Here is a 116,520-nt window from a genome sequence, read left to right as displayed (position 1 = left end):
TGCCTAATATAGTGCCTGGTGGCCAATACATATTTGTTGAATGGCTGAACAGACGCAGACTGAATGCCAAATAATGTAACTTAGCAAAGAAAGCATAGACATCAAAATATTAAAGAAAACAATGGCTAACTTAAACATAGCAGTCACCTAAGTAGCTGTATCCATATACACCTACACACCTCACAAAGCTGCCTTTGCTGAAAACCTATTGGGAACTCTTCTGCAAGAATTGTTTTCAGAGCCAGTTTGTGAATTACACGATTGGTCTTTTTACTTCATAAGTCATATTGTGTTTCACCAAAAACTTTACAGTGTAAAAAAGGCAAACTGAGCACAGAAAATACATGAGAATATATTTCAGGCTCTCAAGACAAGGCCTCAGAAGTTTAGATGACTAGTGACATCAATTGACTAAGTGTATCACCTCTCAAGAACATGGACTGAAAAGGGTTAATGCTCACAACATGAAGGTGCTGGAGTATGAAATGAAAAATACACAATTTGGGCATATGTAAAATTATCTGAGGACAAAGAGGTAACTTCTTATATTTCTCTTCTACTGCTAACTCCAAAAAGGCCGCTGCAGGTGGGTTGCTGCTAGACTGTGTTCAAGACCGTTTGGCTGAGGACTCACCCGTTCTTCCAGTCACTCGGTATCTTCAACCTGCCCACTCCAGCCCACGTGGCGTTTGCACTTATCTTCTCCCACTGATCCAGCCATACACCATCTCCTTCATGAGTGTGGACACTCTAAAGACTTTCTGTCTTAAAAAGTATTATTTCAAACAGCTAACGAAGAAAGGAAAATCCTTAGGGCAAAAGAAGTCAAAGAACAGGGAAAATGACAGCAATATCCTGAGTTTCAGGATGGTAGCTTATTCAAAAATATATTTAAATGTCATAGGGCGAACAGAACACTGAGTTCGTGTCTCAGAAATTCTTCCTCCCAGTAGGGAACAGAGAAGCCCACCCAAAACTATAATCACTCTTTCCCCTGTGTATTCCAATAGTATTGGCCAGACAAAGAAAAAGGGAATGGGTCCTCTTAGGCAATTCCACTCATCTCCTTTTTGGTAGCAATAAGGGCAAATGAGGATTAAAGATAATAAGAAGGACTGGAAAGACAGACACACCAAAGGTACTGTGTCAAGATTTTTTTGAGATGTGTTCATAAATGAATGAGTTATTTCAGAGCCACACAAACAAATCGATCTCTTTACTGGAGAGGCACACCTCTCACCTGTATATTATTCAAATATACTAACACATGAAAGATCACATCACCTTGTTTATGGATACATTTAATATCCCTTACCCTTCCCGCCTTTCAAAACATAATAGTATACAAAATATAAAATATCTTAAATATTTATAAAAATCGCAAGAAAAAAATAGAATGTATGAAAATATTTTTATCTGAATTCTCCCCCATTGCTGAGAGGCAGCTTAGTTTGCCTTGAGTTCATAACTGTTGAGTGGATAGGAGTATGCCCTGCCTAATACTATTCTGTCCCGGAGGAGCTTAAATAAAACATAGTAGTTGCAGAAGAGGATGAGAGCCATGGAAAGTGTGTGGTTCCACTTCTCCGACCGCAGTAAGGAATAGAGCTGGTAGAAGACGACGCTGCCCTCAATAAGGATAAGCAGATTTAACAGCCTTAATGGACGATGAAATAGGAACTGTAAGGAAGTTAAAAAGCAACACATTATTTCATAAAAAAGTAAACGCTGTATTTATTCTTACAAATTTTCTCCTAAAAATTTCCTATTTATAGGTTACTATAGGCAATAACAAATAGATCTGCTTACTGAATATCAATCAGGCTATTTCTTGCTATAGAGACTCAAACCTTTTCCTTTTTGCTCAAGGAATAATGAAATTTTATTTCACGGCCCCTGAGACATGAAAAGGGATTATATTCAAAAGAACTCTGTCTCTGAAGACTGTTGGGTTTGTTTGGGGTTTTTTCCCCAGATATTGAGAAGTAGGGTGCACAGAGACAGGACAACGAGGAAGGAAGGAAAAATTAATCAGAATTAGAGTGTGGCTAAAAGCAAGGCTCACTGTTTTCACTTCCATCAAATTCTTTAAGAGGCTAAATCCTGGTTTACTAACAAAAACATAGTAGGAATAGAAAGGTTGAGGTCTTAGGTTGCAAATTGTGGTAACAGCAGTATATCGGATCTAAAAGAACTAATTTACACTTCAAGGCTCAAATCTGAGAATAAAGCCAAATTATCACGACAGCTCTGAAAGGCAGCCAGGTTCTCAGGGTCCTTCAAGAGGAAGAAAACGCTTAACCTGGGTTTTATTACATACTACCGTGTATAAAATTGGCTCTAAATTAATATTCTAAAAGGACTCAGGCAATTTCAGATTCTGTGGCAATTATAACAATTATAATTAAAGGTGCTAGTAAGCAATAAACTGAACGACTAGAAAGGTGAGGACAGGCTTTAAATTCTAACAGCTACAGGTAACAGGCACATTTTAAATGAGTGTTCTCGAACTTTGAGTGCCTAAGAATCATTTCCAAATACGCAAATCCCTGGGATCCTTCAGAGATTCTGATTCAGCAGTCTGGGCCAGGGCCCCAATCTCTGTTTCTGAAGAGTGAGCCTGGTGGTTTATATGCAAGGAGACCAAGGACCACTTTGAGAAGTGCTGATTTTACTGTTTGCCAAATCAGTAATAAGTTAATTTCCCTAATCCTTCTTCTTTGGATTCTACCTGATTCTTCAGCTGTCCAACACTAGGCAAGGAAAATACTTATTTTTCAAGCAGAAAATTCTGACAAAGCATCTGCTTATTGTAGGTTTCCAGGGGATAGCAAGGGCCAACAGAAGACATTAAAGGCCTATGGAATTCAGCTGGGTGAATTAAATATTCCATGTAGAAACCAAATACTTATGAAGTTGTGACTTAAATCCACTCCTCCATCTTAAGGCAATCCCACAGGAGCCTAGGAGATAGTTGTAGTTTCCTCATTCAAGGGCCTTTCACCCTCCCCATGCTCCTCCCAACCCCCACCCTGCCACACCCTCCCCGACCATGGTATTTAAAAGCATCCTGTCCTGATGCAAGTTCTCAGTGTTTCATTGGTAGCAAATACCTGCAGAACCAGAAAGTCTATGTACCCTCACAAGGAAATGGGAGGGATGGATGGGAGGGAGAGAAAAAAGGATTCAAGTATTTCAAAAAAAGGTCTCCAATCCTTTTTTTTAGACTATGATGTCTGTTCAAAGGCAATGCACTGTACTACTACAGTTATTTTCACTAAGAACGGTCCCCTACGTGCACCTTCTTTCCCCCACTCCCATTGATCTGCTGGCCTTTTACAAGTAAATACTTCTGCCTCCTGGAGCCAGAATTTCTGGAAAACTGAAAGATCAAATAGAACATAACCCAAGGCATAGTAGATTCAAATGAAACAGAAGCTGAGTTTAGCAGGCGTCTATTGCTTTCTCCTTTTAAGACTTTTTTCCTTCTAATTCAGGAGAAGGTAAAAGTTAGGCCACAGATCATGGCATTTATCTTTCAAAGGGGAAGTCAAGGTATTTTAAGGAGATGATACATATGACAAATACCCAAAAAATCCCATTACATTATTACTATATTAAATACTGCTTAAGGATACACAGATACAATATAGTAAGGATACCACTAAACCAAACTATTACAATAAAAATTATAAGATAAAAATAGAAAGGCTTAAGTAATGGCCTACTTGTTTCAAGTAATACTAGACTCAAATTCCAACGTAACTAGAGAAACCAGCCAAGCTGTTGAAGTTGGGGTAACAGTATCTGACCTTCAAACTGCCTTTCAGAAGATATTTCCAAAAGACAGGGGCCAGTATTACAGCAGTAGTCATTACCAGGTATTAATTTCCTAGTATGTGCTACATACTGTGCTAGATGCTTACACAGAGTGGCCTCCTACCACCCCTAAGCTTATGTTTGAAAAGAAATAAGTGATACTTGCATAAAAGCGGGCATGGGATACATCTGAAGGCACTGCCACGTTGTAAGGCCCCATGGCTCTATATAAGCATCTGCTGTGTCGCACCAGCACCCCTTGAGGCCATATTGTATTTTCTGACCAACTAAGGGAGAAAGAAATGCAATGTTAGCAAATTGGCAATTACAGATAAGATAGCATCTGGCAAGGCCAGCTTTATTTCTATGGAAGGCATTAAATATTCAAGGCTTCATCTGCCTGAATTCTGAAAACACAGTAATTCCGTGGTCAGACTGGAAGAAGTTAGAAAGGATTTGTTATTTTAACTTCACTGCCGTATAGTAAAAACATGGCAAAGTGATACAGTTAACTTAGTGTGAAAGGACTTAAGAGGCTTAGGAGAACAAGCAGAAACAAATGTGGAAGTAAGGCATCTAAGCATTTTTGAGCCAGGAAATCGAGTGCAAGCAGGTGGACTGTCATCTCAATCTCAAGTGAGCAGAGTCTACTTGTGGAAATGCAGGAGGGAACGAACAAGAAGAGAAAGTGGATGGCAATAAGAGCAGTGGAGAAATTAACACGTCAAACTAGCATGACATTTGCTGCAGAGTTACATCCCGAAAAGCTATATAGACAATCAGCTTATTTATCACATACTTCAAATGCCTCATATATGCAAGAAACTATACTGAAGAACACAGAGACACACAAGGTACTGACACAAAGACTTTTCTTTTTACCACTTTCTTGGTTTATTTTTATAGAAGTTTCTCTAGGAAAAAGAAGTTATGGAAGAAGCTTCATTCTTTCCAGCACCAATGTAATGGAGTTGGGGTAGGGATGGGGATCTTCAGGTTAAGCTTTTAAAAAAAATCTAAGTTAATTCATCTCTTCCTGATTTTGGAAAGGTTAGTTTCCTAGGGTAAGAACTGGGACAGCATTTTAGATACGTTAAAAAAAAAAAATTCTAGCACCCTGAAGCTTTCCCAGTTCAGAAAATGTTCCGTCAGCCTTGCTCACACTTACCAGCATTAAAGTGATGATAACCTCATGGCCATGTGCCATCAGGAGCCTGAAGATGTACAGTACTAGTACTGTGGATTGTATTTTCAATTTTTATTGAAATTTGTCCTTTGCCCACAGTCGGGTTTCTTTTCAGCCTGGCCCAATCTCTTTCAGTTCCTGGGCTTGAAGGCCTGTGCTAATCTGTATCAGACATCAAGGCAGATAATTGAAGGGAGGACTCTGAGGGGGAGAGGGGAAGGGAAGGTCACCTCAATCTGTCCCACTGAATTAGGAACGAATTTCTAGGGGATGAAATTTGTGAAATGTTCAAATTATAAAAAGGAGGAAGATGAAGATGGTCCAGGTCTGAGAGCAAGGTATGATGAAGGACTCAGAAGTGAGAAAACAAAAGGATTCTAAAGTTAGCCATTTTGGATCATAGGGACCATGCAAAGAAATGACTGACAAGGGGACACAATGAGAGGAATACTGAGAGAGAATTCAGTTAGGGACAGTTTTCATTTAAATGTGGGAATAGCAGGGAAATATTCATTAGTGAGTTTAGGAAGAAAAGAAAAAAATTATAATTCAGGACAGGAAAATTACTAGAACAAATTTGCATTTTTTAGAAAGAAAAGATGAGAGAAGCAAATTCCAGCTGCCTAAGTGTGAGATGATTAGCTAGCAACTATTTAGCTGTGGTAATGAAGATGAGAAGATGAATCCTACAGTCCTCTAAAGAAAATTAAAAACATATCATGATTCTTTGAATTTGGGCAAAAGGTTAAGACTGAAAGAAAACTCCAAGATTATAGCTTGGGAAACAAATTACAAACTCTAGAGTGACTGGGCAGTTGAAAGGTAGGAGGCATTTAAGGAGGAACTGGGGATGGTGGTGGAAATGAGTTAATGTCCCCTGTGTTCAGTTTAGAGTGATGGCAAGCATCCATGTAGACAAAAACTAAAAATTAAATGTTCAAAGCCAAGATCAAGAATGACATACAAGCAAATAAATATGATCAGCAGCATGTAGAAAGGTGTTACATGGTTTTACCCTCTAGCCTACTCACATGTGCTGTGGAGCATTGCTGTAGGACCCATGTTCGAGCTTCTGCCACTTGCCCAGGTGAGCAGCTGATTTATGTAGCAAATCACAGTACTTGGATGGCAGCAGTTGTGTGGTGAGCATGACAAAAGCATTGATCCACACCATAATGAGGTGCTCGCACGACCAGCGCATGTCATAGTACTGGGTACTCTGGAAGAGATCAGAAGACAGAGAAATGTTCCATGCACTGGTGAGCAAGAAGGCAGGGATGGGTGCGTGTACATACGCCCTGCAGACAAATGCCACACTGAGTCACACATGCACTGGTTGTCCTGCTGTCCGTGCAGAAAGTTCAAGAGCAGAGTCCTCCAAAATCCTTCAACCTGACTTTCTGGCTGTATGAGTTAGGGCTGGGAGGGAGAGGCAATTTTATTTTAAGTGCTTCCTTTCTGGAAGAAGTGAGTGCTCTCAGTGATTGACCACTCCGGTTGCAGATGTGCTTCTCAATGGGTGAAGGAAGGGAACTACAATGTTCCAAAAGATTTTGGGCTCAAGTGACATCCAGACCATTTTTCTTTTCTACTGAAGTAAACTGAAGTTTAGGTAAAGGTTAGATTAAATTCAAGAAAACTCCTGATAATCATGTCAAGATCAACCACAGTAGGCTGAATTTTATTGATTCCTCGGTCCTCTTAAGCTACTATATACCGATTCTATTATAAGTACAAGTTTTATTCTCCCGGGAAACTGAAAAAAAAAAACTTAAAAAAAAAGGAAAAGGAAAAAAGGGGACCACCACGGGTGCATCACATATATGGAAATACCTATCCGCCAACCAGGAGCGGTATTAGTGCACTCCAGATGCAGCCGAACTCCACCATCCAGGCTGCCAAAGGGGAGACAGAGAAAAGGGGGATTAAATAAGACCAACCCAGTTTATGTCATTCACACACAAATCCAGCAAGCACATAAAAGCAAGTGACCACTCACCTTCACAAAACACAGGGGAAGAAATGCAACATAGTAGGCACTGAAGAGGGAGTTGAAGAGAACTTCCTTGATTCTGTGGTTGAAATCTGCTTTCAGACATTCTACTTCATTTCGAATGAGGTCTGGAGACAGGGGGCAGCTGTGGGTGGGGATGGGCGTGGCATTATTGAACTGTTCTTTTAACGACTCCAGCAATAAGGAGAGGAAGTCTTTGGATTTGGCCAAGCCACCCACAGTGGAGGCAGTTTCCTCCACTGCCTGGTGCTGGACCACATAGTTATAGTCTGTGAGAAGAAGATGAGCTCTACTATCTTGGTGGAAACAGCAGAGAGGAACATAAACACCAAACCTGTAGGAAAAGGTGATATAAAATGAGACCACAGATGCCACCAACATTAGATCTTATAACTACGTTAGTAAAACAGTGATGATTCACCACAGCAAATATAATATGACAGGGGCTTTGTTAATGGTAAATTCATTATTTGGGAAACTCTTTAACTAATTTCTTCCCACAAAGGCAATACATATTCATTGTAGAATAATAGAAAACTACAGGAAATCACAATGACAAAATACAAATCACCTAGAAATAAGCATTTTTACATTTTTCATAATTAGGTGCACAGACTTTATACTTTTTTCTTTTGTATGTTTAGCCTCATACAGTATAAACTGTTTTGGTCTGTTGTTTTAACTTTGGGTGTGTGTTTATGTATGTACACATGTACTGAGCATTTTCCCAAATCATTTAACATTTTTCTGTAACAATTTTTTTTTTTAAAGATTGGCCCTGAGCTAACACCTGTTGCCAATCTTTTTTCTTCCCCTTCTTCTCCCCAAAGCCCCCAGTGCATAGTTGTATATTCTAGTTGTAGTTCCTTCTAGTTCTGCTACGTGGACCACCACCTCAGCATCGTTTGATGAGCAGTGATCTGAACCAGTGAAACCCTGGGCCGCCAAAGTGCAGCACGTGAATTTAACCACTCAGCCACGGGGCCAGCCCCTCTGTAGCAATTTTTAAAGATACTACAGTATTCCCATATAGATGTACCAAAATTTACCCATTTTTCTCTTGTGGGAAACGAGCCATTTCTTATTCTCCACTATGATAAATATCAATGGGATAAGCACTTTCCTACACAGATCTTGAGTGCATGTGCTAATTTTCAAATGGCTTGCTTTTCACTTCAAATTTCCCCTTCTTAGTGGGGCTCCCCTGCCTCTGCGCTACATCACCACCCCTACTACCACAGGCATTCCTAATTCCCCTTGCCTGGTTATTTCTCTCCATAGATCTTACCGCTCCATATATTTTACATGTTTATTAGGTTTTTTTCTGGGTCTATCTTCCCCTCACTACAATGTAAGCTTCACAAACCTGAGATTTTAGTTTGCTTAATTCACTGCTGTACCCTTCGTGCCTAGAATAGCGGCTGAAAATTAATAGGCACTCAATAAATATTTGATGGATTAATGAAAAAAATTCTAGAAGTACAATAAATAAACTTCTATTAGTAGAATTACTTGGTTAAAGTATTAAATATTTTTGAGACTTTTCGTAACTTCTTATAGTTACTCCAACTTTTGGTTCCTTAAAAAATTTTTAAATACTTCCCCAAGTCCTCATTAAGTAACTTCCACAGTGTGACCTAGGTATTGCAAATAAGTCATTTCACTGACATAAATTCAGATATTAAAAACAGCAAATAAAAAAGGTCTTATTTAGTTATAAAAAAACAGACAAATGTCAGCTATCATAGTTTTCTATAGAGGGAGAAATGATGAGCTTATTAGTAAGTAACAGGATGGTTAACAGCAGCTCCAGGATCCAATGTGAATGGGTCCTGGAGCAGCAGGGTGGGAGGGATAAATGTGGAAGCATCAGGCAGAAGAACTTGCCCATGTGCAAAACCGCGAAGGCCAGAGAAGGCTATAGGTTCATTATTGCTGAACATGGGAGGGCGGGGCAGTCAGAGGCTGGGTATGCGGTAGACTGCAATGATGGCCCCATTTCTCTACCCTTCCTTATAGTCTCACCCACTGCCATGTAACCACACAGCCTTCATTCTGTGGGTGAGGTGCCCCTGCCCTATCCCCATACTGGGCTCAACAAGGTGACTTGTATTTGGCCAAGGGGATGTCAGCAGACATGCTTGTGATCAGAAGCTTGAAATGAGCTTGCACAGTGAGGCTTGCTCTCTTGCCACTCTGTTAATTTTATGTGATCATATCCAGGCCCGCCTGCCAGAGCATGAGAGATGTGGAACAGAGCTGAGCTGTCCTAGTTGTCTAAACTGATAGCCAGTCAATCCCACCACATGTGACTGAACTCTCAGCTAAGATCAGGATATGTGCAATAAACACCTACTGTGGTGTGCTACCATGGTTTTGTGGTTGGTTGTTACAGCATTATGTAGCAACAGACAACTGATATAGGGTAGAATGAGAGAAACTGGAAAGGTACCATCAAAGGCTTAGACTATGGAGGACTTTGTAAGGTAAAGGAAATGATTCATTAAAGAATTTTAAAGAGGGTTAGTAACATGATTCAACTTCCATTTTGAAAGTCATTCTAGCGACAATGAAAAACGGAATGGAGGAAGGCAAGAATGGATTACCAGAAGACCTGATGGAGGTTTAGAATGCAATAGCAGAGATTATGGAGAGCACTGGAGAGATTCAAGATAAATGTAAGAGCTACCGCTGCTCATCTTTGGATTTATTTACCCTCACCTGCAAAGCTGAGAATCAAATAAAAAAAAAAGAGGCAGAAAAAAGTCCCTTTCTTATCTTATGAATAAATAAGAAAATAAAGATGTGGTCATTGCCATTGTCTAGCATTTTAAATTTCTCATACTTAATTTTTAAATTGAAGTCAGATAAAAGTTAGATTATACAACTTTTAAAAAGTAAAGGAGGTAAATATATTTAAAAGTAAAATTTGTTTAAAGTACATGCTTATTTCATTGTTTCATGGGGTGTGGAGAGCCTCCACAAATAAGCAAGCTTCTTTATATACATAAATTGAAATGAAAAAGCTTGCTAGCTATTTTGATGATGGCAATCCTCTTAAATTTGGCCAAAATACTCCTTGATAAATCCATAACTAGCCTTTCATATCAGATATAACTAACCTTCTTATTGATTCAACTAGCTGTTGATAAACAGAATAAAGTATACACCTTAATCTGAATCATGAAAAATGGTATTTATAACATACAAAATTCATTTTGTAGGAAAAAGGGTAACATTAATGAATTGAGTTGATGAGTGCCTTAAATAATTGTTTAAACACTATAATTAGACATACCCTAGTACTACCAATAGAAAGATTCCTCCTGCCATCCTTACCCACACAATCTCTGATTATACCTTGATTTTATACTGTGACTACACATATAAATTCATGCTTACACTTCAGCACCATAAATGGTATAAAGCAATGATTCTCAAACTTGAGCAAGCATCAGAATCATCTGGAGAGCTTGTTAAAAGGCAAATTACTGGGCCCTACTTTCTAGAGTTTCTGTTGCGGTAGATTTGGGGTAGATTCTGACAATTTCTATTTCTAACAAATTTCCAGCTGATGCTGGTGCTTCTGGTCTGGGAACCACAGTATGAAAACTACTGATATAGAATAATGGTTAAGACAAGGGTTCTAGAATCAAAAAGACCTGAGTCTTTATCACAAACTGTTTGACCATGGCAACGTTTTTAAATCTCTTAACCTGTCTTTACCTGTGGCTAATAGCCACTAATTCTCCTGTTCTGCTAGCCACTGTTCTCCTGTTCTTCCATATCAACAGAAATTTTAGTTGAGATACAGCTGCCCTACTAAAGACTTAATTTTCCAGCCTCCCTGACAATCTATCCTGCTAGGGGAGGGTGGAGCAAAAAAGATAGCAGGAGCCTGGGTCCTGACACCATGGAGCTGCCATAGCCACCCAAGACGACTTCCATACACACTGTACAGGAAAGAAGAATAAACTTATAACTTTTTAAAGCCACTAATATTTTGGATCTGTTATAGCAGACTAAATACACTACTCCCCCGGGGTATTGTGATGATTTCATGAGGTGATGTTTATAAGCACCTAGTCCAGCACTTAGCACATAATAAGAGCTCAATAAATTGTAGCTGCCTATTAACATGCAATGAAGAAAGTATTAGTCAAGTGTATACAAGTTAAACTAAGCAAGGTAGTTAGTTTAATAAGCCAATATGTACAATAAGATACCACTATACACCCATCAGAATGGCTGTAATCTAAAAAAACAGAAAACATTAAATGCTGGCAAAAATACAGAGCAACCAGAATTCTTACAGAATTGGTAGAAAGATAAAATGATACAACTTCTTTGGGAAAAGGTCTGATAGATTCTTATAAAACTAAACATACTTCTACCTTATGGTCTAGCAATGCCCCTCCTAGATATTTCTCCTAACAGAATGAACATATATCTTTGTGAAAAAGACTTGTATAAGAATGTACACTAACAGTCTTATTTTTAACAATAGCCAAAAACTGGAAACAACCCAGGTGTCCAACAATAGGAGAATAAACAAACTGTGGTATATTCATACGATGAAATACTACTGACACACACAACCACATGGGTGAATCTCAAAAACAATATGCCGAATGAGAGAAGCCTCACACAAAAGTGTACTTACTGTCTGATTCCATTTATGAAATTCTAGAACAGGCAAATCTCTGGTGGAAAAAAATTACAACAATGGTTGCCTCTGGGAGGCGGGGGGTGTGATTGATTGGAAAGGGGCATGAAAGAAGCTCTGGAATTGTTAACGTTCTATATGGGAACAGGTTTGAGTTACACAGTATATGCATTTATCAAAACAGCAAATGTACACAAGATTTGTGAATTTTATTGCATATGAATTTTACCTCAAAAGAAAAAACTGTAAAAAATATCAAACTCTAGTTATTGATATGCACATGCTGACATATTTTGGGGGAAGTAAACTGAGGCCTGTGATTTAATTTTAAAATGCACCAAAAATAAGAATTGATGGATGGATAAAGGAATGGATGAACAGATATTGTCATGCAATTACAGTAAAATATTAATGGGTAGAATCTAGGTGGAGGTTACGTAGGTATTTGCTTAAAAATTTCTTCAATCTTGTGTGTTTAAGTTTCCATAATAAAATGTTGGTCAAAAAAAGTATGTGGGGGCTGACCCCAAGGCTGAGTGGTTAAGTTTGTGGGCTCCGCTTTGGCAGCCCAGGGTTTCACTAGTTAGGATCCCAGGTGCAGACACGGCACCGCTCGCCAGGCCACGCTGAGGCAGCGTCCCACACAGCACAACCAGAGGCACTCACAACTAGAATATACAACTATATACTAGGGGGCTTTGGGGAGAAGGGGAAAAAAAGAAAAGAAGACCGGCAACAGTTGTTAGCTCAGGCGCCAATCTTTAAAAAAAAAAAGTATCTAAGTCTATAGGGCTTGAATATGGCATTCTTCTGTTATAAGGAGCCAAAGATCAAAGTAATTTGACCAAAAGGGTAAGACTGGTTGAGCCAGTTCATTCAACTAACATTAACCACCCTTTGTTCCAATATGGGCAGTACTAGGCGCCTTTATTTGGTGAACAGAGCTAATTAAAATATTCTCCATTAGTAGGAAGGCCGTACCTCTCAGGTTTCTTGGAACAGTCCTGGTTTATGCCTGTTGTCCTAACTGTATCCTAATTTAGAAAATAAATTATACGGTCATCCTACCCTCTGATTTTTTTCAATTTTCTGAACTCTTGGTTTATATTCAAAGAATTTCATTTTCCTTTTTTTACACTATTTTCCATTTTCATTTTTTATACTTTGTTTCATTTTCATTTTTTATACTATCATTTGCATAACCCAAATAATTTCTTAAAAGACTTACTAATAAAATGGTAAAACTGAAGTACTCACGGGTAGCCAAGGAAGAGGAGATTGAGGACTGAATGGCTTCTGAAGAGATTGACGAGGGTCCAACAAAGTACCCATCCACACAAAGTGAGCAGCACCAGGCGAGCAGATATCAGAACCATGTAGTGAATCATGGACGCTGCACCCGCCTTAGTAGCCTGAAAGTTTGGAAGCACCAAAAGGAACATTTTATAAATGACCTTATTCAAAAACAATGTGACTCAAGTAAGGACTTAGTAGATTTAGTGGAAGGTAAACTGTGTGTGTGAAAGGAAGGAAGGGAGAAGAGACGAAAAACTGCCCCATCCCACCTTATCTTCCTGGTCTGAGTTTCCAGAGCCACGTCCACCAGTGACCCTGGACGGTAGCAAAACAAATAAAACCCTGAACCCAAACCCCGCTACCACCGTAGGTCTGTAATTACTCTTGAATCAGTAAGTGATGACATCAAGAAATGTGCTATTAAAACAGTGTACTGAGAACCTTCTTCAAGTGGAGAGCTATTAAAAATCTGAGAAGTGACGTCAGCATCACGGCAGAGTGAGATTTCCTGGCAATCTCTCCCCTCCACCACCTTATCTTCCTCATTCTTGAAGATTAAGACTTCTCCAGGCACAGTTAGTTGTTTCCTCCTTGTATTCCCATAGTACCTCATATAGACCTCCTTTAAGTTCCCACAATATTGTATAATTTGTTTACACTGGGGCTTCTCAAAGTATGGTCCATGAACCACATTCATCAGAATCACTTGTGCTGCTTATTGAACACGAAATTCCTACTGACTTTCCTCACCAGATATAGGGAACAAAATCAGGAGTCAAGGAACCTGTATTTTAACAACCCACCAGGTAATTTTTATATACATAAAGATAGCAAGCCACTAATTTATCTGACTCTTGACTAGACTGTAATGGCCTCAACAGCAGCAACAGTTTCTAGTTTTCTTTGAATCCTCCCCACAATCTGTTTGCTGAATTAATCTTTAATAAATTACTGAAGCTTCAAAAAATAATCAGATCTTCAGGACAAATCCCTACATAAATAAAAGTTTCTTTTTTGACTTTTGCACACATGGAAATAATGCATGATCCCTTCCAATTCTTTATATCACAGCTGTTCAAATATTCTTCTTTAATCTCAAATCTTTAAAACTAATTAAATATAGTAAGAAAACATACTTGTCGAAACATGAAGCCCTGCAATGTGATTTTCTTCCAAGTAACTAGGAAGGAGAGAATGAGCAAAACGCAGGGGATAATGGTGTATTTCTATAACCTCCAAAAGAGCAGTGCCAGATCTCAGAAAGGGAAAAAAATTATCTGGGTTCAATAGCACATGGAAGGCATAAGAGCCTTTTAGGTCCCCCCTTTCTACCATTTCTTAGTTTACCCATACTACATGGCACATATAACATACATTCAATATGTACTATTTACATAGTTACTTATAAATGCAAAGAAGCAGGTGAATTAATTAATATCATAATGAACTGCTTAAACGTCAAACTGTGGAGAAGGTTCAAGCATTCTCAGCCATAGCAGAGCAAATAGTTGCATATCACTCCCCGATACACACCTCATGCTGATGTACCTCATGTATGAAAGCCTAGGGAAGGCATTGAAGCCATTGGAATTACTCACTGCCTCTATTCTGAAAAGTTTAGGGTTAGAAATAAAAAAGGCTGCCTCTGCCCAATGTCACCAGCACAGCAGAGCCTGGATGTATTCATCATTTTTGCCTTCTTCCAGAGCCCAAGCTCTTAACCACTGTGCTCTGTGTGACAGATACTATACCAGGTCCTGGTGATAATCAAGACAAACAAGACGTCTGTCTTTATGAGGCTGCCCAACCAAGAACAACAAACATAAAACTTAAAATTAAGCAAATAATTATTTTTACAATTGTGATGAGTGCTACAAGAAAAGAGTACGCTGCTAGGGAGAGCAAATAACAGGAGACCCTAAGCTAGGAAAAGTTCCTGAGGAAGTGATATTTTAGCTGAGATCTAGAGGATAAGCAAGAATTAGCCAAGTAAGGAGTAGAAAAATATTTCTAACACTATTATTCCTAAGTGAGAGGTACAGGATATAAAACTGTATACAGATAATGTCCCAAATATCCAGACAATACAAAGATAATGTCCCAAAGAGAGATATATTCTCTATATGTTTATAAAGATTAGAAAAAAAATATGAATGTAGTTCAATAATGGGGTTGTGAGTAATTTAAAACATTTTTCTGCTTTATATTTTAGTATTTTCCAATAAAATATTCCACTTTTCTATTTAGAAAAACAATTTTTTAACAACAGTGTTGCCTCAGGTTGGTGAAAGAATAGTTGAATAACTTTCGGTCTTGTGGAGCAAGTAGAGAAGTGGAATTGGCCTGGAGGGGAATAAACAGAGTCCATCTAGCTGGAGCGGTATTCCTCCTAGAACAGCATTTAGTTCTCTGAATTAACTGCCTCTCCTTAAAAATGATGGGTCTTTCTCAGAGTAGGGATCCTTTCTGTGATATAATCAAAAAAAGGGCAACAAACATATTTTGATGAAAGGAAGGAAAGCTGACTTATAATGGGTCTTACCAATCTAATTTAGATAATTTAGGAAGAGAACCACTATACAGCTCTTATGTTTAATTTTTGAATAAGTAATACACTCACGCTGCTCAAAATACAAAATGTGTAACAGTGTTTGCAGCGAGGTTTCCCTGTCTCCCTGCCACCAACTAGGCAGCCCATTATTAGTTTCTATGTCCTAGAAAAAAATGTATTCGAATAGCAAATATATGTTGTTCCTTCCACCTGCCTTATTTTAAACACAGTGCTGTACTTTCCTTTTTTCACTTAATATCTTACATGAAGACATTTTCATTATTTTAATGGCTGCATACTATTCCATTATGTAGCTATACAATAATTATTTAAACATTCCCTTTCTGATGGACATTAAAATACAGATTTAAGTCTTTGACTAGAAATCTATTTAAATTTATCTTAAGTATTTTGTTCTCAGTAAGAATTACAGGTTTCTTTAGAAAACAGCTAATATAGTCTCCAACGAAGGTTATGCAAAAGCTGTTCCTCTGTTGTTAAGCTATCAGTAAAAGAAACAGAGTACTTCGAGTTATAGCCCTTGTGGCTCCCAGGTAGAAACCCCAGTTATGAAGGGTTTACACACTAACTGGATATACTAATTTGACATACCCAAGTACCATTTCTAAGTACTGAAGAGATGAAACTAAATCATTCCTTGCCTGTCTTGACAGATGTAAACATAAAACTCCACTGAGTTCCTCTTAAGAAAGAATGTAGCTTCTCATTACAGCCAAAAGTAAGCATCTATTTTCATAACTTAAATAAAGAACCTGGGAGAAAAGGTTACAGACAGCCTTTCCCACTGTGCAGAACAGACAATCCTACTACTAATGTTTTTCAGTTAACTTCAAATGGCTTTCAGATTATGACTTAATATCTGCAATTACTCTGTGCTCAGAAATAAGGTTCCTGAAAACTAGAGCTTAAAGATACAAAGACTTTCCACATATTTTTTTTTTTTTAAGATTTTATTTTTTCCTTTTTCTCCCCAAAGCCCCCCAGTACATAGTAGTTCTTCGTTGTGGGTCCTTCTAGTTGTGGCATGTGGGATGCTGCCTCAGCGTGGTTTGATGAGCAGTGCCATGTCCACGCCCAGGATGTGAACCAACGAAACACTGGGCCGCCTGCAGCGGAGCGCGCGAACTTAACCACTCGGCCATGGGGCCAGCCCCTCCACATATGTTTTAAAGGAAAAAAGCTGCTTCTCAGTTATTTGTGATTATAGTAACTACTCACTTAATATATCTCACTGAATTATAAACTCTAAGATTAAAATTATTAACCACTTTAGCTAAGTTAACATTTTTTCGTTTTTGTTTTTGTAATCATTTGTACGGCACAGATAACAAAGTCTTAAAACATTTAACTTCCCTCACTGGGGTTTACAAATATATAAAAAATGATACCAATGGCCAATTCTATCAACAACTTTTAATTTTAAAAGGATCCTATTAATGTCCCAATTCTTTCTTCCTCTGCCCACTAAACTTAGATTCTGATCTTCAAGATTAGTCCTATGCAAATTTGGATTTTTAAAATTCCAAGTCATTTTAAAATTCCAAGTTTTAATAAACTCAAACAAATCCATTGCTAGCAACTCCACAAATGGTATATAAATAATTTCAAGTGAATGTTACTTGAAACAATGTTTTAGATGCAATTGTTTATTTATATATAACTCTTCCTATCAATGGTTACCTAAAATTCATCGTATTTTTACTGTAACTATTAAAATTAGAAAGATTGTACTGAAGAACCTGGAAGCTAGAAATAAGTTCCTACTGGACAAATGAGATTTCTAACAGTTCTCTTGAGTTATATCACACTTAAATTTTAAATATATTGTAGGAAAATCTTTATTAAAAAAAAAAGTAGCACAGGGGCCAGTCTGGTGGTGTGGTGGTTAAGTTCACGTGCTCCACTTCAGGAATCCAGGGTTCACCAGTTCAGATCCCAGGTGCGGACCTACACACAGCTGCTTATCAAGCCATGCTGTGGCAGGCTTCCCACATATAAAATAGAGGAAGATGGGCACAGATGTGAGCTCAGGGCCAATCTTCCTTAGCAAAAAGAGGAGGACTCGTGGCAGATGTTAGCTCAGGGCTAATGTTCCTCAAAAACCAACAAACCAAAACCTAGCACAATTCATATGGGAGTAAAGAAATTAATTTATAATTGTATCCAAATTATATTTGGACAATTCACATTTCAAACTGAACCCATTCTAATAACTAACTTTTGCTATATGTGATAGAATACAGTGAATGAGCTGTTACCTCTGAGATGAGGGCCCATACAAGCCTCCTTGCAAGCATCACTGTGATGAATGCTGCCAGGTGGTAATCAATGAGATGAAAATTCTATAAGAGAAACAAATAACTGCATCAGAAAGAAACATGTGTATCAAACTGGAACTACTACATGAAGAGGTTTGCTCCCTCACAAGATCTTCCTTACGTCACTTCACACAGACCATGGGAATTTGAGAGATCTTGAAGAGAATATCCACCTTCTACTTCTCCTTTCATGGCAATTGCTTTAACTTTTCAAACACTATTTTAAACTATCTGGAATGCATTCCTCTCCTTTTTCTGAAAGTTAATTGTATTAAAAGGAAACGATTACAGCTTTGGGTTAACAAGTGATAACCTGCAGAATCATGGCAAGAATAATTTCTCTAAAATGCCATATTTATCATGAGTGTCACATTTCATGGATCAGTTGGAATTCCCAGTCTTCAGGAGTTACTGTCGTTGGTCTGTCTTTCTGTAAGCTTATGTTAATCTAATTGGCTATCTACTAACATAAACGCTCTACTCGCTGATACATCAGTTACATTCATTTGGTCTTTCTCCTTAGCATGATTTACAAATATGTCTTATATTTGATCTCTTCTTCCTACACAATGATAGCATTACCTAGATGCTGTGTATAGTTTCTTCTAAGTCTGTATATAAAACTGTGGTAATAAACAAAATGAAAAGTCATTAGCAACAAACAAAATTAGGACGTATCTTCATTTTGATGGTTAAAAGGTCTGTAGGTTTCCACAGTCCTCCTTCCAGAATGAAAAGTTGAATTTCTCAATTAATTTATTCAATAAATATGTACTGGGCATCCACTGGGCCAAGTACTCTTCCTGATACAGTGCTGAAGAAGGACAGACAAGGTTCTTGCTCTCCTGGATCTTACTTTTTACTGCGGTGTGAGAGGGAAAGGGGATGGCAGAGATTACTAGTTGTCTCCTCTGCCATCGTAGTAGAATTTAACTGGGCACTGACTCCTAGCTAACTAAAGGTTCATTTCCCAGCCTCCCTTGCAGAAACTACTTGTAGCCAAGGATGTGAGGGGAAGTGATATGAACCACTTCCAAGCCATGCCTTTAAAGGAAGGAGCTGTCTCATTCTCCTTTCTTCCTCTCTGCTGGCCAGATTTGATGACAGGAGTTGGAGCAGCTACCTTGGACCATGGTTTAGAAGCAGCATGTTGGGGGTGGCAGAGCAAGAGGTATGAAGAGTTGTCACACTGGCCTTATATCATCTACTTAATTTTTATTTAATAGTGAAATAAGCTTCTATTCTATTTTAGATAACCTGTTACAGGAGCTAAACCTATATCTTTAATAAGTTTGTTTAAGGGAGAAAGACAATGACAATAAACAAGCTAACAAGCAAAAGCATTTCAAATAGTTATAAGCACTGGTAAGGAATAAAACAGTGATAAATAACAACTGGGAAGGGAGGTGCAGAGCCAATTGAAATTGGTGGTTAGGGAGGATATCTCTGAAAAGGTGGCATTAGGGCTGACAGCTGAGTGGTAAAAAACACCAGCCATGACAAGATCTGTGAGCAGAGAGCCCCAGGCAGGGGAAAAGTAATCACAAAGGTCCTAAGACAGGAAAATATATGCCTGGTGTGTCTCAAAATCAGCAAGAAGGCTAGAATGAGGTAATAAGTGACAAAAGATTGAATTTATACATTTTTTCCCCTAATGGGAAGTCACAGGAGTGTTTTAGGCAAAGGATGCCATGATTCTATTTGTATTTTAAAGTGACACACAGAATGCTATGTGAATATATTGTAGTGGGGCAAGATCAGTTAAGAAACTATTGCTTTTAATTCCAGTGAGAAATGATGATGGATTGAACAGGGCCAGTAGCAATGGAGACAGAGTGGCCAGACTCAGGATACATTTTTAAGGTAGAGCAGCCAGAATGTCAAGAGAATGATTTACCGCTCTCCAGATCATTTTCTTTTCTCTCTCCCTCGCTAAGTGTCTGGATTCTAACAATATTTACTCCCTCTTAGTTTTGAGACTCCTCCTTGCTCACCTTGCTCCTCCAAAATAATGCAAGCAAATTCACTAGAGCCCCTAGCTAATGTCTAGGGATCTTATTTATGCATCGCCAGTCCAGCTAAGACATTTTGTATATCAAAAAATTTAAGTGCCCAATATGTCTTATCAGTGAGCAAATTTCATTACATCTAAATCACTGAAAACTGGTAATCTGCTTATGATTAACTCTCTATAAACCAGAATATTTGATTCATCAGAGCTCTCCACTCCCAACTATTCTGAAAAATTTACTATATTACTTCTAGTTTTTATGTTTCTTAGGGTTAAGACTTATTCAGCTAATTGCTTGATAGCTAGAACGCTATCTTATATATTTAGGTGTCCACATTTTCTTCTTGATAATTAAGATCTTGAAATGGAAAAAGAAAAACCTAATATATAAATCTGACAAATTTCTGAGTCAGGCATGCATAATAGAAGAAAACTTAAAAGAGACAGACCACTAGTGGAGATGTAAGTTCCTTCTAGATCTAGAGCATCCAAGTCAAACTGGGAAGGAACTAGGTCTCTGGCAGCCCATTCATCTTTGAACAGCTTACTGATTCAGGCCCCTTTCAGAGTCATGGGTTAAAATCTCATTTGCTATTCCACATGTTACTCTTAGCTCCACAATTACACTTTAAGCTTTGTGTAAGCAAGGATCACACGTGGCAGAAGTGAACCAATCCACATGAATATCCTCATTTAAGTGTGCCTTCCTCTACTGCAGAAACTAGAAAGCTAAAAACTACATTTCCAGACTTTCTTGCAACTGAAGTTCTGGATTTGATTTAATTTCTGCCAACTACAGCCACCACATAAAATCTGAAGTCAGAACTGAGTGAAGTGGAAAGAGGGGCAGTGTAAAAGGCACCCATTTTTGGTGGTATGAGTCAGAGCAAAGGAAGCCTAATTCTGGAGTCACCAGCTGTAGCAGTAGCTTCCTGATTACAACAGGAGCACTGGGTCCCTTTGTTTCAAGGCATTTGTAGGGGATTTGTAATAGAACTCCTCATCTGAAATAGTTGAATGAGAGAACTCTGTGATTAGCCTGAAAATTCAACAAGTAAGAGGTTTCCATGGAATGCCAAAGTGGAAACTGTATAATGAACTACCCAACAAGTACTTACAGAGAAAATATAGAATATATACAGGAAGTAAAGCATAGCAGATAGGTCTAGATTTGCGTGCTCACTTTGTCACCATGTGATTTTAAGCTAGTTTCATAATTTCTAGGTCTCATATTTCTCATTTATAAAATGAGAGTCATAAACTAGTGCTTACGTGTTTAAAAAGAGTAAATGAGATAATATTTGCAAAGAACATAGTAAATATTTTAAGGTGTTTGCCAATGTCACTGTGAAGATAGTGAAGTATTTACTTATAGAGCTACAAAGATGGAAGAAGCCTTAAAGATCATCTAGTGCAACCTCTTCATTTTACAACACTACAGGCAAAGGATGGATGAAGTATAGTTCTTACATTCAGTAAACTCATAATCCAGGTAGGAAAAAAAAGTCTATTAAAAAAAAAAAAAAAGGATACAATTTGGCAATAAGTCACTACAATTCCTAAATAAAGAAACTGAAATTCTCTTCACCTGATATTAAGTAGGTAGACGATCAATATGGAAAGAAAATTCTTAATAGTTAATTTCAGAACAACCAAGTGATACAAATATTTAAAACAAAAATGTTTATTCCCAGGGCCGGCCCAGTGGTGCAGCGGTTAAGTTCACACATTCCACTTCAGCGGCCCAGGGTTCACTGGTTCAGATCTCGGGTGCAGACCAACGCACTACTTGTCAAGCAGTGTTGTGGCAGGCATCCCACATATAAAGTAGAGGAAGATGGGCACGGATATGCCCATACTATCTTGAAGATTTTGGTCCACATTTCCTTTCTGTGTTCACCAGGCCAGGGAGGTTTTCTAATCATTTATAAGTCCCAGACACACACATAAACTACCTAGGACAACAGTCTTCTTTTTGCCAGTGCATATCTCCATTACCCACCCAAATCTGTCACTGCCAACCACTTAGCTGTCAAGTCACCTGACTAGCCTCACTTGTTATTTTATACACCCATTTATGGAGAACGCTATCTGCATCAACTGTATCACAGCTTTCCTAAATAACTGGGAAGAGAGTAGAAGAAACCTACAATACATTTTGATGTACTTCAGCAGGGACAGTTAGTTCTTGTCTCTATTTTATTTTTGTAACAGAATCCAATTTTACTCAGGCTAACAATGAACCCAGTGAGAGGACTATATTTTGCAGCCTCTGTTGCAGTTAGGAGTTGACATGTGTGAAAATGATGTGAGCCTGGGCCATAAGAAACTCTCCTTTATACTTCTCTATGCTCTTTCCCCTTTCTGATTGACAGGGATGGACCACAGCTACCTTGCAGGCCACATGTTAGAAGATGCCAGAGTCTCTATCAGCCTAGGTTTCCTGATTGACCATGTGGAAGGGTGCTACTCCTGCCAACCAGGATAACTGCCTCACACTGTTAAGTGTTTGAAGCATTATATAATTTCAGGTTTATTTGTTATAGAAGCTACCATTATCCTAAGATAGCCATTAAAAGGGTAGAATTCCTAGAATTTAATCATATTGGCACCTTAAACTTCCAACAAATTTAACATGGTGCAGAGAAAGCTAAATATCAAAACCTTTCCATGATATTATTATAATAAATTATTTAAATGTTTTCTGCCTTTTCATTTATATTTTTACTTCCTCTGATCGTGGACCAAAGGCAGATATTTATATTTTAACAATCTTATGCTATCATATTTCTGAAAGTAATCTGTGATTTAACAGAAAAACATTTTATTAGAAGAAAAATTATTAAGAAAAATAATTTCCATATAGGCTTTCCAATGAGCTTCTTGGCTAAGTAACATGAAGAACTTAAAGGCCTGTTAAGACTTACCAGTGAAGTACAAGAAGCAGGATGATTGTAAGGATACCACCACACTGTTTTATAGATGTTGATGTACTGAATGAACAGAGCAACCAGCAGATAGATGAAAAAGAGAAATTCAAAGAGCAGGCTCCCATCCACAGGCAAATCAGGAATTTGGCAATGACGAACAGGACCTGGGGTGATCAAGGCTGTGATAGGTGGGACCGGAAGGCCAATAGCACTACCATTCCTGAAAGAGAAAACCATGGTTAACTCAAATGGTGCTACCCTTCAGTGTCACAGCACCTAAAGGGCTCCTGCTTCCTTCTCCACCTGCCCCTTAACTGTTGGCCTTTCTCAAGACTCTATCCTAGGATCTTCTGCTCTTCTCCCTCCATACATTCTTTCTCAATGATCTAATACGTGGCATGGCTTCCATTATCTCCTACATGCTGAAAACTAAAATTTCTCTCCGTAGAGCTCATTACTAAGTTTTAGACCCATGTTATCAAGCTGTCTACTGGACATCTCTGTGTTCCTCATAACCTCCTATGATCCTAACCCAAGTTCATGGCCCAACCAGTTAGCGCCCAAATCAGAAACCTGGGAGTCATATTAGAACTTACCTTCTGCCTCCCCATAGCCAATCACCCTCTAAATCTTATATACTCCACTTTATAAAACTTTTTCCACCACAACTAGAAGGACCTACAACTAAAACTATATACAACTATGTGCTGGGGGGATTTGGGGAGGCAAAAAAAGCAGAAAAAAAAAAAACCTTTTTCTAAACTGCACCCTCCTCTCTAAACCCACTGCCTTAGTTGAAGCAGTTACCATTTTTCACCTAAACTATTGCAGTAACCCTCCTAAATTCAACTCCACTTTCAACAAATCCTCCAACTTGCCTTCAGAGATCTTTCTAAAGTGAAGCTCTGATAGTGTTACTCTCTTGCCCAAAACCCTTTAATGGCTCTCCAATGCCAACAGGATAAAATCCAAAAATTTTCAGTTTGTCCTATGAGGTCCTCTACTTAACAGACTAGCCTCATCTCTTATCCTTCCTCTACAGGCACCATAGACAATACTCATGCTATTTTCTATCTGTGAACACACATGCTATTCTTTTGTACACCCTATTCCTTTCACTGGCAATACCCTCTAAACCCACCTTTCTTAACCCCTCCCACAACACATTTACTGACAAAATCCTTCAAGGTTTTAAAATGATCAAATATCTCCTCTATGAAGCTTACTCTGACTCAATCAGAAGAGATTCATCTCTCCTCTGTGCCACCATTATACCTAAATTATGCCTTTATTATTGCACTTTCCATACTGTTATATAACTTGTTGTATATATCTACATCTTGTCTATCAGACCATAATCTTGAGGAGAGAGACTGTACTTTTCCTAGTTCACTACAAATAAATACCTTTAGGTTGAGGATACAATAGACCAATATAGTCATGAAAAAGAAAGGTCTCTTAAAATACAAATTAAAATACAGAGATTTTAATCCTTATCTTCCTGTTGTTCTTGCTTCCAAGCTCTTTTAAGCTATCTGGGCTATCTAAAATAATAAGATAGGAGTAGGAAAAAAAAATCCCATTGTTTATATGTCTGGGAAAACAGAGATCTAAAGGTTTACTATCGTTTACAGAACAAGGAAGAGGCTTGGTTTGGACATTTCCAAAGAAGATCCTAAAGAAGGAATGATAGTAACATTACCATTCCACTCTAAAATTTCCTAATATAGAATTCTGGCAGTAGTATGTGACATTTACAGTACTTTAAGTGACTCATGGGAATATGAACTCTGCTCATTCTGCACAGCAAGAATACCATGGCAGAAACTCAGAAGAGCTAGAAGGGAAGAATGGGGGTGGGGGGAGGTTTGGAAAAATTATAAAAGTTTCTTCATCTCATTCCCCGAGTATACTCCAAGCTATGTATATAGCAGCCAAACTATTCCCTAACTCCAGTTAATCAGAAGATACGGAAATAAAAAATTCTGATAAGAAGTTACAAGCTAGGAACTCCCTAATCTAAACCAAACTAAAAAAAATTATTATTATTTTTTTTTTGGTGAGGAAGATTGGTCCCAAGCTAACACCTGTTGCCAATCCTCCTCTTTTTGCTTGAGGAAGACTGTCACTAAGCTGACATCTGTGGAAATCTTCCTCTATTTTCTATGTGGGATGCCGCCATAGCATGGCTTGATGAGCAATGCATAGGTCCACACCCAGGATGCAAATCTGCAAATCCCAGGACGCCAAAGTGGAGCCTGCGAACTTAACCACTACACCACTGGGCTGGCACCTAAACATTCTTATTCCTCTTCAGTCAAAAATGCATGAGGAGGCAAAGCATGCTAAACTATTTGTTATGATTTAAAGATTAAAAAAGGTTGTTATAAAATTCTTCCCAAGTAAAGTAGACTAATGTGCTTCTGCTGTTAACAAAGTCAATAATTTGCTGGGCTTCAAGGAAGATATCAAAACAAAGTACAAAAGATCTACACCTATGATATTCTATACAGCCTTGGCTATTAGACTTCAAGCCAGAAGACAAAAAGACAAAGGTCAAATAAAATGATCCAGAGCATTAGTGGAAAGGAGGAAAGTATTCCTATAAGTTAAAAGCTTGAGAGGCGAGGGGCTGGCCCTGTGGCCGAGTGGTTAAGTTCGCACGCTCCGCTGCAGGCGGCCCAGTGTTTCGTTGGTTCGAATCCTGGGCGCGGACATGGCACTGCTCATCAAACCACGCTGAGGCAGCGTCCCATATGCCACAACTAGAAGGACCCACGAGGAAGAATATACAACTATGTACTGGGGGGCTTTGGGGAGAAAAATGAAAAAAATAAAATCTTAAAAAAAAAAAACCAAAAGCTTGAGAGGCGATATGATGAAAGTTCCTAAAACCAAAAAAAAAAAAAAAAACAGAGCGAAAATAGACATGGTCAATACAGCTCAGAAAATCAGTTACAGAGGTATTATTCAGGAAAAATAAAAGTATTATTCCTCTAACCAGATATAAAAGTAAATTCAAGAAAAGCAAAGTGACACAAATGTTTGAGACACCATGTGAGATAGTTCTAGTCCCAGATTTTCCACTAACCAGCTGTGGTGTTTGAGAAAGTAACTAAATCCCTGAGCCTCTTTTCTTCATGTACAACACAAGGGTTGGAATAGATTCTCTTTAAAGAACTCTTGATAATGTTAATACTGAATATTCTCTTTCAAATTGTGCTGCAGGTCCCCAAGACCACACCCAAGCTTGATGAATGGCTATTAGGACTCACAGGGCTCAGCATATAGTCGTGTTCACGGCTAAGATTTATTACAGCAAAAGGATACAAAGGAAATCAGCAGAGAGAAAAAGCATATGGGGCAAAGTCCAGAGGAAACCAGGTGCAAACTTCTAAGAGTCCTTTAACTCCTTCACCAACTACTTGTGACAACACGTGTGAAGTGTCGTCTACCAGGAAGGCTCATTAGAGACTCAGGGTCCAAGGTTTTTACTGGGAGCTAGCCATGCAGGCACTCTGTCTACCAGTATCAAAATTCCAGACTCCCCAAAGGAAAAGAGGTGTTCCGAATAGCTATCCTCAGCAAGGCTTGCTTGCAAGGCTGGCATCTGGGAACTTGATGGTAAACAGTTCCCACACTGATATAAAAGTTTCCCTAAATAATAAAAGCGGCTTACTGTGGCTAGACTGTTCGTGCAAACACTGTGGTTTATGCTGAACATCTGCTTTGTCCTTGCATTTAAAGTCGGTGTGCAGGAAAGAGTTAACACAGCAGGCCTGAGACTGGCTTTTGTGGAGGCAGCAAGCAGCAGAATTTAGCTAAGCAAGTGGACAAAGCAAAAAAGATTCAAAGGAATAAAGAAGAATCAGAAGGGATAGAGAAAGCAGCGATCACTTGGACGTACTCAGGTGATACTACAACAAAGTATATTCAAGAACAAAGCAAGGAAAACATCACTCTTAGTCCTCTCAAATAAGATTCTCCCTGAATTAAAAGCTCTCCAGGAAACTCAGAAATTCACAGTATACTGTCCTTCTTTAGAAGGCAATCATCTAAGCACACTGTCCCAAGAACAAATTCCTGCTCCAACAGGTGGAAAGCAGGACAGGGAACTACGGATTTCAATCTCAACTGTGTTACCAAATTAGCTCTTTGACATTCTCAAGTTTAACTTCACCAATCAGGACACAAACACCCACAAAGCAGGGGCAAATATTCTCCTCTCCAGCTGACCTATGTCTTGCAGAATCAAATATATCATTCAAAAATATATCACACTTAAGCAATTATCTATTTCACTCGTTGCTATTCTACAGACACTGAAGAAGTGAGTAGTCCTCATCTGGACACTGTCTTTGTACATAAGCTTCCTAAAACTATATTTTAGGCCATCTACTACTGGTTTTATCCACATTTTTTATACCCCTTCCCCAGGTCTTGTATAACAACCTGTTCTAGGTTGCTTCTTTCTCATCAAGAAACAAATAAAGAACTGTCTTCTTCCAAAATAACCTCTCTAGGTAAAAATGTCACAAAATAATCAGGCAATAATAATTTTAGTGACTTTCAAACCATAAACAATTATAATCTTTCAGTTTATTCTAATCTGTTGAAAAATACATTCTTTTCCCCACCACCCCAATTAACTGCTAAAGAAATATATGTTAAAGGACGAGAGTGGGTGGAGAATGGTAGATCACGGCAAGCAAGATTGGAACCTTGAGAAGCAGGACAGAAGAGCTACTAGGAAGGCAAAGAAAAGAACACATGATCATAGCTAAGAGCAGAGGTATTTTCCAAATGTTCCTGGTTCTTCTCAGTATTTTACTTGCAGATTTCAAGTGCAAGCAGAACCATCCAGGAAAGTGGTTTTCAGATCTTTTTGATCATCAGCACACTTTATTTTCCCTCTCCCAGAAGATATTTTACATGGTATCCCAGTATTTAAAACACATAAGAGAAGGAGTTAGTCTGATTAAGAAAAGACTGGGAAACCTGAGGCCTGAACTAGTAGGCCTGCCTGACTCTTTCTTCCTTCTAAGCGCTCCTACAGCAGCCCGAGACAGTGAGGAGGGATTCCACGGGACATTCTGATATGTCCACGGGACATATCTAGGGGAATCCTCAAAGTCGAAGTAGAAGAAAACGACATTTTTCCTCTCCTGGCCACAGTCACCGAACCCCTACTTCACGTGTGTTGTCACGAGTAGTTGCTGAAGGAGTTACGTGCATCCATGTTGTAATTTGTTGATAGTCAGTATATATATTAGTAAAATTAAGGCATGTACTTAAAATAGGAAACATCCTTCACTTCAATATCTATGTAGTACTTTTCTTCGAAAGCATTTTCACATATTTTCATTTTTTTAATTTTTCTTTATTTTTAAAAATATAAAATGATACGTTATTTGTAGTAATTTTGGAAAATTAAGAGTAAAGTTTTAAAATCTTACTGCAATTTACTATTTATTTTCAGCATCCTGCTTTGAAGCAGACAGTATCACTGTTTTTGTTTTTTGGGGTTTTTTTTTTCGAGGAAGATTAGCCCTAGCTAACATCCGCTGCCAATCCTCCTCTTTGCTGAGGAGGATTGGCCCTGTGCTAACATCTTTGCCCATCTTCCTCTATTTTATATGTGGGCCTCCTGCTACAGTGTGGCTTGATAATCGGTGTGTAGGTCCATGCCTGGGATCCAAACTGGCGAACCCCAGGCCACTGAAGCAGAGTGTACAAACTTAACCGCTACCCACTGGGCCAGCCCTAGTATCACTGCTTTTTGGTTTTTGGGTTTTTTTAAGGAAGATTGGCCCTGAGCTAACATCTGTTGCCACTATTCCCCCCTTTTTTTTCTCCCAAAGCCCCCCAGTACATAGTTGTAAATCCTAGTTGTAGATCATTCTAGTTCTTCTATGTGGGTGCCTCCAAAGCATGGCTTGATGAGCAGGGCATAGGTCTGCAACCAGGGTCCAAACTGGCAAATCCTGGGCCGCCGAAGCAGAGCGTGCGAACCTAACCACTCAGCCATGGGCCAGTCCCAGGATCACTGGTTTTAAAGTGAAGAAATCCAAAGAACAGTAGAGTAAAAAATAATACTCCAGAATAAGCTACAAGTACTCTATATACTACATAAACATAAAATTTGGAATAAAAATTTGTATGAGAATCAGAGACTGGAAAAAACCCTTCAAACAAATTTGAGGGAGAGCTCCACTGAAATGACAAAATCAGAACTGATTTTGAAGACCGAGAACCTAGGTTGGAAAGTCAGAAAGAAAGCAGGCAGGCCAGGAAGAGAGAAGTGCATAAATAACATCTGGAGGGCCTGACAACACAGGAGTAGTACTGACTGACTGCTAGCTTTGTAAATTAGAACCAAAGCAAGAGAAAACTCTATTCAGGGAGGAAGCAGAAATTAGCTGACAAAATTATCTTGACCAAACACTTGATCAGGTAAAACCCATCTCTTTCTATTGCTACATGATCAAATCTCCTGATAAAGTGAGTGATCCTAAACAAGATTAGAGATAATTCATCCTAACTTTTAAAAATTAGAGATAAATTTCTATTAAAAAGATCAAATTCTTTATTTTCATACAACATGACACAAATCTTAAGATATTTAGGCTACAGTTGACAGTTTATAATTTCAAACAATTTTTTTTTCTTTTTTTTTTTCCTTTTTCTCCCCAAAGCCCCCCAGTACATAGTTGTATATTCTTCATTGTGGGTCCTTCTAGTTGTGGCATGTGGGACGCTGCCTCAGCATGATTTGATGAGCAGTGCCATGTCCGCGCCCAGGATTCGAACCAACGAAACACTGGGCCGCTTGCAGCAGAGTGCGTGAACTTAACCACTCGGCCACGGGGCCAGCCCCTCAAACAATTTTTTGAACAAAGTAATTTTTAAGACTCTTGATGGAATGCCCTATAATTTTAGAATCTCACATTAACTGTCAGTCTTAATTTGTCCTCTCAAAAAAAAAAGAACGCTAGTAAGTACTTAAGCCATCACATTTGCCTTGTACTTTAATTCACTTCTCCCTTCTTTTAAATAGTTAAAAAGGTGAAGACTAGAGGGGGCCGGCCCCGTGGCTGAGTGGTTAAGTTCTCGTGCTCCAGCTTCAGCGGCCCAGGGTTTTGCTCGTTCAGATCCTGGGCGTGGACATGGCACCTCTCATCAGGCCATGCTGAGGTGGCATCCCACATGCCACAACTAGAAGGACCAACCACTAAAAATATACAACTATGTACCAGGGGGCTTTGGGGAGAAAGAGGAAAAATAAAATCTTTAAAAACAAATTTTTTTTAATTAAAAAAAAAAAAAGGTGACGACTAGAATTTGCATTATCAGCCATCAGTAAGAATTAGACTGCGCTTACTTTGTGGGCCCCATCACAATTTTCTACCTCCAAAGCATTCTGAAATACTGAGCTTTCACTCTTCAAAAGGCAGGATTTCCACTTCAGTGTTAAGAAATAACCTTTGTAAGCAAATATCTGAATAGTATGATGACTTTTAGTCTTATCGATGATAGGATATTACAAATTATGCATAGTTTTATTTCCTCTTTACCTGTTTCTCAGGCCTGTGCCATTGCCACAGCCCCCACCAACCAAAGTCTGTAAAGAAGGTAAAGCTGAACGGCTTAGCTGTTGCCGACTAGGGCCCCTCCTTCCACCGGGCATGTCCGGGAACCAGTCTGCTTCCAGTGCCACCTGTAGTTGCAACCCAGGTTAATGGTTGTCAACCTGTTTCAACTCTGAACAAAAAGAGAAAACATTTAAACATCAGTTAACTATTTTTAAAGTAGGCAATGTAATAAAACAACCAGAAAAACTGAGTGAGCAGGTCTGGTAAAACCAGATTTTCAAACAAATGCTCCCAGTGTCTATTATCTACTTTAAAGAAAGCACTTCTCAAACTCTAATGGGTCAGAAGCCTAAGTTCTGATCTAAGCTCTCTTCGGCATTAGGGAAGTCACAATTCATGTCTTTTGCCAGTTGACTTGTATCATATGAAATATATTACAACTAGATAGAAGTTTACAAGAGACATCTAACATATATATTTTCCAATTCAAATGTAATAGTTCACCATAAGCCATTAAAATACAGGAGAATCAGCACTGTTCAAAACGTTAGGTTTTGTTATCAATGGAGCTGGGTTCTGACATCAGCTGTGTCACATATTATCTGATTTTAACTGAGGCATTTAATGTCTGAGTTTGTTTCTGTATCAGAAAAAAAAAAAGTTTTCCCTGTCCTACAGAGGCTGTTATCAGGACTAACAAAGAGAGATGAAAGTACACCAGTACGCCTTTTAGTTCTTTAAAACTGTTCAAGTGGTACCTCCATACGTTAGAGTAAAAATACTGGAAGGAGCTCAAGCGGATGCCCAGTCCAGAAAAACTGATATAAAATCATTTAGAAAATACTGAAACCGCAGGATTAAAAGATAAATAACAAATAAAGACCCTCACTGAAAAGAAACTGTGTTTTCATCAATCGATGGCAAAATCACGGCTCCGCTAATATGGATACCAAAATCTGTTTCCCAAACAGTACAACTTAAAAGCTGAAGAATGACACCCTGGAAAAACCCCAGTTTTCAAAACATTACTGCAGACTGATCCGACGTTCCCTATTCTTCACAGCTTTTGGCTGTAGACTAACAAACTCCAGGTGAGACAGGCATTCAAACCGTTGGATGGAGGGGAAGAGAAGAAAATTAAGCAAAGGGAAAGAAAAGTGTGGAGCAAAAAACTGGGATGGAAGAGGTGAGAAGACGGGGTTGGGGAAGGTGGATGGCAAGAAACCACAAACTTCAATAGACTGGCCCCTAATAGGGGACGACTAAGCGGTCCCAGCCGCGGAACCCGGAGGGACGAAGCAGACCTGGGACAGTTGGACAGCGCAGCAGCTCGGTAATACTCACGCATGGAGGAGGCCCGGCCGGTGGGGCGGGATCCCTAGGAGGTGGTGGCGGCTTTACAGGCTGGACCGCAAGCAAGAGAACTCCCTCCCCGCGCTGAGGAGCTCCAAACCAGCTGCTTGTCCGCAGGCCGTCCCCACCTGAAGAGTTGAGAAAAGGTATCCAGACTTCGGGCTGCCAGACTCAGACCCAGACCCCGACGGAGACCCAGACTCCGAGTCAGTGCCAGAGTCAGAGCCCGACCCCGTCAGCACTCATTCTCAGCCTCCATTACCGTGGAGCTGAGGAGACGTGGCAGCGCACGGCGATGACGTCAGCTCCGCGACGGCCGGACGTCCCAGCCGCGAGCCGGCCCCCGGAACCACAAATGCAGCCCGGGGAGAGAACGCCCCACCCACTCCTACTTGCACCTGCGCAGTGGGACCCGCTTTCTCCGCGGGGCTCCTGGTCCCGCCTAGCTGGGCTGCGCTGGCCAACCTCTGTTTTTCCTCTCCCGGCTTCAGTCACCGAGCCTCTACGATGTGCGGGCACGACGCTAGGGGACTTTCTTGTTATCTCATGGACTCCAAGTAACAATCATGTATAAGTGGTAGCCCTCACTTTACAGATGGGGAGGTTAGAAGACATCACTTAAGGTCACGTCACAGCTTTGTAAAGGAGCCCAAGTCACGAAATCGTGCTTGAGCATCCAACGGTGCGCTTATTGTATGCTAAGTAAAGGACTAGATAAATGGTGGAGTTACAGGAGTGAATACTACAAAGAGCTCATAGTCTAGTGGAAGAAACAAGACACTAGGAAAACACAGTAATTACAATTTATTACAATAAATGCAACATTAAAAATACGCCCCAGGTCCAGAGATAGCACGTAAGACAGTGTAATAAATCCTGTGGAATGGTGGTGGTGTCAACACAAAGAAAAGCCTCACAGACAGCTTGAGGTTTAAAGCTCCTAGAGACTCCTAGAATGAATAGCTGTTCTGGAGGAACGGCTTTCTAGTAAAGGGAGTGGGAGAGAAAAGGGGAAGGAGGTTGGCAATATCATGATGAATTCAGACACTGCCGATAGTTTGATATTAGAAAAAAAGGTAAAAATGTCAAAAGGAGAGCTTGTGTGAGATCTCCACTCCAGAGAGTTTAAGCACCTTGAAAGAAAGTCCTTCTATTGAGTGTATGATTGGTTAACCTTTGAGAGTATTTTGTGTGTGTGCCAGTCTCTAGACTAGCAGCTTTTACATATTTCATTTAAATCTCATAACCCTTTGATACTACCATTGTTCCTATTTGACAGAGGAAACTGAAGAGAAGTTAAATAATGTGTTGAAAATAAGCCAGCTAATAAGTGGCAGAGCCAGAATTCAGAGCCAGACTGACCAATATCAAAATCACTAAAGTTAGTAATATTCCCAAATATTCTTATTGTTCTAATGTATCACAAAACTTTCATTCATGAATCCATAAACTCCAACATGGATCATTACATATCTTCATTGTATTCACCTCTAGGTGTAAGGAATTTTGTACATTTATTGTCCCATTTGCTCTGTTAACTGTTTCCTCAGTTGCTACATTAAAACTCATTTGTCAGTTTTCTGTTGGCTCACCAGCATCCCTCCTTCATTCAGCAATTATTTATTTAGTGCCTACTGTGTACCAGGCACTGTGTTAGTGAACAAGACAGATATGTCCCTGCCCTCCTGGAGCTTATATTTCAATGAGGGAAATATTTATTTAGTAAATAAAATAATTACAGATTTTAATTATTATGAAGGAGACAAATGAGCTAAGGTAGAAAATAAGTGGGTGCTATTTTGAGGGGATATGTGTGTGAGAGAATGACATTTTAGCAGAAACCTGAATGTTGGGAAGGAATCAGAGATGCAGAGATGGGAGAGAAAAGCAGTCCAGATAGAAAACAAACTTTATGCAGAGATTCTAAGGTGGGTTAGAGCTTGACGTGTTTGAGAAACTTAAGCATGGTGAGCAAAGCGGAGTGTGGCACGAAATGAATTGGAAGAGAGGAGCAGCAGCTTGAACGTATATAGAGGGTCTTGTAAACATAGCATTTGCATTTTAAATTAGTGGCTGGCATAGGACCTAGAAATCTGTGGTTTTCATAAACTCTAGGAGGATTCTGGCACTTACTCACATATACGAACCGCTGGAATAAAACACCTCACCTATTAAGGAAAAGAAACAATTATTATTTGGATTCATTTGTCACATATTCCTGCCAGGTATAGGGTCTGCTTATATCCCAGCCTGTCCCTACTCTTCCACACAGATAAACATTACAAAATTGCAGAAAATACTGATTTATTTTCATTTCAAAGAAATGTGTTGACAATGCAATTTCCATTTTCTTCTGATTGCAGAAAACTGAAATTATGGAAATTTAACAACTTTTTTATTAGAGTTTTTATAGTTATTCTCCACTATATTCATTTTAGACTAACTTTGAAAGCAAAGCTTATTGTGGTGTCATCGATGTAGTACACTGCCTTAGCTATGTGCTTTTGAGAACCATTCATTTTGAGATACTGCCCACTTTCCCAGAAGCAGAAGAAACTTTAACTCAAGTTTTCATTTGGATTCCTCAAGAAGTCTTGTATGATATAGGATTGGGGATCCATTTTCTCCTCTTGCCTATTCACCCAAAGTGAGCGATATGGCCCATTCCTAACTTATCAACATTATTTTATCTTCCACCATTCCTCAACACGCATCCTAAACCCTCCACTCCCACCAACCTAGATTCCACCTCCACCTTCTGCAAATTACGGCTTTCCCTTTTTTAGGGTCTCCAGCAAAATATTCCTTAAATACAACATTTCCTTTTGTTCAGCTTGGAATACGCCCTTCCTGCCCCTTTCTCGCGATTTCCAGTCCATATGGACCTTTCCCTCCACTGAAATCAGTAGTGTTTACATATTGTCGTAATTTGTAAATTATCTCTGGGGAAGCATAACTGTCTTCCCACTAGTTCTAAACTCTTCGAAGGAACAGATCTCATCTTCTCCTTCCATGTATTTCCACAGAGCCTAGGACGTTACCATGCACATTTTAGACAACAGGTAAATACTTATAGTATGATGGCTATATATGCCTATACTTTCCTGTATATGCCTATATATGGCTATATACCTGCACTGTCCAGTATAATGTTGCCCACTGGATTTTTTTCATGTCTGTCACTCCAAATGTTACAAATTCCTATTACAAAGACACTTGTGTTACACTATTTGCAACCCCTTGGGGTCTAACAGTGCTGTGTACGTTTGGGTGGTCAACAAATCTATATCATTTAATAAGAAGCAGTTTGACATAGAGGAAAGAACTATCCAACTTAGGTTGTGCCCCTAACTGTAAAGCTGTGGGCAGGAATCGTATCCTCTCCGACGTTCAGTTTTCTGACTGCAGAGAATAAGTAAGATGTTTTCAGTATGTTACACAATGTAAGAAATTACCTTTAGTATCCCAGGGGATGCCACTTATTCATTCTCTCCTGGGCTCCGATTTTATGAGAGAGAGAGAGAGAGACATGCATCTTGAACCCTTCACTCCACTTCGACACGAAGCGGCTAACTATATAGCTTGGCTCTAAACCAACGAGCACGACTGTGTGCGCCCTGCCCGCGCAGCACCGACGCGCGTGCACTGCGTGGGGCGGGGCCTCCGCTTCCCGGCACCGCCTTCCCAGGGCCGCAGGGCCGGGGGCCGGGCTTGGGGGCGGGGCAGAGCGGTGCGCAGCCCTCTTTGTGCGGGGCGGCCTCCGCCCACGAGGTGCGGCCCCGAGGCCATCTTTGTGCGGGGCTGCGCTTCTGCCGGCGCCGCCGTGGGGACTCCGCAGTGGGTGGACTGGCCATGGAGCGGTGGGCTCTCTTGCAGCTTCGGCTGGGGCTGCTGTTGCTGCTTCTGCCCCCCGTGCCGGGCCGCCAGAAGGAGTCAGGTGAGCTCCGGGCAGGGCTGAGCCTGCGGCTGGGGCTCGAGCTCGGGCTCGGTCCGGAGACCCTCTCCCGCCCCGCTCGCTGCCCGGGGAGGCCGGCGTCTGGCTGATGCTTGGCGGCTGTAGCGCAGACCGGGGCCGAGGGCACCGGGGCGCTTTGGAGCGAAGATGAGAGTATCTAGGTGGCTGGCGCTGCTTCTCCTGCGCAGGACCCTGGAGAGTAACCCATCCTCTGGAGTTCTGAGTGATAATGAGGAGGAGAGGGAATTCCCCAGCGGGGATCGCCTGCGCCTGGCTACTCTGCATCTCCCTGAAACACCCTGGGGGATAATTCGTGTATGTGTGTGCATGCGTGTGTGTGTCCATTGCCATAAGAGATGAAAGGAGAGTTAATGTCTGTGGCTTTTAATTGATCCTCTTTATGGGGCTCAGTTTGACTAGTAAAAGGTGAGAATCCGTGTCACTCTCCAGTTTATCCCTAGCCTTCTGAGTACCAGGCATTAAGCCTGGAAATTTTCCAGTTTCTTGGACACCTGATGGCCGAGTAGAGGCGCAGAATTGACGTGAGTGCTGCAGAGTTACAGAACCAATCCTTCCTGGCTTTTCGTTTCCACTTGAGAGGAGGGAAGGGGGTGTCTGAAAGTTTTGGCCTTTTGTTGGTTCTGTTATTTGCTGTTAGCAAATAAGCTCAGGGCTGTTTTGTTAACCTTCATTTACTTCACTTTTTGAAGGTTCAAAATGGAAAGTATTTATTGACCAAATTAACAGGTCTTTGGAGAATTATGAACCATGTTCAAGTCAAAACTGCAGCTGCTACCATGGGTGAGTTCTTTTCTTTGATGTGTCTTTGAGGATTTAGTTCTTGCCACAAGGAAGTCCCCTAAGATCCCAGAGGACCTTGGTTGCAGTGGTCAGAGAGCCAAGCATGTTTTGAGATCAGTCGGAGTTTCTGAGGTGGTTTTCCTATTTCTAGGGAATAAAAATGCCCTGGGATAGGGGAGGTCAGTGGGCCTCAGCATTGTCAAGTTAGCTCATGTCCTTGTCTGTTTTCCCCACTGGACCAACAGCTTCTTGAGGTCAAGGCCTATGTTGTATCCCCAGTGCTGGCCTTCAGTAGGAACTCAGTAAATGAAGGAATTGAACAGATTTATAAATGAATCTAACCTTAAGATTCCTCTTGGTTATTTTTAAAGTATGCAAATTAGGGCTGGAGTGTAGTATGGTAGACAGATTCCTTTGGAATCAGCCCTGGGTTCTAGCCCCAGATGGCCCACGGATTGTCCCTGTGGCAATACACTTAACTTCTCTGGGTTTCAGATTTCTCTTCTGGTAAATAACAAGGTCCTTTTAGCTCCTCCTTATGTTATTCTATGACTCCTCAAAATAGTCACCTGATACTTGTGTTACTTATTGAAAACTTACTATGCACTGAACTTTAAAAGGGATACAAGATAGCGTAATTTCTGGTTATTGCTGTCAGGTGTCTGTGGGGTGGCTGTGGGCCAGATGGACCAGAACAAGAGAGTCAGACAGTGTCAGACTGTAAGGCATAAGCCCTACCTTCTGTGGGATTCAGAGAAGGGGAAGTCAGTGGGACTGGTGACTGGGAGAACGTGGGTGTGGCATGAGTAGGGAAGGTGGAATATGCATCAGGCAAGGGAGCGGCAGACCCGATGGAGAGAGGAAGAAGAGAGATGGACTTGCTTTTGATCTTTTGAGGTTGTGGCTGTTTTAGAGGACCTGTCGTGCTTCTAGGGGAAAAGTTGCTCAGTCCTGCCCTCTATTCTTTCCCTCAGCTTACTGTCTTCTCTAATACTAAACCTAAACCCACAGAGAGGCCATAGGTGGAATGGTACCCCTCTCTTGGCCTGCTTTCCTTGATGATTCCATTCTTTCCTAGTGTCATAGAAGAGGATCTGACTCCTTTCCGAGCAGGTATCTCCAGGAAGATGATGGCGGAGGTAGTCAAACGGAAACTAGGGACCCACTATCAGATCATTAAGAACAGATTATACCGAGAAAATGACTGCATGTTCCCTTCAAGGTAAGAGTTATGAGGTAAATATATCTTCTGACCTTATTATATATGGGCTTACTTGATACTGTACTTAAAGAGAAGCCACTTAAAGGGACCGACAGGCGAATCCCTCCTCACGTTTCAGAGGGATTATAAAATAGTGACAAGCCCTGCATGCCTCGGAATTGTTCTTGCCAACTCCTGTCCTCCTTTCTCCCATATCAAAGCCTGTCTATTCTCTCTTTGTGAGGCTTGGGAAGATCACTGGTTGTATTGGCTATGACTCTGCCCCTTGTGATCCTTCCCTGGATATAGTAGCTGCAGGACACAGGCAGATGAGACCTAGCACGAGTGAGCTGAGCGGAAGGAGGAGAAGTACTGACTGAGTGTCTGTCATGGGCCAAGTATTGTTCTAGATACCAAGAATTCCAAGAAAGGTGACAGAAAGGCAAGAGGAGTTACTGGGGGTCTGTAACTGGGGGTGCTGAAACTGGGGGTGCTGATGACACAGTGTACTCTAGCCAAGACTTCAAGTATGAGAGCTGACTTAACATATCAGTAGGCTGAGGGCTGGGGGGCATCAGGGAGGGTCACAGACTGACCTGGAAGTTGGGTTTAGGCAGCATTATATACGACAAATGATAAACCTCTCTGTTGGGAGTCTTTTTTTTTTTCTTTTTTAACTCAAATCATTATAAAATTACAAAGTACAAAATGCAGAGGGCATGGTATTCCCTTACTAAGATCTTCTTTTTAAACAATCTGTTCTGTCATTAAAAGTAAAATAAATGAGCAGTATTGCAAAAAACATGCATCCATTTAGATATAAGGATTTATATTATTTGTTCTTAATAACAACTTTATTACAAAGGAATACATTTTCATTGTCAAAAATACATAAAAACAAGAACAAAAAAGAAAATAAAGATGACTTAATATCTCACTACCCTCACAGTTGTATTTTGGTTATCAAGTGTCAGGGGCAAATAAGGTGATGGTGGGGAAAATCCTGGAGGCATTTTAAAGAGACATTTGTTTTATTACTTGGGACGATAATAGAGATTTTAAGCACAAATTATGAGTATAAAGGAATTCCTAATTCCCACAAGTGAGAAAGAAAATATGAATATAGGCATTGTTGGACTTTGAAGGCTTACCCAATGTTTAATAGTTAGCTGAACAATTTCTAGATGAAATAAAATACTTTCAAAGTTTCTCAAAGGCACGAAACTCTTATTCTGGACCTCAGAGCGTTTTGGTCAGAATCATGAGCTCTTTGAAATGTTCTTAAGGGAGTACAGAACCTTTCATTGACAATAAAATAGTCTGTATTTCTAAAGACATTAAAAGTTCCCTATCTCAACTACATGCACAACTAAGGAAAACAGAATTGGACAAAGGAGAAATAGAATGAAATAGTCAGAACCAATGTCCTTAATGAAATGGACACAGTTGTGTAATATTTCAGATTCCCATCTGGCTACAAATAGTATTTTTCTAGATCTAGATACTTTTAATTCACCCAGTTTCAGAAAACTGTATGACACTTAAAAAATGCAGTTCTGAACAAAATAAAATATAAACTCAGCATTTCAAGGATAAGCCGAGAGATTTTGCCAAGGAACCAGAGGACCGTCTCACTAACTCTGGAGACATGTCGTTTCAAAGATGGGGAATAATGGTATTTTTTTAATGATAGCTTCAGTGAGGTATGGTTGACATAAACTGCACCTACTTAAAATGTACAATTTGATACATTTTAATGTTTGTATATACCAAGATAATGAACGTATCTGTCACTCCCGAAAGTTTGCTTGTGCCTCTTTGCAATCTGTCTCTCCCACCCCTCCCTGCCATGCCATACCCCATCCTTAGGCATCGACTGATCTGCTTTCTCTCATTATAGATTATTTCCTAGAGTTCTGTGTAAATGGAATCACACAGTATGTGAAAGTGCTATTTTAAAAGCTGAATGTGAAAAAAAAAATGTTTTAGCTGTCACTTATAAATGTACTGCAATAATATATTTTTTTAACTTTTTTTTTTTTTTTAAGATTTTATTTTTTCCTTTTTCTCCCCAAAGCCCCCCGGTACATAGTTGTATATTCTTCGTTGTGGGTCCTTCTAGTTGTGGCATGTGGGACGCTGCCTCAGCGTGGTTTGATGAGCAGTGTCATGTCTGCGCCCAGGATTCGAACCAACGAAACACTGGGCCACCTGCAGCGGAGCGCGCGAACTTAACCAGTCGGCCACGGGGCCAGCCCCTATTTTTTTAACTTTTTAACTAGTTTTTTTTTTTTTTTTTAGCATTAAAAGAGTTTTATATGCACATGGTAAAATAGTTAAATAACTGGAAAAGATGTACAATGAAAAGAAAGTTTCTCTACCATCTTAGACCCCCTGACCTCTAGTCCCTGAGTCTTCCTCTCAAGAGACAACCACAGCTACCAGTTTTTTGTTTATCCTGCCAGAAATAGTCTATGCACATACAGTTATCTAGACTCATCAACACATTAGAACATGCTGTATCTTCTATTCTGCAACTTACTTTTCTTTTCCATATAACATTAGATTTTGAAATTGTTCCATAAGAGTATATAGAGAACACCTCAGTCTTTCCTGGCTGCATAATAATCCATTGGATGGATTTCTTTATTCAGTCCTCTTTGAATGGACATTTAACATCTTCTCTACCACTCCCTTTTGACTTTTGGCTAATGCAAACAATGCTGCAGGGAACATCCTTGTACGTACACCTTTCAGCACTCCTGTAAATATGTCTGCAGGCTAAAGTCCAAGAAGTAAACTAGGCCAATTAATGTGTTTTTTAAAATTGTGATCAGTAGAAGCAAATTGTTCTCCAAAGAGGTTGTGCCTACTTATACTTCCACCCCCACCCTCCATATATCCCATGCTCGGAGTAGACCTCACACCCTCACCAGTACTTGGTAGCAGCAGACTCTGTGATCTTTGCCAATCCAATTGGTGAAAACTAGTATCTCGTTTCACTGGCATTTCTTTTTTGTTGTGGTGACTATTTACTTATTTTTTTTTAATTGAAATATTTTACATATAACATTGTGTAAATTTAAGGTGTACAACGTAGTAATTTGATAATTTACATATTGCAATATGATTGCCATTGTAGCAATAATTAGCACCTCTATCATGTTACATAATTATCCTTTCTTTTGAGTAGTTGGAATGATTAAGTTCTAGTCTCTTTAGCAAGTTGGACGATCGTTACATTGTCTGTATTCACTGTACTGTGCATCAGATCTCTAGGGCTTATTTACAACTCATTGTCAGTTTGTGTCCTTAGACAACATCTGTCTTGTCCCTCCCACCCTCATCCCCTGGTAACCACCATGTCATTCCCTATTTTTAGAAGTTTGACTTTTTTGGGGATTTCTTTATTTATTAATACAGTTGAGCATCTTTTCTCATGTTTAGGAGCCATTGATATTTCTTGCAGTTGTCTCCCTATATATGAATCAATATTTTAAATCAGTCATTCCCACAATGCCAGAAAATTCTGGTCAAGCCTTGGAATGCTGCCCTCAGTATAGTGCTGGTCAGGACCTCAAAGGATGGGGCAGAAGAGCTAAGCTGTGAGTTTATCCTCTCTTTCCAGAAATCCTCTGAGGAGTCCCAGGGAGTCTAATCAGAAAGCTGTGTTATAGTCTTCATGATTGTGTACATAACACTCTTTTTCTGGCTTCCAAAACTGATTTTGATAGTGTTCTATATTCAGGTTGAAGATAGTGAAAATTTCCTATCTTTCCTTGTAAACTGTGAGTCTTAATTATAGTGGAAATAAAAATAATGTCTCTGTGAGAAGCAGAGCCCAAGGGACACAAGTAGAAAATCAGTTTTTCCAGTTCCTATCAGAATTTGTATCTTGCTTACTAATTAAACTACTCCATATAGGGGAAATAAAGAAAAAACTGGGAATGAATAGAGGAGAAGAAGTGCTAGGAGTAGCAATAATACACTCTTCAAACTTATGATGATCTAGTTGGAGAATCTGATTAAAGCATCGTAAGCTGGAGCAGCTTAGCTAGGAAAGATAACTCGCACAGTCTGAAAGAGTGGAAGAGTCCTTTTAGAAGCACTGCTTTCAGGAGACTTTGCAGTAGGGTGATGATCTAAACACTGGCCTCTCTGACTTTCAAAGTGTGAATGGAACCCTGCCTTGTCCTAGAGCAGGCACCGCCCTGGTGAATTTGTGGTATTTCTGGTTGACAGGTGTAGTGGTGTTGAACACTTTATTTTGGAAGTTATCGGGCACCTCCCGGACATGGAGATGGTGATCAATGTACGAGATTATCCTCAGGTTCCTAAATGGATGGAGCCTGCCATTCCAGTCTTCTCCTTCAGTAAAGTAAGTACAGGAGGAGCCATATGAGGGGATGGAGGGTGGTCCTCTGGGGTCTGAGCAGGAAAATATCGTCCTGGGACAGAGTCTGATGGGTAAGGATGAGGATGAGGCCTGAGGTCCAGGAATGGGTCTGTGTCCCTGTTAGCTTCACAGTAGTTGAGTAATAAGACTGAGGAGATGGGGTAGAGGACCTGTAAGTTATGAAAGTAAGATTGCTTAAGTGTCTATAGGGGTAGGGATAGAGGGTAGGGAATGAGAGAGGCCTAAGAAACCTATAGGACATTGGAGGTGGGTTTCAGAGATCCCACAGAGTGTGGGAGAGAGTGGCCCAAGAAAGTGTGTGGGCTTGGAGTTTGGGAGCACCTTCATACAAAAGTATTTGTTGAGCTCCTACAATGTATATATCAGCCATAGTATTGGATACCTTCTGTCCTGTCTGTCACTGTATCCCAAGCCCAGCATGGCTAACAGTCAAACCAAAGGTGTTAGTTTGTGCCCAGGCAGTGCACTGAGGTAACAAGCTTGGGATATCTGAGAGGGATATGTGAGGGGTGATCTTTGGGTCTAGTTATGGAGGCATAGGAGCACTGGAACACACCTGTGGGCTTGGAGAACTCAGGACAGTTGATAGCTTGTCAGTGCTCGGTTCCTGCAAATGGTGTATTGGCAGGGATGGGTCTTGGTTCCCTAGAGACTAGGTCTGAACGCATTTGGGTGCAGTGGTAGGGCAGCTAGAAGAGAGTGGATGGAAGATTCTCTGGGGGAAGAGTGGGTTTAGGAAAACCCTATGGACTTTGAGAAAAGGAACACCATCTCTGATTTGGTTTCTCCAAAGCAGAGGGACCTTTTATCCCCACTTTTCCTTTATCAAAGTTTACTTTCTCTCTAGACTTGTTTATTTCCTGTGTTGCCAGTGGGCTGAGACCACATTTGTGTTGCATTTCCCATGGTTGAGCCTCATTTCTCAAAAGTACTTGGTCCCGTTGTTTGTCATGAAACCCTTCTAGAAGAACAGATAGAGGTTCCCATGTAAGTCAGTAAGGACTTTATGTTTGTTATTTATCTGTTGTTTCTGTCAATGATAAAGTATGACCATCAGTGTACTAACTTTCTTTTCATCTTCACTTCCCTCCTTTTTTTAATCGGTGACTCCTAGTTTCTAAGGGAGAGATTTTAGTCTGTCAACTTCATAGTTAATATTGCAGCTTCTGTTGAGCAGTTGTTATGTCTGAGGTGCTTGGTGCATCACATAGCACACCACAATTGAGAGAAGGCAAATTGCACGTGTAATTCCAATGGAAGAAACAGTAGAGTGGGGGGGTTATCAGTGGCCAGAGTCTTAACAGGAGTAACCATTAAAAGAGAACAAATGGTTTCAAACTTTTTTCAAAAGATGTAGGATAATACCCCTTCACTCCATTCTGCCCATTGGTACTCCTGACCCTGATCAACGAGTAACCAAGAATTTATTGCCCAACCAGTGTGAACTCAACAGTGCCACAGTGTTAGGTAATACTAACACTTATTCACTACTTAGTATGTGCCACACACTCTTACATATACCAACTCATTTAATATTCAAAACAAGCCTATTAGATAGATAATATTCTTGATATTATTCTCTCTCCCATTACAAAGGTAAGAAAACTGAGGCATAGAAAGATTAAGTAACTTGCCTATAGTTGGAAAGAGGTAGAGTCAGCATTCAAACTCAGATGATCTGTCTCAAGAGCCCACTGTAATTCTTGCTCTCAAAGGCTCCATCTGGGAAATAACCAAGAACTGATAAGACAGTATACACTCCAAGTATGATAGCAGTTAAAAGATGAGAGAGCTATGTGATCATTCAGAATTGGGTATATGATTTCCTTAAACTAAAAACCATAACAATGTGTGTCCTCTAGAAAAATGGAACTTCGGGGAGTTAGAAAAGTTGACCTTTAATGTGATTTCAAACTCTGGGATTCAGTGAGTCCATAAATTTTAACCGTTATTTTTGCCTTTTAATATCTAGAGTCTAGACTTTGCAGACTAGGGAAAATATATCTTTGACAACGTAACCCCAGAGTAAGGCCTTTGTCCAGACCCTATGGCATGAATGCACTTTGCTGCTTCTTGCTCTGTTCTGAGACTGATTGAGAACAGCCTTTCTGTTTGTGTTGAAGACATCCGAGTACCATGATATCATGTATCCTGCTTGGACATTTTGGGAAGGGGGACCCGCTGTTTGGCCAATTTATCCTACGGGTCTTGGACGGTGGGACCTCTTCAGAGAAGATCTGGCAAGGTAGGTCCATTGGAAGATTTTTATTTGTTCCTCTTTGTGGGTCTTCTTGAAATAAACAGTAGTGTATAAACAATTACTTACTTTAAAATGACTAACTTTTTAAGTTAGAAATAAAAGACAAAAAACTGTTTATAGCATAAGCAATTTTGTATGTATATAAAAATATTTAGATAGCCATAAAAAAGATCAGAAGAACCTACCCGAAATATCAGCAATGCCTCTGTGGGGGAAATGATAAGAGCCTTTTCTTTAAATTTTTATGTACTTTAAGATTCTCTAAATATGAGTAAATTACTTTCATAATTAGAAAAAAATGAATAACCATGTTGTGGGGAGGATAGAAAATTACTTGGAGGAACATAAATGTACTTTATAATTTAGAGCTAAGTCCTTTAGTTGGGTATGGGGTGGGCATAAATGTCCCACAGGTATCTCAAGGACAGGCTTATTCCAGATCCTCTCTGATTCATGATTGCGACATGCCTTGGCCTGCCGACTCCATCCTGCCATCATGTCAGAATTTAGATTGTCCAGGTCGTCAAAGTTGTAGGTATCTCTTACCTAGCTACATTTTATATCACTGATTCAAACAATATTGGTACTTAATTAGCAAACTTCTAGAAACACAGTCTATATAGATCTTCTCTCAGATATAGAGAGAAAACAATAATTTAATTCAACTTTATTTCCACAAATGTCTATCACCTGTTCTAAGTGTGGCAGGAGATTCAAAGGGGATGAAGCGAATGTCCCTTCCCTGGAGAAACACGCGGGGCCACAGTCCTCGGTGGCCGTTAGAGTGCTGTGGGTAAAGAAAGAGTCTATTATCCAGTAGGTATAATTTGTAAATTATTTTTTTAAGATAATTTGGCTTCATATTGCATAGAACTGGAACTGGAAATTGTCTTTGTCCAACTCCTTCTTTCAGGAGTGAGAGAATGAAGGCCCAGAGAGGTTAAGTGACTTGCTCAAGGTCAGGCCAGTCTAGGCCTGAAGTGCTGGTTTCCAAGTGTGTTGTCCTCTCCACTTTACCAGTTCATGTCACCCGTATTCTCAGACACCGAGACCATCATTTCTTATGTAGCCTTTGATTTTTGAACATAATTTTGAGAGGGGGGAGAAAAGTCTTTAACCTTTTTTTCTCCAAGTTATTCTTGGCTTTACTTTTCTAAGCCTTATTTTTTCAAATACTGACAAATACCCTTTTCACATTCTTCCTTCTTTTTGTAGCTCTTTTTCCACCTGCTGTACATCTATTTTATTTTTAAAATCTTTAAAAACTTTTTTCTGATTATGAAACCTATACATGCTCATAACAATTTATAAATATGTCTCGCCTAAGCAATTTTTTCCTCACTTAGCAGTATGTCTTAGAAATCTTCCCATGTCAGTACATATGAAATGACCTCATTATTTTTGACAGTTGTATGGTATTCCATTGGATGGATAATAATTTACTTTATTATTTCCTTTGATGGACATTTAAGCTGGATATGTAATTATGCATAATTTCTTGTTTTCTGGACTATTTGAGTATGTTGCATACTTGATGACCCCGTCCCCCTCCCCACTTCAGTGTGTATTTCCTAAGAGCAAGGATGTTCTCTTTTATAACCACACTGCAATTATCAAATTCAGGAAACAATGTTGATACAACATGTAATTGTCCCAGTGATGTCCTGTATAGCACTTTCCCCCAGTCCAGGATCATGTGTTGAATGCAGTTGTTATGACTCTTTAGTCTCCTTTAATCTGGAACAGCTCTTCAGTCTGTCTTTCATGACATCGACATTTTGAAGAAAATAGGCCACTTTTTTTTACAGAATTTCCTTCAGTTTGTTTTTCTCTATTTCCTCATGATTAGATTCAGTTTATGCATTGCTGGCTTGAATACCTACTTAAGTGATTTTGAGTCCATTCGTGCCTCATTAGACATGCTAATTTTAATCAGTTGGTCAAGGTGTTATCCAGCTTCTCCATGGTGTAGTTACTATTTTCTCCCTTGTAAACTAATAAGTAATTTTTAGGGAAGACAAAATATGTTTTAAAATCTAATCTTATATGAACATGTTTTTATTTTGATACCTTCCCCTTTTATTCTTCAGTTGAATTTATTCATGATTATAGAATTGCAATTTTATTTTTTAGAGCCCTCCATTTGAATCTCTAGCCATATGATTTTATTTCTTACTTTGAAACTTTAATAATATGCTTGTTTATCCATCTGCAGTGATATCTGCCCCCCATTTTACTATTTTTATAATCTTTTTGGAGTTTGTCCCCATTGACTTATTATTCATTCTGTAGAAGAAGTCAGCATCCTTAGAGATTTAAAGATTTCACTCTGTCGGGAAGATGATTATAAAAGAGGTCAGGGGCAGCTGTGGTGGCCCCTGTTAGTGTTTGCCAGGAGGGAAAAGGTCCTAACACAGGTCTTTTGAGGGGTGGGGAGGAGGGTAGGAAGGATGAGAGAGAAGGAAAACAGAGATGATGCATAGTTCAAGTCTGTGTATGTTAAATGCATCTTTCCCAGGGACCAAGGAAATTTATACTAAAAATTTGAGTATAAATTGATACATTTTTTGTTGGGCAGTTTGGCAATATATATCAAAACTTAAAATGTATACATCCTTTGACTCAGCCCTTTCACTTCTAGAATTTATCCCAAGGAGTTAACTAGACAAGTGTGCAAAGATGTGTGTACAAAGATACTCACTACAGTGTTGTTTCTTAAAGCAAAAAGTCGGAAAAAGTCAGAAAGCCCATTAATAAGGAACGAAGTGAATTATGACATGGCTATAAAATGGAATACTGGCATGAATGGAAAGTAAAAGGAGTATAGGGCTTAAAAACAAGGACTCTCCGTTCAAACCCTGGCTCTTACCAGCTGTGACTCTGGGCAAATTGCTTAACCTTTCAAGGGTCCCCACTGTAAAGCAGGAATAATAAAACTCACCTCATAAGCTTGTGAGAGTGAATTAATATATGTATAAAGCACTGAGAACAGTGCCTGGAACATAGCAACAGCTATGTAGGTGGTGGCTCTTATTATTATCTTTAATATTTGTCCTAATATGAATGTTACCTAACAGCATGCATGATATGACCTCTGTTATGTACAGCAAGGTCTCTCAATCTTGGTACTGTTGACATTTTGGGCTGGATCATTCTTTGTTGTAGGGGACTGTCCTGTGCATTGTAGGATGTTTAGCAGCATCCCTGGCCTTTACCCACTAACTGCCAGTGGCAGTCTCCATATTGACAATCAAAAAAATAGACACAGCCAAATGTCCCCTGGGGGAGACGGGCAAAATCACCCCCCACTGAGAACCACTGACGTGCAGAGATGATTGGAAGGAAATTCTTCACTGAAACATTAAATTGTTAAAGATAGTTATCTGTAGGGGCTGACCCGGTGGTGCAATGGTTAAGTTCACATGTTCCGCTTTGGCGGCCTGGAGTTTGCCGGTTCAGATCCCGGGTGCAGACATGGCACCACTTGGCAAAGCCATGCTGTGGTAGGCGTCCCACATATAAAGTAGAGGAAGGTGGGCACGGATATTAGCTCAGGGCCAGTCTTCCTCAGCAAAAAAGAAGAAGATTGGCAGTGGATGTTAGCTCAGGGCTAATCTTCCTCAAAAAAAAAAAGTAGTTATCTGTAGGTGGGCAGATTCCAGATGATTTTTTTTACTTTTATTTTATGCTTTTCCGTTATAATTTTATATAATGGGCCTATCGTTTTTCCACTAAAAAAACACAAACATAAAACAAAAAACTCAGTGCTCTAGTGTTTATATTTTGGTCGGAGGGAGTATGGGGCAGAGTGAGAGATAATTCTGGCCTTGGGCTGGAGAATCAGGTAAAGATGATCCAGCAAGAAAAGTCTAGAAGATAAGGCAGGAAGATACGGTGCAGTGCTCTCAGCTGAGAGAAAATGAGTAACGTGACACTGAATGTATCTGAGAAGCATCTCCACCTGGAAAGTTCATCTCTTGAGTCTCTCCATTTCAGTGAAGAGCCCACTCATCCCTCGTGAACTCCAGGTCAGCCCTCCTCCTCCTTTTCAGAGGAAGATGCTACACAAACTTCTGTGCAGGGTTCCTGTGAAGAAAGTGAAGGATGGTGCACCTGTGAGCTAGCAGTTTCAGCAAGAAAGGCTGGTCATGGTAATGTGCACTGGGACCTGAGTTTCAGGGACTTTGTCGTTACGGAGCACTTAGTCCAGCTGCAAGAATACCAGTGCTTTGCAAAGTCAGACTATCTCTGATGCTACCTCCTACACATCCAAAACGTGAAGTCAGGGTGATTTCTTTGCTTGCCCTTCATGCAAGTTCTGATATTTTCTGCAGTTCTTTTTGTCTATTATTTATCAGTAGCACTCTACTTAAAGTAAAGAAGAAATCCTCATTGTACTGAATTAAATAGCCCTAAACATGTCATTTAGGGTTTGGGTACTTTTCTTCAATGTTGTTAACTTAATGGAGCAATAGATTTGTAGATATTACTGGCTAGCACCTCCAGGGGAAGGAACAAATAACAAAAGGGAACATGATGTCATTTAGGGCTTTTTCTTTGGAGTAGCCTGGATCAGACTTATTTAAAAATGTAAAGCTCTGAACTAATCAACAGAAATGGCTGAGACACATCCTTATATAGTTAAGAAAAAAATACAGAAACTAATCAAAAATCTGTTTTTAGGTCAGCAGCACAGTGGCCATGGAAAAAGAAAAATTCCACAGCATATTTCCGAGGTTCAAGGTGATTATATTTTCTGACATTTTACAAAGATATTCTTCCAATTAATGTTTAAAATATAAGTAATTTTGAGGGTGTGAAGAACTCTAGCTCAAAGAGAAAGCTAACTAAGAAATGAACATAGAATCACAGAATTTTAGACTAGAGAAGAACTCAAATTATTGGCTCGAATCACTCTTAATTGAGCTGAAATTCAAAGAGGTAAAGTTTATCCATCTATCCAGCAGCTATTTACATGTGCCACGAGTGTGACGGGCGTTGAGTATATACTGTCATGCATCAGCAGGCAATTTTGTCATTGTGGGAACATATCAAAGTGTACTTACACAAACCTAGATGGTGTAGCCTACTACACACCTAGGCTGTATGGTACTAATCTTATGGGACCGCTGTTGTATATGCGGTCTGTCGTTCACTGAAATGTCATTATGTGGTGCATAACTGTAATGTTAAACAGAACAGATGCGTTGTCCTCTTGCCTGAGAGCATATAGTTTCCTAGGAGAAGCTTATGATTTTGCCCACAGTGACTCTGCCAGTTAATGGCGGAGCAGGCACCATCACCAGTTCTCCTGATTGCCTTTTTCATCAGACCATGTGGCTGCCAAACGGTGGTGGAGGGCACAGACTGAGACAGGTGGAAATGCAGCGGGGAACAGGGAAGAGGGGAAGGAAAAAGGCTGGGGAAGGACCTTATCCATGTTCAGCTCTGTGTCCCCAGTGCCCAGAACAGTGTCTGCCACGTAGATGCACAATAAATATTTGTCAAACAGGTGAATACAACAGAGACAGTGAGGGAAGAAGAGTTTTGTAGTTTTCTCGGTGGGTCCTTGTGAGAGATCATGCCCTCTGTTCAGACGGGCCCAACAGCCACTGCTTACTGATAAGTTCCTTATCAATTTCTCTGATTCTCAAATCTTGAGATCATAGATTCTTAACTTGGGATCCAGGTGTGGACTTCAAAGGTTTTAGGACTTCCTTGAAATTATATGGGGATGTGTGCATTTTTCTAGAGAGGGTATCCACGGTTCTCATCAGATTCTCAGCAGGCCCATGACCCCTCAGATGTCAAGACCGTCTGCTACTTGGACCATAACTAGGACTTCTACATACAGTCTTGAGGTTTTTAAGCCCCCCCTTTTTTTAATTTGAATATCCTACTGGATTTTACAGAACACACACAACAAAGGCCCTGTGGCTGTTTTGGTGAGTGATGATTACCTAGTCACACAGCTATGAGAATAGTGATTATAGAGGCTATGTGAACCCTCCTAACAGGGAGCTCATTCCCTGGGGTATGGCTGTAGTGACCAGAACAACATAATCTTAAAGACTAGATGTGAGCAGAGAAGGGCAAATACTCCCCACCCCTGAAGGGTAAAGTGGGGAGCAGCCCGGGCCCACCTCAATGCTGCAATGTCTCGTGCCCCTCCTCTACTGTTAACGTGACCAATGAGTTGTCCATCTGTGCATACAGTCATTGCACTGGGTCCAGTTACTGCTTACCTTTCAGAGATTGGGAACAGGATTCTGGTGCAGGACACATAGTTTTATGTCATGTTTTTTCTTTTATAGGACAAGTCCAGAACGAGATCCTCTCATTCTTCTATCTCGAAAAAATCCAAAACTGGTTGATGCAGAATACACCAAAAACCAGGCCTGGAAATCTATGAAAGTAATCACCGGTCATCTGAGTAGAACTACAGACGTGAACATTCTCACTCAAAGAACGTTGCCACCTGGGGAGAGTTTCAGATTAGGTTTCCTCTCAGTGGCGGGATGAATGTAGGGGAAGTTCCATGAACTAGTATTAACATACATGTAAATTATTCTTTTTCAAACTGACAGTGCTTCTCTGGCCCACGTTATGACTAGTATTTTATACTGCTTTGAAGGTTGAGACCAGAGACCACAGACTTTTTATGTAAAGGGCCAGATGGTAAATATTTTAGGCTCTGCGGATCGTATGGTCTCTGTTGTAGTTATTCAGCTCTGCCGTGGCAGCACGAAAGCAGCCATAGAAGATACATAAATGAATGAGCGTGGCTATATTCTAATAACACTTTATTTATGGCGCTGAAATTTGAATTTCCTGTAACTTTCACATGTCATAAAATATTTCTCTTTGGATTTTTTTCAGCCATTTGAAAGGTAAAATATTCTTAGCTTATGGGCCATTTACAAAAACAAGCAATAGGCTGGATTTGGCCTGTGGGTTGTAGTTTGCCAACCCCTGGTTTAAACCAGTGGTTCTCAACCAGAAAGCTTAAAAATGCATCAAATGAGGCAGAATCTCTGGGGATGTGGTGCAGGCATCTTCATTTGTTTAAAACTCCCCAAGTGCTTCTGAGGTGAAGCCAGCAATGACTGGCTTCTCCAGTGTGGAGTCCATCTCTGTCTTCTTAACTCTGTGACTTCTTGCCTTATTCAAAGAATTTTAAGCCCTAAATGTCTTCATCTGAAATTTCCATATACCATGTGAGGATGACGTGAGGAAAATGTTTAAACTTCTTGTGGGAAAAACTAAGTATATCTGAGATGCATGTATTTATCATTTGATAGTTTTAATCAAACAGGAGCACATGAAGTTTAAGAAACTTTGTTAAAAAAGAAAAATATGGGGGCTGGCCTGTTGGCATAGTGCTGGGGTTCACGTGCTCCAGTTTGGCAGCCTGGGGTTTGTGGATTCAGATCCCAGGTGCAGGCCTACACACCGCTCATCAAGTCACGTTGTGGCAGTGTCCCACATACAAAACAGAGGAAGGTTGGCACACATATTAGCTCAGGGACAATCTTCCTCAAGCAAAAAGAGGAAGATTGGCAACAGATGTTAGCTCAGGGCCAATCTTCCTCACAAAAAAAGGAAAAAGAAAATGTATCTATTCAGCACAGCATCTACTAGGGAGGCTGCAAAAGCAAGCAAGACTTGTTCCCCTCATCAAGGAGTTTATCATCTGCTAAGGTAGCTGGAATATAGATGGGGTCTCAAACTCAAATGCCCCAAAGGGCCACAATAGTGAACAGGAGAGAGTGCTAAAGGTCCAGCCATTGCTGCCAGAGGGAATAGGAGCCCAGTTTGCCAAATCCCTTTTTTTCCTAAGAAAAGTTGGAAGTCTGGATTTTTGTAAGAAATATCCTACCACCCAGAAATGTTGGCAGTGGTTTGATTTTTTTTTTTCCTTCGGTGAGGAAGATTGGCCCTGAGCTAACATCTGTTGCCAATCTTCCTCTTTTTGCTGAGAAAAATTGTCGCTGAGGTAACATCTGTGCCCATCTTCCTCTATTTTGTATGTGGGATGCCTGCCACAGCATGGCTTGATGAGTGGTGCATAGGTCTGTGCCTGGGATCCAAACCTGCGAACCCTGGGCTGCTGAAGTGGAACGCATGAACTGAACCACTACACCACTGGGCCAGCCCCTTGAATATTTAAATACTTTGCATGCTCAACAAAATTTGTGTGTGGGTTACACCTCTAAGCCCCCCAGCCTCCACTTGTAATCTCCTGTGTCATATAACGTCCACAGAGTGAACTGTGCTGCAGCATGACCTCCGAGTTCAGAGGAGTATCTGCTTGGCATCAGGGGAGCTTAAACTCTAAAATCAGACAGACCCAGGTTAAGACTCTAGCTATTCTCCTTAGCCCCACGTGACCCTGAGCCAGTCTCCTAACTTCTCGAAGCCTCGGCTTCTTCATCTATAAAATGGGATAATAATGCCACTGAAGTGTGTTTCTTGTGAGACTTAACCGAGGTCATGTTGGTGGACTGTTTAACAACACTTGCTGCATGGTGGTCTTCAGTAAATGCTACTGTAACACTCACAACTTGCTTTTCATGTCAAGGACACCTTGGGAAAGCCAGCTGCTCAGGATGTGCATCTTGTGGATCACTGCAAATACAAGTAAGACCCCGGGACTCCTGACGCTCTCGGTTTCCCATTGCTTTTGGAGTAGCTTCACTTTGGGTGAGAACTTTAGTACTAGGGCCCAGCTGGGGTTTAGGAAAGTGGCGTTCATTCATTTAGCTGTTGTTTACAGAGGGCCTGCTGTGCCTAAGGCTCTGGCTTGAGTTCTGTGGGAACGGCAAAGACAATGAAATATGGGCCCTGCTTCCATAGAGCTGATGTTCTAGTAACCAAAGTGGTGGGATTCCCTCTCTCCGTAGCCCACCCAGCCAGCAGCCGAAGTTAGATGTAGTATTTATCAGGTTAATAAAACAGTTTAAGGTTCAACATGAATAAAGCGTATGTAACTAAAATATTAAAATTAAATGCCAGGACTAAGAAATAGATGAACAGGTAAAACCAGGTCAGGAGGAGGGCAGTGGGGTGCTGATTGCACTGCACAGTGGGAACTATAGGGGGAAGGCGACTCTGGTTGGAGACGGGTCCATGTATGAGAAATGCTGGAAAGAAATGTTCTTTTCTAAGACAGCTTTTTTTCAGGGAGCGTTTCTTTAAAGATTGATTAGGTATACCTGGTCCTCCTCTCCCGACTTCAGAAGAAGAGGGAATAGGGGATGCCTCTGACAAGATGGGGTACTCTATGGGCAAAACAAGGTTGAGGGGGCCACGATGAGTTAGAGACATTAGGCCTAGCAAAGCTTGTGGGAAAGGGTGAGGCATTGTCTCCATCTGAGCCTTGTATCCTCTCTCCCCAGCACCCAGCTCCTGGCCCAATCTTGCTCTGCCTGGAGAAAGTATCCCCCTTTTCCCTTCACCCCGACATTCCCAGGAGCAACCTGTAGCCCCTGGAAAAGCAAGGAGCTTATGGAAACCCCAGAGGGACATGCTGATGCGTCCTTGAAAACTGAAAATGGAAAAAGAAGGGAGGGGTGATAAAAGGAGAGAAGAGGAGGAGGGAATAAGAAAAAAGGTCCTATTTGTGGCAGCAGGCATACAGTATCAAGTATATTTTGTTCTTTCTTTCCCAGGTATCTCTTTAATTTCCGGGGTGTAGCTGCAAGTTTCCGGTTCAAACACCTCTTCCTGTGTGGTTCACTTGTTTTCCATGTTGGTGATGAGTGGCTGGAATTCTTCTATCCCCAACTGAAGCCGTGGGTTCACTATATCCCAGTCAAAACAGACCTCTCCAACGTCCAGTAAGCAGCTCTCTCCCCCGCAAGCTGAACTTCTGATGATTCCCACGATCTGCCTCTAAGTCCCCAGCATTTATTCCTGATGACTTTTTTCCAGTGAAAGCTTTTTTTCTTATTTAGTTCTCTTATATAGGCTATGAGTGGGATAACACTTAATTGAAAAAGTGTTCTAATGTTGGTTTGAAGTGTAACATTCAGACAGCATGCAAGGGAAAAGCTCTAATCTCTCACAGAATGAAGATGGGGATATTCCATCTTGTTATATTGTCAAAGGGACTTTCAGATACAGCGTGAGAATTGACACCAGTGAAGCCGAGGCAAATTTTCTCTCATGATGGGAGGAGCTAGGGAGAGGTGTGGAAAGGGACCAGAAAAGAGAGCCCAGTGCCCTCTTCTCGGGGCCAGAGCAGAAAACAAGAGGGAAGTTTTTTTTTCACTGTTGATTTTTGATGTATATTACTGAACATTTCTCTATTTTCTCAACTATGTCCCAAATCTACAATAGGTTGCCTTTATCCTGTGTGTGGGCTGTTTGTTGTTGTTATTTTGTTCCTGCAAGGACCCTGATACCTTTGCTTTAGAGAAAAAAATAATCCACTAGAGATTATCCATAGACCTCACTCTATGATCTTTCTGACTTAGTATTCATGAACTTGGTCTATATTGCAGAGTCTAATAATTCTTTCCATTTTAGGGAGCTATTGCAGTTTGTAAAAGCAAATGATGACATAGCTCGAGAAATTGCTGAAAGGTAACTTCTGTTCATTTTTCCTTTTCCATTTTACCCTATCATCCCCCTTTTGCCCTAGCTAAAGTTATACGAGTCTTGTTACCATGGTGATTTCCAGATTTCATCCTCATTATACAGACGTGATCAGAATTAAAGCTGTCCTGGGGGGAAAAACACACCTTTACATATGTCTCAAGCTCGTCCTTTATAAGAAGTAGACTAAAATCTTTGAGGAAATTAAACAAGTACTTGTTCTGAGCATTAGCTGTATGTATGTTTGTTCTTAAGAAAATAATATTAAATTCTGTTGCTAAACACGTGTGTGGATATGAAAGCTATAGGGTTGGTTCTGCGGATCAAGTGAATTAATTCATATAAAGCACTCTGAACAGTGCTTGACACAAGGTAAGCCCTCAAATGTAAGCTAGTATTATTAAATGCTGTGCTTTTAATGTTCTTGTTAATCTTGTCTCTAGGGGAAGCCAGTTTATTATGAACCACTTGCAGATGGATGACGTCACCTGTTACTGGGAGAACCTTTTGACTGAATACTCTAAATTCCTCTCCTATAATGTAACAAGAAGGAAAGACTATGATCAGATTATTCCCAAAGTTTTGAAAACTGAACTCTAGTAGTCATCATCGGACCTTAGTCCTCTTGATGGCAGCAAAGCTCAGATATCCTGCAGTGAGCAGCTTATCATGAGTGTGGCACCTATACTTTGAATACTGTTATCAAGCCAAATATCTGGTTTTCCTTATCATGCTGCACCCAGAGCAACTCTCAAGAAAGATCCAAACTGTCTATAATACAGATATGAAGCAGCTCAACGCTTTGGCTGAATAAGGGCCAGAAATCATGAGATACGGGTTTTGAACCTGATTCTACTTTTCATTTCTTAGGACCAATCACAGCTTGTGCCTCAGATCATCATCCACATGTATATGTCCATCACTGTGAAACTGACTGTGTCCACAGGGTGATGCCCTTTGTCCCATTACGTGGAGCAGAAAATCAATCATTTGGACGAGTACAGCTCATCACCGCAACTCTGCAGTTATTCTAGGCTTGATCTCTGTCACTGTGTTTTAATGTAGGAAGCCCTCTAGGGTTTCTGAAAAATGCCCGGGATCATTTCCTAAAAGGTGTAAGGAAGCAGTTGTTGTGCTATGCAGTGATGAAGGGATTCTCTTTTGTAAAAGCATAAACTCTTTAGTACTCAGGAGGTTTCTATAATGCCACATAGAAAGGGGCCAATTGCATGAGTAATTATTGCAATTGGATTTCAAATTCCCTTTTTGTGCCTTCACACCCTTCTTTTATTGTCTCTCTCTCTCAAAAAAAAGAGACAAAAACCTCTTAATAAATTTAGGAAGTAGTCCTACTCTTTAAAGGAACTGTGCACAAAACAGCAATTCTTCCTTACCCTTTGCACACCCTTAATATTTTCCCTCCTTACGCTGGCAGCATCCACGCTCTCAGTGTTCTGCAGGAATCTCAAGGAGTCTTCATATATGAAATGCTGTTAAGTTGGGAGTTTAGAGCATTCGACTTTAGCACTTACTTACATAGGAAATAATTATTTTAGTGTGAATCTGTATTGGAATGTCTCTTTTTCCCTTTTTTACCTTTTGAAAAAGACACTTGGATAGTAGTTTAGCCCCTCAGGATGCTCTCCTTAACATAGTCAAAAATGAAGAAAAATTTGTAGATTAAAATCCATGTAGTCTGAGGACTCAGAACCATCCTTGTCCCTTAGGCCCAACCTTTCCACAGAGAAATCAATTCTTTCCTTTGCCTCTTAAGAACTGTTGTATTAACTGGTTTCAAAACTAGTAAATGTGAGATGCAGTCACATCAAATCAGGGATTTTATTCCATTTGTGAGAAACATACTTGTCCTTTTAAACTCCCTTCCACAAAATTTCAAGCCTAAGGACCTTCTTAGAGGAGCTGGATATTCCTGGTAAGATCATTTCATGGAATAAGGCAGATGTTTAAAGTTGGATTTTTTGTTTTTGAGTATTAAAATTCAGGGGGACCGTGTCCTCAGGTGCTATGAGTCTGGCGATAAGCAGTCCAGGTTTCTGTGTTGTACTGTGGTTTGGCTTGTCAATATGAGGCCCTAGTAGATGTTATCATTCTCTCTGTATGTTAATTTTCCTCTCACTAAACTAGGAGTAAAATTTGCTGTCCTTTGGATTAGGAGCTGAAGCTGCATTTCCCTGGAAATGTTTCCTATTTTGCTTCAAGTTTTGGCTCAAGCATCATCTTCTCTCTGAATCCTTTTTTTTCATTCCTCGAGGCAGTTAGGGGCTATCATAATATTTGGCTCATGCTTGTATTATATGATGTCGCATTGCACTGCAGTTACTTGACTGTTTCTCCTCCTGTTCTGTGAGCTTCTTGATGGGTGGGAATCATGATTTAGTCATCTCGATGACTCCATTATCTAGCACAGTGCCTCACACAGAGTAGATACTAAAGAATTGTTGGAAGGATGGATGGATGGATGGATGGATGGATGGATAGAGACAGACAATTGGTTTAACTAGATCCTGTTAACAGATTGCCCAGCCGTTGGCTCCAAGGAAGACTGGACAAGACCGTAAGAATTGGATCAATGCAAATTCTCACCTGCCCTTTGAAGAGTCAATAAGGGCACTTTTGTATTTAAATACAGCAAATATTATTAAGATTTTATACGTATTTGTTTAATTCAGTGTAGCTGGTATGAGGATGGTGTGTAACTACATGTAAAATGTATGTTTTTGAAAATAATTTTTACCCCCATAACTTTTGGAGGTTGTTGTTACATGTTGTTGTTAACACTAGCTGGGTCCCAAACTTACCCTTTCTTCCTCAGAGAACTAAAGGCTACACTTTTCTTCAAGGAAAGAGAATAATTTTTCTTATCTGAATGGAGTGGGATACATGGATAACATGAGGAATGCTTTTCCTTTCTTTATTTGGGGAGTATCGTGTGTGTGATGTGGTGAGTATTCCACCTTATTCTACAGTATTAGGTCAGGTTGTCCTAGTTGCCAAGACCAGACCCCACCTCTAGCTAGTTTAAGCAAAAGAACTTATTAGAACGATATGAGGGCATCTCGAAGAAACTAAACAAGTTTTGTAGCAGTTGGAAGGGTAAAACGCAGGTCAACTCCAGGAATCTCAGCAAGAGTTTTGGACTATCTCTAGAGTGCTGCTTGTGCAGTTCCAAAGACCTCCAGGCTGTCTCTTAGCCAAGATTCCCAAAAGAAGAAAACTGAATGGGCTCCTTTGGGTCTGCTCCAATGAGGATAGTTCCCTACCCTCAACCCTACACTGACTACAAACAAGAGCACACACAGATACATAAAAACCTGTCTTCCCATGCATCTGAAGATGCCTTCATTCAAGATAGTCCTGCTGCATCCAGAGGGAAGGTATTGTGGGTGAGGCAGAGCGGTACGATTACAATTACTCCCTTAATATTTATCAAATACTTCTTGAGCATCTACTGTGCACAGAGGGAGATAAGAAAATGTTGCTGCTGGCCTCAAGGAGCTCTGTAGTTGAGATGATAAAGTAAACAACATGATGAGAAGCATCATAGGTAGAAGATAATTAAGGCGACACGAGGCCTTAATCATAAAGCCAATTATTCATCAAAACAGTGTGGATTTTGAGTTTAGTGGAAGAAGAAATTTCCATCCGGCAGATGGGAAACTTCACAGAGGTAAAAATTGAGTTATGCTTTGAGAGATGGGTTAAATGAAGTGGTCCTTGGAGTTCAAAATTCATTCTCCCTGTGGAAACAGTTTATGTTGTATACAATATAATACAATGTAATATATGTAGCAAGAGCAGTACCTGGTGAACCTGGCAGGGAAAGGGAACCTTCTGACCCCGGGGAGAAAATTCATGATGGAGGAAGAAGCTATTGGGTTCTATGAGCAGAACTCAGCAACAAGGGCTGAGGATAGGAGAATGGTGGTCCCAGGCACAGTGTGGTGACTGCCCTGAAATCCTTCCCTGATGCCTTTACGGTGGCAAATGCACGTCCTGGGGAGGAGAGAGCTGTATGTGAAACAGTCCAAGCAAACCTCATAACATCTTTTGGCTTAGTGTTGCTCTGAGACCCTTCAGAAAGAGCAGACCACGGAGGAGGGCGAGTAATTCCCTAGTAGTAAAAGAAGCCCGGGGGTCTTGGAGTGTGGGAGAGTGACAGAAGCAGGTAGTCTGAGGAGCTGAGATAGAATAGTAGCAACAGTGTGAGCAGGGGCCAAGGGTCTGGGTACTTTTCGAGGTACTAGATAGTAAAGGAAACCTTACAAATGAGGCTCCGGTTACCCAAAGAAGGAAGCTATGGAGTTAGCGAAATTTGCCTGTTAATATAATCTCATTTTTTCCATATAGGGTAGTGAATCCTGGGGACATCTGAGTTGAATATAAATGACTTCATTAGTATCTGCCTGACACCCCCGCCCACGGATTCCAAGTCCTCCCTCATCCCAGAATGATTTTGGGGTCATCTTAAGCATCAGGCTTTTTCTACGTGTAGACTAAACAGACTGCACAGCCATTTTCTTGGGCTTGGGACTTTCTCCTGGTGCCCACCTATGACTATATGGGATAAACAGCAACCTGGAGCCAGAGCCAGGAGTCAGGGGATCTGAATTTTTCATTCAACAACCTACATGCCAGACACCGTGCTGGGTCCTGGAAATACAGGGATGAATATACGTGGTCTCTGACCTTAAAGTTAGTCTACTGGGTCACATCGGCAAATAGGAAATTGTGATACAATGTAGTAAAGGCTATGATGGGAGCTGAATCTAATCCTGTCTCCCAGACACGGGAGAAATCTTCCTGGCGCTGTCCCTAATTCAGCTAGTCATTCTAGCCAATCACTTCTCTGGGCCTTATCTACAGAATTCCAGCTCTCAAATTCCAGAATTCTATTTACTGTATTCTACTAAAGAATGTAGCAATTTTGAATTACATCTAGAAAGGAACAAAGGCGGGGGTGGAGATTGGCAAAGAGACTAAGAAACTATGGTTGCTAGCAAAGATTAAATGAAAGTGCACAAATCAGCTTGAGAATATTTTAAATGCTTGTATTTTATTAATAACTATACTTCGAAACATATGTTAGCAGAGGTTGTAGCGACGGGAAATTATGGCTGGACTATCAAACACACACTTGATAGAAATTCCAGAAATCGTCCTGCTTTTTGAGAAACAGCAGGCATATGAACTGAGGGGAGTAAAATCCATCTTGAAGAATCCAAAGCTGATTCTTCAAAAGTGTTCTGGAAATCTCGGTGTAACTGGCACTAAAACCGATTTTCAACGCCTCGGTCCTTTCCAGCAACCGGAACGTAACGAGTACGGGACGGACCCCAGCCAGCCCGGAAGGCTTCTCGTACCGTGACAGGGAGGCCTGGGCTGGTATTTGCGCAAATTGCCTTCCCCTCTCTCTGTACTCCACTTGTACTAAATACTGCACTTTCTCCTTCACCTATGTGGGGTTTCTGGCGTTTTAAATATACTAAACTACTTGAACCCCTGACAACGTCCGGCCGACGGGAACGCGCGCGACACCCGGTTTGCGTGGCCCAGAAGGCGCAGGCACACGGGGCCGGAGGCGGGGATAGACGGCACTGAGCGATGCTACTGGCCGCCAACTAACTACCGGGGGCGGGTCAGGCACCTCTAAGGTGAGTCCTGCCTCCAACCGGAAGTGTTTTCGGCTCGGGCTCCGCCTTCGCGCCTGCCCCTGGTCTTTGCCCTGGTGGGGGCGGGACTTCCTGTCTCATGTAGCCCAGGGCTTCCAAAGTGAGGCCGCGGCCCGAGGGCGAGGTTTTGGCTCTGTGGCAGCGGGTCTGGCCGCAGATTAGCTGGGGCCTGGCGTACGGGTACTTACCCAGTTAGTCTTGCAGTTATCTTCACTGTCCTCCCACGAGCCCCTGGGAGGCCCTGGGGTCCTGAGCGCCCAAGTGTGTGCATGCCTGCAGGTTCGGAGAGGGCCATGGAGGTGCGGCCGCCGGCGCCACGGTGCCTCTTTTGTAGGGCGTTGGGTCCTTTCCCTCGGGTCTTTGCTGCGGGAGCTGTGGCCGCCGATTCGGAGGCCCTTGCGGAGGACCGGAAACTGCCTTCCTACGTCCCAGAACCCCATTACCCGGAATCCGGATGGGACCGCCTCCGGGAGCTGTTTGTCAAAGAGTAAACGTGCCCAGGGTCTGTGGGGAGGGCCTGCGAAGGAGATGTCCTGAAACCTGGGTCATCCTGGGCCAGAGGAGCCCAGGGTGGTGTGGTTTAAGTGGGTTTTGGGGTTCTAATATTTGTACCCCAAGCTGTTATCCTTGCCATTTGGTAGTTCTGTTGATGGACAGGCCGGTTTTCAAATGTTAGGGGCGAGATTGATTGAAAGCCAGACCTCTAAGGGATATTTAGGGAATGTAGTCTTAGTGTAATCTCCTGATTTTACAGATTAGAAGAATTAGACTAAGCTAATTAGTGTCAGAATTGACCCTGGAACCCACATCTGCAGGATTCCACTCCAGTATTCTTTTTCATATTTCGCTTGATCCCAAACTTTGATATTTCATGACCAGTAGCCCCCCCTCCCCTCCAAAAGAATGGAGGTTGGAGAGATGGCAGAGTGAGTTGTAAAATTCTTCTTCTACCGAATAAGGAATATATGAAAAATAGTGGCAACTATTGTTTCATCACCTTATAAAAGAAAGGATGTTAACTGGATTCACAAATAAGCATATTTCAGAATAAAAGATAACCCTTCAAATTAAATGAACTTTTATGAAAAATTCAGGATACTTCATTCATTCATTTCATCATTTATTCATTCATCAATTACTGGTGAGAAGTTTGCCCTTTCATGAATACTTTACCATACTACACTGTGTTATCAAGTGGTTAAATTAACTTTGATGATTTGTTATGTTGCTGAGATAGTTGAAACAAGGGAACTGGCAGAATTATATTTACTGACTTTATTTGGATTCCATCATCTTGGTTTTTAAGATAATGCAGGAGCCTTTCTCATTGGTCCTTCCAATATATCTATTTGAGATACCTGTGAAACATCCTGTATTATATATGACGGAAGAGGGTTGTTTTTTGATTACCTTTATAAACCACAGAATGTTGGAGTTTAAAGAAATTTGAAAGTATAACTTTCACGCTCCTCCTTATGTTGTGGATGAGGAAACCAAGGCTCAGAGAGATGGGGATCTGGCTGTAGATCACTAGCAGTGAGTGACAGAACCAGAACCACATCCCCGTGATTGTTACCTATAATCTAGGTCCTTTCCACCACTGTGTTCTCTTTCCTCATCATTCATTAGTGTTTGGGCCAACTATATAACTTTTTAGAGCCGTCAATTCCATGTTGATAAACGGAGATAAATATCACCTATGTCGTGGAATTTTTCAGAGGATGAAAAAGAGCCAAAGCATATGCATCTCCAGGCTTGGTAAATCTTAAGCTCCTTTACCTTTTCTCTTTTCTGAGTTCTACCATAGACCAGTTTTTATGTTTTTGATCTTATTCGCTATAAAAGATAAAATATAAAATTCAAATTATAGCAGTTTCTCTTATTTACGTAAGTATAAGAATTATAGTTTTATAAGAGATTTTATTTAGATTTCACTCTTGGAGATGCAGGAACTGTAAAGACTCACTGATTCTGATTTCAGAAATGTTGTGGTTATTGGCAGTTAGAATTAGATAAACACTTGTGCAATCTCTGAGGAAAGCAATTTAGTAATGTAAGTAATTAGCATTTAGTGGTTACCTAGGAGGGCCTTTATTTATAGTAACTTGATACCTACAAACTTAACTATTCATGAGAGCAATTTTCTTGGAATCACCATTGGTGGTTCTAGTTTCTTATGCTTTTGAAAGGAATAAATTGAATAGACAGTAGTTTTTTCTTGTATTTTGGGTTGGTCAGTGCTGCCCATGCATAGTGAGATTTCTCATTCAGTGCTTTTTATAGTACAGGCCCATCTGAGCATGACATAAAAGTTAAGCATTCAGAAAGATGAGGTTTAGATTTTTTTACATCAGGATTTTATTCTTGCATACATTGTCCTAAAACCCCATACGTTTGTAATTTCCAAAAAGTTAGCTTAAAATTCAAAAGGGGAAATATCGATCTCTACATCCAACTCACAAATTCTTCCTGTTTCCAGGAATATGGTAGAGTTGTAATAGTCATCAAAGAAGAGCACCTTAAAAAAACCCTTTTTGTTGGGGTGTAATATGCATCTAGAAAAATGTACATTAGTATACTGATAAATGGATTTTCACAAACTAGACATAGCTGTGTAACCAAGAGATTGTCACCAGCATCCCAGAAACCACTGTGTCCTTTCCATTAGCTGCCTTCTCAAGAGTAACCAACCACTAGCCTGATGTCTACAGCATAGATTAGTGTGGGCTAAGATTTGAGCTACTTGTAATATAATTGTACTGTTTAATTCACCAGAGGATTTAATTGATTCTGCCCATAATGAAAAATGTGGTGGTTTTAGCATTTGAGATAATTCTGATCATACTGTCTTTTAGAGAGCAGTATCCATAAACTAACTCCAAACATTGTCTTTTTGATGTTTTAGTGAACATGAGAGACCTTCAAAGGAACTTGAGAATATTTATAGAGCGGCACTTTCAGCAGGCATCATTGGCTGGGCATATGGAGGAGTACCAGCTTTTATTCATGCTAAACAGCGCTACATTGAGCAGAGCCAAGCAGAAATTTATCATAACCAGTTTGATGCTGTGGTATGTACTGGCGTTCTCATAGGATCTGGGGGCACACCAGTTTAGCAATTCACTTTACACTTAATCATTCGGTTCTTGGTGGGGTTGGGAGGGTTTAGGATGTCAGAGTAAAGAAACAAAGTCTGTACTTAATAACAATGGAACTACTGATGCTAAAGTGCACACACATGGCCTATCGGACCACTTTTCCTATCTTCAGAAGGGATCAGCACGATGTCTCGACTTTCTGAAATATATTTCTAATCTGCTAAACCGTCAAGGCTCAGCTGTAGCATAGCTACCTCATTGACAAAGCCTCCATGGCGTACATACATTAGCTCACACTGAACAATAATTAACATATATAACTATAGCTTTACAGTTGATAGAGTGCTAACTCATGTGGTATGTCTTAGATCTGTACATCAATTCTGTTGTATTAGTGAGGAAGTTACAGCTCGGAGAGTTTTTTTGTTTTGTGCAGTTTTAAAAAAATTATGTCAGACTTAAAGTTGCAAAACTAGTACAAAGAATTCCTATATGCCTTTCACCCAGATTCTCCAAGTGTTAACACTGTACCACATTTGCTTTATCATTCTCTGTATAATGCATACTATTATTTTTTTGTGAACTGCTTGAGAGTAAGTTATAGACATGGTGCATATTTCAGCATGTATTTCCCGTAAACAAGGACACCGTCTTACATAACCGTAGTATAATTATCCAGATTAGGAAATTAACCCTGATGTAGTATTATTATCTTATCTACGGACTTCATGTAAATTTTGCTATTTGTCCCACTAATGTAATTAATTTTAAAAGTAAATAAATAATAAGACATTTTTTTTTCTGGTCCAGGATCTAACACGAGATCAGATGTTGAACTTGCCTGTCATGTCTCTTTAGTGTTCTTTAATCTGGAAGTTTCTCTGTCTTTCTTTGACTTTCATGACCTTGACATTTTGAAGACTGTGGGCCATTTATTTTGTAGCCTGTCCCTCAATTTGGATTTGTTTGATGTTTTCTTGTGATTAGATTCTGGCTATGTGTTTTAGCTGGAATACCCTAAAATTGCTGTTTCCTTCCCAGCACATTATATCTGAAGCACGTGCTATCAATTTGTCTCTTTACTGGTGATGTTTACTTTAGTCACTTGATTAAGATGGTCTCTGCCAGGCCTATCTACTGTAAAATTACTATTTTTTTCCTTTGTAATTAATAAATTTCTTATGGATACTTATTAGATACTTTGAGACTATGTAAATATCCTGTTTTTCATCAAATTTCTACCCTCCTGTTTTAGCATTTAATGATGATTCTTGCCTGAAACATTTATTACTATGGTGCTTGCCAAATGGCCATTTTCTAGTTCCATTGTTCCTACATTTATTGGTTAGTATTCTGCTATAAGGAAGGGCTTTCTCTTCGGCTCTATTTATTTATTTGTCTTTTTATAATTTATTTTTATTGGTATGGATTCATGGATTCTTATTTTATTCTGTAAGTTTATCATCATTTATCTTGATGCCCACATTGGCCTAGATTTGGACAGTTGGAGCCCCTTCAAGCTAGCTCCTTTTTTTTTTTTTTTTTTTTTTTAAGATTTATTTTTTCCTTTTTCTCCCCAAAGCCCCCCGGTACATAGTTGTGCATTCTTCGTTGTGGGTTCCTCTAGTTGTGGCATGTGGGACGCTGCCTCAGCGTGGTCTGACGAGCAGTGCCATCTCCGCGCCCAGGATTCGAACCGACGAAACACTGGGCCGCCTGCAGCGGAGCGCGCGAACTTAACCACTCGGCCACGGGGCCAGCCCCCAAGCTAGCTCCTTTTTGATATGTCCCCATCATTCTCTGAGCACATCTTTACTTTTTGGCACAGCAAGATATTCATGGCTCATCTTTTACTTTTCCAGCACCAGCCCTGGAATTTGCCATTTCACCAAGGAGCTTTAATTTCTTTTAGTGGAAGAAGGTCTTTAAAAACCAAAATCTGGTGGTTGGTATGCTCATTGCTACTGGGGTGTCATGGCTTCTAGGCCTGAGGCAGACAGAGTTTGGAAATGTGTGTGTGTGTGAGATTTATATACACATTCATACACACCTCTATATCTATTTCTGGATTTATCTACCTGTTTATTAAAAGCCATGAGTCCATGCTGATACCCGTCAGTGACATTTTGATTTGCCCAGTATCATACAGTATTTAAGGATCCACTTAGGGATTCCCTCAGATTCTTTAAAAATCCAGACTTGCTCCATGGTAGCCTAGTGAAAATGGGCTGTGGAGACAACATACCTTGCAATTCTGACTTTATTCCTTGTTGATTGAGTGGTCTTGGTTAGAAACTTCCTCTCTATGCTTTAATTAAAACTAAAACACCTACCTGAAGAAAATGTGAAGATTAAATGAGGTAATATAACCCAACTTTTACATAGAAGATGGTCAGTAAATATTAGTTCTTTCTTCTTCCTTTGCTCCTTTCCTGCACATCTGTGTTACTTTAATCCTTACCCTCTAATTTACCATTTACTCAGTGCTTTTTTATTTTATATTTTTCTTTTCCTCAAGAATTTTTGAATATAAAAAGCATGCCTAGTCCTGACTTTATATCTGTCATGGTATTTGCCACATAGATTCACAGCTGGTACTTAATTGATGGATTACTTGGTCAATACCAGCAGTTCTTCTTTCCTTTTCTGTCTGTTGATAGAATAGATGCACATGGGGCTTTTGCTTAAGCTTCAGTCCTTAAAGAATGGTATCTCTAGAGATCTTGCATTGTTCCTATCTGTTCAGGTATCCCTGCCTAATCCATAGCTGACATCCCTCCACCACAGTTTGAGAATAAGGAAAAGGTCAAGGTGTCTGGGAACCTCACAGCCTTTTTATTAACTTTAGCAATCTGCACATCGTGCTGCTGTGCGAGGCTTCATCCGGTATGGCTGGCGCTGGAGTTGGAGAACCACAGTGTTTGTGACTATATTCAAGTAAGTTCTGTTGGAACTTGGGCAGAGGGTCTTGGTATTCTTTTAGGAGCACATCTTTCGAGCATGTGGGATTGTAAAAACTAAACACCCACATGAAAGTGATTCATAATAAATTTTTCTCGAGAACTCTTATCTATCTTTGTAAAAAATTGGTCCAGTTGTAGTTTTGGATCCATGGATAGATGTCTACCAACTAGTATCAAAATAGATACAAGGTTTCTAAGTAAGAGAAATTCTACAAAACTCTTCTTTCTATTTCTATTTCTAAGTGAATATTTATTCCAGAAATTTGGTTGTTTTTTGGTCCATTCTTCAGCAGGAGAAGTTCTACCCTAGAAAGTCCATAGGCATATTAGTAGTCTGGAACACGGTGGGGGAGCCTAGACTAGGATCAAGGATTGACATAGTAGGCTCTTATAAACTAATACTGACCACTTTAGTGAAAATTACAATCAAGAAGGTAAGTGGGAGATGTTTTAAATTTTCTTTTCCTTCTCCCTTCTTAGCACGGTGAACACTGGTCTAAATGTGTACCGGGATAAAAATGCCCTGAGCCATTTTGTCGTTGCAGGAGGTAAGAGATTTTTTGTTTATTCTTGTTTACGTTTTTCAGTCTTGTCAAATATGGCTTAAGAAACATGTAAGGACTTATGAATCAGAGCTACTGAATTCTTTGGTTGGCTTCTCATCACATCTTGTTCAACATGCATGCAAAAATGGGAGAGCATTGTGCTTTGCCCTTGGTATGCTTGGTGAACAAGACAGAAAAAGGTCTTTGTTTTTGTGGAGTTTTTCAATCTAACATGGATGGGAAAAAATAGGTTGCCATGAGACAAAGTAACAAGTAGGTGGAGCAGTGAGATCTCTTGTGGACAGGGTGATCAGAGAAGGCCTTTCTGAGGAAGTGACCTGAAGAATGGAAAGGGGCAGGCCTTGCAAAGAGAGTAGCCTAGGCAGAGGGACCACCCAGGGTGAAGGCTCTAAGGCAGGAAAGTTCCTCAAAAGCAGGATAATATGGCTGGAACATAGTGAGTGAGAGGAAGAGCGGCTCGACATGAGATTGCTGAGGTGAAGTAGAAAGGGGACAGATGTTTCATGGAAAGTGTTTGGATTTTATTTTAAAGATCTCTGCCTCTGGTAGATATGCTCTCTTTAAAACGAACATTTTTTAAAAAAAATATTGAAGTATTATTTCCAGAAACCTAAATGACGTTAACTGCCATATACACTCAGACGCTCACTAACTCATGTACATTTTCTCACCTACAAAAAGACACACATACGCAACATGTAACTTATTTTTTACTTTTTATTTAGAAATAATTTCAAGCTTACAAAAAGTTGCAAAATTAAAAGTAATACAAAGAACGTCATATACCCTTTACATACGGAGATTCAGCTCTTGTTAACGTTTTAGCCCACTTGCTTTATCACCTGTGCTATCTTTCTTTGGGGTGTACTTACTCCATGTATATGTATACTCACACGGGCAAACACACATATACATACTTTGAACTTAACATTTTAATGAAAACATTTTAAAATACAAACCCAGAAATAGACATTAATAGCATTGAAGCGGCTAGAACTTACCCTTGTTAAATTTGCAAACATTTTTATATGGTTATTCTGTAGGCTCACATACCTATACCCAAACCAAACTCTTGTCTTCCTCCCCCCACTTCCATACTTGCTCCTGCTGTTATGTTCTCTCTCATCTACCCTGTTAAATTCCAAAACTGGAAACCAAAGATTGATATGTTCCTGCCGTTTGTCCTGCTCTTTCCAAACTTCTAATCCTATCGGTTATTTTCCTTAAATATATATGGACTCTCTTACCTGCTATTGTCAGATTATTTTCCCTGTTTATAATCTTGGTTTCTTCCACCTTCAGAGTTGTCTTAGTTACTTTTTTGAAATATGAATATGATTATAGTACTTTTCTGTTTGAAATTCTTCTGTAGTTTCCTATGACTAATGTCGATTCTTGACCTGGCCCCCATGCAGCACTCTTGCTCCACCCTTATGAATAGACTTGGATTCCCCAAACCCAGCATATTCTTGCTTTACATATATTGGTCCCTGTTCTTGAACCCATCTCACTCCCAAAACTAAGTTTTTTCAGCTCCTGCTTAACCTGTCTTTCAAGGTTTGGCTCATCTGTTAGCTTCAGCTTCCCTGGAGAGTCCTCCCTAGCCCCCATTTTCCTATCTTTAGATCTGTTTAGGTGTCTTTCCCCTGTGTTCCCATAATTCACTATAAATAGTTGTATTAAAGCACTTATAATGCTATATTGTAGCTGTTTATTTGTTTTGCTTCTCTACTAAATGACTTACTTGAATTCAGAGAAAGTGTTTGCCTTTTATATCACAATTGTTTGGCATTAGTAGAGTAGAATAAATGTTTCTTGATCAAACATAAAAATTAGTAAAATAAGAATAGCAAAATATGTCTGATACAATATAAATTTATATCTCAAAGCAGCAACCAACATTGAACTTAATGGTGAATACAAAAGTAATTTCCCCTGAAGTCAGAATCAGGGCAAGGCTGTCTCCCCTCACCATTATTATTTGGCATTGGTATGGACATTTATAAAAGAAAATTTGACATTTGGGATGGCTACGTGAGGAGCTTGGCAAATCCTGTCCCCAAAAAACAATGATAAAACTGCACAAAATTATCAAAAGCAACCGTTTAAAGATGCTGTCAATTGACCAAGGGCACACAACAACTTGAGCAGCATCTATCCAACAATTTCTACTGCATCTCAGTAAGAATAGTGGGAATCTGTAGTGATTCAGCCAGGGGCTGCTTCTACTTCCTTACTCCCAGTTGCATGGTGCAGAAGTTCCACAAGGTCAAGGCAGGCTGGGAGGACCAGCAGTTCTGCTGCTTGGGGTGGCTGACTTTATTTGGAACAGAACACAGAAACTTCCATGTCTAGGGATGTTGCTGAAAACAATTTCAAACAGTCAGGGAAGGACAATATCACACAGCTAACCTGGGATTTTGATACCATTTGGGGCAAGCAACAGACTGGCAGATGAGGCAGAATCTTAACAGGGATATTCAGGGACCAAGACAGCCAAAGAGGGCTTTAACAAGATCCTACTTGTCCCCAGAACTCTGGAAAGTGGCCTGCTTGTATAAGTATGCACACTTAGGAAAGACTGGTGAAGGCCCTAGCAAGCTACTTATTATTGGTTAATTGTGAGGCCTTATGAACACAGAAAGTAAAAGCCAGAAAAGAGTTATAAACTGCTTAAACTTTGAATGCATTCCTCAAGCCACAAACAGATCCATTGGCAGAGGGTGGAAGCCTTACTGGATTAAGCAGAGCCACTGACAGATCATTGGCTGACTCCTAAGCTGATGTGATTCCTGCGAAGCCAGACATAAAAATAAAAACTGAGCAGAGACATCAGTGGCTACACTCTACAGAAAAAAAGACTCCACAAAATTGGTCTAGGCAAGTCACTGCAGAAACAGAGGACCACATCCATGATCCTGGGTAGGGGTGTTCTAATTCCAGAGTTGCTATAATTTATTACCTAAAATGTCCAGTTTGCAACAACAACAAAAAATCACAAGATGGGATACAGAAAGCAATCATTTGGAATGTCTCTGACAAGGCCCATTCTGCTGGACATGGCAGACAAAGATTTCAAACCATTTTTAAAGAGTTAAAGCATGATGACAATGACTCATCAAGTAGAAAATATCAGTATAAATAGACATTATAAAAAAGAATCAAATTAAAATTTGAGTCGATAAATATAATAATGGAAATTAAAAATTCACTGGACGTGAGGAGCTCCAAAGCAGATTTGAGAGAGAATCAATGAACTTGAAGATACGTCAGTAAGATTGTCTCTTGTGAAGGACAGAATATTAAAAGTTAAGAAAAATGAACAGAGCCTCAGAGATCTGTGGGACACCATTAAGCATAGCAACATATGTATGATGGGACTACTGGATGGAGAGGAAAGAGAAAGGGGCAGAAAAAATATTTTAAGAAATAATGGCCAAAAACTTCCCACATTTGATGAAAAACAATCCACACATCCAAGAAGCTCAAAAAACTCCAAGAACAACAACATGAAGAGGTTCACACCTAGACATATAATAGCTACATTGTTGAAAGACAAAGAGAAATCTTGAAAGCAGCAAGAAAAAAACAACTCATACAAGGAACACCTAATAAGTTCACAGCTGACTTCTCATCAGAATGATGGAAGCCAGAAGGCAGTAGAATGACGTTCAAAGTGCTAAAAAGAATAAGCTGTCAATCAAGAATTCTATATCTACTAAACCTTCCTTCAGATTTGAAGGCAAAAGTAAAGACATTGGCAAATAAAGAGGATTTGTTGCTAGCAGACCTGCCTTACAAAAATACTAAAGGAAGTTCTTCAGGCTGAAAGGAAGTGATCCCAGATGGTAACTTGAATCTACATGAAGAATTAAAGAGCATTGATAAAGATAATTATGTAAGTCATTATTAAAACCAGTATAAATATTTTCTTCTCTTAATGATCTAAAAGACAGTTACATAAAATAAGAAAATTGAAGTGTTGGGCATATAACTAAAGCTACATATAACATTAAAAGCACAAAACAGAGGGAAGGAATAGAGGTATGGTGGAGCAAGCAAATGATACTAAATAGTAGCTTGACTCTACAGGAAGAAATGAAAATTAGTAGGAATGGTAAATATATAGGTTAATATAAAAGACCTTGTACATTTATTGTTTCTTCTTTCTTTTCTTAACTGTTTTCCCCCTTAACTTCTTTAAAATATGTATGGTTGTATAAAATAATAGTCATATTCTTGTTTTTTTAACATATATACGTAACATAAATGACAGTAGTAGCATAAAGATTGGAGAGGAGTGGAGCTGTATTGGAACAAGGTTTCTACATTTTAGTGGAATAAAATTAGTACTGATCTGCAGTAGAATGTGATAAGTGAAGATGCATAATGTAATCACTAAAGCGAGTAATAAGAAAGTAACTTTTAAAAGTAGTAACAAGGTCAAAAAGGAACTAAGTGAGATATATAGAAAACGAATAGCAAAATGTCAACCTAAATCCACCCATATCATAATAACATTAAATATGAATGGATTAAGCGCTCAAGTCAATAGGCAGAGATTGTCCAACTGTGTTAAAAAAAGATCCAACTATATGCTATCTACAAGAGATATACTTTAAGTTCAAAGAAACAAAAATGTTGGAAGTAAAAAGATGGAAAAGATAATACTATGCAAACAGTAAGAAAAAGACTTCAAATGGCTATATGAGTATCAGACAAATAGACTGAGGGGGCCAGCCCAGTAGCGTAGTGGTTAGGTTTGTGCTCTCTGCTTCAGCAGCCTGGGGTTCACGGGTTTAGATCCCAGGCGTGGACCTACACATGACTCATCAAGCCATGCTGGGCATCCCACATACAAAATAGAGGAAGATTGGCACAGGTGTTAGCTCAGGGACAATCTTCCTCAAAAAAAAATAATAATGACTTTAAGACAAAAGTGCTACAGTCAAAGAAGGACATTTTATAAGGTTAAAAGGCCAATCCATCAAGAAGATATAACATTTATAAACATATATGCATCGAACACCAGAGCTCCAAATACATGAAGCAAACAGTTTGAATTGAGAGGATAGATAGACAACTCAATAATAGTGGTTGGAGACTTTAATACCTACTTTTAATAATGGATAGAACACCTATAGGGAAAATTAACAAGGACGTAGAAGACTCGAACAACATTATCAACCTATGCGACCTAACTAACATCTCTAGAGCTCTCCACCCAACAAAAGCAGAGTATACATTCTTTTCATGTGCATGTAAGACATTCTACAGGCTAAACCATATGCAAGCCTGTAAAACTAGTCTCAATAAATTTAAAAGGATTGAAATCATACAAAGTATGTTCTCTGACCACAGTGGAATTTAAAAGAAGAATTTGGGGAAATCCACAAATATTTGGAAATTAAACAACACATTTATAAAGAATCCATAGGCCAAAGAGGTGAATTAGAACTATTTTGAGTTGAATGAAAATAAAAGCACATTATATCAAAATTTATGAGATCAGCCAAATTAGTACTTAGAGGGAAATTTGTATGTAAACAGTAAGAAAAAGAAAAAGTAAGTAAAAGAACAAAGATCTCAAATGAATAATCTAAACTTCTTTCACCTTTAAAAACTAGAAGGTGAAGTGCAAAATAAACCTAAAGTAAGCAGATAGAAGGAAATAATAGAATTAGAGTGAAACTCAATGAAATTTAAAGAAAAACAATAGAGAAAATTAATGAAACAAAAAGTTGATTCTTTTATTTTTGTTTTGTTTTGTTTTTTGAGGAAGATTAGCCCTGAGCTAATATATGCCGCCAGTCCTCTTTTTTTGTTGGGGAAGATTGGCTGTGAGCTAACATCTGTGCCCATCTTACTCTACTTTATATGTGGGACACCTGCCACAGCATGGCTTGACGAGTGGTGCTAGGTCTGTGCCTGGGATCCAAATCGGCAAACTCTAGGCTGCCAAAGCAGAGTGCGTCAACTTAACTACTACACCATGGGGCCAGCCCCAAAAGTTGGTTCTTTTAAAAGATCAACAAAGTAGATGATTTTTTAGCAAGACCAACCAATAAGAAAAAAAAAGGACAGAATTCCAAAATTTACTCAAGAAGAAATAGAAAGTTTAAGTAGCCGTATAACAAGTTAATAAACTAAATTATTAAAAATCTTTTGTGGCCAGCCCAGTGGCACAGTGGTTAAGTTTACACACTCCACTTCGGTGGCCTGGGGTTTGTGGGTTCAGATCCCGGGCATGAACCTACACATTGCTCATCAAGCCATGCTGTGGCAGTGTCCCATATACAAACTAGAGGAAGATTGGCACAGATGTTAACTCAGGGACAACCTTCCTCAAGCAAAAAGAGGAAGATTGGCAATGGACATTAGCTCAGGGCCAGTCTTCCTCACCAAAAAAACAAATCTTTTGGCAAAGAAAAACCTGGGACCAGATGGCTTCCCTGGCTACTTGGTAAGTTTCTTTCACTAACTCTTCCATAAAATAGAGGAAGAGGGAACACTTCCCAACTCCTTCTGGTAGCCCAGTATTATCCTGATACCAAAGCCAGAGGAAGAGAGCAAAGAAAACTATGGATGGACTATATTTCAAGGGTACATACACAAAAATCCTTAACAAAATATTAATAAACCAAGTCCAGCAACAAATAAGGATTGTATACCATGACCAAGTGGAATTTATCCAAGGAATTCAAAGTTAGCTTACAAGAAAAAGCTAAGCATCACAGCAACACTCAGCCACCACAAATGACGACCAACAGATGGGTGGTGTGGTTCCCTGACCGGAAAACAAACCCTGGCCACTGCTGTGAGAGTGCCACATCTTAACCACTAAACCTCCAGGGCTGGCTCGTTTCTTTTTAGCACTGAATAATATTCTATTGTCTGGAAGTACCATGCTTTATCCGTCATCTGCTGAAGGATGTATTGTTTGCTTCCAAGTTTTGACAATTATGAACAAAGCTGCAGTAAACATCTGTGTTTAGGTTTTTGTGTGGACATAAGTTTTCAGCTCCTTTACGTAAATACCAAGGAGTGTGATTGCTGCATCATATGGTAAGAGTGAGTTTAGGTTCGTAAGACACCACCAAACTGTCTTCCAAAATATCTGTACCATTTTTCATTCCCACAAGCAGTGAAGGAGAGTTTCTTTTGCTCCACATTCTTGCCAGTGTTTGGTGTTGTCAGTGTTCAAGATTTTGGCTATTCTAATATGTTTTAAAAAAATATTTTGTTTTTAAAAAATATTTTGTTTGGAAAAGAAGACTAGGAAAAAAGGACCAAATTTATTACTGTCTTTGGGTAATGGAATTATAGGTGATTTTTGTTCATTTAAAAATTTAGAAAACTTAAAAAATGAATATATAGTACTTACATAAGAAATATAAACTCAAATGTTATTTTTAAAAAATTTTACCACCTGAGATGGCATTAGTTGTGTTGTGCATAGTATAAAAGGAAAATGAATGGGCATCATCGAGGTGCGATCCCAGTGGGAAGGAGGAGGACCCAGGCATTGGCCACTAGGTGGCGTTGTAGGCCAAATGTCCGCTTGCAGTCCTGCCTGAGAGGTGAAGTGGAGGAGGACAGAAAGGGTGAGGCTGGGGGAAGGCATAAGCTGCAGGGGGTTTTGTTGTTTATTTGAAGAAAGCTTTCCTTGAAGAAGGAAGAAATGAAAAAAGAGGAAGTGAAGAAATTACAGATATTTAAGGAGAGGTGGGAAAAAACGAGCAGAATGAGAAGAGGTTGGATCCATAGACCAGAGGGAGGAAATGGTTTGTAAAGGGAGCGTTTCTTGCTTTGACCCTGCAAAGGGGAAGAGAAACTAGCTGTATTGGCATTTTAGATTCCGGAAATCTAGGTTGTGGTGGTATGTTAATGTTCGTTTCAGAAAGCTTATTTAGGGGTTTATGTCCTTTTCGTGGAAGGAAAATTAAAAAATGGAATTCAGGTGTTTAAAGATGAGAATAATGCCTTTTCTGTTTGTTTTTAAATAGCTGTCACAGGAAGTCTTTTTAGAATAAACTTAGGCCTGCGTGGCCTGGTGGCTGGTGGCATAATTGGAGCCTTGCTAGGGTAAGTGTTACAGTGGTTTGATTCTAAATGAACACAACTTTCATTAATGGCTTGCCTCTTAAAAATCTCATTCACATCTAGAGAGCAAATTTAGGGGCCGCCCCATGGCCGAAGGGTTAAGTTCACACTCTCCGCTTCAGCGGCCCAGGGTTTTGCCAGTTCGGATCCTGGGCACAGACATGGCACCGCTCAGACCATGCTGAGGCGGTGTCCCACACAGTACAACCAGAGAGACCTACAGCTAGAATATACAACTATGTACTGGGGGGCTTTGAGGAGAAGAAGAAGAAAGAAGAAAAAAAAAGATTGGCAACAGATGTTAGCTCAGGTGCCAATCTTTAAAAAAGAAAAAAAATCAGTGAAGTTTTAGAGAGCAAATGTAATCCTTAGAGCCTGTCAAATGTCTCTAGTCTTGTATTGGCAGTAGCTTTGACTGTCCAATTCTAATTCTACCTCAGTTATTGATTTTACTTTGTTTGCACTGGGTAAAAACTGTTTAAATATCACTAATACCTGAAACTATTTGTAGTTTGAACAAAGGAGCTATATATAAGGAGCAGGAACAAGGAATGAGAAACAGTTAAAAGCACGTTCTATAAAAAAATTTTGTTTATATTTCGTTTGTTTAGTTTAATAAATTTTTAAAATTTTCTTCTCCAACTTTTTACTTTGAGAAATTTCAAACCCACAGAAAAGTTGAATAAATTAGTGCATTGAATACCTCTATACCCTTTGCTTGGACTCACCTTGTTAGTATTTGCCATATTTGTTTTCTCTCTCTCTGTATATGTGTAGGATGTGTGTGTGTTTCTTTTTCCTTCCTGGTTAAAGCATTTGAGACCTCATAATTCTTCACCCCTGAATATATCAGTGTGTATCCCGAGGATGAAGAACACGCTGCAGTGATAGCACAGTGCAGTGGTCGCAGGAACTAATTTAGCGTTGCTCCAATACAGCTGTCTAAGATAGGGTCCATATTCAGAATTCCTCAATTATTACGGTAATGCCATATGTATATATATATATATATTTTTTTTTAACCCAGGATCCAGTTGTATATTGTATTTAGTTGTCATGTCTCTTTTAGAGTCCTTTAAACTAGAACAGTTCCACTGCCTTTTCCCCCCAAATATTTCTCGGTTTTATTTGATTATCACCTCATGATTCAATTTAGGTTAAATGTTTTCGTTGGGAATACAGCATAGGTGAAGTTGTGTCCTTCTCAGTGTATCACATCAAGAAACATATTATGTCACCGTTTATAAGTGATGTTAACTTTCATTATTTGGTGCAGTTTTTTCTTGCTGTGTAGCATATTACCACAAACTTGGCACCTTGAAACCCCACCCATTTATTCTATCACTGTTCTGTAGGTCAGGAGACCGGTAGGCTCGGATGGGTTCTCTGCTCAGGGTTTCACAAAGCCAAAAAAATCAGGGTGTTGGCCAGGCAGGCTCTTCTCTGGAGGCTCTGGGAAAGAATGTTTTCCAAACCGTTCAGGTCGTTGACAGAATCCTTCTGGCTGTAGGTCTGAAGTCCCTGTGTCCTGGCTCACTGTGAGCCAGGCATTGCTCTGTGACTGGAGGCATCCACATTTCTTTCTCACAGTGCCTTGCCCCAACCGCCCCCCCCCCCCCGCCGGCCCCCACCCAGGGTCAAACCAGCAACCAGTGTGTTGAATCCTTTTCATACTTTGAATCTCTCAGTCACTCTGCCACCAGCCAGAGAAAACTCTCTGCTTTTAAAGGGTTCGCCCAGATAATCTCCTTTGTGATTGACTCCAATTCAACTGATTAGAAACCTTAGTCACATCTGTAAAATCTGCTTTGCCATGTAACATGATATAATCAGGAGCATAATAGCTCATCATATTCATAGTCGAGGGATTAGGGCAGGAAAGTTTGCAGAGTCATTTTAGAATGCTCCCTACCATATTTGGTATCGACTAAATTTGTCCACTACAAAGGTATCTTTGTCCCTTGTGATTAATAAGTAATCTGTGGGCTGAGACTGTGAATAGTCTGCTCTCCAGCTGTCTTTTTTTTTGTGGTTTTAATGATCCCCTGATGATCCATGCTGTAATCAGTTATTACAAAGCTGGTTGTAAAACGTTGATTGGCTAGTGTATCATTTCTTCTATATTTATTATCAGGAATTCACCTGACTAGAAGAGTTCTCCCTTCCCCTCCATCTACCCACTCCCTTTTTCTACCCTCTTTCCAGGAGGAGTTAATACTGTAGACTATGGATTCTTTTTTTTAATTAAACTTTTAAAAAGAAATTCAGCATGTCATAGTCCATTGCTGACATTATTTTTGTTTTATTATTTATATACCAGCTTTATTTGAAGGAGAAAATTGTTGAAGTTAGCAGCAAAAATATTTTTTTACATTGTGGTAAAAAACACATAACAAAGTTTGCCATCTTAACCATTTTTAAATGTACGGTTTAGCATATTCATGTTGTTGTGCAATAGCTCTCTAGAACTTTCTCATCTAATAAAACTGAAACTGTGTTCTTGTTAAACACTAATTCTTGCCCTTCCCCCCCAAGCCTTTGGCAGTCACCTTTCTGGTTGCTGTTTGTATGATTGTGACTACTTTAGATACTTCATGTGAGTGGAATCATATAATATTTGTCTTTTTGTAACTGGCTTACTTTGTTTAGCGTAATGTCCTTGAGATTCATTCATGTTGTAGCGTGAGACAGGATCTGCTTTCTTAAGGCTGCACAATGTTCCATTGTTTATACTACATTTTCTCTATCTACTCATCTATTGATGGACATTTCCACTTAGCAAACATAATTTTTAAAATGAAGTTACTTAAGTTGTAGCCAGAGGGGATTTAAGTTATTTCAGAGTCAAAAACTCCTTCTCTTTGAGGATGCAAGAATCAAACACTCTTCATCACTGTAGTAATTATTATCTAAATCAGTTTCTCAGTGTGTAACTATTGGCATTGTAGGTGAGACTGTTGTGCCAGCCTTTTGCATTTTAGGATGTTTTGGTGGGTCCACCCCCAAAAGCCAGTAGCATCCTTCCCCGAACCAAAAACACCCTCCACAGTTCCTGCCCCCTGGGTGATCTGGTACCATTGCTGGTACTAATTTGATTTCTGAGAAGCCTTCAGCATAAAGCTACTTCTAGGACTTCATAAATATATATCTTCCCAGTTTATTTATCATTCATGATAAAAAAAACACAGAGCCAATTTATAGACCCGTTGTTTTTATACCAGGTAATTTTAGGAAGTTGCAGTGATTGTTTTTGTCTGTTGTTCAGACCAGAAAGGAAATTGCCTTCCTGTTTTCTTCTTCATTCAACAAGGACGCTTTAACTGTCCTGTGTGTCTGGACCCATCAGTGAACACGCGCTCAGCTGGTGGTGCTCAGCCTTAGAAGAGACACTTACATGTTGCGTGTCTCAGGGTTCTTTCTTCCTAAGCTTTCCCTCTGTTTCCTCCGCAGCACTCCTGTAGGAAGTCTGATGATGGCACTGCAGAAGTACTATGGTGAGACCGTTCAGGAGAGAAAACAGAAGGATCGGAAAGCACTCCATGAGCTGAAAGTGGAAGAGTGGTAAGGAGCCTGTGATGATGAGCATGTCTGACTTTCCTAGTGCAGGCCTTAGAGAGTGTTCTAAGCTGCCACTCAATTCAAAGAAAAGTTCCTTTGTACTGAGTCCCTCAACTTGTACCGTACCTGGTCTTTTAATCTTTTTAATTAAGGAGAATGGAAAAATGAAAGACACTAATTTTATTTTTAATCTGATGAGGTTCTTTCCTTAGATACATGTTTTTAAAAAGCTAAGATGTAAATCTCATTCGGTTGCATATTTTTTGCTTTTCTCATATTCTTGACTATATAGGAATTACCTAAAGGAAATGCACAGCAGTGAGTGAGCTTTGCTAGGCTTTATTTAAAAGCTGATACTCCGTTTGCACATACATCTATGAACAACAGAGAGCATGTTAAGTCTCTACATTCAAAGATTCTACTTCTTGCTGTGAACACACAGGAATTATGTAGATAGAGTTCATGGACTGGATGCCACTGAGGAGGATGAAAGCTTTCACTTATTCCATCTAGTCATTCCCTGGGGTACAGTTATCACACTGATAGCTGACTTCGTGCTGATTCTTTGTAAGATCAACATGACAGGCTGCCATCTGGCAGTCCTTGTACAAATGATTCTCATGGTTCAGCTTCCTGGGCACTAAGATGACATCTGTTGCTACTGCTTTGGTAGTTGAATACAGAAGCAGTCTTTTTTTTTTCTTCTGTTTTTACTTGAAACTTCTATTTATGCCAAACACACACACACACACAGAAATTCTTGGTATCTATAGATCTGTTTTCCAAAGACTTAGGTGCTATAGAAGAAAAAGCATTGTTTTTGGAGCCAATGAAACTATGAAAACAAAGCTTAAATCCCAGCTAGACTATTAATTAGTTCCGTGACCTTAGATATTTTCCTTAACTTCAAGCCCTCAGTTTTCTTAGCTGCTCTAAGGGCAGAATCATATCACAATGCTCAGTATATGTTTGTTTCATTCCTTCCTCCTCTCCATAGTAAGAGGGTAGGTGAGATATGCAATTGACTAGGTTCCAGGGTACAGCACCTAAAATTCTGAATGCCAGCATAAAATTTGATATTATGAAGAAGTAAAAGCATGAAAGCATTAGCTTATTCTAGTTCTTTAGGTGTCATAAAAGAATTCTTTTTTAAAAAGGAAGCTTTGAGAAAGGAGTTAGAAAGGTAAGGAAGTATACTGGTTATTTGAATCTGATACATAGAAGAATTAACATTTGGAAAAATATAAATAATAATAATTGTATTCCCCAAAAAAAGGAAACTAGAAAAAATAACTAGAGAAGTTGTCAGTTATTTAGAGATGGAAAACCTCAATAATGGGTAAAAACAATAACTTGAATTATAGTACTGAAAGAACACTGGCAGAGGAAGTAGTGTCAAAAATGTATAGGTTATCTATATGGAATATATGTGATATTTTTGAGGAGAGTTAATTTAATAAATAGTTAAGAACCTTTTATATGTCTGCTTCTTTGCTTGAAAATAACCATAGGGAAATCAAACAAAGTGGGAGTCTAAAAAATTGCCTTAGTGAGCAGAAATTGTAGAAAACTGGCTGTAGAGATATGGAGAAGAAATGGTCCAATCTGCTCAGAAAGACCTGAGAAGAAAGTCATGGGCGACCCTGTTAATCATACAAAGAAAGGAAGACACTAATATTTGATTTAGAAAAAGAACTGATCCGTTATTTGGAAATCAGATTTTCACTCTTGGTGAATATGCCTCTATAGTGTGGTCCTGCCTGACTTTTCTGTAACAAGGTTACCATGGTCATAGCCTTTGTGCGTTTCCTACAAGGTCTTCTAACAGAGGGTTTAACAGAGTGGCGGGGGTCACATCTGCCCAGCCCTGAGGGCAAGAGGACGGCTAAGTTGTGGGGTTCACACCTTAGCTCAGGCTGCTTCAGCAACTGCATGTCCCCCCTGCGAGAACTCGGGAATATCTTTTGACTCAGAGCTGCTGCCAGGGCGGTGTCCATTTTGGTCACATGAGAATCTTAGTTGGCTTGTGACTGGAACAGGTTAGGAGAGAGAAGGAAGTAATTGTCTCTGAAGTGCAAGGAGCACTGTTTGCTCATAACTTGCAGGGAGAATAACACAAATACTATCTTTTTTAAAAACCAAAGAACTAAAGAAATGGAGCAATACTTGATATATCCTTTTCATTCTGTGATTACAGGAAAGCCAGACTACAATTTACTGAGCTCCTCCCTGAAGAAATTGAAAGCAGCTTACAGAAAAATCAATCGAAGGATGATGCTGAGAAAATTGAAGCACTGCTAAATCTTCCTAGAAACCCTCCATCAACAGATAAACAAGACAAGGACTGAAAACCTCCTTGACTTGAAACTCCTTGGAGAGTTGAAGGGAGCTGTGTTGCCATGTTCATTGAATGCCAGTGGTCGGACTCCTCTTTGGTCAGCCTGCTGACAGATGTAAGGGCTGGCACCTGTGCTGGCAGGGACTTGCTCTTATCTTTTTTTTTTTTTTTTAACCAAGAATTGGGCTGTTGTACTCTAACTTTACTAATCCTTAAATTGAAATACATACTTACATCTATATTGATTGGTTTATATATTTGACGTTATATCTATATTGATTGATCAATATATATTTGTTTTCCCTGGATTTTACAACAGGAAATTAAGAATTTCCCAAAAGATTAAAGTTGAATTCTACAGGTTCTTTCTTTTTCTTGTAGCCCTTTAACAGGGTACTCTAGGAGCCCGTAGGAGGGGAGGAAAGAACCAGGTAAGGGAAATAGTCTGTGAAACTCTTGTGCCCTGGGGTCCTAGAAACAGCATGGGCCTCAGTGTGTAATAGTGTTTGGTTTTGTTTTAATAAAAATCAAAGATGATTCCCACGCCATCTGAAGTAAAATATAAATGTAACAAAAAGGAAGTAGATAAGCAAGATTATAGAAGCAGCCCAGCTTTGTTTCCTGTCTCAGTATTGCTGACAAAGCATCTCCGCTGTAGTATGAAGAGTTACTTAGAATAGATACACAGTTTCTACACTGCAGGAGTTTACTGCCTAAGAAGGAAGCTGTGCTGAAGATTGTGATGGGGGCGGCGGGGGCGGGGGGGGACAGAAACGACATGGGATGACGACGATGACTGCTAGTGATTTGTTTTTGTATTAGACCTCTTAGCTCCTACTGTAAAATACTGTTGTCCACAGGAGCAAGGTTTGTGAAGCCATGTAGTGTAGTGGCTAAAACCATGGGCTCTGGAGGCAGACCTCTGGCTTAAAATCCTGGCCATGTGGCTTTGCAGCCACATGACCCACAGCAAAGCCACTTTACTTTAAGACTCAGTTTTCTCATCTGTCAAATGAAATAGTATCTACCTCAGAATGGGCATTTAATGAAACGATGCACGTAAAGCGCAGCACAGTGCCCTGGCACACAGGCGTTAGATAACAACAAATATTACTTACAAGGATATAAGACCTCTGCACCAATATATTTTCGCCATGATTTACATGTTATTACCACACTGCATAAAGTGTGTTTTTCTTAATTATCGCATTCATAAATTGCTGACAAATTGACAGTCTGTTTATTGTTTTATTCACAACCACATATAGATTAAATCCTTCAACTAGAAGTTATAAAATTAGATAGTTCGTTTTAAAAATAATTTTATTCATATCACACAAATATCAGAACAATAAAAGTAAAATAAAATTCTTTGAAAAAACAGTGCTGACACATTTATTAAATGTAATAAGCAATAACTTAATATACTTATGTAAAGTATAAATAAGCTGTCTGTTAGGTTTACCCTATTTTGTGGCTAATTACTTCTTGAAGTCTCCTTTTGATCATGTCTGAGGATTATAAATCTTAACTAAATGCAGTAATTCCTGTGTTTTTTGTTGTTTGTTTCTTTGCTTTAAGTTCTTGTCAGTCTGCTACCTTTATTTTCAGTGATTTTGTTCTGGTACACCATTTAAAAGTGTACTTCTGTTCTTAGACTATATAGCATAATCTGGTCCTTTTATAGCTACCAAAATTAGATGTTTTAAATCCAGCCACATTGGAGAAACTTGGTCAACTTTTGCTGTCCAACTCCAAATTTTCAGATGAGAATGTCTGATCACCCCAGCTTACCTTACGTCCACTCCTGGGCCAGTGAGTGTGGAAGGAAGTTTCAGAGAAAGAGTAAGTAACAGAGAAACAGCAGTGGGTCACTTCTTTGTTTTCAATTCTCTGCTAATGTCAGAAGGATCCAGAAGTACCAAGGAAGAAAAGCCACATTAGGGATCTAAGGAAGCCCTACAGAATGCTGTTTTCATTACCTCAATCAGTTTCTTCTGAAGACAGCTTACTCTTTAGTACCTACACAATAAAAATCTATCTTATCTTAAATGAGAACTTTCTCATAAATGTTTTACAAATAAGGTTAAACTAGCATAAAACCACTTAGGGAGATTATCAGTCCAATATGAACCAGTAGAATGTGACTATTTAAACCAAACTCTCTCTCTCCAACCTGCCTACTGCTTTGAGGTGTGTGAGTCGTTTGTCTCACATGTCAGAGGAAATGAGTCTCACATAGTTCTACTTTCTCCTGAACCTGATGGAGAAGTTGGGAGAGCAACAGAGACCACAATGAAAACTGAAATACTGGCTAAACACCAATAATAGTTCCATTATCTTCATATAGGTATACATTCCAACATACTTGCCACACAGTAACATTGGATTGCTTTCAACAACATAAACAAAACATAACAACAACATAAAATCTTTCTCCCGTATTGCATCAGATCAAGTATCTGAAGTTGACCTGATGTTGGAAAATTCTGTTTCCAGAAGCACTTTGACTGATGTGTATATATACACATATGTACCCCAGTTAATAGTACAGGGCTAGACTGATGGAGGAAAAAAAGCACCAGAGCCAGGAAATCTGGGTACTGACTTTGGCCTTTACAATGCAGGTCACCTTCCAGGGCCTTGATATCCTTATCATTAATGAGACTAGTATTCTCTAATGTCTCTTCCAGGTCTAAAGAATTCTGTTTCCAAATTCCTTGATCAAGGTCACCAGAGCTACTTCTGTGCCCAGCATATTCCTCTAGTCACTTTCTGCAAATCCACTGAAGTGAAGAGGCTTCTAGAGAACAGATACATGAAGGGCAAGGTGGGATGATCCTGGCCATTTGACGAAGTTCCAAGAAGAAGAATCTCAGATGGATGTTGGATCTGAGGAAAGCATTTTTAAATTTAAAATTTTTTATCACAAGCACATTCCCAACTTGAGGTAACATTGTAGTTATTAATCTTGATGGCTAAAGAATATAAAGGGAAGTCTAAATTTCGAGAGAATTGAGGACAAGCCTGACACTTTACTACATGAAATACCAGGCAAATATTAAGCACCAGCTATGACCAAACAACCAAACATTATTGATCAAGACACTCTTCTATATCTGGGGCCAACAAAGATGTGTCAGGCATGGCTGCTCTTCTCAGTAAACCCACAATTGGTAACAAATATAAGACATGACACATGAACCCAGGGTGGAATGTGATGTGCTGGAGAGAGCATTGCTGTAGCACTTCAGAGGCAGAAATGTTTGAACTGGACAAGATGGCCACAGACGGCTTCATGTAGAAGACTGGAGTCATGGCTTCATTATGAAGTTTCAGCCAACTGAGCAGACAACTTCTAAGATCGAACGAAAGTCCAGGAAATTCTACGTAATTGCAGAACTGAGGGGGACATCTCAGAAAAGGCATCCTGAAGAGTGAGCAAGACGTTGAAAGGAAAAGAAAACAGGAAGGAAATTGGGCCTGCTGTGGGGAAAATATGTGTAGGCTGCTCTGGTGTCTGAGAGGGACCTGAGCTGATGTCCAGTTTGAGTCCTGATTTTGCTCCTTATCTGTCTGGCCTTAGGGAAATCACTCATTCTGGGAGCCTCGAGTTTATCTCCCATAAAATAGAGATAGAAAGATCTTGCTCATAGAAATTTTTTAAAAGACTAAAATGAAATGATACTTTTGTAAAACATAGCCTGTTATATAAGTCTCAGGTGTTACATTTCATTTTATTTTTAAAGGTAACTCTGCAGACTCTCATTTCTCATGCTGGTGTCACCCTGACTTTTATAAGTCAAAACTGAGCTGCTTGTGGAGGCTGTAAACCACACTGGACCTGATAGCAGTCTCTGGGATTCCAATGTTCCAATGTTTCTCTTACATGAAAAGAAGTGGGAGTTTTAGGATAACACAAAATTGATATAAGTTAACCATGTGACTCACAAAAGCTGATGCTGTGTTAGGCTCCCTTAACAGAAAGAACATTCCAGACCCCAGACAGTACTTATCCCATTGTACGTAGAATCAGTCAGGTCAAATCTAAAGTCTTGGACACCATTTACTGACATCTAGTGTGTTCACTTGAACCTTCTGGAAACTGCCATGTGAAGAACAATTGCAAAGAACTGAGGATGTTTAGACTAAAGTGATCACCTAGACTGTGGAAAGCTAAAAGTTTTGAAGGTTTTTCTGTAGGCACTGGGGTCTCTTCTGAGTTTTTGAGTGGGAAAATGACAAGGAGAAGCAATTCTTTATGAAATAATTTGGCTCTGTGATTGGATAGGTAGTGTGACTATTAGTAACTGGCCGAGAGACCAATGAGAATGTTCCTGAGTGAGTACAGAGAGACCCATAAGTGATCCCAATCCATGTCCATGAGTACTGAGGGATCTGGGGAAAAAGGAATGGTCAGAATAAGGAGGTAGCCCAGGAATAGTACTTCAAGATGAACTTAAAAGTAAGGTAGTGTTTTATAGATAGTGAAAGACACTGAATTGACGGACAAGAGGGGAACGTTTCAAGATGGCAGAATGGCACAGCAAAGGAAGAGGTTATAGTAAGCAAATTGTATGTGGGGAGAAAGGAGAGAGATACCAATCATTAGAGCAATCTGAATGAGGTTTTTGAAGAAGTGGCATAGTAGGTAAAAGCTCTTAAATTTGGTACTGAGAGGAAAGCAACACTGTGCCTCGTGATCCACAAGATCTCATCTACCCCACATTGGTAGAGAAGAGCTAAAGGCAGCTACCTCCAGGTGTTCCACTCAGCCTGATGCTTTTGCAGATCCGCTGGAGTTAGAGGAGAGCCATTCCATTTCCATGTTACCCTCATTACTCCTCTCCCTCCTTCTTGGAGCAGGTCCTTGAAGATAAGCACAAACAATAACAATTTAGATAAGTTTCCCTTAAATTGTGCCCACATATTTCAGCAAGCCTTCAGACTGGCTTAGAACTAGAGCTGTGGTTCTCAACCTGGGGGTGAGTCCTGTCCACCACCCCCACCCACCGCCCCAGGGGACATTTGCAGTGATTGGAGACATTTTCAGTTGTCACGGCTGGGGCAAGGGTGCTATTGTCATACAGCGAGTAGAGGCCAGGGATGCTGCTAACAATGCTACAATGCACAGAACAGCACCCTAAAACAGAGAATTATTTGGCCCCAAATGTCAATAGTACTAAGAATGAAAAACCCTGAACTACAGGGGTAAGGCTCGACAGTCTGTATTAGAAACATCCTTGATCCCACCAGACCTCTTCATCCTACCTGTGGGGTGAGTTGTTCAGGGCAAAGAATCTCTAGTGACTTCCCTGAGCTTGGACTGTTTTTTGTGCTGAATGTTGGGTAAATCAGCAGATGTTGGTCTTCCCATTTTCTTTGCTCATTGTACATGATTTCTACTCCAAGAAAGGTTGATGTTCCTTCCTGGTGACTATGGCCTTCGCTCCGGACTAGCAGTTCCTCTTCATTTAATTACAGAGATTGAGGGTAGCATATGTGTAAGGCCAAAAATTTAAATTCCTAGGAACAAATATCCTAGATATCTCTTCTTTCCTCAACCACTCCTTCCAAACATGTATTCTGAAGAATTGAGAATTGGTCAAATCACCTGTGGCCGTGTAGTTTCATAACTTCATTAGTGCATCTTACCCTCCTCCAAAAAAATTATTCCTGACCCCCAAATCTTACCATTCTGCCTTTCCTCCAATTCTAAGTCAAAAATTAGAATATCAGTTTGCATCATAAATCTTTTCAAATTAGGGCCAGCCTCAGTGGTCTAGTGGTTAAGTTTGGGGTGCTCTGCTCTGGCGGCCCAGGTTCGGTTCCTGGGTACAGACCTATACCACTGGTCTCTCAGTGGCCATACTGTGGCAGTGGCTCACATACAAAAAGAGGAAGGTTGGCAGCAGATGTTAGCCTAAAGCTAATCTTCCTTAGCAAAAAAAAAAAGAAAGAAAGAAATGTTTTCAAATTAGTTAGCAAGTCTCAGTGTCTCCAAGAAAATACTCTCAAGTTAGAGGAAAAATAAAAGGATTAAACTAGAATGTGTCTTGAGGGCAGTGATTTCTCATCTTTGTATCTCCAGTGCCTAGTAGAGGGCCAGGCACATAGTAGGTGCCCAAGAAATGTCTGTCCAGTGAATAAACAGAACTTGCCAAGACAAGTAAAGGAGACACAAAAATTCCCATAGATTTGCTCCAAAAATGAGAAGAGACTAGGCTAAAACCTCAGAGAGATGCTGAACCAGACTGATAGAGTTTGAGCTTGCAGGAATTGAGATGGTGATGATCGCACGATAGTACTTACTACAGGCCTGGAGTCTTTGCCATATGACTGCAGCGATCACAAAAGTCCCAATGAGTGAGACCGTGATGATAATGGTCAGGAGCGGGGACTGGTTAGTAGGAGAGTCGTCTAGTTTGGCTGCAGAGGGAAAAGAATATTGTCAGCTCTAATGTGTTTCCGATTGCCTGATACCCATTCCATGCCCCGTATATTGACACAACTGTAGAGCACTTTTCCCTTCTTTGCCTGGTCAGCCCTTCAAAACACAGCTGCTAGCATTTTTCTTGTATAACTCTTCGATCAGACACATACTTATGGGCAACTAATATCCAGGTGTCAGATACTGAATGTGAAAAAGAAAATGTGAACTTTTGCATTTACTGAGTTAAGCTGGCATGAAAAAAGATTCTCAGGAGATACTTTAAAAGCTATCTTGTCTTTGTATTTCATTTTTATAGCTGACATTACTATGTATTGCTACTAATTAGTTGATGTTGTGATCTGGATATATCTTATTTTTCATTCTCCAGCTCTGTCATGGCTTCTTCCTTTCTCTTAGCGTGTTCTCTTAGCATACACACCTCTCTCTCTCTCTCTCTCTCATACACACACACACACACACTCACACCTACCTCTCACAGTAGGTGCCTAAAGCTACAGGAGTCGCTTTGCATTCATTTTCAGATACACATTTTTCACCATCCAGCCTAGAGCTTCTGGAAGGATAGAAGAGGCCCAGCAATGAACTAAGAGTGCATATGGCCTGGTATTAGGCGGGATCCTCCTGGACGAGAGCTCTGCAAATTGGCTATGGGCTGTATGGGGGCGCAAGGAAGGATGTGGGTGGGGAATGGAAAGTTGTATGTGGCACCGCTGTGCATCCCTCCTGATCAGGAGCAGCGGCCACACCATTTATTCTTCAACCCCTTTGAGGAGTAGTTAGCAACAACATCTGGAGAAAGGGCAGGGATACAGATTAAAAGGAATATTAGCAGCTCATCCTCTTCTGATTTCTCTAGAATGGCTTACCAATCAATATTGAACATTTGCTAACTTATTAGTTTTTAAAATTTTTCTGGTTACCAAGCCTTGTGGATAAACTTTGGTCTTTAGCTTATTGGAGTTCTCATCAGCATTTGGTCCAGTTGAAAGCTTCTCCTCCTTGGACTCTTTTGACACCAAATGCTTCTCTTTGTGTTTGTTGTGACTCAGTTTTCTTCATAGGTTGTCCTTCCTCTTCCTGCCCTCTCAATATGTGGTTCCCCGTGGTTCCGTCTATGGTCCCATTATCCTCTCCTTGGCCCCAGTCCTCCTGAGCGATCTCATCCACAGCCAAGGTTGGAACATCATCTGATTTTAAACCTGTATATCATATTTCTGACCTCATTTCTGAGTTCCAGATTTTATTTTCCAGCTGCCAACTAGATGGTTGGATGCCAGCATCTCCACTTGATTAAAACTGAACTCACTCTATTCTTTCCAAAGCATACTACCACCTATATTCTCCAATTTCAGTGAATGGCAACACATTTAGTTACCCAAACAAGAGTAAAAGCTTGTCTTTGTGCTCACTGCCCAGTAGGCGTCCACGGACTTTCTATTCTGTATTCAGAAACTCTCTGCAATTGACTCCTTTTCCCCAAATCTCTTACAGCAACTGCCTTAGTTCAAGTTTTCCTCATCTCCCACCCAGTAGCCTCCACACTGGTTTCTTTGCCTCTGGTTTCCTGGGCTCTAATAATTTCTAAACATTCTGCCACAGTAATCACTCTAAAATGCACATTTGATCATGGCGCACCTACCACTTAGGGACTAGAGAAAGTTGGTTTTTTCTTTCTCTTTAAAACACCAGATTGCGTGGAAACATCAAGTGATTATCAGGGTTATCTTTACAGACCAGAATGACACCCACAATAACAAAGAGGTTCTTGCTTTTATCCTGGGAGTCTAGAAGTTTCACAGGTTCTGACTCACTCCTGACTTCCTCTCAGAAGCCACTGCCCATCCATCCTCAAGCCTCACTTAACCTAGAAAGAGGATGTGTGTGTGAGGGAAAGAAGGAGGAACCAGTAGCAGCCAACCGGCTCTGTTGTGATGCCGGTTAGGTACCTGGTAACGCCACACAGGACTGACCCAGGATCCCAGGGGCATCGTTATGTGCGGACATTTGCTCATAGTGCTTCTTAGACACCACGAGTGGGACTCGGTCCTCTTCTACACACACATATGCCTCCAGGACATCAAGAGTTAACAAATTCAGCAGGCCCAGGCTAAAAGAATCATAGACCCAATCTGTTTAATTAATAAATTTGAGGGTTTTTTAGAGTGGGCATTTATATAGTAAAGCTTTACTCACACTGATTTGTAGCATTTCTATGAACTATACCCCTAATTTATGTTTGTTTATGCAGTCAACCCTCAACCACCCACAAATGCATTATTTGCTTTTGACTCTAAATGATGCCTGCAGTTCAATTAATGAGACTTGAAGTATTTATATACTAAAGCTCTTGGACCATAGCGACAACACGAGGACCTGGTAAGACGCTTTGAATGTGATAACTACTTAATAAAGATTGAGTGAAGGAATGAATAAACACATACACTTAATCATCTCTCCATTAATCATTGTGAATGTAGACCAAATAGTGCAATAGTGCAATAGTGTTTTGAATTAGACTGAAAAGGGATTCTGCTCATCCTTAGCTTGAAGGAAGAATTGAGAGAAGGCATACGAGGGAAAAGATGATAAAGCTGGGCAGCCTAAATCATCTTTAAATTATAGCTCCATCCTTTTATTTGAAGGGCTACATTCTATTTTCTATAAATTAGCAAACTACAGTAGGTAAGCCAAACCTGGCCTACCACCTATTTTTTAAAATAAAATTTTTTTATTTTATTTAGCTTGTCTATGGCTGCTTTCATGGTATAACAGCAGGATTAAGTTCTTGCAAGAGATTCTATGACCTACAAAGACTAAAATATTTACTATCTGGCCCTTTTCTGAACATTTTGCCAACCCCTGTCCTAGAATATATACCCATATTCCAAATATAAATACTGTCCAAAATAAAATATGTTTGAAGCTGCTATTACTGATTTGTATACTATTCACCACCTTACGATAATATAAAATTGGTTAAATAATCATATATCAGTAAAATAAAAAGTAATGCTGAATTAATAAACTATATGATTCAAATCTCATTTTAATACATTATTTTAGAATACATAAAAGATAATTGAGAGAGATGCACTTGGACTATCAATAAAATCATGTCAAAATTTGGTTTATATTTGAACTAATTTTCCCAGGAAATTTTATCTCATTACCTAAATAAAGAATCCACTTGATATGGAAAGATCTAGAGTAAGTCATTCATTAGAATGAACTACTAGACCTAAAATATCTAAAATATCTCCTCTACTACAAGTAAAGACAAGAGGACATAAGACATACTACACATTATACATACCATTGTATATCAAACAGCGTATTGTTTCTTATGATGCACCCACAAAACATATTGTTAGGAGTAGGGCCCGGGGTGGGAGAGGCCTGGTGGTCCCCCATATAATCAGCCATACAAATTAGGCAGGTATTTCGAGTATCTGAGTTCTTCTGTAATAACCCATTATGGGTTTAACATGTGTAAATTTATGTAAGCCCAACTTTTTCCATTTTATATTTTCAAATGATTTCACCTCTTGGGGAAAGAAAATTCTATAAGTTCTCTCCTTGAAGGGTAACGTATTTGGTCACGATTTTTGCTCAGAAATGACCTCTTTTTTTCAGGCATTGTCATTTACGTTCTTTACCAGACTTGGTTCTGAATGAATCAGGAGTTCGTCTTAAAAGACACATTTGCCCATAAAAAGCAATGACTTGATACCATGGGACTATAGGGAGGGGGTCCCAAAAGGAAAGCGCCAAAGCCCCGCGGGCAATTCCAAAGAAGGGCAAAGTTTAGTGCTTTGGATAACAACAATATTGTTACAGTAACTTCCTAAGATGACTACACTCGGTGGATAAAACTTATTTGGGTGTGTAAATTTTAGAACGTTTGTTAAAGAAAATAAAATTAGTCTAGTAACATTGCAGTCCCACCTTGTACAGTGACCTTAATAAGTCACAATAACACTTTATCATTTTATTTGCGTGTCTAAAACTACTGCAAAAAAAAAAATACTATCAAAGTCGATACGCACAATTCTTAAAATCTATCTGGCTGAGTTATTTTCTTTTTGGATTCTACACAGTGAAAACTCCCCAGGAAACTGCCACTTACGTTGTATCTGCCACTTGAAGGTCTGTGAGACTGTTAAGTCCCCATACTTGACGAGACACACAAAGCTGTGGTTGTTGGTCATGTTGAAGTCCAGTTCACTGCTGATAGTGTAGAGCTCGGTTTCAGGATCTTGGAAAACCGTTGTGTTGATGGCATTTACTTCTGTTCCGTTTTCCAACCAGGAGAGGTGAGGCTCTGGAAAACCTCCAGAGGTTGAACAATTTATCCTCTTGATGTTAAGAGATGGATTTCCAACTTCAGCTATGGTAGGGACAGGAAAGTTGGCTGAAGAGAAAAGTATATGCACATATCATTACATATGTGTACGTGTGTGTATGGGTTTATATTTTTAATAGATTATCTAGCTTTAATAAGAATGAAAAAATGAGATATAATTTGCAACTTCCTATAAGTCATTAATAATTATGTACAATTCAAAGGCTAGCTTTGGTTTGAATTGGCTACATCAATTCTTCATCACTTTTGATGGAGGTAGGAGGGCATTTATTCGAGAAAGGAGATGAAGTAGGTTCGTGTGAATAAACATTGACATAGTAGTTGCATTTGTAAGAGGTGAAGGGAAAAATAACAGACATCATTGATTGAGCTCTTGATGTTTGTTAGGTCTGGACATTACCTCATTTTGTCTTTACAATAACCCTAGGAGGTAGGTTGTAGATCCAAAAAGGTAAAATAGAAGTTTCATCTGATTTAACGTAATACAATTTCCATTTTGTAAATAATCAAATTGAGGTCTAGAGAAATCACAACCAGTGAGTGTCAGAACTGGGATCTGAATGAAGTTCTTCTGATACCAGAGCCTTCCCTTTCCTTCCCTTCCTTTCTTTCACTTTGTTTTCTTTCCTTTCTTCCTGATACTTGAGGTGCACCAAGGGGCTCTCTTCTATTTATCTATTTATTAATTATTACTACACAAACACTTATGAACCCACCGTCCAACTTGAGAACCAGAACATTGACAGTAACTTCGGTAAATCTACTCGCATGGCCTCACCTATCCGGTGCTCTCCTTCCCACAGCTGAGGTAACCACTACCCTGAAGTGTGTCTAGCATTCCCTTGCTTTTTCAAGAGTAGTCTTTTAATCAGATAAACCCCGGTCCAAAGTGTACAGTCTTGAGCCTGTCATCTCAACCACTATACTTTACTGATGCCCTCGCTATTCTGATATGCCTTAAAAGGACAGAGAGGCCTTCTTAGCATTCCTCCAAGATACACGAGGCTCTCTCATTTGTGTGTTTGACCCTCAGTAAGATACAAAGTATCGACAAAGCAAAGCATAGTGAAATAACTGCAGAGAACACAGGTGAAAGCTCCCCTCACTTCTTCACCTATTCTCAGACTTAAAGAATTTATACTTCTCAGCATGAATGTGGGGAACCCACACCCCCATACATCATTCCATATAGTTTTTTGTTTTTCGTGTGTTTTTCAGAATTCTGAGTCCCACAGAGAGATGCATGATAGCCTAGTCGTCATCAAGAGCAGGTTTTAAAACCAGATTTGCCTCTTAATCCTGGGCCAATTACTTAACCACTGTCAGTCTTAGTTTGCTTATCTGTAAGATGGGGATAATAATATCTGCCTTCCGGGGTTGTAAGAATTAAATGACGTCATTACTATCAATCACATAGCACAGAGCCTGACACGCAGGAAGGTAGTTAATGGCCTGATTTATATGTATCTCAAGTTTGTCCTTTCTTAGATGAGTTCCCTCATTTTCATCAAGCGGTTGGGTGAAAACTTCCGGGACTGCCTGGTAGCACCATGAATAACAGAGGAAAGGGGAAGTTATGTCAAGTGATTATAATTGCTAAGAAAAGGAAAAACTTGGATTTGGTTGAAGGTGAAGCCACCTTTCTTTTCTGAATTAACCCTGTTCCTACATTGTTTGACATTTTCCTGAGCCATTTTTAATTGACATTATTATTTCCTACTCTTTTAATTTATCCTATAGGATCAAATTGTCACAGAGATAGCTGACATTAAGGATATTCTCTTTGTGGGGCTGGCCCCATGGCGTAGCAGTTGGGTCTGCGTGCTCTGCTTTGGCGGCCCGGGGTTCACCGGTTCAGATCCCAGGCACAGACCTGTGTACTGATTATCAAGCCATGCTGTGGCAGGTGTCCCACATATGAGATGGAGGAAGATGGGCACGGATGTGAGCTCAGGGCCAATCTTCCTCAGCATAAAGAGGAGGATTGGCTGTGGATGTTAGTTAGCTCAGGGCTAATCTTCCTCAAAAAAAGAATATTCTCTTTGTGTCTTATACTATCAATATGTCATGTGTTATAACCTGGAATAAGAAATCCAGGTAACTGATATCCTAAATTATGATTCATGTTCATTTCTGCACTGCTTTTCTGAGCGCACCAATAGTGCACCAGAGAATGCCACCAATACTAGAGATCGGATTAAAAATCTTCTTTTCAAAGTCTGGCTGAGCTTAGGACAGCCTCAACTCTGTCTCCAATCCCTTCTATAAGATGATCTGTTTAGAGTAACAGCTCCTAGAGCCTTGCAAGACCGTGAATCATCAAAGAATTACCCCTTTGTATCTCATTTAACCAATTAACCCAAGTTTTCACCACTCTTAATGGGTAAAGTAAGAATGTCTTATTAGCAAAGGAAAGGGTGCACATGTTTCAGAAAGGTGAAAATCCGTTAACCTAGTAAATTTGTTAACTAGTATAGCTAGTTCCTCAAATGTGCTGGTTAATGGAGCCTTCCACATACTGCAATGCTGATACTGTATCATTTGGCAATCTCAGGCAAATGTAGGGAAACCAACTTGTCCTGATTAGCCTGAGATTTTCCCAGTTTTAGCACTGAAAACCTGTGTCTGAGAAATCTCCTCAGACCTGGGCAAATTGGGACAGTTGGTCACCCTAGCCACCTGAGAGGTTAATTTCTTGCTTCTCAAACTGTGGTCCTTAGCAGCAGTACAGGCATCACCTGGGAGCTTGTTAGACGTGCAGAATCTCAGATCCAACCCCAGACCTGCTGAATTTGAATCCGCATTTTAACGAGGTCCTCAAGTCACAGGCACCTTAGCATTTGAGGAGCACTGCTCTCATGGATGCAATCGGAAAAATCAGAATTGGTTCTGGGTCAAATCAAGCAGGTGAAGTTTCCCTTTGTGTCTGCCCTTACCTGATGCTGGTACCCCGTCCTCCTTTCTGAGGCCCCCGGCACTCTCATGTTGCCCCTTTAGCTGTGCTTGGTCTCCTGTAATCGGCTACTAGGGCCGGCCGTCCCTGAAACTCTGCCTCTTCTCCCTCTTGGATTTTCTTCTTTATCTTTCTATCAAAATGTACATGTCCTGAGTCTCTGTGTCTCTGGGTATTCTGTTGGAGGATTGACTATGTATCTAATGTAACTAACTAATACAGGCTAATATGTTGGTTGTGCCACCTCCCCCAGGTAACACATTTTCATTTTCAACAGGATCTTGTAGGAGAAAAATGCTGAAACTAGCAGGAGAGGCTATAATGCAAGAATTGCAGGAATCAATCGATGCAGATCAGAACTTTGGAGGAGCTGGGTTTCTTAGACTCCCTCAGATCCCACCACCATATAATCAGTTCCTCTCTCCAGGAGTAGGGAATGCACAGAGTGAGGTTTAAGATAATTCCATGTAACTTTGGCTTACGCGCTAAGCTTTGGGTGTGATCTGGATGCTAGAGCCAAAGAGTCAATGTAGCTGAAGACCAAAGCAGGGAAGAACAGTGAGGAATTCACTAAGGACCCACTTACATTATCAGTTATCAAGGTTAAACATTATCTTTTATTAAGAGGTTTGGTTTCTGCTACAGGCTCAAGTGCCCAGGAAGAAAAAGAAATGTGTTTGAATTTCAAGTATGAGAGAATGGCCCAGGGCTGCAATTTCTCAGCAAGGGCTCAGGCTGCTTCAGCATCCTCTAGTACCATCACCTGTGATTAAGTCAAGGCTCCTTCTTACCCAAGATAAGAAATGCTTGCCCTTCACGGTAGGTGTATAAATAGGGATTTGATGCATGAATTAACAAATTAATTTCCTATGGCACTCATAAATGCTGCATCGAGTTCCCTAATATCTAACTTTGTAGGAATAGCTGTTAGATGAGAACTTCAAATATACAATAAATACGATAATACAATAGTCATAGTAATAGATATTCAAACACTATTTGAAAAATGCTTATGCCTGCATTGCATTGCATCTTATACCTTTCAACATGCTTTCACAAGAATCTATTACAGGTCAAGCACAGTTAATAGTACAGCTACATCAGATCAAATGTGGCCCCTTATGATTCAGAAGGCACTTCAGGTCATTGTAGTGCCCCAGGATGATTGTCACGAACTTGGATTATCAAAGTGCAAGAAACACACACTACTAGATATTTCCAGAACATCTTGAGAAACCAATTAGGTTTAATGTAAAACTAGAGATTCACTTAACCTTAAAAAACCTAAGAAATGAAATGAGATACATCCCTCTTTGGTAAAACTTCCACCTAAATCAATAGGAGCATGTCTTTAAGGGCATCAAGAGTCTGCCGGCTTGTAGTAAATGAGAAAATCCCACTGACCTCTGACCAATAACATCACGGAAGTCAGGTGTTCCAGTCTGAAAGACCCCCTTTCGCTCTTCTGAATGACACAGGTATATGTGCCATTGTCTGACAGGCGCAGAGCCAGGATCACAATGGAGAGGTTATTGGTGATGTCGGTGAAGGTGCGGTTCTCATATTTGGGCCACACTTGCACTTTTCCAGACATGACAGCCAGCACCATTTCTCGATCCTTTTGCCAGTAGATGCGAACGCTCGTCAGTTCATCAGTGGAGATGTTGTACTCGCAGGATAGGATTGCTATTTCTCTCACGGTCTTGGTTACCTGGATGATGCCTAAGGAGAGGCAAGCAGAACAAGATTTCATATTTATTAAACAAAGATTCCTGCACAAACAGGAATTCAGACTTGGCAGTAATAGAACTCAGGGTATTGTATCTAGTGACTAAGCATGATCAGAGAGCTACGTTTGTTTTGATTTTTTGGTCCCTAGCACTTTTTTTTCCCTTCTTTTTTAATTGTGGTTAAGAAAACCATAAAATTTGCCATTTTAATCATTTTTTCGTGTACGGTTCATTAGTGTTAAGTATATTTACATTGTTGTGAAACAGATCTCTGGAACATTTTTGTCTTGCAAATCTAGAACTCTGTACACATTAAACAACCCCTTTCTCCCTCCCCACAGCCCCACACCAATCAACTTTCTGTTTATAGGAATTTGACTACTTTAGATATCACATAGAAGTGGAATCATATAATCTTTGTCCTTTTCTGACTGGCTTATTTCACTTAGCATAATGTCCTCAAGGTCCAGCCATGTTTTCGCATGTGCCACAATCTCCTTCCTTTTTAAGGAATGACAATGATGATATGAATAATATATTTATTGTATGTGGAGTATACCACATTTTCTTTATCTGTGGATAGACAGTAAGGGAGAGGTTCCACTAGTCCCATAAGAGAGAGGACTTTAGGAGCCCTAGCATATGAATGTCAACTATGGATTGACAAATGCTCAGCCCAGGTGGATGGAAGTCACAATTAAGGAATGTGAGATCTTGAAGGGACTTCCATGATCATTCATTTTGGTGGTCATATTTTACAGATGCGGAAACTAAACCCAGGAAAGGAAACTACCCCAGTTTCATACTTTCTGGCCCAGGCTTTCCAGCCCATTCTCCTTCTTTAATGGTTTCCCCAATTTTAGGCCCCAGTTCCAGCATACGTAAGCCAACCACTGCCTGCACCCCAGCCCAGCCCCACCACTGAGTTCTTTTGCTTTGAAAAACAGAGTCCTTTTCCTTCCAGGCCTGATAGACTCCATGACTTCAGGCTGAAATGACTCACCTCATCCCCACCAGACAAGGCTCGGTTATACCTCTGGACCATTTCTGCCCTCTTCAGCTATCCTAAATGGATATATATCTGTCTTAACTCTCTTGGTTATCTGCAATCACATGACCTACAGCCTAGTTTTGCTAGAGGGCCCCCATTTAAAACATTCTGCCCATTTTCCCATCAGTATATCCCAGCAATACCAACATTTCAGCATCCAAACTGCATCTCTTTGTTAGCTCCTAAGCACGCATCAGTAGCACCAAAATCCCTTGTCAGACAATAGTTTCTGATTTTTTGGTTCAGAAGACATAGTCACTCTTCCCATGCTGTGCTTGACCTAAAAGCAGAGTCGTTCTAAGCCCCAAGCTCTTTCACAACTGCCGTCTCCCCAGGCCACCCAATGCTACCATGTCGTGTCCTCCCCTCCCCGTATTCCCTGGAGCCACACAGAGCCCTTGGGGGGGCCCATGTCTAGGGATCTCACTTCCAGACGCTTTCTCTTTTTGGACAGCAGGACTGTGGGGCACCAGCACCCCTCCATCTCACCAGCCATTCTTCAGGCCTCCTTCAGGCTGGATGTGGCCCCACCACAGCATTTAGGAAGAAAGTTTTGTGATGGTAGGCATTTTCCTAGCAATGTGAGGTGACTCAGAATGATCGAAGGCACCCCTTGTGGCAATTGTGCTGAACATTGCCTGTCCCAGCTTTAGGGAATATAATTGAAAAGAGGGAAGAAATAAAAATAAATACTTGAGGGGAGCATATAGTAGCTAAATACCCCAAGTCCTCTTTAAAAAGAGAAACAATGAAAGCAAAGTGATATATAGAAGGAGCATGGACTACGTACGGCTTCCTACTGACACGGTTTCTAGTCCCAGCTCAGCCACTTACTGGTTAATCAGTCTCTTCCTCTATAAAAAGGGTATGATCCTGTCTCTGAGGATCATTGTAAAATTAAATTCAACTTACTGATATAAATAGCAGAGTCCCTGGTCCATAGTGGGTCTTCTGCTAGCACTTCCTTTCCTCTGTCTTCCTCCCCTCCCCTTCAGCTTCTGCCCTCTGGTCCCCTTCATGTCACTCAGGGGTTATGTCAGATACCTGACAGGGGTTATGTCTGGTCTTGCTTTGGGCCAGACAGACATGATGACAGAAAGCAGCTTACTCAACTGGGGTCCTAAATAACAGGGTTTTCCCCCCACCAATCTGTTTGTTCCCACCCAAAAAGAATCCAGGATTTCTAACTGATTTTGACATATGGTGACATTGGAGAAATCTTAACTGAAAATGAGCTAGTTTCCATGATGGTTCTTAAGGAGTTTTTGTCCAGCCATCTGAGGAGAAGCGTGGGTGTCTCTCTAAAGGTCAGTGACACGCCATCAATGGGCTTTTCAGTATTCCTATGTGAGGTCCCCTCACTAGAGGCTCACGCTGAGGAAGAACCAGACTGAAAAGAGGAACCAACCATCTTCTGGGCATTTTGGAAATTTCCTCCAGGACTCGGCTTTCCTACTCAGGGACTCTGCTACACGCAGACTATTACAGGAAAACAGTTGAAAGGTCTCCGAGGGGTTTTGTCTGCTTTGGTGGCTCTGGAAGGGAGAGTTAGGGCCTTGGAATCTCAGCGTTACTGCCTAAAACCTAGTGGAATCGCAAGCTTGCTTCCCCATTTTACAAATGCGCATAGCAACACCTACCTCACAAAGTGGGGTGAGAATTCGAGTGAGATGACACAAGTAAAACCCTACATAGTACCGGCCCATGACAGGTACCTTCTCCAGACGTCCACGTGGCTCAGGCCCTCACCTCCGTTGGGTCTCTGCTCTGGTGTCCCTTGTCAGAGAGGTCTTCTCTGACTCCATTCTCTTGTTGTTGTTTTTTTTATTCTTTGTTTTCTCTCTTTTTTTAAAATTCTTTTAATTTTACTTTTTTATGTTATCGAAGGCATATTGGCTTTCAACATTGTGTCTTTTTCGGGTGTACATTATTGTATTTCAGTTTCAGTCTAGATTGCATCGTATTCACCACCAATAGTCTAGTTTTTATCTGTCACCACACATATGTGCCCCTTTACCCTTTTCACCCTATCCCTACCCCCTTCCCCTCTGGTAACCACTAGTCTGTTCTCCTTATCTATGTGTTTGTTTGTTTATCTTCCACATATGAGTGAAATCATAGGGTATTTGTCTTTCTCTATCTGACTTATTTCTCTTAGCATAATACCCTCAAGGTCCCTCCGTGTTGTCGCAAATGGCAGAATTTTATCTTTTTTAATGGCTGAGTAGTATTCCATTGTATACATATACCACATATTCATTATCCATTCATCCACATCTTGGCTATTGTGAACAATGCTGCACTGAATATAGGAGTGCATAAATCTTTTTGAATTGTTGATTTCATATTCTTTGGATAAATACCCAGTGGTGGAATAGCTGGATCATATGGTATTTCTATTTTTAATTTTTTGAGAAATCTCCATACTGTTTTCCATAGCAGCTGCACCAGTTTGCATTCCCATTGGCAGTGTACAATGGTTCCTTTTCCTCCACAACCTCTCCAATATTTGTTAATTCTTGTCTTGTTAATCATAGCTATTCTGACGGGTGTGAGCTGATAATCTCATTTTAGTTTTGATTTGCGTTTCCCTAATGATTAGTAATGTTGAACATCTTTTCATGTGCCTGTTGGCCATCTGTATATCTTCTTTGGAAAAATGTCTGTTCATATCCTCTGCCCATTTTTTGATTGGGTTGTTTGTTTTTTTGTTGTTGAGTTGTATGAGTTCTTTATCTGCTTAAATCTGCTGAAAGCCTAATGGGGGTTCCTTTGTAGGTTATTTTCTTCTGCCTTGCTGCCTTTAATATTTTTTTTCTTTGTCATTGACTTTTGATAGTTTTAATATTATATGCCTTGGAGAAGGTCTTTTTGCATTGCTGTAATTAGGAATTCTATTAGCTTCATGTACTTGTATAGCCAGTTCCTTACCCAGGTTTGGGAAGTTCTCAGCTGTTATTTCTTTGCATTAGCTCTCTGATCCTTTCTTCCTCCATTCTCCTTCTGGGATACCTATAATCCTTATGTTGCTTTTCCTAATTGAATCAGACATTTCTTGAAGAATTTCCTTTTTAAAAAATCTTAGTTCTCTCTCCTCTTCCACCTGGATCATTTCTAGGTTTCTATCTTTGAGCTCACTCATTCTCTCCTCCATAAAGTCTGCTCTATTTTTTATGCTCTCCACATTACTTTTTAATCACATTAATTGTGTTCTTCATGTCCAGAATTTGTTTGGTTTTTTTTAGAGCTTCAATCTCTTTGGTGAAGTATTCCTTCTGTTCATTAATTTTATTCCTAAGCTTATTGAACTTTCTGAGTTTTCTTGTAACTAGCTGAGTTTCTCTTTCTTTTTTTTTTTTTTAAGCATGAATGCAGTCCCCCAAAGTCGCAAAGTATGCAGTCAGGTTTCCCACATTTGGGGGAAAGAAAGAGGTCACACATCTGGAATGCAATGAATAACATTGCCCTGGGAAAACAACCTTCATGATCATGTTGTCTCCTCTGCCAGGAAAGGATCATTGAGTTCTTTACGACAGCTAGTTTGAATTCTCTGCCAGTCAGATTGTTATCTTCTGTGACTTCAAGTTTGGTTTCTGGAAAGCTGTCACTCTCCTTCTGTTCTGCAGTCTTATTGTAGTTCTTCATGCTGTTTGAGGAATTGATCCTCTGCCTGTGCATTTGTGGTAGGAACCACCTGTCTTATCTGGGTGCAGCTTTGGTTACTTTGGTTCTGAACTGCTTCTGGTTGTAGCTGAGAGCCTACACTTTTCATCATCCACTGCCTCTGCCAGAGGTGTGATCAGTGCCCTCCTTGTGCTGCTCATGCCGTGCTGCTTATGATGTTGCTGCAGTCTCAGCTGTCATCACTGGGGTTACCAGGCTGTGAGCACTTCTGCTGCTTCTGGGGTCACCTGGGTCTCAGGTTGCCCCACTCGCTCTCCACAGACTCAGGTGTTGCTGCCCTGTGCTCTACCTGTGCTGCTGCTCCTGAGTTATCTGGGGGTGCAGGCAGCACCACTGCCAGGGTCACTCGTTCACATGTGTCACTGTTGCTGTCGGGGGCCCAAGTTCTTGCATGCAGCCCCACAGTTGGTAGAGCTGGTGTCGGAGGTGCCACAACCAGGGGCTGGGTCTCGGGCACTGCTGTGGTTCCTGAAGCCTCAGGTCACAGGTGCCACCTGCCACTGCAGGAGGAGGAGAAGGGGCTAAGCTGCAAGTGTTGTTGCTGGCCCTGCAGTTTCTGGTCACTGCCGTGTGCCAGTGTGCTTTTTGAGACCTCAGGTCAGGGCACCCTGCTTCTGCTGGTGAAATCCATGTATTGGTTGTTGTCCCCACTGTTGGAGAGACCAGTACCACTGCCAGGAGAAGGGTCACCAGCACTCTTCTGTGTCCTGAAGCCTCAGGACCTGTGCACACCCAGCACTACTGGCAGGAGCAGGGGCCGCAGCTTCTGGTTGCCAGCGCTGGCATGTGCACACTGATGCTCTGCTCTGGAACCTCGGATCAGGGGCCTCCACCCCTGCTGGGGAAATTCATGCCGTCAATGTAGTCCCCACTGCTGAAAAGGCTGGCACCACTGCCAAGGGGTGGGAACGGGGTGAGTAGCTAGCCTCGCTGTGTCCTGGAGCCTCAGGACATGTGCACTGACCACCACCGTTGGGGGTGGGACAGAGTCCAAGCCACGAGTGCTGTGTTTGCCCTTGAGGCCTATGGTCACTGGCATGTGTGCCAGTGTGCAGATCTGCATTTTGGGTCACCTCTGGCAGGTGAGAGGGAAGGGGCTGCTCCCCTATTTCTACTGCCTCCCGGAGGTCCAGCCCGCCCACCTTCAGATGGATAGGTGAATGGATCACTCAGACGTTCTGGTGTGCTGTGCAGGGAGTCCTTTGTTGGTCACTGGATGTCTGACTGGTTGTTACTTAGAGGAGAGACCAAAGGGAACTCTGCCATGATGCTGACGTCACTTGACTCCATCCTCTCTGGCCCCATCCATCCTGCCACTCTTCAGTCCTTTTCCGTGACTTATTTCTCTTCCAGCTCGTCTCCAGCTGATACATATTTGCATGTGTAGTTACTTTGGGGGCCATGAGAATGGAGCTTTATCTGTTTTGTTTGTTGCCATATCTGCAGAATACAGAACAGGGCCTGGCCCATAGTAGGTGCTCAATAAATATTTGCTGACTGCATGGCTAGGTATTAGGCGAGGAGATCTTGTTCTACACGCTGCATATTAGAATTATAACCTCGATCAAGTTGTTTAACCACCTTGGGCCTCAGGTATAATTTCTGCAAAATGGGCATAATACTATCTTCCCTACTAACTTCACATTAAGTATCATGTGGATTGTATGACACCTAGATATAAAAGTGCTTTAACTGTCAAATGCTGAACAGGTTTTTTAAACAGGGCCCTTTGTCTCAGGCACAGCACCAGGTTTGGTGAATCATGCTGGGGGCGGCGGGGGGTGGGGGGGTGGCTGCAGAATCACCATGGTAACTGGCTGACTCTTGGACTGAGTCAAGCGCCCACAGCTGGCGTGGGGGGCCCCCGGAGCCTCCTCCACCCAGCAGCAGTCCGTAGACACAGGGGCTGTGAGAGGAGAGGGGGAGGGAAGGCAGAAACGGAAGTAGACTCTGCTCCTCTCTCAAATGTGTGTAAGCTGCCCCACCAGCACAGCAACGGCCCCCAGCCCCTGTCTTCCCTGACCCCTCTGCCAGCTTCCTGCCCTGACCACTTCAACTCTCAGCTGCTAACCCCAGGAGAGGAAGCTTCCTGCCAACAAGTATAGAGGCCGCTACTTTCAGACAAACAAGGCACCTCGCAAAAACCCACTCTACCGTGGAATATTATTCAGCCAAAGAAGGAATGAAGTACTGATACTTGCTACAACATGGAGGAACCCTAAAACGTTACGCTAAGTGGAAGAAGACAAAGGCCACCTACTGTATGACTCCTTTTATAAGAAAGGTCCAGAATAGGCAAATTCATAGAGAAAGTAGGTCAATGGTCACCAGGAGAAGGTGCAGTGGGAAAGGGGAAGTGACCGCTGATGGGGATGGAGTTTCTTTTGAGAGTGATGGAAACATGCTGAAATTAGATAGTGGTGCTGGTTTTACAGCATTGTGAATACACTAAAAACCACCAGATTATACATTTTAAAATGGTTAATTTTACATCATTGCCAAAAAATGCAGGAAAATTGGGGGATCTAATGATAAATATAATAAAATTTAAAGTATAGTTAAAAAAAAAAAAAAAGAACCCAATCTAGGAAGCCACGGGTCTCCGCTAATGCCTCCAAACTGGAGGGAGGCAGCGTGGACACAGCGGCCTGGCCCTCGTGCCCTTCCACGGAGCTGAACGTCAGCAGTGGTCAGTGGGGCTGCACCACCACTTCTCCTAATGGAGAAAGAATCCACTGAGCCCAGCAACTTCAGTCACCACGTGCTGTGGTGCACATTCTCTCACTGAGGGCTTAAGTATGCTTTTTAAATAGATGTTTTCCCTGACTCAGAAAGAAACATTAAATTTAGAAAGAATAGAAAATACAGAAAGGCATGAAAGTCCCCTATAATCCCACCGCCTGGAGATATACTGTTAATGGTCTGTATATGTCTTTCCAATGGAAGGGCGCTTTTTGAACGCTTCTAAGTGCTTCTGACTAAGTGAACCACCACCTGTGGGGCCTGTGTCAGCCCTGGGCTGGGTGCTGGGCAAGAAGGAGGAGAAGAGGCATCTCCTCTCCAGCAGCTGACAGATTTGAGACTTGTCACCTGCTTTTTGCCCTGCTCCCAACTTTCTCTCCTCTTTAGGCCCAGTGTTTATACTCTGTATAAATCTGATCCTTACTTTGGTGTGTGCCTCTAAACAGGATTTACATCTTTAAAATGTTCAGGGACTTGAACAGCCAATATCAGGGTAGTCACAGCAAGAACTGCGGCTCGTGAGACGCCCTGGCCAGCAGCACTGGGACGCACATGGCGGGGGGGTGAGGCTCTGTTTACGGTGGCACTCTGAGGGCTCTCTTTTCCTCTAGCTCAGTGTTCCTCATGCTGTGGACTCACAGGCCAGTACCTTTCCTGGGTGCCCGGCCCGTTCCACCCAAAGGCCTCTCCCCTCCCCTTAGAACTGGGTCTCCCTGAAAGGCCCCAGCTCTGAGGAACAGATGCTGACATGAGGCCCTGTTAGACCCTCTGCCCTACAACCACCGATTTCTGGAGTACATGAGTCCAGGGTTTCTGCCTCCACAGACCGAAATGGAAGTGGAGAGGGGCCCAGCTGGTCCTACCCTGTGCAGAAAAGAGGGGTCACTTGTCCTGGACAGCAAGGGCTGGGGATGGGTGGACGTGACCCAGGGCAGGAGAGGAGGGTATATGTGACAAATCCCCGGCCCTGGAACAAAGTCCTCCGTAATCATATTTCACTCTCTTCACCCAGTCTTGTCTCCCACAGGTCACGCACAACTCACATCTACCCTCCCATCTGGCAAATCCCCACAATTCTACATCACACACACTCTCTGGTCCATCCATCTCCCTCCGACTCCATTCTCTTCGTCAAAGCTATCATCAGGTACTGTAAGCTATGAAAACAGCCTCCTGATGGGTTTGCACAATCACTCTGGCTGCCCTACGAGCCATTCTTTATGCTTCAGCAACACTGGTTTTTAAAATGTCATTTAGGGCTTTACTACTCAAACTAAAGGTCTGTGGACCAGTAGCATCGGCATCACCTGGGTGCATGTTTGAAATGCGGAATCTCAGGCCCCACCCCAGACCCACCTAAGCAGAAACTGCATTTTTTAAAATACGTACACTTTGTTTTTTAGGGCAGTTTCAGGTTCACAGCAAAATGAAGGGAAAGTACAGAGAATACCCATATACCCCCTGCCCTCTCCACCACCAGCCTCCCCCACCACCAAGATCCCCCAGCAGATGTGGCACAATTTTGACAATCAATGAACCTACATTGACACATCATTATCACCCGAAGTCCACTGTTTACATTAGGGATCACTCTTGGCACTGTACATTCTATGGGTTTAGACAAATGTATAATGACATGAATCCATATTCTAGTAGCATACAGAGTATTTTCATTGCCCTAAAAATCCCCTAGAACTGACATTTGAACAAGGCCCCCAGGCAATTGGCATGCATAATTAAAGTGTGAGCAACTCTGGTACAGACCATGTCCCTCCCCTGCTTAAAACCCTTCCGTGGCTTCCCAGTGCCCCCAAATAACATTTAGGTTCCTGACAGTGGCCTTTAAGCCCCTGGTGTCTGGTTCCTGCCTCCCTCGTGACCCCACACTGGCCTTCTGCACTTCCTTGCTCCTCTCTCTCCCTCACAGGCTGCTCCTTCCGCCATCACCCAGCTTACTCTCACCACTCTCCCCTCTGGCAGGGAAAGACAGTGTTTGTTGGTGATATATTCATTTGAGTAATTATTTGATTAATTTTCATCTTCTTCCTAATGACCCTAAATTCCATGAAGCCAAAAGCCACATCGATTTTGCTCACCACTTGTCCCCAGGACCAAGAAAAGTGTCTTATACATATGAGATGCTCACCGTTTGCTGAATTAATAAATGACCACCCATCCTTCACCATAACGCCTGCCCCAGCTGTGCAGCCCAGCCGGGTCCTGCCCTTCCCAGGTCTGGGGCTCTTACAGCCAGGACCAGGTGCTTCACTGCTCTTCCCTTGCTTCATGGGGGGGGCCAGTTTTGCTCTCTCTGACTAACATATTCAAATCTCTTTGAGGGCAGGAATCCCAGGCTCCGTTTTGAAGCCTACCCGATGTACAGCAGGTGTTCAGACATAAGAAGCTCATGGATCCATTTGTTGACTCAGGACAGAAACAATAAAATCCGGGTCTAGCTGTAGAGCAAGGTGCTTTCCTAAATATCTTTCTTTAGGTCAAAGATCATCTCCTTCCACTTGCCTCTGGCTAATTTTCCTGGTATAATTGTTAAAGCCTTGGTTTTAATTTTCTTTTTATATTTTCTCTCTCTTATTTATTGTTTCTTTCTCTCTCTCTCTCTCTCTCTCACACACACACATCCTCTAGGAAACCTGTATAATATAATATCCTTCTCAATATTTTTCAACTCATTTAGACTCCCCAGAAGATTCTGTTTGGGAGTGCTTCCCAGCTTCCCAGAAGAAAATTCAGTGTGGGAAATGTAATATAACTGTCAAGTATATACATAAAGCTGATGTGTAAATTGTGAAACTTCACTCATGGTTCTCTTGGCTCAGCAACAATGTAAAACAGCAAGACTTCTAACTCAGGACAGAAAATTTACAACTCCTCCCACGGCAGCCAAGTATCCTGTGTGCCCACTCCTCTTCCCTTCCCTGCCAGGGCCTCCCTCCCACCTCAGACGTTCCAGGTGACGCTGGCAGCGCAGACATGTTTTAAGTAAGCAGCTCCAAGACAAGGACCTTGCTATTCGGCTCTTAGCAGACTGGCAAACTGCTCTTCGTTATTTTGGGGAAACCAAGGGGTATGCTGCTCAGCAGAAAACAGATCTTCTGTTTGTTTTGACTTAAAGTCAGAACCCCCCTATCAGTAGGACGAGCTCCACCCTTCCCGACAGCCCCCAAGACCAGCACTGAGCTGGAACACAAGCCTCTAGAAGTCAAGGTGTTCTCTGTAGGACATACGTGAAATATCTATGTAGTAAATTAAACATAACTAACAACAGAATTTTGTGCTAACCCTGATACCGCTTAATGTCAGATGCCAGTATTGACAACAAGCATCAGCAACTAAAGCATAAAAATAAATATTAAGACAAAAACTTAACATTACAAAGATTACAGTAGTTCCCCCTTATCCGAGGGGGATACGTTCCGAGACCCCCAGTGGATGCCTGAAAGCTCAGTACTGAACCCGATATACGCTATCTATGTTTTTTCCTATACACACATATCTATGATAAAGTTTAATTCATAAATTTGGCACAGTAAGAGAGCAACAACAATAACGAATAATAAAATAGAACAATTATCACAATATACTACAATAAAAGTTACGTGAATGTGGGCTCGCTGTCTCAAAATATCTTATTGCCTGTGACTCCCTCTTCTGTGATGACGCGGGATGATCCAAGGCCTACATGATGAGATGAAGTGAGGGGAATGTCGCGGACTTTGTGACATGGCATTAGGCTACTACTGACCTTCTGACAAATGGCAGAGGAGGATCGTCTGCTTCCAGGCCCCCACTGACCACAGGTAACTGAAACCTCGGAAAGTGAAACCTCTGATCGGGGGGGACTACTATATATGCCTCCACTACTTTCTTTTCCCCCTTCAAGTTGGAAAGAAGGTCATCACTGTTCAGTTTTAGAAGCAGAAGACTTCTAGCTGTGTGATTTCACGGAAATATAATTTGGAAACCAGAGCCCTAGATCAACACACCAAGCATATCACAAAATGCAAATAAGCATCTAGTGTTCATGGAAGAGACCACAACTCTAAGCTGTCCTGAATCAGCTTTATGGGTTTGTTAAAATAACATCGTCCCACCCTTCCTTTAAGGTCTGGGTTCTTGAGCTAACCTGGCTGCTGACTTGCTGTGTGATCATGGGCAGGTTCTTTAACCTCTCTGGACCTCAGTTTTCTCATCTCTAAAATGGACTGAAATACCCCGAAGTTCCCTTCCAGCTCACAGGGCGATAGAAGGGGCAGCACGGAGAACATCATTTCCTTTCGGTAAACCCAGAAGCAGCAGACTTGACAGTCAGGTTCCTGAAAGTTACTTACCTAAAGAGAAGCAAAAAAGGCCCGCCAGCAGCAAGAGCTGAAGGATCCTGAGGTATGGGTGTTTGGGTGGTGGGGCTCCCCACTTCAGTGTGTGACCCATGGAAAATGAAAGCAAACAATTTCAAGCCAAGTGAGACCTGGGCACCTCCCAGCACGCGCCAGGCGGGGGCAGAAGACAGCTGAGTTGCCCCACACAGAGGGTTCTCCCGTGATGTTTGCAAAACACACCGAGGAGAGGCTGGATGGTGTACTGAAGTATCCAAACTCCTGAACGTCAAAGATCGTGGATTTATTTTTGCAACCTAAAAAGGAAAAAAATAGAAGTCACCCAGGAAGGAAGATGGGCCTACTGTACGTTGTACAAGTCTCTAGTTGCCTGTCTGAAACGAGGTGAGGATCTTAATGTGAGCAACCTCTAAACCGGGGCTGGGTCTCAGGGGAAATGCAAAGGCTGAGGGACTTGCGGGAGCTGACCCTGCCTTGTGCATGTTCTAAGAACCAACACCAGCTATCCCACGGAATGGCTCTCTGCTCAGTAGGGATGACTCTGTTAAAACCACAGAGCACTCTAAGGGCCCTCGGTATCAGTTAGCCAACTTAAGAAAGTTCAGATCCTCTTCAGAACGTACCGAGAAACACAGAGCACCAGCGAGGGCCTGTTTTGTCCAAGGAAGTCCTTAAGTTATGAAACTGCTTCTTTCTTAATACATTAACCTATAAAAACAAGCGTCTCAATTCTTAAACACTTCTACGCAAAGAATATGTCTTACAAGGGGAGAGGATCTCAATCGACAGAAAAGTTTGTCAATAAAAAGGGAAGAGAAAAGACATACTGGAAACGTGACTTACTTATGTACTATAATGTGGGGAAGCTGATTGTTTTTTCAGTAAATATATCAAAATTTAGAAATGAAAATGAACGCCGGCCTTCAATGTGATCCTCTCAGGGTAACCTGCCACCACACAGTCCAACGCTACCCAGGAGATGTTTGGGACCCCTCTTTGGGAATTACCCCAGAGCTAGTTTTCCAGCCACAGTGGATTGTTTTATCAGCCATACTTCACTCTAACTAGCATTAGCTTAGATTCACTTATTCAGCTGAATTTTACTGGTTTGGAAAACTCAAATTCAGCCTATGAAATTAATGTTTGCTACCATCTAGGAAATTTGAAATAATCGGCCAAAACTCTGACTATGACTCTCCAAATGTGTTGGGATGCCTCAGCCTCCTATGGGAATAAAAGACCCCAAAAAGCCTCCTTTGGGGGTAAGTGAGCATCTTGGGGGCAGGAGTAATGCTATGTTTGTTTAAAAAGCAGTCAGGTGGTTGGTAAACAGTTCTACCCAGCTATCCCATATTAAGATAATAGTAAATGTACTTACTTCTTGAAGCACGATCCTCCTTTTCTCTTGTGTTAAAAATCAAAGGATGAGGCCCCACTTCTGTGGTGTTCTTTTCGTGCTGTCTCTAAAATAATGGCAAGTTGCTCAGTTTTTCTTTGGGTGATATATCACACGGATGGCATTTCCCCTTCCAAGTTCCTTTCATTTGATAGAGGATCTGATCTTCTTTACCAGAAAGGTTTAAGCCAAAGCAGGGTATGGGTAAGGCGTTGTATATCATTTAAGGAAGCTCCCTCTGCTGTCCCTTTTTGTAAGCAGTCACCTCCTTAGAGGGTGTTGCCCAGGACAAACCACACCCTAGCCTTTCTCATCACCATGCAGTCTCAAGGGGAGAGAAGACCGCACTGGGCAGCCTGGGAGAGAGAGAAGCAAAGTGCCCCTGTGGGGAGGGGTGTGGGCCCGTTGACTTTGTGGTAGATGGTCTGTGAGCTTTACGGGCTGGCTGTTTCTGTGCTGGTTTCAAATTTTTGTTTCAGCACCCAGTAACCCCTCCCTCATCACAGTCACACACTGCCAGAGTGGGCCGTCCACCTCACATGTGGCGGACACTGTTTGGAGAGTGCTCAGTTCACAAAGCCACCCTTAACTGCACTCCCACCCCTCCACCCCCACCACCTTCACAGGGTGGACTCTTGGCAGCCATGTTGGACAGTGTGTCCCTGTCGCCCTGGCCATGGTTGAGCGTACCTCAGTGAGCACCATGACAGAACCAAGGGGTGGGGTAAGGAAGATTTTAGTCACACACCTGGCCCCCCGCCCCCCATTTCCAGCCAGCCTATGTAGAACTCTGGGGCACTCCATAGGTAAGCAGCCGGCCCTTGCTGGTCCACTCGGCCTGTTTTGCACATGTGGAGCCTGAGGGCTTCTTGCCCAGGCCTGCACCTTTTACGGTCTGCTTCTGGCCCTGGGATTTCTCTGTTGTCTTGGCATGGGATACCCCTGGAAGTTCTGCACTCAGGCACCTTCAGCCTGGAAATATGGGGGAGTTCATGCCCATGGGGCTACTCTTAACTAAAGAGGGCTGGAAGCTGATGGATCCCTGCTTTCCCCTTTTGTGACCCAGGTAGAGAGTCTGAGAGACGTTTCCTGGGGCCCTCCAGAAGGTCCTGGTGCGACTGAGTACCAGTCGCCTGCAGCAGAGGCCGATGCAGTAAGACACCCTTTACTGGCTTTTCCTCCTTCCCTGTTTCCGTGCCCCATCCTGCACCACTGGACTCAAGTTCCCAATCCTTTGCTTCTGGCTTCATTTTCTGGAGAATCTAGGCTAAGACAGGTGGGATACTGTTTTTGGTAGAGATCCAATAGTTTTCCATCTAAAATGAATTTGTAGAAGTAGAAAGGTGAGTCCATTTACAGGGGAAAAAAAAGAAAATGATAGTAGATGTGATATATGAATGTGGTAAACTTTGTGAATATGGTATAGAAATGTCTGAAATACTGACTTAAGGCTATTAGAAATCAAACTTCCTGGCAAAAATCACAGTTGAAGCTGCCATCCATCCCAAATTTTTCAGTGTTAAGGAAGGCACTGAGATCCCTTGAAATCAAAAGCTCATAGGGAAGGATGACGGTTGAGGCCTCTGGGTGTCCACAGGGTAGGGAGGAGTGAAAGTCATCCTGAAGGAAGAGAAGGAGAGAAGAAAGTCTTTTCCACTTCGTGACTGTGCTTAGGCTCTGACCAGGCCTGTGGGACAGCAAATACAGCCCCTCACTAGAGGGAATATGCCCAAGGCTCAGCTAATGCCCCAGCCTCAGAAAATTGCTGGCTGCATCTGAGACAAATCTTATTCACAGAGGGAGCAGCAGCTTATACGGTGGGGTCTGATGGGTCCGCTTCTCAATATCCACTCCTCGTAGCACCCCCAAATGCTTGCACTTCCCTGCCAGAAGATGCATTTATTCAGGCCAAGGCAGGATCTTCAAACTGAGATGTTTCTATGCCCAAAGGCTCCTGCAGATTTTCAAAGAGAATGTGGGCACTGATAGTTTTAGGAGAATCAGTTTCCAAATTTTCGGTTTATGTACTCTTTCCGAAAACTTCCCTGCAGTGTTTGTTTGCAGTGCAGTGCAGTTTTCTCTTTGAAACGAAAGCTTACCTCTCACCCAGCTTGAATGCTACTATGGTACAAAGTTCTGGAAAGTAAAAAACTTCAGGGTGCCTAATGAAGGGACAATTTGAAATACTGGTGCTTTAATCAATGTTGCCTCCTCAAATCAAGACAATATAAGCCCAAGGGAGGGCCTCATGTCCCTCCCATCTTGTCCGTATTTCTGAGGGCAGAAACGTGGCATTAGCAACAGATGTGGTGTAGAGTGGAGTGGCAGGTGTGATAGCAGCTTTTATTGAATGAATTTGCCTCTTCTACTTCCTGTCTGTCGTCAAGACACCATCTCTCCCAAGGCAGCCAGAAAGAGCAGAGAGTGTGGGTGAGAGATGATACTGAAGGCAGTGGCATCGTACTGCATCCCAGAGACAAGTTTATGGCAAGGCTCAGTGAGTGACTCTGTCCATCTTAGATTTAGAATATTCAAGCTCTGTAAAGCATGCCAGGCAAGACCTCCTCTGGCAGGAGGCCACGGCATTTTCACCTTCTCATTAGAAGAAAAAGCTTGGTGAGCATTTTCATTCATCTGTGTCTTGGTCTGGGTGTCAGCTGCACATTTTGAATAATTTACAAGACAACTTCCAGGTTACCTCTAATAGATCGACATTACATTTGCAAGTAAAAGGAATATATACCAGAGGAAGTTCCTGTTTTATATTTTCTCGAACATTTTTTCAGATGTGGAAGAAACTTCTTCACTGATTTTTGCCAATCTAGATTTTACTCAGTACATGTAAGAGTAATGTAATAGTTTTATTTTTTTAAAGGACAATCTTACAATATGCTGGAAATGATATCCTTTGCAGATATTTCAAGGAAGACAAAATTATAGATGTCAACTTTAGAATGAGCAAAGAAATACATAGTTTTATGAATTTTATTTGAGGGGTATCTGGGCAAAATCTTTGAAGACCACTAGACACCCTCAAATTTTAAGAGTCCCAGTGAAAGTCCTAACCTGCGTTGCAAAAGCACACATTAAACAGCATATGCCGTTAGCACCTTGATGTGAATTAATCAGAGAGACTGGAGGGAGAGGAACACATCGGACACTGAGACTCACGCCCCACCCCCCCACCTCCTGATTGTACAATACAGAAGGCTCCTCTTCCAAGATTGTGGATTCACCAGACATGTTTAACCCTCTTCCTCCTGCAACCCCACTAAAATAATAGTAAAAAAAAAATTTTTTTAAGATATATCTACAATTACAATGAGAATAGGTGCATGATAAGTGAACTGAAGATTTCTGGAGTAAATTTCTGGAGACTGGAAAGTGAGCTCCAACTTTCTACCCTTGCTCTAGGAGGCCACAGGTCCGGGTTGGGCTAGACCCCAGCTGTGGCCTCAGAATCCTTGTCCATTTCGATATTTGCATATTGAGTACTCAGGGTCCAAGGTGCTACGACATCCGAATTCTGGGAAAACCCCTTTCCCACCACAAGCTCACTGTTGCCAAAGAAACAAACACACTATTGCACTGACAGAAATTTTCAGGGAAGTTATGTTTTTCGGTTTTCTAACAAGACCTTCTCATGGGGTTTGGAAGTTCATTATGGGGGATGTCACCATCTCAGCAGTGAAGAGTCACAAGAAGCATTCTGACCACTCTTTCAGGTCAGTTCCCCAGGGCACCCACCTAATGACCAGCACCCCGATTTCTGCCACCGAGTATGGTTGCAGCAACATTTAGCCTCTCCGTGGAGCTTCCCTGGCTCCTTTCCCTGCTTCCTTCAAACCTGTCTATAATGCCTGCACCTAGCATGCAGTGGTCAGATCTAGGCTTTAAGACCAAGGTGCTCCCAAGTGGCGCCATAGTCTGCTCAAGCTGGCAGGAAACATCATCGGTGTGAGAGTGGTCACCTCTTCCTCTTTGAATGCTGTCACACTCCTTCTGGTTCTCTGGGATGGAAATCACCAGAATTCTTAAACTGAAAAGAGAAGTGGACATTGGGAGCTAACCCTTGTCCGAACTGAGGGCTCTCTCCCTATGGCCCACTACACTTCTCCCTCCTGCATTTGGCACTATACTCTACCTGAAAATCTTGACCGTACCATAGCTTTCTAGAGTGCCTTTCCTCATTCTCTCTGCCCATCCAAACATCCTTCTTCCTTAAAGGACCAGTCCAAATGCCATTTCCTCAAGAAGCTCTTCTTGACTCTTTTACCCCATCTGCGCTCCCCTTCTCTGAGCCTCTAACCTCTGCACCACTCCTTCGGCACATCAAGCCAATTCCCCCCAAATTTAACGAGTGCCTAATGTGTGCCTGGAACTGTGTTAAGCACTGGGAATGCAAAGATGAACAGAATGGGAGAGATAAGAACAAGGTGGATGGACCTCAAGAAAAAATCACAAGCAATAGCAGAAAAAGACCAGGGCACCTAGCCGAACATGAGTCTGTAGGATGGTGAAACTCCCAACGACTTATTGGGACATATGAGTGGAAAGATGACACCCCATGGCCAGGAACAATCTTTGCGGATTCTTCCAACATGAGCCCAGATCCTTATTGAAATACTACATTCAGTTTCAAACTAAATGTAGAAAATGGATCCAGAGAAAAGTAACAAGTAACAATAATGATGCTAAACTAGGTAACCCAGAGAAAAGAGCAATGGAGAGCTGAGATTTTTTTCAGGCTGGCCAAGTGGCTTTGAGGTGCTTGATTATGATCCTCCATAGCCTTGGGGTGTTTCTGTTTATTTGCTTTGAGCTTTTAATGGATGCAAATGCCCTCCACTTCTGTGGATGACTGAACTAAAGAAAATAATCAAATTAAAGCAGGAGATATTTTGGTTGTGCTTAATGAAGAATTTTTTTGTGATGAAACTGAAAAGGGCAACTTTCAAAGGAGGTTGCAGCATTTTATGGCTCTATCCTTTAAGAAAAGGGACAAATCCTGTGTCTGTGAGAGTTGAGGCTTCTCTGCCTGAGGATAGGGACCTGCCCTGCAATCCTGGGGGTCCTTGATTCTAGGATTCTGGGGCTTAAGTGTCACTACAGCCATCGGTCGCCACCCCTCACCCACACTGTGGATATAGTACTAAGACCACAGCTGCTCACAAAGTTACAAGTCACTCTTTCCACTTTTCTACTTCATTTTCCTTGTCCCCCGAGAAACAGGGTAAGTAGCCAACCGTCAGTCACTAGAAAGAGAAGCCAGAGATGATCGTTGGTGGTTTCAAAATGGGACAGTGTAGCACCATAAAGGAAGCTTGAATGAATAAAAGCTGAAGTCACGTGCACAGCCCATTAAAGATTTAACAGTAGGGCATATTTACTGCTTAAACACGCTGAAGCTATCTATCCACTCCTAAAGGGAATCAGTCACCTTTCTTCACCCTCCTTCTTCTTTCTCCTTCTTCTCCTTTCTCCTCCTCCCTGTCCCCTCACCCTCCTTCTCTTTCTTCCTTCTTGCATATTTTCCTGAAAAGTAAATAGGTAGCTGTCATCTGTTTCTTACTGACAAGGGAATATAAACTGAAGGGGACAAACAATCTTTAACAAAAGTCCATGGTCTCCAGATTTCAAAAAAGGTGGTGGGGGGTGGGGAGTAGTTCAATTCTATTCATAAAATTAAAGAGATATTTCAGGACTTGAAGGGAGAGGGGAATTATCTCTCACCTTCTCTTCCCAGAAAGGGCAACATTTAAAGCACACCTTGCATAGACACATTTAGCTGTTACTTAATATGACAAGGAATTTGACCATTTGGAGCCTCTGCGGCAGAGCCCAATTTATACAAGTACGGCACATGAAGAGTAGCATCTGATGGAGTGAAGGGTCTCAGCATTCTCAGAATGAATCCCTCCCAGGCCTTGAGCTGATCTCTCTAACCACAAGGGAAGGCTGAGGGACTCTCCAGTGCCGTCACCACTAGGAAACCTGCCTAAACCAGTTGCCATTGTGAAGTCCTCAGTTCCACCCTTGCTGTTTTTAGATTCTCCACCCCGAGCTTCAGTTCTCTCCAAAGTGCAGCTTTAGGAAAGAACACCAGAGACCCACCGTGAGGGAAGTGATCCCTCATCAGAGGGAAGGGCACAAGGCCAGATAGGGGAGAGCAACAACATGTTCCCTGGCCAGATTTTTCTTTACCTGTAGTCTCAAAATTTTTTTTCATTTGTTTCTTCTAGAAACAAAAATGAGAGCAGATTCATGTGGGTTAGGCCAGGCTGACCCTGATGGAGGGATTGTGGAATAGAGGCTGTGTGGGGAAAAAAAATGACTTCAGCAAGGTTTTTGCTTTAAGGAATAGTTACTTTCCATTTCCTGGAAGATATATTTTCACACATTGAGAGCCAGCCCAGTGGGCAGTGAAGTCCTTTAGGATGGGCCTGCGGCCAGGAGCACTGAAAGTCTATCACAAACCCCAGAAGG

At 40.9% G+C, this 116,520-nt stretch overlaps 4 protein-coding genes and 1 non-coding gene across 11 annotated transcripts; 2 read left to right on the top strand and 3 right to left on the bottom strand.

Moving 5' to 3' along the window:
- Nucleotides 1–1,186: 1,186 nt before the first annotated feature.
- On the bottom strand, nt 1,187–35,399 carry TMEM39A (transmembrane protein 39A). Of its 2 annotated transcripts, none has more exons than XM_070243746.1 (10): nt 35,213–35,399; nt 31,749–31,885; nt 30,387–30,573; nt 22,810–23,032; nt 17,812–17,895; nt 12,943–13,097; nt 7,005–7,353; nt 6,037–6,224; nt 3,986–4,106; nt 1,187–1,680 (listed from the first exon to the last, which is right to left on the bottom strand). In XM_070243746.1, exons 3-10 carry the CDS (start codon nt 30,497–30,499, stop codon nt 1,447–1,449), a joined length of 1,467 nt encoding a protein of 488 aa, XP_070099847.1. In that variant the 5' UTR covers nt 30,500–30,573; nt 31,749–31,885; nt 35,213–35,399; the 3' UTR covers nt 1,187–1,446. The 2 variants fall into 2 exon arrangements, with proteins under 2 accessions (XP_070099847.1, XP_070099846.1); XM_070243745.1 differs by lacking the exon at nt 35,213–35,399 and adding an exon at nt 32,020–32,090.
- A 44-nt stretch (nt 35,400–35,443) lies between these two features.
- Nucleotides 35,444–57,753, top strand: POGLUT1 (protein O-glucosyltransferase 1). Its single transcript, XM_001500712.6, has 11 exons — nt 35,444–35,694; nt 36,423–36,513; nt 37,592–37,735; nt 41,957–42,092; nt 44,255–44,376; nt 49,075–49,134; nt 50,706–50,805; nt 52,973–53,031; nt 54,063–54,230; nt 54,922–54,978; nt 55,434–57,753. Exons 1-11 carry the CDS (start codon nt 35,610–35,612, stop codon nt 55,588–55,590), a joined length of 1,179 nt encoding a protein of 392 aa, XP_001500762.2. The 5' UTR covers nt 35,444–35,609; the 3' UTR covers nt 55,591–57,753.
- A 2,952-nt stretch (nt 57,754–60,705) lies between these two features.
- TIMMDC1 (translocase of inner mitochondrial membrane domain containing 1) lies at nt 60,706–84,165 on the top strand. 6 transcript variants are annotated; one of them, XR_011429254.1, is made up of 9 exons: nt 60,755–61,167; nt 63,586–63,751; nt 66,627–66,715; nt 67,222–67,289; nt 75,314–75,392; nt 78,861–78,971; nt 81,166–81,421; nt 83,073–83,151; nt 84,000–84,165. XR_011429254.1 is itself a non-coding variant. In XM_023623713.2 (8 exons), the coding sequence occupies exons 2-8, from the start codon at nt 62,380–62,382 to the stop codon at nt 81,314–81,316; spliced, it is 723 nt and encodes a 240-aa protein (XP_023479481.1). In that variant the 5' UTR covers nt 60,724–60,979; nt 62,338–62,379; the 3' UTR covers nt 81,317–82,858. The 6 variants fall into 6 exon arrangements, 4 of the variants coding, with proteins under 4 accessions (XP_001502611.2, XP_023479481.1, XP_070099853.1 ...); XM_023623713.2 differs by lacking the exons at nt 83,073–83,151; nt 84,000–84,165 and adding an exon at nt 62,338–62,438 and having other exon boundaries at nt 60,724–60,979; nt 81,166–82,858; XM_070243752.1 differs by lacking the exons at nt 83,073–83,151; nt 84,000–84,165 and adding an exon at nt 62,399–62,438 and having other exon boundaries at nt 60,731–61,821; nt 81,166–82,858.
- On the bottom strand, nt 82,612–111,876 carry CD80 (CD80 molecule). Its single transcript, XM_005601958.4, has 7 exons — nt 110,017–111,876; nt 108,633–108,934; nt 96,481–96,798; nt 91,887–92,171; nt 87,619–87,735; nt 86,063–86,175; nt 82,612–84,198 (listed from the first exon to the last, which is right to left on the bottom strand). Exons 2-6 carry the CDS (start codon nt 108,730–108,732, stop codon nt 86,078–86,080), a joined length of 918 nt encoding a protein of 305 aa, XP_005602015.1. The 5' UTR covers nt 108,733–108,934; nt 110,017–111,876; the 3' UTR covers nt 82,612–84,198; nt 86,063–86,077.
- On the bottom strand, nt 101,217–101,373 carry LOC111769137 (U1 spliceosomal RNA). Its single transcript, XR_002801933.1, has one exon. It is a non-coding gene; the product is annotated as a U1 spliceosomal RNA (small nuclear RNA).
- Nucleotides 111,877–116,520: the final 4,644 nt, after the last annotated feature.

Source organism: Equus caballus, chromosome 19 (genome assembly GCF_041296265.1).
Source record: "Equus caballus isolate H_3958 breed thoroughbred chromosome 19, TB-T2T, whole genome shotgun sequence".
Classification (NCBI taxonomy): domain Eukaryota; kingdom Metazoa; phylum Chordata; class Mammalia; order Perissodactyla; family Equidae; genus Equus; species Equus caballus.
Note: the sequence above shows the minus strand (reverse complement) of the source record. Positions and strands in the feature narration are given on the sequence as shown.

Excerpts from the sequence above, each read along its gene's own strand:
- TMEM39A (XM_070243746.1), bottom strand. The coding sequence starts at position 30,499 with ATGCCCGGTGGAAGGAGGGGCCCTAGTCGGCAACAGCTAAGCCGTTCA. Across the intron at positions 13,098-17,811 it reads TATGGGCCCTCATCTCAGAG|GCTACTAAGGCGGGTGCAGC; the intron begins GTAACAGCTCAT and ends CCAAACTTTCAG. Across the intron at positions 1,681-3,985 it reads TATCCCATGCCCGCTTTTAT|TTCCTATTTCATCGTCCATT; the intron begins GCAAGTATCACT and ends ACTTCCTTACAG.
- POGLUT1 (XM_001500712.6), top strand. The coding sequence starts at position 35,610 with ATGGAGCGGTGGGCTCTCTTGCAGCTTCGGCTGGGGCTGCTGTTGCTG. Across the intron at positions 37,736-41,956 it reads GACTGCATGTTCCCTTCAAG|GTGTAGTGGTGTTGAACACT; the intron begins GTAAGAGTTATG and ends TCTGGTTGACAG. Across the intron at positions 49,135-50,705 it reads GCATATTTCCGAGGTTCAAG|GACAAGTCCAGAACGAGATC; the intron begins GTGATTATATTT and ends TTTCTTTTATAG.
- TIMMDC1 (XM_001502561.5), top strand. The coding sequence starts at position 60,950 with ATGCCTGCAGGTTCGGAGAGGGCCATGGAGGTGCGGCCGCCGGCGCCA. Across the intron at positions 61,168-63,585 it reads CGGGAGCTGTTTGTCAAAGA|TGAACATGAGAGACCTTCAA; the intron begins GTAAACGTGCCC and ends TTGATGTTTTAG. Across the intron at positions 63,752-66,626 it reads ATAACCAGTTTGATGCTGTG|CAATCTGCACATCGTGCTGC; the intron begins GTATGTACTGGC and ends TATTAACTTTAG.
- CD80 (XM_005601958.4), bottom strand. The coding sequence starts at position 108,732 with ATGGGTCACACACTGAAGTGGGGAGCCCCACCACCCAAACACCCATAC. Across the intron at positions 96,799-108,632 it reads CCTTTTTTGCTTCTCTTTAG|GCATCATCCAGGTAACCAAG; the intron begins GTAAGTAACTTT and ends GCCTCTCCTTAG. Across the intron at positions 92,172-96,480 it reads CGTGATGTTATTGGTCAGAG|CCAACTTTCCTGTCCCTACC; the intron begins GTCAGTGGGATT and ends TTTTCTCTTCAG.